The sequence below is a fragment of the Muscardinus avellanarius genome (assembly GCF_963383645.1).
Source record: "Muscardinus avellanarius genome assembly, chromosome: 16".
In the NCBI taxonomy this organism is placed as follows: Eukaryota; Metazoa; Chordata; class Mammalia; order Rodentia; family Gliridae; genus Muscardinus; species Muscardinus avellanarius.
Window position 1 is genome coordinate 18,934,055 of NC_137802.1, and position 143,099 is coordinate 19,077,153.

At 50.3% G+C, this 143,099-nt stretch overlaps 4 protein-coding genes across 4 annotated transcripts; 1 reads left to right on the forward strand and 3 right to left on the reverse strand.

Moving 5' to 3' along the window:
* Positions 1-5,406: 5,406 nt before the first annotated feature.
* Positions 5,407-15,336, reverse strand: AIPL1 (AIP like 1 HSP90 co-chaperone; the record flags this gene model as incomplete). Its single annotated transcript, XM_080712299.1, has 6 exons — positions 5,407-5,609; positions 6,150-6,291; positions 6,367-6,543; positions 7,733-7,921; positions 14,274-14,453; positions 15,241-15,336. 6 exons carry the CDS (start codon positions 15,334-15,336, stop codon positions 5,407-5,409), a joined length of 987 nt encoding a protein of 328 aa, XP_080568425.1.
* Positions 15,337-21,440: 6,104 nt separating this feature from the next.
* PIMREG (PICALM interacting mitotic regulator) lies at positions 21,441-25,077 on the forward strand (the record flags this gene model as incomplete). The annotated part of the gene is made up of 4 exons (XM_080713383.1): positions 21,441-21,734; positions 23,562-23,824; positions 24,349-24,444; positions 25,044-25,077. 4 exons carry the CDS (start codon positions 21,441-21,443, stop codon positions 25,075-25,077), a joined length of 687 nt encoding a protein of 228 aa, XP_080569509.1.
* Positions 25,078-29,889: 4,812 nt separating this feature from the next.
* Positions 29,890-119,043, reverse strand: PITPNM3 (PITPNM family member 3; the record flags this gene model as incomplete). Its single annotated transcript, XM_080713967.1, has 20 exons — positions 29,890-30,195; positions 31,533-31,661; positions 35,231-35,414; positions 37,861-38,010; positions 38,246-38,394; positions 38,693-38,809; positions 39,944-40,060; positions 40,947-41,095; positions 41,685-41,879; positions 42,872-43,042; positions 44,518-44,672; positions 48,881-49,065; positions 49,486-49,608; positions 50,404-50,593; positions 53,636-53,871; positions 54,178-54,254; positions 73,128-73,175; positions 102,142-102,249; positions 113,392-113,487; positions 118,977-119,043. The coding sequence occupies 20 exons, from the start codon at positions 119,041-119,043 to the stop codon at positions 29,890-29,892; spliced, it is 2,952 nt and encodes a 983-aa protein (XP_080570093.1).
* On the reverse strand, positions 65,793-66,536 carry LOC308275842 (small ribosomal subunit protein eS1-like; the record flags this gene model as incomplete). Its single annotated transcript, XM_080714211.1, has 1 exon — positions 65,793-66,536. Exon 1 carries the CDS (start codon positions 66,435-66,437, stop codon positions 65,793-65,795), a length of 645 nt encoding a protein of 214 aa, XP_080570337.1. The 5' UTR covers positions 66,438-66,536.
* Positions 119,044-143,099: the final 24,056 nt, after the last annotated feature.

Consider the following 143,099-nt stretch of genomic DNA (forward strand, 5'->3'; position numbering starts at 1 on the left):
GCTCAGCAGCTCCCCGGTTCTCACAGCATGGCCGTCACCACCTTCAAACAGGGACCTGAGGTTGTGACCTTGTACACATCTCTTCTCTAGGACCTCAGTTTCTCCAGCTGCACAACAGCATTTTTAAACTAGACAGTTTTGGAGGGCTCGTGCACATGTTAGAAATGAGATTTTTTGGCTGGGTGTGGTGGTGCACGCTTGTTATCCCTGCGCTTGGGAGGCGGAGACAGGAGGATTGCGCAGGTTCGAAGCCAGCCGCGCTGGCTTAAGAGACTCTGTTTCCAAATAAAAAAAGTATTAAAAAATAGGTCTGGGAGTGTAGCCCATGGGAGTGTAGCCCAGAGGTAGAAGGGCTTCCAGGAACCCCAGTACCACCAAAAAAAAAAAAAAAAAAATTTTTTTTGAGGTTTTTTTTTTTTCCAGGAAGAAATGGACTCAGTCAACCAATATTATTGCAGAGCCCTAGGTATGAGTTGGACGTCGTTCTAGCTACTGAGGATGTAGCAACGAACAAAACATGAAATTCTCTGCCCTCCGGAGATCGTCACGCACAGCAAAAGCTGCCGGCTCGATACTGCTGAGAAAAGACAAGCGCGCCACCACACCTTCAGATGGCACCGATAAAGGTGGCAAGAGGAAAGATGGGATCCTGTGTCCATCAGATTCTCACACTAATGAGAACACAGAAAGTATGGAGCCATTGTGAGTAGGCTGGGAGCTGTGCAGACGCAAAGCCGCCCTCAAGAAAACAGGGCTTTACCTACCCCTCCCACTGAGACTCCAAGAGGGGAGAGACGGCATCTCCATCAGCATCTTTGCTGCTGTGATCCCCACTCCTGACTCACAACACTTAGGGGATGAAAGGGTTACTGGGGCTCATAGATTCAGAGGCTTCAATCCACGGCTGAATGACACCGTGGCAAGAGGCACATAGGAGCGGGAGCCACCCGCACGTCACAGTGGCCGGCAGAGCGTGTGGGGGGGTCATACATAGCCCCAAGGCCACTCCAGGGACCCACCTCCAGTGTGGCTGCCTCCAGAGCACAAGGTCTAAAGGACATTTCACTTTCTAACTAAAGCATATGGAGAAGGAGTAGAGAAGCAAACGGCTTCCTTCCCATCGAATAGGAACTCACGGTAATCAAGAAATTCAAGACAGAGCCTCCAGGGACAAAACCTGGCAGTCAGATGTCAACTGGCAGAGAAAACACACCGGAGGCGTCGTCATCATGCAGGGGTTGGCACGAGGAGAATGGGGGAAGCCAGGGTGCAGGTAAGGCCAGGGGAGCCCTTCACTCCAAGCTCCTCTGACCTGAGACTACTGCAGAACCCCAGAGCAACAATGGCCTTGCAGGAAATTCAAAGAAGCCTCAAGCTCAGAATGTTTAGTCGGGGCCATCCTCACCTCTGCTGTGTACTAACAGACATGCAGGTGCATCAATTCTGGGCTCAGCCATTTACAGACGTGTGGCTCAGGCTCGCCCCATACCCCCCCTGAGCTAGCGAGCCCACCTTGAGCTGGGGAGGGGACACTCAGACAAGACACCGCTGATAGCCTCCAAGGCTGGTGCCAGGCCTCCTGCAGAGAGCGGGTTGTAAAAGCTGAGCTGTTTGTGTGTTAAATGCGAGTGCCATTTCCCATGGGTGGGGAGGTGCCTTGGCCTTATGCCAAGCAAATGCTGGGTACGCTTCCTCCTTCCCACAACGTGCCTACAGATGCACAAGGAACCCTCAGATGTTGGTTCTGGCTAAACACCAATTGCAAATGGTTCTGAGATCAAGGGCATTGATATCAACTGAGAGGGGTTCATGCAGGGGGTGGAGGGGAGAGACCAGGAAAATGCCAACTCTAGCCTTCCTTTTGTGAGTTCTTGGCCTGAACTCAAATTCTGGCCCTGCCCCTGCCTCACTGAGTGCCCCGAACATGTTCTCAGCCTGTCTCTGCTCCTCTCTCCTCCTTCCGGCCTGGTGGACACATGAAAGCTGATCCACCAGGCAGGGTCTTGGCAGCAAAAACAAGCAGCCCACTCCAAGGGGGACAGCGGGAGAGCAGGATGGAGGGGCAGGAAGACTGAGGGAGCTCGGGGAGTGGTGGGCAGCAGAAGCCATCACCATGCTCAGGGCTGTGGGGCCAGGGAGGGGCTGCTGCTCCAGGAACCAGAGAGAACTGTGGCCTGGGAACCAGCTGTGAGCACAGGTGACCGCCCTGCACTGCCAGCTGCACTGCAGAGGGAGGCCCAGAGAAACAAGGCTCAAGCTTCTCCCCCTCCACTAACAGGCTCCTGCCGGGGTCTCCTATGGACCCTAACACACCTGGAGGAAGGAAGGCAGGGGAGCCCTGGCTGTGTGTTGAACCTCCAGGGCGGAAAGCAGATTGGGAACTAGCCTGGTAGGCTGTGTAATGCCCTCCCAAATCCTCATCCTCATCCCCAGAACCAGTGAACCTCACATGGCAGAAGGGTCTTTGCAGGTTTGGCTGCCAGGGCCTTGAGGAGGGGAGATGATGTTGGAATATCCAGGTGGCTCAAGGCAGGCACAGGGTCTCCATAGGTTGGAGCCAGGAGGGTGGCGGGCACAGGGAGGCGGTGTAATATAGCAGCAGAGGGGCAGAGAGAGGAAGGCGCCACCTCACTGGCTTTGGAGACTGCAGGAAACAAGGAATGCACCACCGGGCCTCCAGAAGCTGGAAGAGCCAAGAAACCGATCCTCCTCTAAAGAGCCCACAAAGAACACAGACCTGCCAGCCTCTCTGGGACTTCCAACCTGCAGGATGCCAAGAGAAAACATCGGTGTTGTGTTAAGCTCCTAAGTCTGTGGTAATCTGCTACAGCAGGCATGGAAACAATACACCTGCTGAAGACAGGAGGGCTTCTGGCCACCCAGGCCCCTTGGGGCCCCCCAAAGCACGCAGCGGTCTCGGGTCCTTGTCGACTCCAGTTAGGACAGAAGCCAGAAGAGGGTTCCTACCTGCTACAGTACTGATTCTTGAAGGAAAGACCAGGCCAGAGGGGGCGGCAAAACCCACATCAGCACCTCTCACGGTGCCCCCTCGAATGGCTCCTTGGGCTTCACACTTTTGTCCTTTCCTTTTTTTTTTTTTTTTTTTTTTTTCTCATCATACCTGGGTATGGGCTATCTGGTGAGCAAGGCAGGTCAGTGTAGTACAAAAAGCCACAGCCCACAAATATAGAAACATAGTTCTCATCTGGGAATCTGCCCCAGGTTTAAAGTGTGACCTAGCAGGTCTCTCTCTCAGCCTCAGTTTCCCTGTCTGTACACGGGGACAGGATGGGGTTGTCTGCTGGCAATCTCATTCCACGGTTCTGAGCCCCTTGTCCCTATCACCAGCTTGCTCGACCCTGTAGGAGTCAGGAGTCCACTCAGAGAGGCAGGCCTACAAGTCAAGGTTCTTAGAGAAACAGAACCCCTGCCCCTGGCGCAGGGACCTCAGTCTGCTTGTTCTCTGCTGCCCCCTGCTGGTCTCTTAAAAACCTAGTCATTCAGCTAGAACCCTGGGAAAGGAGTTCTCCAGAGAGGACACCTGCACCCACCTGCCCAACCAAGCCCAGGCCAACCAGGACTTCCCCCAAGGCTAGTTTTCAGGCCTCAGAAGGCAGCCCGTGCAGACACCGTAGCTCTGGATGGGAAGGCTTCCTGTGTCGCTCCACTTCTGCATCCCACTTCCTTGCACTGGTAAGATGCAGTGGTTTCTGAAAAGTGTTTCTCTTGTCCCATTCTCTACCTTTGGATAACAGTAACAACAGGACAAGCAGTCCCTGTACTCTCTCTCCAGGGTATCGCCCACCACAGTCTACAGGGGTCCTGGCCCCACCCTCTTTTCTTGGGTTTGGAAACATACTGGAGTATCAGAGGGGAGTTGTCCACAAGCATTGGGTCGAACAGGAACAAGCCAGGTCCTGGGATGACCAGGGGCATTAGTCCTGCTGGGGAATCTGTCAGTCACACACTGAAAAGTGACTATCTCCAGCCTCAGGAAAAGGGGCAGTGGTGGGTACACTGCCCACAGAAAGAGCCAGCACCTGGGAAGTCCAGAGGACCATGGTTTAGGGCCCTCAGGTAACAGCCCTCACCAGGCTCCTCACAGGCTTCTGAGCCACAGTGGAGCCTCCAGCTGCCCAGACACCAGCCAGGCCTCCGCGCTGGAGCAGAGCTGTGCCCGATGGGCTAAGGTGCCCCGCCCCACTCTCCTCTCTCCCTGCTCCACCTTCCCCAGCTCAGGGAAAGTAAAGTACAATGGACTCTAGGCTGCAAGAGGAGGCTGGAGGAGGAGGAGATGGGGACAGGGTTCCAGCACAGCCACCTCCTTTCACCCAGAGGAGTCACCAGACAAACATCAGTGAGACTCTGGTGAGCTCTAGGTGTGCTGCATAAAGTTAGAAAAAGAACCAAGAGAATCCCCAAAACATACCTACCCAAAATGGGGAGAAAGGGAGGGGAGGGCTGAGAAAGTGCCAGACACCATATCCTCATTTTTTATTGACATGGGGTGAAATGAACAGAGAGTAGCTCTGGTGTGACTGTCCTATTTGAAGATGGTGGAAACTACCAGAAAGAAGAATAAAAACTAGTTCTGAGCTAAGAGGAGGGGAGGGGAGGAAACTTCTCTGTTGTATTCATGAGCTCTCCTGGGTTCTTTAGATTTGGGAGGGGATTTTTTTTTTTTAACCATGGGCATGTAGGACTTCAACTTTAAAAAAAAATGGAATGAGTCCTATGACTAAAGCCAGACCCTGCACTTACTAAGCGCATGCCCTTCCACTAGACTGCATACATCCCTAGCCCTCAAAAGAATGTTATTTTTAAATTTAAAAAATGATGCCCAGCCAGGTGTGGTGGTGCATGCTTGTAATCCCAGCATTTGGGAGGCTGGGACAGAAGGATCGCTGTTCACAGCCTCAGCTACTTAGTGAGGCCCTTTGCAACTCAGTGAGACCCTGTTTCAAAAATAAAATAAAATCGGAGTTATAGCTCAGAGGTAGAATGCCCCTGGGTTTCATCCCCAGTACAAAAAAAAAAAAAAAAAAAAAGATGCCCAGCCAGGTGTGGTGGCAGAAGCCCAGGACTTGGGAGACTGAAACAGGAGGATCACAAGTTCCAGGACAGCCTCAGCAACTTAGCAAGACCTGTTGCAAAATAAAAATATTTAAAATAGGGTGTAGCTCAGAAGTAGAATGCCCCTGGGTTCAATCCCCAGTACAAAAATAAATGAATAAATTAGCAAACAAATTTTTTAAAGTGACTCCCAAATCCTGGGCAATCGAACCAGAGATGATCGGGCTGCGTTTCCCCTGCCTGGGCGCCCAGCAGGCTGCTGGACACAGCAGGGCCAGTGTCGCGCCTGTGGGTGACCCAGGGCTAGGAAAGCCTCGGGACTCCATGGAGCAGCTAGCTCAGCATGCTCCTACAGCGAAGCCGCTCCTCCTCCTGCTTCTCTGCCATGCGGTTCTCCAGCAGCCTCAGCTCCCTGCGCACGGCCCTCCGCATGGACGGCTCCAGCTCCAGCACTTTCTCCAGGTCCGCCTTGGCCTCCGCCTCGTTCCACACCTCTGCGTGAGCCCGCGCCCGCACGTAGTAGGCCTTTGCGATACCTGCGGGAATGATCGCGCTGCAGCCACCTGCCTGGTCCCACAGGCAGCCCCCAAAGGGCTGGGGTTCCTCAGCTTACAAAACCCGCACCCAGCCCGGGCCTCTCCCGGCCTTCTGTGCCTCAGTTTCCCCGACCGTAGAGTGCAGACAACCACAGTACCAACAGTTTCCGCACCCTCCCTTGTAAGCATGGGCTCACAAGGTCTTGTGGCTAACTTTATATTCAGAACTTTGCATTCAACCGGGTAGGGGCTCCCCACATTGTAGGAAGATTAAAGGTTCTAGACCAGCCTCAACAATTCAAGGCCGTATTTTTTTTTCTTTTTTTTTTTTTTCTTTTAAGGGCTAGGGGTGTCGCTTTGAGGCAGAAAGTACCTGGGTTTAATCCCCAGTATAAATACGTATGTAAGTAAGTATGTAAGTAAGTAAGTAAGTAAGTAAGTAAGTAAGTAAGTAAGTATACTCTCCCCCAACTAGCACCCCTACCCACCACCCCTGACAGGGCTGTACAGCTCGGGAGCCATGCGCGGGCCGGGCAGCACCTGGGTGGTGGCGCAAGATGTCGCTGGTGTGCTCCAGCACCTCATAGTACTCCGCCTTCTTCAGCAGGCACTGGCAGTAGTTGAGGATCAGGGTGTTGATCATCTTTTCCAGCTTCAGCCACTGCGCCTCCCAGGGCTTCTCCTGCCGCAGGCGAAGAGGGTCAGCCCGGAGCGGCCCGCGCAGCCCCCGCCCTGCCCCGCGCGGGGACGCGCCCACCTTGGTCTGCAGGTTGCGCAGGCAGACGATGGCTTCCTGGTACTTGGTAGAGGCTTCCTCGTAGCGGCCCAGCTTGAAGAGGCGGTTCCCTTCCCCGTGGAGGATGGGCACCGCCTGCATCTTCTCCTCGTTGCTCAGGTTCCAGGTCTCCCGCTGGTACTCGCTTGGGGCCTCCACCTGGACCAAGAGCGGCGGGTCAGGAGGGAGGGCCCAGGAGTCCGCAGCCCCGCAGGGACAGGGACGTGGGCCCGCGCGCTTGCAGAAGTCAGCTGTGCTTTTCCCCCCTGGAAGTCCACCCAGGACTCACACTTGCTGGGCAAATGTGTGTGGACAGGGGAAGGAAGCCGAAAGCCCAGGACCCTGCCCTAAATCGGCACTCTGTGCAGGCCAGGAAAAAGGTACACCTTCATCAGGACAATTATTTCCAGTATTCAGAAAATTGTCCCAAATACACGTTGCATTTGAACAAGGCACTTTATTGCCATCTGCTGGAAAACTGTCATTATAAAAACACAAAGGTGTATAATGAGCCCCTTAGAGGAGGCGCCTTTGTGCAGTGCGCAGACCACACAACTGTTTGGGCGGCCTGTGAGGGCCCTTTTTTGACATCCTCATCTTCCTTGGTTTCATTTGCCCCTCTAGCCCTCAGCTGAGTCCTGAACTGGCCTTGACCCAGCTCTGGCTCTTCCCACAACCTCTGGGTGCCTGTGGGTCTTGTGAACCTTTCACACCATTCCAGAAGCGAGTCTGAACCTACAAACCACAGGAGCCAAGGAAGACGATATGATCCTAAACTTTTAAAAACAAAACAAATAAAAAGTGGAAGTAGATAGCCAATAAAAGAAAAATGCAAAGAAATGAAAATGAGTCACATTTCTTTCCAACTGGTTCCAAATGGGCTTTTCTCCTGGAAAGAGCAGAGGGGTTTTTTTTCTTTTTTCTTTTCTTTTCTTTTCTTTTTTTTTTTTTTTTTTTTTTTGTGTGTGTGTGTGTGTGTGTGTGTCAGTTGGGGGGAGGGTAATACCTGGGATTGAACCCAGGAGCATTCTACCTCTGAGCTACCCCTTGCAGCCTTCTTTGTTTGTTTGTTTGTTTGTTTGTTTGTTTGTTTTAAATTGGGTCTCAGCACCTCACTAAGTTGCTGAGGCTGGCTTCAAACTTTTGATCCTCCTGTCTCGGCCTCCCAGGTGGCCGAGTGTACCACCGTGCTCCATTTTGTTTTGTTTCTAAATTCCAGTTTTCCTGTGGTTCTCAAGCACTCTCTTTTCTCCAGCAAGAAACAGCACCATGTCCAGGGGCAAGTGGACCCGGGTCCCTGCAATGCCCTCTCTCCCAGGTCCTACCTCCTCTGGGCCCCAGGTCCCACCTGCAGCAGCTCAATCACAAAGATCAGAGGCTGCGGCTCCTTCTGCAGCTCGTCCAGGTCCTCATAGCCCAGCGTGTGGTAGGCGAACATGTTGGCCAGCCCGCAGGTGTGGACATGCCACTCTGTGGGGTCCTTGCCCTCGGCCACCTGCCGCAGGCTCCGGGACAGGATGGGGTAGACTCCCGTGTGCTGTGGGAGAGACGGATGCACGATGTCTGGACTATCTGCTTGGATCCAGCTAGACCACAAAGAGCCCCACCCTGCACCCTGCACCCTGCCCAGCAGACTCTTACAAACCCACTGTCCCCAGTAGCAGCTGGGGCCCACTGTGTGCCAAGCAAAGCACCTGAGGCCTCTGGGCTCCCTCAGTCCTTACCACAACTTGATGGGGAGGCATTTTACAAATGAGGAGAGTAGAATCCATAGAGGCTAAGCAACTTGCTCAAGGCCACACAGCCAGCCACTAAGAGAGCCAGAATTCAAACCCGGTGCCAAAGACCATACTCAGGTGCTGCCTCCTGCTGGCCCCCGTTGACTATCACACATCTCTCGTCCAGGAGACTTGAGCTCCACAAGCCCCTGACTCATGGGGAGGACCTTGTACAGCACGGGGGGAGCCAGATAAGGCCTGGTGATCTGCTAACCAGCGGGAGCCCTGCTGTGTTACATGAGCAGAACGCTATAGGGCTGTCGCTTGATTACGTAGACATGGCTCGCCCATCACTGGGCGCTAGGGTGCTCCTCAGTGTGGAGGGGTGCGGGGAATCCGCCGCCAGGCCTTAGCAAGCAAGGCCTCTTCCATACTGGGCCTCAGCTTCTTCAACAATGCTCTCAGAGCATTCATGTCCCTAGACAGACCTCCAAGCACAACTCCAGCCAAGCTTTGCAGGGACAGTGACAGGGCAGAAGCAAGGCATGGGGGATGAAGGTCACCTTCCCCCTCGCCTAGCCTGATTAGCCCAGAAAGCCCTGAGGCTTTGTGAGCCAGGTGGCCAGATGGCAGCTGAGCCTGTTGGGGATTACGGCCAGACTACAGAAGGGAGTGGCCCCAGGACCAGCCTGCTGTGGGGATGGCGCTCCTGGCCCCAACCCTGCAGCCTGCGCCCACCAGAGCCCTGCTCCGGCCAGCCGCCTGGGAGCAGCGGACCAGGGCCAGGCAGCTATTTAAGCATACCTCAGACAGAGGCCTCATTCCGCTAGACACTGCCATTCTGGCAATGCCAGCGCCATTGGTCAGCACCAGTGCACTGGGGAATGCCACTGGAGATGGAGAAATGCCAAGAAACAGGGTAAAGTTCAGGGGCAGAGCAGAGTCTTGCAGCCTCCCGGGGCTGCTCTTGGAGGGAAGAAAGAAGATGTCAGTTTCAGGAACACAGGTCCCTAAAAAGCCAGACTCCAACCCCTGGCACTCACTCAGTCCCCTGGGCTGCAGCTAGGACAGGGAGGCCAGCATTGCTGCCCTCTTTGCGCTTCAAGGCCAGGCCCGGATTCTGCCAATGGCCTCTCTGGACTGGAGGTAGCAAACTGGATATTATGGGCCACATCCAGCACACAGATTAGCCTTGTTTTAAACTTCACAGTGTTGGCTGCTTTTCTGGTTTTGTTTTGTTTGGGTTGTTATTTTTTTGTTGATGGTGTTGGTGGTGTATGTATGGGGTGTGTGTGTGTGCGCGCGTGTGCGCGTGTGTGTGCACGCACATGAATGTTCAGTTAGACGCTGGGAGAGTTCACAGGCTGGTGCAGATGTTTGGACTTGTCTCCAGAACAGACTGCCCTGCTATACTGGGCTCAGCTCCTTTGACAAGCAGCGGCCCAGATGGGAATGAGTAGCAGCTTCCTCCTGTAAAACCAAGGTTCCTGGCCCCTTGCAGAATTGCAGTTTGCAACCCTCACAAGACTGGGAATCAGCAAAATATCCCACAAAACCCCAAAACCTCCTTTGGAAAAGAGGGAAGGCTGCATGTGTTTCAAGACAGAAACACCCAGAACTCCTCCCTGATCCTGCGCTCTGGCTGCGGGGAGGGGACGGAGGGGAGACTCCTACAGAGATCTATGCTTCAAAGTAATCTGTGGAGAACTCTGGGGTAGAGGGCTCTGCAAAAAATGCTGTGCACTGGCTGCTGGGGAAAGCCAGGTCTCTTGAGCCCTTGGTCAAAAAGAGGTGATTGTCACGCCGATTGCTTAGTCTTTGCACAATTCAAGTTCTTGGCAGAGAAATGCCCCCCAGAAGAGAAAGAGCCCACTAAATGAAATATGCCATGCCCTTTCACATTTCCTGGCCTGGATGCTACCTCTTTCCCCACTTTCTAGGCCCGGTGAACTCCAATTCATCCTTCAAGACCCAACTCAATGTTATCTTCTTGAAGAAGTCCCCCACCAGGCCCCTAAAGCAGTCAGCCGTCCTCTTTTGTGGGTCCAGAGCACTCTGCCCTTGCCTATTTCTGCGTGCTGGGGGATGCCCTGGCTGCCCTGCACTGTAATGGTTTAGCTGCCTGCCTGCTCCTCCTTTGGAAATTAAGTTCCCCGAGGTCTGGGGACTTTGTTTCATTTCTAGCACCCAGAAAAAGTCATATCAGGTGCCCCATGAAGGTTTGCCAATTGGATGGATGAATGAATGGATGGGGTGAGGGACAGAGGGAGAGGGTGGATGAATGCTTAGTGCTGGAATACTAGATTATTAGTGGACATTGGTTAAAGTCAAGGAGAGATTAATTGAATAACTGAGAGGTTTGGATAAGTAGATGTATAAATGGATGGGTGGATGGGTGGATGGATGGATGGAGAGATGGATCAAATGTGGGTTGTACAGGTGGATAAATGAATCTGGGAGGAGTTTGCATGTATACGCATGCACATAGGTATAACATAGCAGGCTTGGGCTGGGAGGAGGAGATGTGGGGGGTTATTTGTGGTATAAAAGTCACCAGCCTGTGAGATGAACAGTGCACTCACGTGACTATTGGCACGGCCAAAATAACACAACACCACAGGAAACGGAGAGCCAAGCCCACAGTGCAGAAGCAACAGCAGCTTGTAGTTTTGAAAACAGCAAGTCAGTCAACTAATCAAGAACTTATTGACAGCCCCCATGCATGCAGCTTGTCTGTCAGCAAGCATGCAGACTATGAGAGGGCACCGTTAGCAGCAAACGATCTAACATATGTCCTGAATTAAGAAAGCTCCTCCTTGTAACAGGTCAGGAAATATAATTTTAGAGTCGGGCCTGGTGGTGCACGCTTGTAATCTCAGCATTGGGGAGGCTGAGACCGGAGGATCGCAGATCATGGACAGCCTCAGCTACTTAGCGAGGCCCTTTGCAACTCAGTAAGACATTGTTTCAAAAAAATAAAAAGACTAAAAAATAGGGCTGCGGGTGTAGCTTGGAGGTACAATGTCCCTGGGTTCCATCCCCAGTACCAGAAAAAAAAAAAAAAAAAAAAAATATATATATATATATATATATGTGTGTGTGTGTGTGTGTGTGTGTGTGTGTGTGTGTGTGTGTATGCATATATACATATACATATAATATGCATATAATTTAAAACTAACTGAAATCACAGGAAAAAGGCAATTTTCTGAAGTCTTGATAAAAATAAAACATTTTTTTATTTATTTTTTATTTTTTATTTTTTTGGTGGTACTGGGGGTGGAACCCAGAGGCTTTCTACCTCCGGGCTATACTCCCAGGCCTATTTTATACTTTATTTAGAAACAGGTTCTCACTAAGTTGCTGAGAGCCTCACTAAGTAGCTGAGGCTGGCTTCGAACCTGTGCGATCCTCTTGTCTCAGCCTCCCAAGCACTGGTATTACAAGCATGCGCTATCATGCCCAGGTCTAAAATATGTTTTAAAGTTTAAAAAAAATATCAGGAACCCAGCATGGTTGTGCACACCTGTAATCCTGGTACTTGGGAGGCTGAGACAGGAGAATCATAGGTTGCCAGCTAGCCTCAGCAACTTAATGAGGTCCTCTGCAACTTAGTGAGACCATGTTTCAAAATAAATAATAAAATCAGGCTGGGGATGTAGCTTGGAGGTAGCATGCCCCTGGGTTCTATCCCCAACACACACACACACACACACACACACACACACACACACACACACACACACAGATTAATGTGAGAGCCAGGCATGGTGGCACACGCCTCTAATCCCAACCCTTAGGAGGCTGAGACAGGAAGACTGAAGATTTAAGACCAGCCTCAGCAATGTAGCAAGGCCTTCATTAACTTAGTGAGACCCTGTTTGAAAGTAAAAAATAAAAAGGGCTAGAGGGTGTAACCCAGAAGTAGAACACTCCTGGGCTCAATACTCAGTACCACACACCCCCAAAAAATCAGGGTGAATAATAACACAGGGACTAGGGTACGCACACACACACACACACACACACACACACACACGCACGCACGCACACACACAATGCTCAACTAATATTTGCTAAGTTAGTAAATGAGTTGACACGTGTGAGATGAGATCCCCCACTGGTAGATGGTGGAATTGCACCCTGGCTCTACTATACACTGGACACACAAGGTGTGAGGAAAGCAGGGATCCCACTCAGACCCTGCCCCTTAACTCGTTTGGCTTAAGGAAAGTTACTTTCTCTCTCTGGGACTTAAATCTCCTCCTTAGTTAAATGAAGGAGCCAATCCTTAAAATTCCTCCAGTCAACATAATAGTTCCCACTATTAAACTGCCCTCTATATATTATGATTTATTCCCAAATACATCACATCATGTATCCCCAAAGCAAACCTTTAATTTAGGCTTCTATTTATTTACAGATGAAGAAATAGAGAGGCAGAAGGAAAAGTCAAACAGCTAATAAAAGACAGACCAGAGTTCGAATACAGGCCTTTCTCCCAAATTGCTCTTTCAAAAGGTCACTGGCCCCTGGTGAAAGCATCATTCTGCATATCCACCATCAAAGGCGAACTCCAGGAGAGCTTTGTAGCGGATGGATCAGGCTGTCAACACCGGAAACCACTAATGAATCTTAGCATCACAATGAGAGGGGCTGGCCTACCCATGACACACTTTTGCAAGAAAAGAAAAAAGAACCTGAATCTTATAAGCCTCCTGAGCCAAACTCCCAATTTATCTAAAATGTGGGGAATAAAGGGACATGTTAGATAATTCCATAGCAAAGCAATGAGAGAAAGCAGAATGTAGGTAGGACTTCTACAAGACAAGTGATTCAGTTTCTTTAAGAAACCCAAGCCAAAAAGAGAGAGGAAACTCCATAGACTAAAAGGAGACTCAGGAAACATCAACACAGCATTATTCTTGGACTTCGGATCCTGAATGAACTTCATGCATTTATAATGAATAAATGAGGAGACTAGAGAAATTCTAACAGTGACTGGAGATTAAATGGCATGAAGGAATTTTTAAGATATCTTCATATTTTAGAGAGGTAATTTTGGCATTTACACGTGAAATGACATGATGCCTGTAGTTTTGTTTTGCCTGTAGAACGAGGAAGGCAAACGAAGGAGATGGGTGAAAGGGTCATGAGTTAGTGGTGGCTGGCATTGGGAGCTGAGGACTTGGAAATTTATTTTGCTTTGTGTTGACTTTTGTGTACATGTGTATGTCTGAAAGTTTCCATAAGAAATGCTCGTTTAAATCTGGTGTTGTGGTACATAACTATAATCCCAGGGCTTGGGAGGCTGAGACAGGAAGATTGCAGGTTCAAGGCTAGCCTCAGCAACTTAGTGAGACCGTCAGCAACTTAGCAAGATCCTGTTTCATTAATTTATTTTTCGTGGTACTGAGGGTGGGACCCAGGTGTTTTTCTACCTCCGGGCTATACTCCCAGATCTATCTTATACTTTATTTAGAAACAGGGTCTCACTAAGTTGCTGAGAGCCTCACTAAGTAGCTGAGGCTGGCTTCGAACCTGTGCGATCCTCCTGTCTCAGCCTCCCAAGCGCTGGGATTACAAACGTGCACCACCATGCCCGGCTAGCAAGACCTTGTTTCAGAATAAAAAAATAAAAAGGGCTGGGTGCAGAGGTAGAATGCCCCTGGCTTCAATCCCCAGTACAATAAGAATAAGAATAAGAATAAGAATAAGAATAAGAATAAGAATAAGAATAAGGGGCTTCTTTAATGGACTTTGAGTTTTGCCATTTCTATCTGAACCACGAACATAAGGATAATTTATAAGAGCATTATCAATATGAAAAAAAATTTTGCAATGTTGTTAGGAGTGAATAGAAGGGCAAAAAGTGACAGATGATCAAAAGTCTCTGGCATCTGGTAATGCTGTAAACATGTGAGGGCTGCACAGCAGGCAGGCTCCCTCCTGTGGGCACGGCCACCACGCTCCCACACAACTCCACCCAGTGGTAGCCCTTGGGTGTCCTTGTAGGGCTGATTCTTCCTACTTGCAATGGCAGGGAATGAGGACACAGGATTTGCCTTGCAGACAGCAAGAAGCATGTGTTTCACCCCTGACCTTCCTGAAACACAGCAGCTCTCCAGTGGGTGGGAGCAGACCCAGGGAGGGGCTGCAGGGCCTACTCACGATGGTGTCGCACCAAAACTCCGCCACCTCGTGGATCCGCATGGACGTCAGCAGGGTCTCCCAGACCTCCAGCTTGAACATATTCCCAATGATGATGTGCATGGGCTGGCCCACCTGCCTGCTGTCATCGATCACCGTGCGCTCCTCGTCACATTTCGTGGTGCGGAAATGAAAGGTCACCTGGTCACAGAAAGAGTGGACCGCACAGTACAGACGCACCTCCCCCGCTGGCACAGCCACCCAGGGGTCTCACAGGTCAACCCACCCACACCAGATACGCTGACAAGATGTCTCAGGCCCCCAGAACATACCCTGCCTGGCCCTCACCTGGGGAGGACTCCAATCCCATTCCCTCACTCTGCTGTTCTGCTTGTCCAAAGTCCTATTTTTTTCTTTTTTCTTTTTATACTGCAATATAAATAAATACCTCTGAGCTATACCTCCAGTCCTTAAAAAAAAAAAAAAAAAAAAAAAGCAATATTTTGAAACAGGCTCTCACTAAGTTCCTGAGCCTGGCCTCAAACCTGCAATCCTCCTGTCTGAAACTCTGAAGTACTGGGATTACAGTGGTGAAACACCACACCTGGCAAATCCTTCCTTAAATGAGCTCTATGCGCCCAGAGACACATGCATCAGTCCAGGGAAGCCCTCCAGATATGTGGGGACAGCACCTGACCCCTGATGGCCCTTCCTTCTCACTCAATATTTGGGGCTCCAGAAAATTCCCTAAAGCTCCTCCTCTGGACCCACACTAAAGTATAATCTGCAAAGTATCAAAAATGTCCCATGAATGAGCGCCAGCTCAAAGCACCCCAGATGCTCAAAGCGTCCTAGGTGCTGGGGGTGGGCGACTCCAGGAAGCACCCTATTGGCTGTCTTTTGGCAAAGCTGAAGGTTGTTGGTAGTGCCGTGGACAAACTGCTATGTGGAGGGCTGCCATGGGAGCCCCAACAGGCAGGGCACTTACTCGGGATCCAGTGATGAAGTTGGGCAGCTCCCCTGTGCCCCCATGCAGAATGGTCTTCTTCACACCTTCTACATTCAGGAGCAGAGTGGTGTCCATGCTGCAGGCAAAAGGAGCTGCGCAGCCCAGACTGGGATAATCTTGCCCAAGGGGAGGACGCCTAGGCGGCTGAGACACCTGGGATTTTCCCCGGGGTGGGGGTGAGTGAGGGAAGGAAGGGGGGCTCGCTAGAGCCACTCTGGTCACTGCAGGCAGCCATGCTCCTCCCATCCATGACTCATCAGGCTGACGCAAGGCTCGTGCCTGACACCCACCACTACTGCGTGAAATAAGTTTTGTTCCACCCTAAGATAGAGAAGTCAGGCCACTGATTTCTTAAAGAAAGCAGGGGAGAGCAGAGTGAACAGGAGAGGAGAACAGGAAGACCTCCTGGCTCTGCCTGGTGCACTGACCCTGGTCCCAGACTCTCAGGTACCTTTGTACCCCAGGGCCCTGCTACCCTTGCACCCACTCTCCTACTATCCCTGTTTCCTCTCCCCTCCCCAAGGCTCTCAGCAACTTAGTGAGACCCCAAGGTGTGTCCTCAGAAGCCTCTGACATGTGGCTATGTGAGGTGCAGTTTTCTGGCTTGGGCCAGAACTAAGAGACCAAGAAGCAGGGGTGGGTTTAAGGAAAGTGTCCTCCGCAGGTGCTTTGGAGGAGCTCAGCCCTGTGCCCTGGGGCTCAGACAGAGCTTATTTAGGGCCTCAGGGAACCCCCTTTGGAGTCTAAAAGACAATTTAATGTGAAAACCTGGTGTTTGGAGCCACCTCGTGGCCATAACAATTCTTATGCCTCTGCTACCCTGAGCTCCGGGGCAGGTGGAGGACACACTCTATTCTGGACCCAGAACAGGGCGAGGAGCCACAAAGGCTGATCCCAGCCAGGTCTAGTGGAACACACTTGTAATCCCAGTACTGGAGAGGCTGAGACAGGGAGGATCACGGGTTCCTGGCCAGCCTCAGCCCTCCGCAACTTAGTGAGACCTGGTTTCAAAATAAAGAATAAAAAATAGGGCCGGGGGTGTAGCTCAGAGGTAGAATGCCCCTGAATTCAATCCCGAGTACCACAATAGATAGATAGATGGTAGATAGATAGATGTTAGATGATCATAGATAGATGATAGATATAGATAGATGATAGATTAGATAGATAGATGATAGATAGATAGATAGATAGATAGATAGACAGACAGATGATATATAGAGGCTTATACCTCTAATCCCAGTATTTGGGAGGCTGGAATAGGAATATTATAGGCTCAAGACCAGCCTCAGAAACTTAGTGGGGCCCTCAGCAACTTAGAAAGAGATCTTGTTTCAAAATAAAAATTAAATTAGGGCTGAGGTAGCCAGACATGGTGGCACACACCTATAATCTCAGTACTTGGGAGGCTAAGACAGGAGGATCACAGGTTCAAAGCTAGCCTCGGCAACTTATCAAGGCTCTCAGCAACTTAGTGAGACTCTATTTTCAAAAAAAAGTACAATAGGGCTGGGGGTGTAACTTGAAGATAGAATTCCCCTGGATGATATTCCTAGCAACACACACACACACACACACACACACACACACACACACACACACACCACAAAGACTGGAGTGTAGTTCAGAGGTAAAATGTCAGTGGGTTCAATCCTCAATACCAATAAATTTTTTAAAAGGCTGGTCCCACCTCCTATTTACTGATCTTGTGGCCTTGAATATTTCCCATTCTCTAACTCTATTTTCCTACTGGCATGGGAAGATCCATCTCTTCCCTCTGCAGGAAGCTGAGAGACCTAGAGCAGTGAGTGGGACCCCAAAATACAATACCCCTGAAATCCTTGACTCCCATTAAGAGCTGTTGGCTCAGAAGAAACGAAATGGGGGCCACCTGGCCAGAGCAAGGGACCCAGTCTGACCCCTCCAAGAAAGCCTCCCTGCATGATCAGACCCCAGAGCTATCTCCTTCCGTGCCTGAAGCTGCAGAGACCCCTGCCTCTTCTCTTCACCCTTTTTCCAGCCACACAGCAACCTAGAGGAGAATGCATGCATAAGAGGTAAAATAAAGACTCAGAAAAAACCTTAGAGCAAAATAAAAGTGTTCCCACCACTTCATAGGGCAGGGAGCACACACCCAGAGACAGAGGTTGCTGCTGACAATGTTCCCTTCTGACCTGAGGGTGGTGCGTGGGTGTATGCCTTGTGAGAGCTCATTATTCTAGAGTTTCTGTTCAAGGACATTTTTCTATCATGATCAAATGCCTAATGGGAGAAATCATGTCTGATCTCACAATACATGAACCTCATGGTTCCCACTGCTTCCTTTTGTGGAAGGGTTAAAAGGTACACAGAGATTACAGTAGTATTTTGGAGAAAGAACTGACAGATTTGGTCCACGGTTGGCTTGGCACAGGACAGGGGTTATGGATGCTTCTGCCAGAGGCCTTGGGTCTCCTGCTGAGGAGAGTCTTCTGCTTGTGCTGTGCCCCTCCAGACTGATCCCTGGCACCCCCAGGTCCCCAGGTCCATCTCCCCAAGGTCTTTACTCAAATGCAATTCTACTAGCCAGCTCCTCTCTTCAAACACAGCAAAGACTCCCATCGTCTTCAAGATATTTTCTCAAATCTTCCTTCCCCCACCCTCTGCCCTGCTTCCTATCCTTCTCAGCCTTTGAACAGTTCTGCTGGAACATGGCAGTTCCCTGGGTTCCCAACACTGGTCCCCTAACTTCTTGACTAAAGAAGTCAACTTAGGGTAGCCTACCCTGCCCTGTAGCCCAAGCGAGGCTCTCCATCCCACTTACACCTTCCTCCTGACCCACAGCACTTCTCATCCGCAGCATTTTGCAGAATTGTAAGAGTTTGCAATAATGTGGTAATGTCTATTTCCTCCATCTGACTGACAGTGCCAGGAGATGGAGGAGACTGGTGGAAGCTTTGTTGTTGAAGAAACTCCCTCCTCCTTGCAGGGCAGGGCTGGAGCGCTCCTCCGCCGCCTTCTCCCCAGCAAAGGTCCGGGTGGAGCTCCTCTTGGTAGAGTCACCCTGAAGCCACCTTCCAGACAAGAGCCAAGGGAAAGGCTTCACATTCACAAGAAAATATCCTTCTACCCTCCCTTGTTGCCATGGAGACCGCTCTTCATTAACCTGGTCTGCCAGCTGCCGTTCTGTAAGGCTTGAGGGTGGGAATCTCCCAGCCAGGAGGGCTCTGGGTGGGTGCACGCGTGCATTCCAGATACTTAACAAAGACAGGTCATCTCAGGTTAAGAATACAGGTTTAGATCAGACTTCAGGATTTGGGATTTGCATTCCAGCTCTGCCGCTCCACGCACTCTTGGGCAAGACACTTTGCCTGTCTCAATCTCCAGTTTCATTATCCGTAATGGGAATAAAAATAGCACCTAGTTCTTAGAGCTGCCTTGAGGATTGAGAAAGATGAAAGCAAGTGCGCTTAGCTGAATGTCTGGCATGTGGTTCAGACTCAAAAAAAAAAAAAAAAACTAAGCTATTATTATGGGTGCCTGTGACGTCCCAGGCGCTGAGGCAGGCGCTGGAGAGACAGCTGTGACGAAGAACTCCAATTTGAGAGATTTTGTTTCTAAGCATTTCACCTTCATTGAGTCTTTCCCACACGTTGAACTTGGCTTTTATAGAAACTCGTTTTCCTCCCCCTATTTCAGGGCGTTCAATTCCCTGACTGCAATCACAGATACAGCTGGCATGAGTGGGTTTGGGTACAGACATTTCTGACCCCTGGTAGGGACTCCATATAAGGGGACACAGTGAACAAGCAGAGTCCACACCTGGTGACCAGGGTGTCACCAACAAAGCAGAGCGCTTCAACCCTGTTTTAAAAAAATAAAATAGAAAATAAAATCTCAGAGCACATCAGAGTTGAGAATTGTTTCATGATGCTTTTGTGTTTCAGTTTGCACATGCGTGTATGTTGGGTTTCTTAGCATGGGTACTGGTCCCCTTGAACACATTGTGCTCTGTGCCAAGAAGACCACACAAACACACATTACAACAGACATATATATCTATTGCCTGGATAGCTCATTCTAGAGATCTTGGCCTTAAATAACATATTTTATATGGGGTTTTAATTAAATGGTTGTTGGTTATTTGATTCAGTCCTGTCCATTTCTCTCCACACACTGAATCTGAGCCTCCTGAAGATAAGGAATGCATCCATTTGTTGACCTAGTAGCCCATTTTAACAGAGTGCTTAATCATTCACAGGCACCCAGTTGATAGGATTTGGAAAGACTTGGGAGAGACAAAATGAGGGAGAAGGAGGAAGTTTGGGGAGTCCAAGGTGATATATAGCTGAGGTTATGTTGGTTTAAGCTACCCGTAGCACCCAGAAGGTGATAGGACCCAGGAAGTGGTTGGCTAAGGGTGTCAGGTGAAAGGTCCTGGCAGAGGTGTTCAGGGCTGAGGAGGAGCAGTGTGGTATGGTGGTTAGGCACATGGCCCCTGGTCCCCGACTGATGAAGTCTGAACCCTCGGCCCTGCTAAATACTCACTGGGTTTTTTAAATCTCGGCTTCCTCATCAAGCCTTAGGCTGCAATAAGGATCAGATGTGTTCATAAATACCTGTGAAATGCTTGGAACACCAGTACCAGTAAAAATGACACAAGTTCATTTCATTGTCATCATCATCACCATCATTCTGGGGGAGGGTGATCACTGAGGCCTACGGAGTAGGTGAGACCACCCAGACTGGAAGCCCAGGGCTAAAGACAAAGCCTTGGTCGGGGGTAAAGTGGGCAGCGCTGCTTTGAGGGCATGTGAAAGAGGAGAATGAGTGGGGAGCTTTACAGAGGCGGGGTTTTTTGGGGTTTTTTTGTTTGTTTGTTTGTTTTGTTTTTAGCTTCTTTTGGATGCTAAGGGTTAAAGGGAGGATGAGTGGGGCAAAACAAAGGGCTGAAGAGCTGGTGTGGGCAGGAGGGCAGAAAGGTGTACTCTGACCTGTTTCCTCTTCCAAGGTACGTTTTCTTGGGGACAGAGTGGGAGGGCGAGCTTGGAGAACACAGAAAGGTGCGGGTGCCTTGTCTCAGGAACCGGGACATGAGGGGAATTTGGAACAAAATCTCCATAGAAACCCAGGATGGGTTCTCTAGGTCTCTAGTTGGCCACGCAAGCTGCCGGCCAAGAAGCCTGGAGTCTAAAGCTACAGGCTCCAGAGTCTTCTCGGTGTCCAGGATCCCGTCCCCATCGCGATCTGACAAGCCAGCCAGCATCCTGTACAGGCTCCAGTAGGGGAGCCAGGGCATGCGATCCGACCCGGTGCCAGGCCTCTGAGTATCCAGGAGGCGGCGCGGGGGCTGGGCGGGCGAGAAGCGGCGGGTTGTTCCCGCTGCGCGCGGGCTGGTCCCCCTTCTGGAAGCCGGTCTGGGGTCCTAAGAAATGAATGGGGCGGCAGGACCAATCCCAGAGCAGGATTAACAGCCGCTAGAGAAAGGGGCCAATCGGGTCCCCGGCACGGCGGATGTGGAGGGGACAAAGCCAATCATCTGTGAGCATAGGGCGGGGGGCGGAGCCGCGCGGAGTTTCAAATCAACTGGGGTCGACCAGACCACTAGCTCCGGTGCCAATGGAGTCGTCCGCCTTCGCCTTCTGATGCTGTAGGGTGAGCGCGGGCCCGAAGGTTGAGGGGCTTCTGTTCAAAAGGGAGCGGGTCTTCTAGGAGCAGTATAGGGTGGGTGGGGTGTCACGTTAGCACGAGCACGGCGTACGGGGGTGTATGGGTATTCAAATTGTCCGAAATCCCGGAGCCTTATGTTGCGGCGGGGTTTGGGCGGGAGCGCCTTTTGTCAAGGCGAATTTGTGAATGAGCCTTTGATCCTGTCCTGGATCAAGAGCGGAGGCTCTGCAAGGCTCTGCCTTCCTTTCCGCCTGAGACTTCAGGAAGAAGACCGTGATGAAAAGAGCTATTTTGGAAACTCCAAGCGTAGGACCACGGGAATGCTGCGGGCCGCGAGCCTCCTTTCGGGAAGCAGCCGCCTGCTGGCACCTACAGCCCCCACCCCAGTGCCCCGCCCCGTGGGCCTGCACCCCAGTCCTTCCCCTGCGCTGCGAGTCTCCGTGGAGCCTGGGAATGGGGTTGGGGAATATCCCGATGACCTGCCGTTTGATCTCCCTAGGGTCTGGCGGGCAGAGAAGACAGCCAGGCAGATGGCATCGCAGTGGCGAGGCAGGGGGGCCGCAGTGCGCCAGCGGCGATCTCTCCTGAAGGAGGAGCCGCTGGAGAAGGAGATGAAGGGGTCTTCAGCCGGCCATCTGGAGGCATCCACTGGGGCTCTGGGTGCCCTGTGCAAACAGTTCCAGAGGAGGCTGCCCCTGAAAGCAGTCAGCCTCAACCTTAGAGCAGGCCCGTCCTGGAAACGCCTGGAAACCCCGGAGCCAGCGCAGCAGGGCCTCCAGGCTGCAGCTCGCTCAGCTAAGAACGCCTTGGGTGCCATGTCCCAGGTAAATAATGACAACGCCAAACATGTATTTATGAAGGGCATCCTTGGTACCAATAATTCCTACAATCAGAGAGCCCCCCCAAGAATAGAGCTTCCGTAAAGACCGGACTTTGATTGGTTCATTGCTATTTCTAGCACCCCAAATAATTCCTGGTGCAGAGCTCAACAAACAGTTAAATGTGTAAATGAGACAGTGTCACTAAGGAAATTAGTGCTCAGGATTCAAGGTGATAAGACAATATCGTGATAGGAAATGGCTAACAGTAAGGGAACACCAAACCCAAAGTTAGTCGGTGAAGACTTTCCAGAGGAGGTGACTGGACTTTACCCAGGAGAGGGGTGAAACTGAACTCGGAACTGAGAGGAAACAAGGGCTGGAGACGAGGTGGGACCTGAGTGTGGGTGAGTCCAGAGAGAGCAAGGTGGAGGAGGCAGACGGGGTGCAGGTATGCCGAAGGAGCATCCGGGAGGGGGAATCATCTTATGGGGCTTTTGTTTCTTGTACTGGGGATTGAACTCGGGGCATTCTACCCGCAAGCTACATCTCAGCCCTTTTTATTTTGAAACACGGCCTCACGGGTTGAGAGTCCCACTATCACTGATGCTGGTGTCGAATCTGTTATTCTCTTGTCTCAGCTTCCCAAGTACTGGGATTAGAGGTGTGCGCTACCAGGCCTGGGTTGCTTGTTTTTGTTTTTGCAGCTTTGTGGATGCAAACTGGGGCCTGGTGCGTGGTAGGAAAGTGCTCTAGCACTAAGCTACAGCCCTAAGCTGGTCAGATTTGCATATTAGAACTTTTTATTGTTGCTGTTGTTTTTAGAACACATAGGGCTTGGAAAAGAGAAGGGAGCTGATACATTCCTGAGGGCCCTGGGCTTGCTGAAGAGTAGACGACTTCAAAGCTACTCAGATAGTAGATTTGAGAGGACTTGGTATTGGAGAGGTGTGCTTGGCAGGAAGGTATTATCTGGGGTACGAGGTGACTGGGCCTTCCAAGCAGATATGTTTTTTTAGCCTGGCAGTGAGATGTGGCTGGTAAGGCCAGAGCTGTGCAAGTGAATAGACCTCCAAGGAAGGACTGGCAGTGGGGTGGGGTCCTGTTCATCTTACGGGGACTCTGAAGGCGAGGGCAGCTAGTTTTGGAAACTTTATAGAGAAACCTTTCGGCCAAATTCTGGTCTTTATTTGAAAGAGCCCTGCGATTGGCTTCCCAACCCTCATGGCTCAGAAAAATAAAATGAGGTGTCTTGTCCAAGGCCAGCCACATAACTCATCAAACTTAACTGGGGCCTCACCCCAACCTCTGAACTCCAGTTGCCAAGACAAAGAGGATCTAAAGAGTCTTCATGGCCATGGCTCCACTAGTATGCAAAGTCCGAGAGTTCAGGCTTGGTCTTGTGGTCAATGGGAGCCGTAGAGGGGTAACGAGCAGTGGAGTGTCATGATCAGACTGGCTATGGAGGATCTCTGTGGACCAGTGTGAAAAAGGGCTGAGGGGGAGACTAAAAGCAGGAAAACATGAGCTGGTATCCAGGGAGCTGGGCCTGGTTCCTCTGGGGCTTCTTGAGTGGCTGGCTCTGTCTCTGCCTGGAAGACGTGGTTTGCATTTGGACAAACAGAGGCTCTGCTCATAAGTCTTCTGCTGACAGCTACGGTGCTACCCGGGCTCTGAGCCGAAGTGGAGGGTAGGCTCAGGTGGCGATGTTCACATCCCACACCTTTGAGACTACGAGCAGTGTTTATGGGACAGCACTGGAGGGACAGCCTGGAGCCTGGGTAGCTCACCCTTAGTTCTGTCTGTGCCAACCTGCACACATACCTGCCACAGAAAATCCAGGAGTCCTGCCACAGTGGCACCAAGTGGCTGGCGGAAACGCAGGTGAGACACAGGAGGAGGAAGAGAGCGGCGCAGAAGGGCAGCGGCTCCCCAACCCTCAGCCTGAACCACAAGAGCAGCCGGCTGTCTAGGGCCAGGCCAGGCCTCCGGGAAAGAGAGTATCACAGCCCCTGTGCCCACCCACAACGGCGCTCCAGGAGGGAGGCCACCTTCCGGAGCCCCTACTCCTCAAGAGAGCCCCTCTGCTCTCCCAGGTAAGTGGGTAGTGCCTCTCCTCAGGCGGGGGGCCTCTGAGCCCAGGCACAATTTCTCTTCCCTGACCCTCCCTCTGCACGCTGCCTGGGTTCCAGGGGCTCCTGAGCACCCCCCAGCGTACCAGAAGCCCACGCACCCTAGCACATCCATGTGCTGGCCCAGCTATGTCCCCAGAGCTAGTGGGGGGCCTGAAAGAATATTTCAAGGCCTTGATTCCCTATCTGTAAAAGGAAGAGAGAGCCTAGCTCTAAGGGATCCCACTCACCCAAGCCTTCCAGTAAAGCCCTTTGGGGGTCAGGTGCAAGCGAGGAACAGAGCAGGGGCTCACTTGTCTATAAAACCCCTTGCAATGGCCTTGACCTTGTGGGCCTTAATGTCACCTCCCAGAATGAGGATCTGTGCTGAGCAGTTCCAAGCCCAGCAGGTTATCTGGGTCTGCAAACCGCAACCCACTGTGGGGTTGGCAGGGGCCCGGATTCAGGTCTCCAGCCAGTCTCTTGGTGTGGCTTTCCCTTGTGACTAGTGAGTCTGACAGTGACCCAGAGCCTGTGGGAGCAGGAATCCAGCATCTCCAGAAGCTGTCCCAAAAGCTGGACAGAGCCATCGTGGCTGAAGAGAGGTGAGTTGGCGTCCCATGCTTCAGAGTAAAATGGCTAAGCCATTTCACAAGCCAGAACATCTTCACGAGCTCCCTGGCTAGTCCCTGCCCCTCTTCAGGCCTTGGTCTCCTTATTACAGACCTGAGAGAGGATGAAAGACCTGGACTGGGGTGATGGTAACGAATGCCCCCCAGATGTGCTCCAGGCCTTGGGCTCTCCCACTCTGCCCATCACCCAGAACCGCACATGTGGCTAGGTACCTGACTCCTGAAAGAGCTACCTTTCCAATATTCTCCGTGACTCCTTTATGCCCTGCCTGCCCATGAAACTGGGAAACGTGACATGGCTGTAGAGTTCCCAGTCTGTCTGCTCAGGGAAATTGTCCCTCATTCTAGAGGGACAGAGCCTTGGTTCTGAATCTGCCTTAACTCGGGACAATTTCCCTGTTTTTATAGTGGCCACAGTAGCTCTTAGGCAGGGACCCTGCTCTGACCATATGTCAAGTGGCTTTGTGCCCACCATATTTCAGGTTCTGGTCTTGTCTAGACTATGGGAGGAGAGGAGGCTTAGAGCCTGCAGCACCCAGCAGCATCTATCCCTCCCCCTTTTCCATCCCTAGTGGCGACATGAGCATCTCCCTTATTCGTGACTGAGGACTGCAGCCTCCAGGTAATGCCTTCTTCCCAAGCATCTTCCTCTTCCTCATTCATGAGCATGTGGGTATCTTTACAGGCATGTTAAAGAACCAGGTTCTTTTTGGAAAACCCCATTCAGAGGATTGGCACTGCAGAGTAGGAGTATATGGGTTTTCCTATGGAACCAAAGCGGCTAATTTCCCTGATGCCATTAGTCACTGAGCATGCTGGGGGACCCAAGTACCTAGAGCCACCTTCCAGCCCCCCCATTTTGGGGGGTTAAACTATGGTATCCCCCTCCCCCTGCCTTGAGCACAGCCAGGGTCACAAAGAGAGCCCTTTGTCTTACAGGAAACAAGCCCTGCCTGGCCACCAAGTCTGCACACCCAGAGTGCTGCCCCATGAGCTTCCTGGAAGAAAGCCCAGAGCCATCAGCACCCCAGGCTGCCACTAACAAGGACCTAACAAGGAGCCCAGGCTCTCTGCTTAGCCACATCTGGCCTCACCAGTGACTTGGGGAGACCTTGGAGGGGTGCAGGGATTTGTTCCTGCTCCTCCCTGGGACTCTGGGGCTTAATAACTCATCCCACACTTCAGCCTTGTGGTGGCCTCATCCACAATAGGAAGGTACCAGAAGATGCTAAAGAGCTCTCAGCCACATACCCAGGAGCAGGGTCTTCGTGGAGTCATCATAGTTTCCTTCCAACACAGAGATTCTTGGAGGCACAGTTCCATCCCTGCTTCCCCCTCCAGGGCCCCCGTGGGAAGAAGAGGAGACATCTGGCTGGACCACTCTGGGCTCATGGTGCCTATTTACAAGATCAGCGTGAGGCACTGTGGGCGTGCAGGGAGGTGAACACATTCAAAAACAGCGTCTGCCCTTTGTAAATTATTTAAGAAATCTGCTTTGTCATTTTATTAGAAAGAAACCAGTGTGTCAGTTTCCCAGATCACACTGATTTTTCACAATAAAGCTTCTTTCTGCATTTGACATTTATTCTTTTCCCATCTCCCCCACCACCAGCAGCAGCATCAAAATCCCATTACAACACTGCTCTGGGTCACAAATTTGGGGCTCAGCTATGTCCCCCTCGTCCTCGCCACTCCTAGACTGCCTACCCACCCAGAGCCCCAGTTCAGGGAAAACAAAAAACAGAAGCAAAAGGAAAGCTTTTTCAACTGAGTCCAGAGCAAAGCCAATGTTAAAGGCAAGTAAGGTCTTTATTTAAATGACAACATCTGAGAGTTAAAAAACAGCTCACATCAAAATCAAGACCGATTGTAAAAATCTTTTAGCTCTGTAATGCTGTTTTTTTTGTCTTTTTATAAATCTGATATTTTACATTTTCTTTTCTAACGGATTTTGTACAAGGCAGCCATAAGTTAGGGAAGAAAATAAACCTTTTCCATCACATGACCACCCAGCACAGGTACTACTGAAAGTTACACATGTAGGAACAGTCAGACACAAACAAAGTCAGACTGGCTGCCACCACAAAGTAAACCAATAGGAAAGGTCAGGGTGGGGGCCCGTGCACAAGCGCCTTCCTTCGGCCTGCTCCTCCTCGGTGCCACCTGCCTCTCCTGTGTCCCAGAGAGGGTGGAGTCAAACTGATTTTCTTCTTAATTTTCCTGTTGGCTCCTCCACAAGGAGAGCAGAGCCCAGGGACACCTCTCTGCTTGGATTTATCCCTAATTCAAAGATATTTAAGAAAGTTCCCCCAGAAGGAAAGGAAGGAGCAGTTATTGTTTTTGGGCAGAGCCAAAGAGAGTAAGTTTCCAGAGTACTTGGTGCCCAAACACCTGGGGATTCAGCTAGAAAGTTGGTTGTTTAAGGCGGGATCAACCTTGAGGCCCCTCCCAGCCGGCTGCATCTGGGCTGGCTGGGGATGTAGCGTCAGCTCCTTTAAAGGTTGGTGCAGTGTTTTATTTGCAGGACACTTCAGGTCACGGGTATGGGCTCCACGGTGGTAGAGTATAGTTTAAAAGCCAGGAAATCCAGCCTTACCTCTTTCAGAGAGCCACCCTCGTGACCCTGGGCTACCTGCCGGGCTTCAGACACACTTGCTATAGCCAGCACCCAGACGGGAAGGCTGTTCACCCAAATGCATGAACGGTTCTACTTTTTGTTTTTGTTTTTAACATTTTGTGGTGTATGGAGGAGTCGAGGTCTTCAGAAAAATAAAAATCCATGATGCTGGAAGAGCAGGCCCTGGCAAAGAATGCACCCTGAACCCCCAAACAGGGCAAGTGATAGAGGAAGGCAGCAGGCAGGCCCTTGGCCAGGACAGCCACTGCAGGAGGAAGAACAAACATGCCACGCAAGAAACAAGGAGCTTTGGTCAGGCAGGGAGATCTGTTTTCCAGCTGCTGAAGAGCAGGCATACCAGGAGCTGGAAGAATTCTCTAGAAAACAACTGGATTGGGGGGTCACAGAACTACTAAAGGAGAGGCAGCAGAACCCCCTGTGGAGAACAGTGGGATTCAGTTCTTTTTTTTTTTTTTTTTTTTTTTTGTCTCTGACTTAAACTGGACAAACAAGATTGGACACACCACTAGAATAAAAAGTGCATTTGGCATACAGGTTTGCCATGAAAGCCATACTGAAACAGCGTCTCATCACTAGACGGAATACCAAGTACACACACACGCCAACTACAGCTCCGAGAGTGTGGCGCTCACGCCTCTCCCTGTACACCCTCAGCATCTCACGTGGGAGGCGTCAAAGGCCGCATCCAGGGCTCTAGCAAAGGAGGGGCTGGTGGCCCTCCTTCTGGCTCCTACCTCTCAGCTCTGACTTCCAGAGCCACAGAACCCTGCTCACCGACCCAAACTCTCTGGGGATCCCAGCTCACAAGTGTATGTTCTCGCCCGCCCACCACACACACACACACACACACACACACTAGCCTGGGGCTCTCCAAAAGGGAAGAGGGAACCTAACTGGGGAAAAGTATCTTATGCTAATTATTTAAGCATTTTAAAGTAATACCTCAGTGGCCTCCACAAAAAGGAGATGATAAAAAGTGTCAGAGGATCAGACCAAGTGTGCCCGAGTTTGGGAGAAAGGGTGGAAAGGATCAGGGCTGAGGCGGCTGTGCCGGAGGATCTGGTGCCAATAAAGAGCCAACAATGACATGGGGGTGTGAACCGCCGAGCGGCGGGGCCAGACTTGCCAGCGGCACTGGGCCTGGATGCGGGGTGCAGGGCTGATGGTGCACAGAGCTGGCGGATGGGTCAGGCCAAGGTGGAAGGAGCTGGCAAGCTGGAGAAGACATTTCTATTAGAAGGGGCTGGGAGCTCTCCCCCTCCAGCCCAGCAGGGAGGCTGGGGTTTGCCAGGTGATTCACAGGTGGTGCCAGCCACCCTCATCAGCAGCCACTGTGGTCGCACGGGAGCTGCAAGAGGTAGACACTGAACAAAAGCTACACTTAGTGGACACAGGTGCCTGCTGTGCATACAGGTGTCTGGGCCCTGGGGCAGCCCCAGCAGGTGTGAGCCTGGACCAGGGAGCAGGGGAAGGTGCAGGAGGCCTATGCCCAGGCTGGGGGGGGGGTCAGCAGCAGGAAGACCTGGGCAGGCTTTGAGGGGCCCTGGGAGAGCCAAGCCCTGCCACCATCAGGAGACTCCCCAGGAAATCATAGGCTCAATCCAAGCGGAATGGCAGAGGGAAGGGAAGAGAATACAACAGTTTGAGCCAAAATCCCACCAAAACCTAAAACCCTGGGGTCTCAGGTCTATGCTACACTTCCAGAAACCAATGAGAAAAATCGGTCTGCGCAGAGCTGGTACCCTTTGGGGGTGGAGCGATTCTTTCTGGCCCTGGGACACCCAATTTCATTATCAGTGCAAGGACCAGCAACTTTGGCTCTCTACAGAGTAGGGGGCTTCCTCTGCGTAGCTAGGTAAAGGGCGCCTCCCTCTCACCGGCTCAGAAATCCCTTCCAATCCCTGTGGAAAGTGTGGCTCACCCGGCACTCTGAGAAGCCTCAACCGGCAAAGTAAAAACACTCACACCTATTTCAGCTGGGGGAGCCCTCCAATTATAGAAGGCAGGCAGGGCCCAGAGAAGGTAAGCAAGGGTTTCAAGGGCACACAGCAGCCCAGCTGCGCCAGGGCCCAGGCTGCAGCCTTGCAGGAGAGGGCCAGAGGCAGGCTCAGGAAGAGGAACCCCAGCCCCCAAGGTTCACGGGAGAATGGTGAGGATACTGAGGACAAGAAGTGGGGGCGCAAAGGTCAGCTGCAGGAGGACGGGCCGTCAGCACCAGACCCCGCCCCTAGGGCTGTGACAGACGCCACAGAAGTGAGGAAGTGCGCAGGGGACGTCCCTCACTCCCGGAAAGTGACCACTTCGCGATAAGGGAGCCAGCCCCAGAATGATGGCCCGGGAAGGCGCAGGGAGGGCGGGCACCAATGCCTCTCGCTCCTCCACACGCCAGCCAAGGAGTTGTGCCTGCAAGCGGCCGATCCCAGGCCCGGGGGCTTTTCCCGGGAGAGCAGGCCGAGCCTGTTCTCGGGAGACTCGGAAAGATGGTCGACTTCGCCCCAACACTCCGGCTCGGCTCAGCTCGACACAAACACCTACCCTGACTCGGGCTTGCCGGCGCGGATGTGGGGAGGCAGCAGCGGCTGCCGGGAGACCCCCGGACATCACCCTGTCGCGGCCCCAGGAGCTCCCCAGGGCCAGCCAGGGTCCCTCCCCGCTCTGGTCGGACACTGCTGGACAGACACGGAGGGAAAGAGCAGGAAAACGCCCGTGTCAGGGAGAAGGCAGCGCCTCCCTTCCCTGCAGGCAGCCCGGCTGGGCCCGTCCTGAGCACCGACTGCCCCTCAGGGCACCGACTCGAACTTGGGGGGCCCGCGCGCCCAGCTGAGCGCGGGCAGCGGCCGCTCGTGGTCCTTGTCGGACTCGGGCTGGCTCTGGGCCCGCTCGGGCTTGGGGTTGGCCGCCGGCGGGTCGGGCTGCTGCACCGACATCGTCCTGCGCAGGTGGTTGCGCTTGCGCAGGAACTCCGGCTGCGCGTGCAGCCCGAAGCTGCCCTTCCGCAGGATCATGCGCGAGTTGTTCTTCTTGGGGCGCGAGCGGTGGCTGGCCTCCAGCGCCGCCAGGTGCGCCGCGTAGCCTTCGCTCAGGAACTGCAGGGTGGGGCGGGGGGATGGGCGTCAGGCCAGCGGGGCGCCTGCTGCAGTCCCCCAACGCCACCATCCCCCCAGCACACTACTAGGGAGTCTCCCGCTCCTCCGTGGACCCCCAGGAAGTGGAAGTGGAGACCTCGTTGCTGTTGTTCCAGGGCCCCCTATCTTAATATTTTCCCCCAAAGCTGAGGATCAAACCCAGAACCTCATGCAGGCTAAACAATGGGCCTAACTGAGCTACCTAATTCCTCCTCTGTATTACCGGAATTGAAGCACCCATCCTGTCACCCTCTCTAAAATCCCAAAGTGAAAGGCCCACTCATTTTGTCTAGCTCCACTCCGCGTAACTGACATCTTTCTGGAGGTCACAGCTACCCTTCTTGCCAGTCCTCCCCAGGGCCTCCTCAGAACCTTGCTGTGGACCCACAGCAGCCACGTCACCTGGGCCCCTCAGGCCTAATCGCAAGCTTCGTGCTCGGCCTGCTGAATCAGAGCGGCAAGTCAATGAAACCCCCAGGTGACAGCAGGCTCTAAAGCCCGCGCCTGAGGTCCCACCTCTGACCACCCACTGGCTGGCCCCTTACACCATCTCCTCCTCTTCAACCTGCTGCTCCTCCCTCCTGATTCAGGTAGGAGCCAGGGTACCGTCTTGCCTTTCCTTTTCTTCCATCCTGCGTATCTAATCCAGCCCATCCCTACCTCAGCCCGCCAGGCCTCTTCATCTCCCCCTGCACTGCCTTCCCTCCGACTCCATGTGTGTGCTGCCCGAGGGACCTTTCTGGATCAGCTGATCAAGCGAGGCACAGGCCACCTTGGAAGTGCTACTGCTCCAGCCCCCTCCGTCCCTCCCCCCCCTGCGCAGTGCTGAGTCACTGCAGTTACCAGAATATACACATTCTCTGTCACCTCCCGGACTTGGCTTTTGCCGCTTCAGTGGCCACAGATGAATGCTACTCCCAACCTCCGGCCCTTCCTGGACAATTCCTTCAAACTCTGAAAGCTAATCTAGCCCTGGAGTCTAGTTAGCTGCTGCTCTCCAGATTCTCTGTGCTCCCTGCCATACATCATGGGACTGGACACACTGCACCTGTCATTGTCTGCAGGTCTTCCCCTCTTCCCCACTAGGCTGAATTCTTTGGGGGATTCTCTCCTGCATCCGAAACAAAGCCTGGCCCGAGGCAGGTGCCCAGTAGCATTTGTTGGATGGATTGATGGATGGGTGGATGAATGGATGGATGAGCAAATGACTGAATGAATGACAAATGAGCTCCCTGCTTCCCCCTCCAACCCTTCCACTGGTCCTCAGGCCCTCAGCCCCCAGCCTGGCCTCCACCCACCTGGCACTGGGTTTGGTACTTCTTGGTGGGCCGGCCCACAATGAAGATCTGGGAGGCTGGCAGGCCCAGCACGCTGTAGACAGAGATGTCCTTCGTGGAGCCATAGGCAGCACTGATTTTGATGAAGCACTGTCCACACAGAAAAAGCCCAGTCAAACTTCCTGGGAAGGCTTCCTAGACCAACACCAGGGAGCCTCTGCATGGGGCCCTTTAACTTCACTCAAGACTCCAAGCCATGGGTGCACCTCGTGTTAGGAACCAGCCTCCAGAGCGGCTTCCCCTCCCTACCCCGTCCATACCCTAGACCTGATGCAGGGCTCGACCCAGCAATGACCACCCTATTTACTGACCCCATTTCAGGGAGCACTATAGTAGGTTATGTGACAACAGGTCTATGGATAAGGAAACTTAGTTTCAGATTTAGGCATTACAGGGCCAGGACTGGAGGCCAGCTCTGGGCTCAGCATGTCTCCGTTTAGAGGACATCCCGAGGTCTTTCTTACCCCAGGGCCATGTTCGATGGTCATCCTGCCCTCCCACCCTTCGTAGGATGAAGCTGCCTCCTCCTTTAAGGCGCCTGCCACCCACCCGCCTGCACTGCGTGCCTTCCCACCAATGCCATTTTCTTTCCTCCCCAGTTCCTTGGTTTGGTCACTGCTTTCCTTCCCCCTCAGCCACATCATCACTGGGGCAACGTATTGTGCGCGCAGCTTCTCGCCTTCTGTAACATCACTGCCCATCACTTCTGGATCTGAAGCCAGAGCAACTCCCCCGAGCCCTGAACTCCTCCATTCCCACCCTGACCACTGCTCTTACCCTCTGCATTTCTTACAGGGGCCCCTCCCTGGCACCTGGAGCCTCTCTCCACCCCAGCTGCTCCTCAGCCTCATCCTTACCTGAATGGTCTGCACCTGTGTCCTCTGGCCTCCACCTGGAATTCTCCTGCCCCTTCATCCTTTTCTGCACTCACCTGGCCAAACCTCAGCCCTGGAATTTCCCCGCCACCCACCTTCTCTATTTCTATATGCTGACTGCTAAGGGCTCCTGGAGAAACTCAGATGCATGCAGCTCTCCCCTACTTAGTCCTGCAGCTGACTTTGCCTTTGATGACAAATGGAAGAGAAGGCTTCCTCTGCCCACTAGCCCTGGCCTCGTTGGCTGGGCTTTTCCCAAGTGACCTGGTGCAGGGGCCACTTCTTTCCCTTCCCACCTTCCTATGCACCTGCACTCACTCCAGTAACACCAACCCTCCAGTACGGGGCACTCTGCCCCCATCTCATGGCCCCTCCACTCTTCGGCCCCCAGAGGGTCTCACTGTCCCACAGCTTTTCCTAAGAAGGGCTGTCTGCTTAAAACCATCCCTTTGCTGACACATGGAGCCTCTTGCTTCTGGCTCTCCTTCTCCTCAAGTCTCTGCCTGGGTCCTCAGCTGGCTCCCTGCCCTGCTCTCCACGGCCCACACAGCTTTCCCTAACTACCTTTTGCCAGAGAAAAACTTCCCCTCCTGCTGCTTCCCTGCCTGCATCACACCTAGGGCTGTGAGCTCCACCTGCGCCCAGACCTCTGCCCCAAGCCATATGCTAAGACTGTCACGGCTCATGGCCCATGGCCACATCAGCCTCTAGGTGCCCACAACCAAGCCCATCCTCCTCCAGCCCCGGCCTCCTGTGTGCCCCCTTGTTTCATTCACTCATTCATTCATGTATTCATTCTTCTAGCATTTACTGAGTGCCTACTGTGTGCCATCATTACTCAAATCCTGGAGATATATCAGAGAGCAGCACAGACACAGACTCTGCTCCATGAAGACCATGGTCAAGTGAGCGGCACCTGGATCCCTGCCGGTCACCCAGCGGGACATCTGAGAGCTTCTCACCCCTACGCCCACCTGTGTGCAAGCCCTGGCGATGCTGTGTCCTGGTCTTCATACCGCACCTGCTTTCTCCTGAATTCAGTTCTTCCTGTCTTTTGCTTGTCTCCAGCCTCCTCACTGGCCTCCCTGCCTATCCTTTCTCCTGCCAATCTGTCCTCCATACAACTACCAGAGCTGCCATCCTCTCCCTCAAATACTTACAGGGTTCCTGCTGCCCTCAGTATAGTCCATGACCTTTGCTTGGTTTCCAAGCTTGCTTCTCCCCCCCCCAGGCCCCCATTACTAGGGATTAAACCCAGGGGCACTCTACCTCTGAGCTATACCTCTAGCCCTTTTACTTTTTTATTTTGAAACGGGGTCTTGCTAGGTTGCTGAGGGTTTCACTAAGTTGCTTAAGCTGGCCTCAAACCTAGCTCAGCCTCCCAAGTACTGGGATTACAGGCAGGCTTCCAAGCTTTTTTAAAGGCCTGCTAAACCTGGGCCTTTAAAGACATTTGGGGCCTGCAGCTCTGAGAATGTCCCAGGATCTTTCATGCCTCTGGACCTTTGCACATCATAAAAGTTATTATAATCAAAATGGAGTAGTATGTATCAATCCTAACAAAAAAATTAATAAAGCCAGGGGTGGGAGGTATGAAGGAAGGGTGTTTGCTCATGATTGCTGATAGTAACTGTCACAAACACAACCCTACATCAGAGGCCACAACAATCTCATACAAAAAGCACACCCAAGGACATCAGCTCAGCAGCTGTCCATTCAACCTCAGGCCGATGTCACCCTTGCTACTAATCATTAAGGCCAAAGACTGCTGTTTCCAGATATCTGTGTCATCTTCCTCATTTTTGCCTTTAAACACTTCCCCTTGCCTCAGCCTCTTCGGATACTCTCACTCTGGCATGCTACTCCCAAGCAAAACTGGGGTCTACTTTGAAGTTTACCTCTTCAGGTTGCTCTTGGTCAGCCCCGTGCCCTTTCGTCCTCTACCTGACAACTCCAACTCTTGCTTAAAAGTTACCACCTACTAAAAGCCTTCTCTGGCCTCCTGTCTGCCCATAGTGCCTTTTTTCCAAGCACACACCAGAACTGTCAGTTCACATGTCCTTCTTCCTCTAGATCAGGGACTGGCAGACTTTTTCTGCAAAAGGCCAGACAGTAAATATTTGTGGCTTTGCACTCTGTTGCAATTACTAGACTCTTCTCTTGCAGGGCGAAAGACAAATGAGCTTGGCTGTGTTCCAATAAAACTTTATTCATGTGCACTGAAATTTGAATTTGCCTAATTTCCTCTAGATCTGTGATTCTCAACATTTTTCTGTGCATCACAACCCCCTGCAGGGCTTGTGAAAAGGCCATTGACCTTCCCTGGGCTTCTGATTCTGTAGGTCTAGCCTGAGACTTTGCATTTCTAATAAGCCCCCCCCCCACAATGCTGCCAAAGGTGCTGGTTCCAGGCCCACACTGTGAAAACCACAGCTCTGTGCAGCCCCATCAGGCACAGAGTCAAGCACACAGGAGGCACTTAAATGTCTATCGAATGAATATCAAGATGTAGGGATAAGCTTTGGAGTCAAGAAATGGTAAAGGATGAGCATCTGTCAATGAAGATAACACCTACCTCTCAGGGCTGTTAAAAACACCTGATGAGATCCACATGGACATGCTTTGATAACACCCGCATAGGAGACAGGACAGCCTCTCCGCAGGGTTGAGGGAGGAGGGGAGGAGCACGGAGGCGTGCTCTCTCACCCCTTCCCCTGACCAACACCCCTTCCCCTGACCAACGAGGGCCTGCCGAAGACGTCCCGCCCCCGGGCCAGCACTCACCTCCTGCATGAGGTTGCGGAGGAAGATGGCCTTCTGCCGCAGTGGGTCGTGCACCAGCCCATCGGAGAAGAAGATCATGCCCTGTGGAAAGTTATGCTGGGACAACCACGACACCACCCGCTGCTTCTGCATGTCCGGCCGTCCGGTGATGTAAAGGATCATGTAGCCCAGGTCCTGCCAGTGCCTGGAGAGATGGCATTGTAGGGTCCAGCCCAGCCCTCTGCAGGCCACCCTCTGCCCACAGGTCTGCCCGCCCGCTGCAGCCCTCCAGAGGAGCACCAGAACAAGGGGGCCAACAAGTCCATGCTCCGAGTTGGGCCCCTGAAGCCTGGCCCCCTTTGGAGACCTGGATGGCCACCAAAGCAATCTCCCACTCCAGTCCCCACTGCTCGGGTCCTCTCTAATGCCAGAGATCCACCACTTGGATTCCTCCCCTCCCTCTCCTCCAGTAGCAAGCTTTGCAATGCTTCCAGGCCAGGCGCAGTAGCCCCACCCCTGATCCATCCTTAGCTCAGGCGCCATCCCTCGCCTGGGCCACTACAAAAGCCTCCTGGTGGCCTCTCCCCCTAGTCTTCCTACTCAGCCTAACTTAGGCCCTGCAATCTTGGGCAGGCTCCTGACACCACACCCAGGGTTTCAGTCTCCCCATCTGAAAAAAGGGGATGATAATAGTAATTACCCCCATAGGATTGTCCCAAGGATGAAAGGAATGAATCTTAAACACACCTGGCATGGTGTGCTCAGATATGGTTGGCTTTTTCATTATCCTTGGTGCTGTTTCCTTGGTGATTTCCATAAATTACAAACCCAACCCCATTACTCCTTTGCCTTAAAAGCAGGCAGGGGTCCCCTGTGCCCTGAGATAAGGTTGCCGACCTCTCTGCACCGTGGCCCGCTCCATGCTGTGCTCTTGCGTGCCGCATCTCCATGGCCACAGGGGGCTACTCTGCTATGGTGCACAAGTCTTGGGCTCTTGGCTGCAGACCCCTCTCCTGGACAGCCTTTATCTCCTGGTGTCCACATTTCACAGCTTCCTTACAATGCCCCGTCCTCCAGGAAGTTTTCCCTGCATCCCTGTGCTCACAGCACCATGGGAATATGGTCCTCACCAATTTTACAAGATGCCACATGAGCCCAGGACTGTTTGGACACTTTGATGGCACCAGCCACCATCTGGGGGTTTCTAAAGCTGGATCTGAGAGATCTGGGAAAGGTTTATAAAAATGCACAGACCTGTGCTCGCTTTGGCAGCACATATACTAAAATTGGAATGATTCAGAGAAGATTAGCATGGCCCCTGTGCAAGGATGACATGCAAATTTGCAAAGTATTCCATATTTTTATGTTCTGAACAAAGTTCAGTCTCCCAGCCACCCCTCCCGCCACAGGTGTCCACACTTCGTTGAGATTCTTGGAGCCTTGCAAGCTCTGCTAGGGGCGGCCACCCCGCCTCTCACCTGCTCTTCTCCAGCCTCTAGATGCTCCTGCCAATGTCTTCCTTCCCTCCCTCCCTCCCTCCCTCCCTTGGCAGAGTGATTTGGGTTGGTTTGAGGACTTAAGCAGTCCAGCTCTGCCAACTGAGAGCTAGTGCTGAGCCCACAGGCTTCCACATCCTCTGGCCTGCTCTGCCCACTCCTTGGGCGGCCAGGGGGCTGGCACAGTGGTCCTGACCTCTCCTGTCCAGAGCACACCTCTTTGCTGGGTTGTACATTTCAAGCAGATGTGTGGCATTGCATGGAAAGTTAAACTGTCCATGATGGGTCAGTTTTAGAAATTGTTTCTAGCTAGAGAGACTGGTGTCCTTCTATGTCTAGCATTTGGGGTATGGGAAATCACTGTGGTATGGTAGGGTTTTGTAAAAAAAAAAAAAATGCACAGACCTAGCCAGGCATGGTGGCATATGCCTGTAATACCATCCCTGTGTGAGGGGAGGCAGTGCCTGCCCAACACTCCTGAGTTCCAGTATCCTACCTCTGTCTGTTCTGTCTGTTCTTGGGGGACTGATCCCCTTGGAGTTCTGAGTTAGAGGGTTTTTTGTTTGTTTGTGTGTGTGTGTGTGTGTGTGTGTGTGTGTGTGTGTGGTACTGGGGTTCCTGGAAGCCCTTCTACCTCCGAGCTACACTCCCAGACCTATTTTTACACTTTTATTTGGAAACAGGGTCTCCTAAGCCAGCACGCGCGGCTGGCTTCGAACCTGTGTGATCCTCCTGTCTCTGCCTCCCAAGCGCGGGGATTACAAGCGTGCGCCACCACGCCTGGCCTGAGTTAGAGTTTCTTATTCCCATCACTTGTTTTCCCCATTGGACTCAGTTTTATCCAAGTAGCAGCTGATTGTCTACATTGGTGCTGATTTCCAGAGCCTGGCCTGGTGTGATGGGGTGCATGGAGGGAGGGAAAAGGAAGGAAAGAAGGGAGGGAGGGAGGAAGGAAGGAAAGACAGAAGGAAGGAAGGAAGGAGCTAAGGCCTACCCCAGGCTATCCCCAAGGACCTGCAGTAATTACAATTGGGGGTGAAGCCAGGGCTCTTCAGCTCCTAGCACCAGAAACTGTTAAATTCCTAGAGAAAACCAAGCAAGACAATGCACCCCCCCCCCCTGCCTGTCCTCTCCCTCTCTGGAGGCGGCACTCACCGGACAACATCCACCGCGCCTGGCCGAACCTTAGGGTCACTCCCCATGATAGACACACTGGCAGCAAAGGACCCGTCGATGCTGAACACAACACACTCCATGCCCCGGGGCAGCACTGTGAGGTAGCTCATCGCACAGGTCTGGTCACCCCTGAAAGGTACCAGTTGGTGGTCAGCCTGCAGCTGGGATCAGATTTAGTCCTGGGCCAGAGTCACAGTCAGCCTGGCAGACATCTGACACCACAGCCTCTTCCATTTTCCTCTCTCCATGAAGCTAGAAATGGAGCCCAGAAAACAGCTCAGAGGACCCATCTTCTGGACCAGCCATGCTGGATGGACTATGGGAATAGAAGAAGCCACCATGAGGGAGTGCCCTAGGGCCTTACCTGACCACCATCTTCACAGGGTAGACACCAACCCCCAGGCGCCGGGGCCGGGGCACGTTATATGTGATTCGGCCACTATTGTTGGTTATCTCTGTGTCCAGGTGTACCCAGCGACCTGAGGATGGCTCTACCATCACCAGGATGTCCACCTGTGGGCAGTGAAGAGGGACAGGGAGTCACCAAAGGCTGAGGGCTGCAGGCTGGGCAGAGAGGCCAGGATGGAGACCAGGATGCAGGTGCCTGCCCAACATGTCCCGGTGCTCACCATCCTCCCTCCCTGCACTGGCTTCTCCTTTCTCAGATGCACCTCCCCCCCCCCGGACAGTATCCCCATCTGTCCAGTCAGGGCCAGTGGCTCCCTGCTCTGTGCTCTATGCTCAACCCCCTGGAGCCTCCCTCCTTGTGCCAGGTGGGACCATCAGAGGACGACTACCCAGCACTCAGTACCTTCTCTCCAGTCAGAGCCACCATGTCCAGAGGCCCGTACATGAACCTCCCCACCAGGACCTGGGGGCCATCCTCAGCCGCTATCACATCGTTGGCCCGGTGATTCGCAGTGACATTCTGCAAGGACAGAAAGAACCAACTTGGTCTTCGTGCTTTTCCTTAAAACATCCTTTAGGATGCCCGAGGGATGGGGACCTACTGAGCTGTGCCCCTTTCTAACATCCCTGAAGCTCTCCGAGACAAGTCCCAAGGGACCTTGAGAGAAACAGACTGTGGTTCCTAGTAGGGCGTGAAGGCACGCCAGGCTTCCAACGGCTCCTTGTGCTGCCTCTGACTCTCTCCACGGGCCTGCTGTGGCAACCGGCCTCTCAGTCCATCGTCCACTTCTAGACTCCTAGGCTGGCAACTGTGCAGGCACCTCTGGTTCTGCCCTCTGCATTGCAGCATATATCCAACAGCCATTTGCCCTCTGTCTTAGTGAAAAATTTCAAACACTCAAGAGTAGAGGCCTCATGAGCCTGGCAGCAGCTCCACCGCCTACCAGCCGCTGCCATTGCGGTCTTGACCCTTGCCAGTGCAGGGTTCAACCTCAGCACCCCCATTTCACCTCTCCTTCCATCCACCCTGCAGCTCCACAGCTGGGTGGCACAACTGCTCCAGGCTGGCCCGTGAGACCCACACCTCTCACTCTGGTGACCTTCCACATCTGGGTCTCTGCCACACCCATGTCACCTCTTGCCTGGACTCTGCTAAAAGCTTCCTAATGCAATCTTTTTTAGGGGGGAGGGCAGTGGGGATTGAATTCAAGGATGTTCTATCTCTGAGCTACACCCCCTTCCCTGTTTTTATTTTTTATTTTGAAACAAGGTCTTGCTAAGTTGCTGAGGCTGTCCTTGAACCTGCCATCTTCCTGTCTATGCCTCCCAAGTAGGCGTACGTCACCACGTCTGGCACAGGATACTTTCTGATTCCAGACCACATCTAAAGAAGTATGGCAGATATCAGTGTTCTATAACTGGCATCTCCTCACCGGCCCTGAAGCCCTGGTCCCCCACCTCCATGCATGGAGACCAACCTTCCTGCGCCAGGGCCTGAGGCTTCGTTGATGCATGAACCCCGGCCTGCACAGGCACTGGGCTCTGAGGGACAAGTCAAAGCTCTTACCTACCACAGGGGTGCCCTGATCCCCAGTACAACCCCACCACCCAAAGCCACAGTGACAAACAGTGTGTGGCCCCAGCAGGCACGTACCCGCAGCTTGACCTGGGTCCGCTTGCGAAGCCATTTCTCCCGGGGGCTGGTGGGGCTCAGCGCAGCAGGGTCTGAGCCAGCACTCTCCTTCACACTCACGCTCTCATAGCGCATCACCTGGCCGGCAGCCGACAGGTCAGGCCCGTGCCCCCCCGGCCCCCGCCTCCCAGGGACCTCCGTCTCCCTGCCCACTGGGCCTCACCGCAGGGCTGGGCACTGTCCTCATGCCACACCCTAGTGGCTATCATTCTCTGCCCTCCCTCCTATACATCCGGAGCCCTGATCCCAGGTCCCCCTTCTCACGGACACTGCTCCAGCAACTCTGTTCTCCACCCCATAGCACTGAGAAGACAGTGCCGGATGCTTCCCTTTGGCCTCTAAACTCACTGTACCACCACTCATCCTACATAAACCACGCCCCCTCTGCACCTCCCAGGCCTCCCTGCCTCCACACCTCCCTGTCCTCACCTGCCTCCTTTCCTCTGCCCCTTCACAGGCCGCTGTCCCCACTGCACCGCTGAGGCCACTTGGCCAAGGCCCCAGTGACTCCCACCCTGGCCAACTCAACGTTTGCCCTGGTGCCCTTCCACCTCAGGGCATGTCCTCTCCCAGTGCCTTGGGCGGATCCTCCTGGTCTTCTCCAAGGAGCTCCAGGACGCATCCCTGGGCCTCTTTCGGGAGTGACCCTCCGTACCCATCACCGGTTTCCCACGCCTTCTAGGCGTTTTTGTCCCAAATCCTGTCATCCTCCCTAGGCCCCAGCTGCATCACTCAGCTTCCTCCCTAGGGGTCTCTCTCACAGCCCCCCACCTCCAGGGAATGGCGCTGCCACCGTTCATCCAGGGGCAAGCTGAGTCTGTGGGTCTCCTCTGTCCTTCACAGCCCAGACCTCAGTGACTGCTGCCGCCAGACAGGGTAGAGGCCCAGCGCTCAGGGTGGTGGGAGGGAGCGATGGGATCCTCTGCAGGTGCCTGTGGCCAGGTATGCTCGGGGGCAACAGTACCTGTCTGAGGATGAAGGCAACCACATCCGTGGACTCCCAGTAGCTGGCATGGAAGAGGTGGGGCAGAGCCACAGTGGGGAAGGCGGCGAGGACGTCAGGGCAGTACAGGGCGTAGTCGATCCGCTTGGCACCCCACCACTTGGCTGTGACTGCAGGCCCAAGAGGAAGGTGAGGACAGAGGTCCCAAGAGGCATAATGGACTCCAGGGACCCAGACCCCCAAAGGCGAATGTGCCGCTTGGCACTCAAGTGCAAGGCCAGAGCACCCGCCGTGGGAGTGCCCTGGGGGAGGGCTGCCCTGCCTTCTACCTTCTCACACAATGGCCCCTCTACCCGACCACCCTCCTCGAAGACAAGATTTGTGCTCCAAACTGGCCCCCAAGAAAGACCCCCAGGACACCCATCTACTCCTAGAGTGCAGAGGTCGGGGCTCCATCTATGCAGGGTCAGAGGTCAAGGCTCTGTTTAAGGGCAAAACTCAGTCCCAGGCCATGGTCAGGGCTTTAGCCAAGATCAGGGTCAAGGTCAAGGCTCTGTCCAGGGTCAGATGCCCTTGAGCCTAAAGCCAAGTCTCAGCTAACAGACCAACAGTTCCCAAAAAGCGGGAACAACACCCTTCACCCCACCTCCCTCCTTCCCCAAGCCTGCCCTCAACAGCCTGTTTGAGAACCAGCGACCTCCCAGAGAAAGCTCTCTCTCCCATGAACATCCAGGCAGGGCCCCAAAGGACCTCACTCACTGCGGGAGGTGCCCACGGGTGCCAGGCTGTCAGAGGACTCGGAGCTGTCGCTGTGGGAGCTGCTCTCGCTCGTCCTGCGGCCAGGGCACTGGGACTTCAGGGCCTGACGGGGTGAGGCAGGGGTGTCCAGGAGCGGCGGGCTGCCCTGGGAGCTGCCCTCCAGGAACAGGGGCCCATGGGTGTGCAGAGCATCAGCTGGAGGGGGAATTTCAAGGTCAGGGTGAGTAGTGGGTCTCCAACAGCACTGCACGCTCCATGTCAGCCCCATGCTGGCCCAGGGGCTGGACACACCTGGTCCCAGCCAGCAGGCAACCTGCGCAATGCACACACGCGCGCGCGCGCGCACACACACACACACACACACACACACACACACACACACTCCTTTGCCATAGTACACTGTTGAGTTTCACCTCTTACGTTGTGAGTTATGCAAGCACGAGTGGGGGCCCAACCATCACCCTCCACCTGCCATGAAGCTGTGGACAGACTCTAGGAGACTGCCCTCCCAGCACAGCAGGGGTCGGGGCACTGCTTGTCTGCTCTTGTCAAATTCCTCCCTGTGCCACAAGGGCCGAGGCTGAGCTGGAATGAGTGGAGTTGGCCCCGCCTGGGAGCTAGGTTGGCCTCTGGGGTAGGGAGTCCCCTGACTAAAGAGAGAACATTTTAGGATGGGGGAGGGAGGATTTTGAGTCTCACCTACCTATCAAAAACTCCTGTCCAGCAGGGCTCTGGACATTAAGACTCTTGGAAGTACGGGATGAGAGTGGAAACCGGGTCTTGCTAAATTGTCTGGCCCTTGAACTTACGACCCTCCTCTCTCAGCCTCCCAAATACTGGGATTATAGGCATGTGCCACCACACTCGGCTTTTAGTCTTGAATGAGCCACATGTACAAAGCCCCCACACACACAGGCCTAGGCCAAGCCTCCTCCACAGTGGGGTTTGGCCAATGCTCTGATGTCTGAGCCCGCCTTTGGCCAAGCCCTGCTCGTCTCCTTTGAGCCCTGGAGGCCACAGGGCCTTCCCAGACCCACTGCCCTGGCTCCCACTGTCCCCTCCACCTCCAGCTTTTCTCTCTTCTCCAAATGCACCTCCCACAAAGCCACCAGGATGGTGCTCCCCCCACTGCAAGGGCCCCTGGAGTTCTACCTGGCCAGGGGCCCGGCTCCAGTCCCAGAACCTACCGAGGAGAAGAGACTGCCCATCACCCAGCGGGAACCTCTGGTAGCGGGGCACGCTGACAGGAGGCACGAGGTGGAACTTGGGCTCTAGCAGCGGCTCCAGTCTCGAGGCCGAGGGGTCCGCACAGTGGAAGAAGCTGTAGACCTGGCTGCAGGCAGGACGGACCTGGAAGCCTAGAGCGGGGTGGGGGGACACATGAAGAAGCACCCTTTCTATGACCTGCCACCTTGGCCCTAGAAGGCTTCCCGGACTGTGGCTTTGAGTAGCATTCTCTCCTGCTCAAGAATACCCCATGGCTCCCTGCTACCAAAAGGAACACAGCTGTGCAGTTTAGCATTCGAGTCCTTGCCGATCTGCCTCACCCAGGAGCACTACTTTTCTTTTGTTGTTCTTCTTCTTCTTGAAATTGAACTCAGGGTGTGTGAAGGGTCTACCTCTGAGTTACACCCCTGCCTTATTTTTTTATTTTAAAATATGTTCTCTGCCGGGCGTGGTGGCGCACACTTGTAATCCCAGCACTTGGGAGGCGGAGATAGGAGGATCACGCAGGTTCGAAGCCAGCCGTGCTGGCTTAAGAGACCCTGTTTCCAAATAAAAATATAAAAAATAGGTGTCCGGGAGTGTAGCCCAGAGGTAGAAGGGTTTCCAGGAACCCCAGTACCACCAAAATTATATATATATATATATATATATATATATATATATATAATTTTTTTTTCTCACTAAGTTGTTGAGGGTCTTACTAAGTTGCTGAGGCTGCTCTTGAATCTGCAATCTCCCTGTCTCAGCCTCCCAAGCACTGGGATTACAGGTGTGTCCACCACGCCCAGCTGACACCTAGCGTTGCAGCTGTGGTGAACATCTGTAATCCCCAATCAGGCTTGCTGCTTTCCCTCCTCTGTGCCGTTTGTTCAAGGGAGGCCCTCTCTCCACTGCTCAAACTCTTGCCATTTCTCCAGCCTCTGCTTAGTTGCTACTTGTTCTTTGAGGCCCATCCAGGTTCCTCCAATCCGTCTGCTCAGACCCCTTCTCTGGCCTCTAGGAAACCTGGACTGCACTCCCCAGCCAGAGGCTTGACAGAGCGGGTGGAACACTTCTCTTGATGACCAACAGGTGTCTCCACTGAGGCCCCTGCCTCCCTGGCTGGCCTCCCTGTCCTGGGGCCGGGGGTCCAGGCAGCCCTGGAGTTCCTGGTAACCCTTCTCTCCTCCTCCTAACCAGAGCCCCTTCCTATTAAATCATTCCACGCTCTAGGCCAGCAGTAAGCTTCGATAGAAAGCTTTACTCTGCTGATACAAGACCCCTCCAGGATCTGAAGTCCACGCTCAGGTCCTCAGCATCCCTGGTAAAACACCCTGCTGGTCCAGGTACCTCTGAGTGTATTTTGAAGGAACAGGAAAGGAGGAAATGGGTGTGACAGGGTGAATGTTTATGGCTTCTGTTTCCATAGGGCACGACTGTCAATAGGGACAAGTCAGCCAGGGCATGCGCAGGGACCCTCCTGTCTTTCTCTCCTCTCCTTCACCCCTCTCTTGTTTTTCTCTTCACCAGCCCCAACTCTGTGACTTTCCAATTCCCCCCACTTTGAGACCTGATACAGTGGCCCAGGACACACAGCATCTCAAGCCCCAGTCCGTGCCATACCCACCGTCCAGCCCGGGCAGTACCGTCCTCCGCATGGCCAGGACCAGGCCCAGGGGAGAGCCGAAGAGGAAGAAGTCAGACACGTCGAAGTCAAAGCGGCCCAGGCTGACCTCGGCGGCAGGGAGATCGGCCTCATCCTTGAGCATGCTGGAGTGGATGCTGCCAGAGGAGGAATAACATGGAACGCAGTTTGGGGCAGATGGAGATGGTGGAGCATGTCCTCTCAGAAGGACACCCCGACAACCGAGTGTCCGACCTCCATCTCAAGGTCAGGCTCTACTCGCCTGGCACCATCAACACAAGTTGGCAACAATCTCAGCCCATTCACCAAGGCCTGGCCAATGACATTCAGCTAAGCAGGGGTCAGCGACCTTTTGCTGCAAGGGGCCAGATGGTAAATATTGTGGATTTCGAGGACCATGTGGTCTTCATCACATCGACTTCATTCTGCCATTAAAACATGAAAGCAGCTACGGGTGATACTTATGAGACCCGGGAGGCTGCGATGGGCTACAGTTCTATTTACACAAATGGGCTGAACATCCTGCAAGAGGGTCAGCCTGCCCCACCACGCTGTCCCCGTCACGCTGAGAATTCCCACTGTCCACAGAAGAAGCCCAGCCTGCCCAACCTACAGACCAGCTGGCTAGTGTCGTCCTGCCAGGATTAGGGCTTTTGTTGTAACTCATGTTCCAGGCAACCCGCAGACACAGATGCAAACAGCTTGTTCTCCCCACCTCCCCCTCCAGCCCGCAGAGGAAACAGAGCCGAAGGAGAAAAACAGGAGACACCCAGAATCCCTCCAATCTCAGATGCCTGGTACTCCAAAAAGATACCAAGTTCTGTTCAGCCACAGACCTGGAGCTGGGTGCTGAGGATCAGGAGGAAGACTGGGGACCTCCCTGACCTCCCGATGAGCATTAGGTATCCCTTAGCAGTGAAAACAGTACAGGGGGATTGTGTGATTAACCAAACGCAAATTCAATTAAAATACTCAAGTTGAAGGAGAAAAAAAAAATAGAAGTAACAAGCGAAACAGTACAGGCAAGTACACCCCACGCTCCGGAGAAGGCGAGTCTGCGAAGCTAAATACCTGGTCCTCACGCGCCCCTCTGCGGCTGGATGTCACAGCGAGGACATGATGCTGGTGTTTAACCACACACATTTCTTGTACCTCGTGGTTCCTAAACACACGCCAACTACTTAATTGCCAAAGAAGCAGCCATCTGTTCCTGCACCAGAGGGAAAAGCTGGCTATGTTGGACCAGCTATCAGAAGCCTCCAGTTCCTAAAGGATCTTTCAAGAATGAACCAGAAATGTTGAGGTTTTCACCTCGTTGAAATCCACTTTTGCACATAGCTGCTTTTCTAAAGGATAACCTGCCAGAGGAACTTTAAATATGCAAAAGTTTAAATACACAGCTCCTGTGACCTAGTAATTTCACCTCCAGGAATCCATCCAAAGGAAATACAGTCATCCTTCTTATCCACAGGGATATATGATCCAAGACTGTCAGCGAATGCCTGAAGCCATGGGAGCACTGGACCCTGTTTATTCTGTTTTATCCTATAAGTACCTATCTGTGGTAACTTTAATTTATAAATTAGGCTTAGTAAGAGAGTCATAACTAATAACAAAATATAAAAATTATAGCAATACTATAGTAAGTTAAGCAAATATGGCCTCTCTTAAAATATCTTATTATACTTTTTACCTTTTCACTTAAAAGAAGCATCTTATAGCTTCTCTTTGGCATATCAAAAATGCAAGCATCACTCCTCTGGCCGTTTGGAGCCACTGTTAACTAAAATAAGGATTACTTGAATACAAACACTGTGACACCACCGCTGTCAGTGTGATGACTGAGATGGCTACTCTACTAAGTGCCTACCAGGTGAGTAGCATATACAGCACGGATACACTGAGCAGAGGATGACTCACAGCCAGAGCAGACAGCACAAGATTTCAACATGCTACTCAGAGAACAGTGCGGAAGCGCGCGCGCGTGGCGTGTGTGTGTGTGTGTGTGTGTGTGTGTGTGTCTAGAGAGTGAACCCAGGGCCATTCTATCTCTGATACACTCCAGTCCTTTTTATTTCTTATTTTTAAAACAGGGCCTCACTAAGCTGTTGAGGGATTTGCTAAATTGCTGAGATTGGCTTTGAACCTGCGATCCTCCTGTCCAGCCTTCCAAGTACTGGGATTACAGGCCTGCACCCCCCCCCAGCAGAATAGTGTACAATTTAAAATTTATGACTTATTTATTTTGATAATTTTCTATTCAGCATTTTCAGACAGTGGTTGATCACAAGAATATGAAACCACGGGTAAGACTAACATATATATTAATGTTTGCACATAAAGATGTCTACTGTGGTGCTATTTATAATAGTGAAGAACTGAGAAAGCCGACGTATCCAATCACTGTGATTAAGTAAACTGCTGTCCATTTACTCAATAAAATATATTGCCGTTAAAAGTATTTACTAGCCAGGCGTGGTGGCGCACACTTGTAATCCCAGTACTTGGGAGGCTGAGACAGGAGGATCGCAGGTTCAAAGCCAGCCTCTGCAATGTAGCAAGGCTCTCAGAAACCTTGTGAGACTCTGTTTCCAAATAAAGAAATAAAAAATTGGTCGGGGAGTATATCTTGGAGGTAGACTCTAGAGAGATTCAATCCCCAGTGGGGGAAAAAAAAAAGCATTTTTTGAGGGGGGGGATACTATGGATTGAAACCAGGGGCATTCTACCTCTGAGCTATACTCTTACTCAGCCCTTTTTATTTTTATTTTCATTTTATTTTGAAACAGGGTGTCTCTAAGTTTCTAAGGCTGGCCTCAAACCTGTGATCCTCCTGTCTTAGCCTCTCAAGTACTGGTATTACAGATGTATGACACTGAGCCCCCTTTTATGGGAAAAAGACCACAGTGTACAAGGTTTGAGGTTTGGCTGGTTGGTTCAATTTTTTTAAAGTATGTTAAAAACACAGAAAAAAATATTTCAAAATTAATAGTGGTGCCTCTAGTGAAATGGTAGATTTTCGAAGTATTGACCTCACAGTTCTTCCACTTAGATAAGAAAGAAGGAGGGGCTGGGTATGGTGGCAACACCTGTAATCCCAGTACTTGGAAGGCTGAGACCAGAAGATTGCAGGTTTAAGGACAGCCTCAGCAACTTAGAAGGACCCTGTTTCAAAAAAAAAAGAAAAGAAAAGAAAGCCAGGCATGGTGGCGCACGTTTGTAATCCCCGTGCTTGGGAGGCGGAGACAGGAGGATCATGCAGGTTCGAAGCCAGCCACACTGGCTTCAGAGACCCTGTTTCCAAATAAAAAAGTATAAAAATAGGTCTGGGAGTGTAGCTCTGAAGTAGAAGGGTTTCCAGGAACTCCAGTACCACCAAAAAAAAAAAAAAAAAAAAAGAAAGAAATAAAACAGGCTGGGGGTGTAGTTTGGAGGTAGAAGCCCCTGGGTTCAATAGGGAAGGAAGGAGAGAAGGGAGGGAAAAAGGAAGGGAGAGAGGGAGGAAAAGAGATGCTCCTGACAATTTCAGTCTATTTTCAAAACTCCTTTATATCCTGAATTGGTGTGCAGATAATTCATTTAACCCATGTTTTTCGTTTTTCGGTTTTTTTGTTGTTGTTGTTGTTGTGCTACCTCCGAGCTATACCCCCAGCTCTATTTTTTATTCTTTATTTTGAAACAGGGTCTCACTGAGTTGAGAAGGGCCTCCCTCGCTAAGTAACTGAAGCGCGATCCTCTGGTCTCCACCTCCCAAATACTGAGATTACAAGCATGCGCCACCACGCCTGGCTCACTTAACCCATATTGATTGACCATCTCTTCTAGAAAGTTAAAGAACAGTTCATGGACAGTACTGCATGGCCTCAAACAAAAGTGTGCTGTTTTCAGGGCCCCTAACTGGACACAAGGAGACCAGGGTGCTGAGCCCGACTCTCTGTCACTGATGGCATGACCCACCTCCTCTGAGATATGAAGGGGAGGCACCCGTGGGGCAGCTGGCAAAATAAAAAATAAATAAATAAAGAGCTGTGTGATTCCACTAGGTCCTTCAAACCATCCAGAGAAGTTGATGGGCAGTAGAAGATAAAGCAGAGGCTCAGAGAAGTGAAAACGACTGTATCTCCCACCCCATCTCTCTGCAAGTTTGAGCTAATCAGAGACAGGTTCCTTGGTCTCCATGCAGGATTGATGGCAAGTAGCCTTGGTCCCAGGATTTTAATCCTTCTCTATGGATCCCCCTGGCTGGGCCTGGGACATACATATAGTCACAGAAGTCCAAGATGACTCTGCACCAGGGCCCCTGGACGCTTTGATGGAAAGAAGGGAGAGGCCGGGGAAGGGTTACCTTGAGAGGAATGCGTGATGCTGGGTGATGGCCTCACAGTCGAAGGTGGACGAGTCGCTCTGTTTCCGCGGCAACGGTCTCTTGGGCTCCTCGTCCCCCACCCCACTGGAGATGTCAATGTTGCTTTTGCTGAGCCTCTTGCTGCTGGCCAAACTGCAATCCTCCTCTACCACACCTGGGGCGTCCTTAGGGGCCAGGCAGAGGACAGGAAACACTGCTGTCACTGCCCTGCCTCTTCCCCCGGGCACAAATGAACTCTTCTTCCTGTGATATGGGGAGCCACGCTTCCAAAAGCTACAACACAATAATGCTGGGGATTTTAGGTGCAGGTTGTCACCATGTCCACGGGGATGGGCCAGCCAGCCGAGGTGCTAGACAGCAGCCTAGGGAGACTAACCCAAGTCTCGTCCCTCTGGGCCTCAATTTCCCCACCTGTGACAATAATCTCTTGCTACTCACAACATGACCATTAATCCTTTGCACCACGATGTCACGGTGCCAGCGTGAAGGCCCAGCACCAATTCCCCAGCGTAAGACCCTGCTCCTCTGGGGCTAGGAAAGGGTTCCCAGAGACACACCCTCCCAGTCCCGCTACGCGGCCACACCTGGGTGCTGCTGATGCTCCCCTTCCGGCTGCTGCTGCCAGGGCTGTCCCCCGAGGGTCCTGCACTGTAACAGATGGCATCGAAGGCCAGGAGGCCGCCCACACAGTCCCCGATGAGACACACCTGCGGGAGGCACAGCCAGGACTACAGGCCTGCCCTCGACCGCCCTCACCCCCCCAGGCAGGGCACTTCCCACCGAATGAGGAGCCTGAACGAGAGGCAGCGAGACAGCCCAAAGGGGAGGTCAGGGTTTCATCCAGGGTCACTCTGAGGACAAGGACCAGGCTCTGTTCAGGGATCAGACTTAGCACAGGCTCTAAATCTGACCTCAGATTACTGGCCTCAGATTTCCTCTCTGTAAACCACGTGGGGGTGCACACCTATAATCCTAGTACTTGGGGAGCTGGGACAGGAGGATCATGAGTTCCAGGACAGACTTAGCATTGTAGCAAGACTTTGGGCAACCTAGCAAGACCCTGTTTGAAAACAAAAATAAATAAATAAAAAGGGCTGAGGGAGTAGCTCAGAGGTAGAATCCCCCTGGGTTCAATCCCCAGTACCACACACACCTGTTTTGCAGAAGGCAAACCCCAAATCTCAAAAGCTTCTTTATTCTTGAATGCTATGTTTCTAGAACAACAGATGTGGGGAGGGGTTCTGGGGAACCCAGGGGCACTCTACTGCTGAACTGTTTGTACCCCAGCCATATGTTACTTTTTATTTTGAAACAGGGCCTTGCTGAGTTGCTGAGGCTGGCCTTGAACCTGAAATCCTCCTGTCTTAGCCTCCCAAATACTGGAATTTCAGGTATGAGCTACCATGCCTGGTGTACGGCAGTCTATTTTGATCCTTCCAGTGGGTCCCAGCCTCTCTCCTGGGAGGCAGTGGGGACAGGGCAGGGAGGGTGGGCTATCCTACCTGCCCACTGAAGCCGATCCCATCAGAGGACTTGAGGAACTCTCCGTAGACCTGGTTGGCTCGCTCAATGACAGTGGCAACAGCATCCTGGTACTGCGGTGAGGAGATGGCCAACAGGGGCAGGGCGGCCAGAGGGACGTGGTCCTGGCTGTTGCTGAGGCAGCCCTCATCATGGCTGTAGGGGTTCAAGCTGCAGACAGGGGGCCCAAGGTAAGCAGTCAGGATCAGGATACAGGCAGGTATGGGGCTGAGGACCAGGCAGAAGAGAGCACACGCTGGCTAACCAGTGGGCCCAGGCTCCAGGGACGCTGGAGGAGGACCCAGGACGGGGTGGGGGGTCACAAGACTGCGCTGGCTCAGTGTGTCTGGACCATGGCAGCCCACAGTGTGGCACAGCAGGGCTCTCTTGACCTCTTCTGCTTGGCCAGGAGGACATCCCAGTCCTAGAGGAGGAGGTCAGCTACTGTGGATCAGGTGGGACTTGGAATGATAGCAGACTTCCTGGAGGAGACAGGGTCTGAGCTAGGCCCTCAAGGAAGGCTTTGGAGATGCTGGGGTGGGGGCGAGAGGGCCTGGGAACCTCGAGATCACGTGATCCCCAGCTTGGAGGCGGGCACCTAGCAGTGCGTACCATGCTGCGTCTTGTTTGCGGGGAGGATCAGTGCTCTCATTGGTTTTGCTAAAAGGACCACGGAAGCCTGCCCTATGGGATTGTCGGGACTTTGCATGGCCTGAGACCTGAGACCAGCCTCACAGCAACCTGGCTTGCCTCTGTCCCTGATGCACTGCTGGGCCTGGGTGACCAGGAGGGACCCGAAGGGAGGCTGGGAACACCTCATCCCCTGCCCAGAGCTGGCAACTCCCCTGCAGCCCAAGCTCAGGCTGACCGAGGGCCAGCACAATCCCACTGGGCATCCAAGGACTCTAGGGCAGGGGACAGAGCTCAGGCACCATCCACAGGCGGCAGAGTGCTCATGGTGCACAAGGCCGGCCCCACCAGCCATTCCTCATCTCCCAAGAACACAAATTAGAGGAAACAGACCTCGATTGCAGCCGGAGAGATTTTAATTAGCCGAGAAAGAGCTCCCTCCCAGCAGTGATTACGGGGTGATTAATGGCCCTAGCAAGGAGCTGCCTGGGGGAGAGGTATGCTCCCTCTCGCTGCCCCCTCAAATGGTCGTGTCGTCCATCTTCCTGGGGATAGGGGTGACCCAGCTCTGGAGGTCAGATGTCTGGGGGGGTCCTGAGATTGATTATGAGCTAACACAATTAACTCCCAGGCTGTTAGTATGACGGAACAGAGCCACTGTCACTGGCTGAGCAGTCCCCAAATCCTGCCATGGCGCAGAAGCAATCAGCAGCTGAGAAGGATCCTGGGGTTCCCAGTTCAGCTGCTCCAGGGGTGACCCATGTGTCTTGCAGTTTGGCAAGAATCACACCAGGAATTGGGGTGATTAGCCAGGGTGTGGGGCCATGGACCTAATCTCCTTCCCTCCTTCTGGCTCTGACTGAGATCTGCCACTGACAAATCAGTTTCAGCTCCCGTCCAGTGCAGCACAGGGAACTGGGGAAGTTAAGGGCCCAGCCCACCCTGTCTCCTGTTCACCTGGAAGCTGGGGGCAGGACAATAGCCTCCCCCACCACTGGGCTCCTGGATGCACTGCTCGGCTGAGCCCTCCTGAGAGCCATATCTGGCTGAGCGGCACAGCTCCCCTTCTCCAGGGCTGTCAGGAGCTCCCCAGATACCCCAATTCCCTGCCCTCTCCAAGTCCCAAGGGGGTGGGGCTCTGTCTGACGTCCAGCCTCCAGGCTCTGGCAGCATCCGTGGGAAAAATGAGGGTGCAGACAAAGGTGCAGGATAGAGATGCCTTCACTTCCTTTTTTTCCCTAACTGCAAAAGTTCCCAGCTTCCAGCTTCCAGCTTCAATAATTTGCCAAGGCCTCTATGGGACATGGATCAGCAGGTGCTTGGCTCTTTTTGTTTAAACTATTGATGAGAAACCAAGATATCCACCCGGCTCCAGGCACTCACCTTCAGCTCATTCAACAGAAGTACCTGGGGCACTGAAGCCCTGGGGTTCTGGAGCACTGGATGGGATCCCCCAGGCCCCGGGCCCTGGGGACCACTGGTTTCTCAGTTCATCCCTCACGGACACCAGTACCCACAGTGAGTGGGGATAGCATCTACACAAAGGAGCTGCCAGTGCTCAGCCTGAGGTGCCGTCCAAGCCACCTCTACTCCCCTCTCCCCATGGGCAAGCAGGGTTCTCTGCTTGGAGTCAGGGCCTCTCCCCTCCAGCCTGCTCTCCCCTACCCAAGGCAGGGAGCACCTCCTTCCCCAGGAGGATGAGGCTCCAGCCCCAGCTGTGTCCTTGTGCAGAGACTTCCATGTGCTAGGGTCAGTGTTTGACCAGTGAACGCATCCTCGCAGTGATTCTAGGAAGCAGTGCTGTTATTACCCTTTTACAGATGTGGAAACTGAGGCAGGGAGAGGTGAAACAACTTCCCAAAGTCACACAGCAGGGACTCAAATCCAGGCTGACTAAGCCGGGCATAGTGGTGCATGCTTGTAATCCCAGCATTCGGGAGGCTGAGACCTGAGGATCGCGGTTTGCGGACAGCCTCAGCTACTTAGTGAGGCCTTCTGCAACTCAGTGAGACCCGGTTTCAAAATAAAGAATAAAAAATAGGGCAGGAGGTGTATACAGCTCGGAGGTCGAATGCCCCTGGGTTCCATCCCCAGACCCGCAAAAAAAAAAAAAAAAAAAAAATCCAGGCTGATTCGGAAGCCACTTCCTCCAAGGAGTTTCCCTGGCCTTCCTTCAGACTGCCACTGCGCCTGGGCCACCTCCATCACATCCCTACCCCTACCGGGTGGCAACTGTGTGACCCAGGAGCAGCGTGGTACTGGTTTGATTCTGGTCCATTTGCTGGGTAACTCCAGGGGAAACACCTGGACCTCTCCAACCCTCCGTTTCCTCTTCTGTACCAAGCAGCTCGGGCCTACTGAGGACAGGAAGTGGGCCTGAAGGATCACCCACTCCTGGGGAAAGGACTCTTGCTGACTACTTCCATCAGTGATGCTCATGGTCACTCCAGATCTGGCACCTCGGGGACCTCAGCAGGTGCCCACCCGCCCACCGGGTAGGCGCACAGCAGCGGCGGCCCCTCCAGCCAGCCCTCCCCGCCAGCCCCGGGGTGACCCTAGGGGCAGAAATGAAAATGGACTCACTTGGAGACGAGCGAGAAAGCCTCAGAGCAGATGGCAGGACAGGGGACGAACTTGATGAGGATGTGGCCCAGGGCGGCGGGGAAGTGGGCACGCATGACCTTCTCCAGCACGGAGCTGAAGGTGTGGATATCAGCCGCCTTGCTGGACGGGTCCCCGGAGCCCGTGTCCAGGATGTTTCCCCCGTGCAGCACCAGCAGGAGCACGTGCGTCTTGCAGGAGCGCTGCGAGCAGCCTTCCTGAGAGGGACATCGGTCGGGATAGGCAGGCAGCAGGGGATGGGGACACGGGGGCCGCCCGCACACGGGGAAACGGTGGCCAGCACTCCAAGCCCAGGAGCCGGGGGCGAGACCCTGATGGATGTCAGGGCAGGGAGAGTTTGAGGAGACCCTTCTTGTTCATATGGGAGCCTGAAGCCCAGAGAAGGACAGGAAACTGCCCAGGGTCACACAGCAAGTCAGATGAGGAGCTCGATGAAAGTAGCCCGCCTACTGTCCTAAATCCCGACCACAGATGGGCCTGGACGCTACTGGACACCAGCGCACCTCGCTGTCCTCCGGGATCTCGACGCTTCCCTGGGCGGGGAACTTCTGTCTTCTGAGGGAGACGCGGTAGAGTTCTCCTGCAGAGGGGACAGGGAGGGCTCAGCGCCCCCATCTCTCTACCCCAGCCACGGCAACAGGACACTCGCTGGGCTCCGGTGGCCACACGGCTGAGGGAGGTCCAGCTTATCAGTGAGCTGGAATTATAGTCTGGAGCTGGGATAGTCACCCTGTCCAGGGCCTGCCTCTGATCAACACACCATGAAAGGCTGTATCCTGCTAAGGAAAAGAAGAGCAGCAGAAGCTGGCCGTCGGGGATGGCCCCCAGTGGCCACACTTGCTCTGTGACCCTGGGCAGTTTCCTGTCCTTCTCTGGGCTTCAGGCTCCCATATGAACAAGAAGGGTTGGCCCCAGGAGGAGCAGTGTCCTAGGAAGAAGTTTCCTGTTTTTCTGTGCGTACATGCATGTGTTATTGTATTACTAGCGATTGAACCAAGGGGCATTCACCTCTGAGCTATACCCCCAATCCTTTTTATTTTTATTTTTGTTTTTAATTAGGCTCTCACTAACTGTTACGTGCCTTGCTATGCGGCTGAGGCTGTCCTAAAACCTGAGATCCTCCTGTCTCAGCTTCCTACCCAAGTACTGGGATTATAGATGTGCACCACCCTGCCCAGTTTCCAAGAATGCCAGCAACACATGGTATGGCGTCCACTTCCCTCTGAGGACAGCTGGAAGAGCTGGTATGATGGTTGATCCTATTAGCTCCTTCCAGAGAGCGGTGAGGCATAATTCCTGGTGTGTCTGTGAGGGTGTTTCCAGGAAAAAGTAACCTTTGAATTGGGAGGCTCAGCCCCTCCAGTGTGAGTGGGCAGGCACCCTCTAATCTCTCAGAGCCTGAACAGAGCAAAGAGAGGCTTGCCCTCTTGGTGAGTCCGGACGTCCATCTTCTGCGCTTGGACACTGGTGCTCCTGGGTCTTGGTTTCAGACTTAGGACTTACACCACTGGCTGCCTGGGTTCTCTCTGGCCTTTGGGCTTGGACTAAAACTGTATCACTGATTCAGAGGACTTCCGCCAGCAAGCACATTGTGGGGCTTCTCAGCCTTTGTAATTGTGTGCGCCGATCCCGCATAATGAATCTCTTTTTATATATGTCTATCCTATTGGGTCTGTTTCCCTGGAGAATCCTAACAGCTGGGTAAATGATATTTTTAAAATACCTTGTTGAATGAGCCAGGCCCATGCGGTGGTACAGGCCTGTCGTCCCAGTACTTGGGAGGCTGAGACAGGAGGATCACAGGTTCGAGAACAGCCTCATCGTCATAGCAACCTAGCAATACCCTGTTTTAAAACAAAAAACTTTAAAAAGGGCTGGGGGTGTAGCTCAGAGGTAGAATGCCTCTGGGTGCAGTCCCCAGTATCACCATGCACACACAAATCTAGCTGAGCTGAGGATGTGGCTCAGTGGTATAGCATTTGCCTGGCACATGCAAGGCTCCAAGTTCTATCCCCAACACTGCAAAAAACACAAAGGCAAAAACAAAGATGTCTGGTTGAAACTACCAGATAGCAAGGCCTTGAATCATGGGACCAGAGCCCAGGAGAGGGTGGGCTCAGAGAGGTGAGGCTGGCATTCGGATGACTCTCAGCATCCACCCATGAGCTTCGAGGTGACGCTGAGCACTACCCAAAATGCTGCCCCGCTCCTCCAGAGGCACAGGCTCCTCGGCACACGCCCCTCCCTGAGCTCTCTTTTCTCTAACATCCGGATCACAGCCAAGGATGGAATCTGGCCTGCCACCTGTTTTGTAAATAAAGTTTTATTGGAACATGGCCAGGCTGGTTCATTCCCATATTGTCTGAGGCTGCTCTCACAGCACAGCGGCAAACTTCAGTAGTGGTGACAGATTCGCAGCCCTCAAAGCCTAAGGTATTTACTATCTGGCCCTTCGTAGAAAAATGTGCCCACTCCTGATCTAACACCCATGCTCCCAAATGTCATGGTATTGTCTCTCAGGTAGAGAAAGACTTCAAGGACATCTGAAGCAGCCTTCCGCCCAATAGAGCCTGCCACCCAGCCTGCCTCGCTTTCTTTGCTTTCTCCCCCATGAAATAGATGCTGTTTCCTGCGTATAGCTGAAACCCACAAGTGTGAAGCGCTTGTTTGCCTCCATCAGTGGAGAACACGTCCCTTACAGAAGCCTGTTCCGGATGAGGATGGCCTTGTCCCCCCAGAACCCCGCTGCTCACATCTGGGGAGGGGTCCTTCCCACCGGCTCTGTGGGCATCTCTAGCCCACCTGTGTCTGAGTCAACACCCCCCCCCCTGCCAGCCACTACCTGCTCCAGGACGGCTGCTCTGCAAGGAAGAGCTTGGCTCCACGGGGAAGTGTGTTTCTGAAAAAGTCTGACTTCACAGACACAACCTTGGTTGGAGGGTAACCACTTCGTGAGCTCTGAGCAGCTGCCCACGCAGACGGGAAATCATTACCTGAGTGATGGAGGGCCTGGCTTTTAGGAGAAGGAGAAATATTTGTTGTGAGGCCTGGCTCTACCCAGGACTTTCAGATACTCCTTCCAATGGCGTAGGCTTTTCTGCCTCATTTGAAACGTACTAAGACCTGGCCCTGGGCTTCCCAGTGAGGTAGACACAGAAATCCCTGTTCTGCAGCAGAAGATGCAGGGGGGGACACAAGTTGACAGAGACCTCTTGCTACAGCATGAAACATTTTATCAGTATGAAAAGAGCGTGCCTGGCAGGGAAGCCTGGGGTGCGGCACAGTGGTAGAGCACCCTGGGTTCAGTCCCCAGTACTCCACCACACACATATACAAATGCTTGGCATTCGAGGATAATCTGGGAATTTAGAACCTGTCTCAGAATAAAAAATAAAAGGGTTGGGAATGTAGCTCAGTGGCAGAACACCCCTGAATTCAGTCTCCAGTACCACACACACAAAAGCAAAGACCGCCTCCTATTGATGGTATGATTTGTGCCTGTTTCCTCATCTGGAACAGGGGATAATAATAGTCACTGCCTCGCAGGGTGAGGTGAGCGTAAATGAGTTCATATATATGAAGGACTTCGAACATGGAACATAAAAAGTGCTATATGTGACCCAGGTACAGTGGCACGTGCCTGTAATCCCAGTAATTGGGAGGCTGAGACAGGAGAATTGAGGCCAGCCTCAGCAACTAAGCAAGACTTTGTTTCAAAAATATTTTTAAATGTTTTTTTTAAAGGGCTATGATGTAGTTCAGAGATAGAACATGCCCTGGGTTCGATCTCCCATACCAAAAAAAGAAAAAGAAGTGCCATATATGTTAGCTGCTAATGTTATTCGTATTATCTGGGTGGTAACAGGGAGCACAGAGCAGGGCCCCAGATGACGGGGCTGGAGGCTCAGGGTCCTTCTCTGAGCCCTGGCAGGCTCCGGCCTCGGCCTCAGCCTCAGCCTCGCTGGGCGGGTGCCTGCTTGCAGTGTGATTACAGGATTAAATGCTGTGATTGCCACAAATTGCCATAGCGAGGCTATAAATAACTCTCAGGGAGGACATGAGGGTCCTGCTGTCTCCTGGGCACCATGCCCTCCATGGTGGCCCATGCCCTCGCTGTTGTCACAAAGCAGCTCCTGCATCCTCAAGCTGCCTGGAGTCAGTCCGCCTAGGACCTGCGGGATGCTCTGGGCACTGACTCGTTGGACAGGTGCTCTATTCTGGCCACAGTGACAGGCAGGCGGTCCCTGGCTCAGCTGGGATGGCGTCACTAGCTGGAGGCAGGGCACAGTTGTCCTCAGCATGGTCTCCCTCCCTAGCAAAAGGGAAGAGTCTCACCTCCTACACAGCTTGGGGACAGAGCCTCACTTCCTCTCAATGTACAGCAGCCAGGAATGTTTTGCCATGGCTGCAGGAGGAGGGAGACCAAACCTGCCACATCTAGACTGTGGCCTCTTGGGAATTGACGACCAGGACCAGGACCACAGGCAGGCATGTCTCCAGTCACCAGGGATCTGTGGGGATGTGCAGAAAGGCAGCCTTGAGGCCATCAGGCCTGCCTCTTGCCCACAAAGCTTTGCCCTTCTGAGAACCAGGCATTGCAACTGAAATAACGGAGGCCCCTGGCTCCAACTCCCCCACAAGACAACTTTTTTGTCCTTCCTCACATTTGCTCATGCTGAGAACTCTGCCTGGTAAGCTCTTTCTTGTTTTGCAAACCAGAAAACACCTACATGTCCTGCAAAACCCTGCTTAATTGCCTCTTCCTCTGGAAAGCCTTCTCAGGTCCCCCCAGACTGCAATGGCTGTCCTACAGCATGCCGAGCTGCCTGGCATACTGCTGTGGGGTTGCCGGTCCATGTTCCCATCAGACCAGGAACCCTTGAAAGCAGGGGATTTGCTTTGTTTTGTTTGCAGAGCTAAAGATTGAAAACAGGGCACTCTACCACTGAACTACAACTCCAGCTCTTTTCTTTTAAGATAGGAGCTTGGAGTGCTTGGGAGGCTGAAACAGGAGGATTACAGGTTCAAGGCCAGCCTCAGCAATTTAGGAAGATCCTCCACAATTTAGGGAAACTCTGTTTCAAAATAAATAAAATGGCGTTGCTGTTGTAAGGACAAAAAAAAAAAAAAAAGAAAATAAGATAGGGTCTTGGTGAGTTGCGCAGGCTGTCCTTAAACCTGTAACCCTCCAGTCTCTGCCTCTGGAGTTTGTGAAATTACAGGCATATATCTCTGTGCCAGGCCAGAGCTCTTGGAGTCTGGCATTTTGGGGAGAACTTTTTGGAAGTGAAGATCCCAGGTGACACACATCTAGGAGACATATCTGTGCTGCTACACCCCTCAGGAGAGATCAGGTTCAAGAAAGCACTCCCTACCGAGCAGCACATTTCTTGAAAGAGTCCCCAGGGGAACTAGGATCTGGAAACCTCTGGGAATCCTAAAACCACCTGGCCTGGACTTTGTGGTTCCACCCGTGGAGGGTTCCCTTGGGCCTCTGATGACAAGGACGGCCACCAGGGGGCCTCGGGTTGGGGCTGTGTGCAAAGGGCCCAGGCCTCACTATCAGGCTGCCTGTTTCTTCCCACTGCCTGTTCTTTACTGTCTGTATCTCCCTATTCAGGCTGGGCCCCTGCTGGGCCCAGATTTAGGGTGGGTGATCCCACAGCTGTTTTTGTGACAATGTTTTGAGACAGGCTTCCAGCCACCTCAGCACCTGCTCCTAGCACCCTGCCAGCCCCAGCGTGGGGATGGGTGGTACACCCTGCTCTATGTGGCTCCTCCTGCAGGCTGAAGAATGGAGGCTATTTTTGCTTAATCACAGCCTTGAAAAGGCAAATCGTGATCATCCCTTCTAATTACCATATACCACACTTCTGTTGAGACAAAAGCCAAGGTTGTCACACACACACTCGGTCCCTAAGCAAAGCATTGCCTGGCCTGGCTGAAGAGGCCAACCAGCCACTGGGATCCACCAGGAGAGGGTGCTGGGAAACCCTGATTCCACTCTCCATCCTAGCCTGGTTGTCACCATCAACTCCGTTACCCTAGAGGTCAACTGAGCAGAGCTGGGCCCAGCCTGAGACCATGCCACTCCTGAGAAGAATCTACCAAAGTAATCCTCTGTGAGCTCCTGGGAGCACAGACATGGGCAGAAATGTAAAACTCTTTGCATAAACCCAGGGACTTTGCTCTCTTGCTCTGACAATGGGGTTTGGGAGCTATACTACCTGAAAAATACCTGGGAAGAAGTCGGTTCTCACTTGGCAGTGAATGGGGGGGCTCTGACCCCAGTCCTGAATCCTCCAAGTAAATCCACATGGAGAAGGGCACACACACACACACACACACACACACACACACACACACACACACCAGACAAGAGTCCTAGGATGAGAGATGAACTTCCCAGCCAGACTCCATCTGGATGTGTTCCTTCCTCAGAGTCAGGCAATTGGACAGTCTGAGCTGAGCCCGAGCATGAGTGTCCTGTAGCTCTAGCTTCCATCCCAGCTGAATTAGAACCCGGGACCCTACAGGGACCTGCAGGAATGATTACAGACTCACTTTAAAGGGCAACTGAGAAAGGAAGGGTCAAGAAACCACAAGCGCTAAGTGCCACCTGGATTTCCAGAGCAGGTGATTCCAACCAGGGAACTTGCTGTTAACTCCCAGGCAAGTCATGGAGCAAATTAATAAATGTTTTGAAGGCCCTTAGAAAAGGAAGCAGTGGCTGTTAGAGCTTCAATAGTTCCACTTAGAATCGTCTTTGCCAGCCGATCTTACTGTTTGTGGAGTAGGGTCACTGGCCTGGGAGCCCAAGGGAACCCGAAGGGCTTGGAAAGGGGATGAGTGGGCAGAATGTAAGGAACCCCAGCACCTCACAGAATGTGGTTCCTGGGGAGCAGAGGGCAGCGCAAGACACTTCCAAAGCATACTACAAGGTCCTCCCACCCATGGGTGACCACATAGGAGGTGCCCAAAATAGAGTCTGTCACCTTCTGGCTGGTCCAGTGCCAGAAGTGGAGACCAATCACCAAGATCAGAATGAAGATGGGACCACATGGAGCAGGGAAAATAATGGGATTTGCTTTTCTGAAAGTGCTATAACTTTTAAAACAAGCCAGGCCTGGTGACCCACACCTGTAATCCCAGTACTTGGGAGGCTGAGACATGAATCACATACAGCACCAGTCTTCAAGGATCTCTCAAGCCCCTAGAATCATGGGACCAAAACCATGTCTCATGATCAGGGCCTAGGACGTGTGACCAAACTCCAGTTGTGCTGGTATTGGGAAAGGGCTTCAAAATGTATTTAAAAATAGTTTTGATATTAATATGCTGGTATTGGGAAATGGTTTAAAAATGTATTTGAAAATAACTTCGGTATTAGAAAACCAGAGCTTGGAGACAGGGAAGGCATCCAGATAGGAAAAGGACCCTACAGAGTTCCAGGCACCAAGGGTGATTAGCAAGAGAATAGAGAAAGCCCAGGGTCTTTTACATTTCTGATTATCAGAGTCTGGAATCTTTTGAAGGCTTATGGCATCCCCCCACATTTTTTGAAAATCTTACATGTAAAAGACCCTGATAATCAATTAACACATTTTGGGGTGAAACAAAAGGCTTGGGGTCTGTACTGGAGACAGGGCAGGTCTACAGGAAAGATTGCCATATCAAAAGACCTGCCCTGAGAAGAGGGGGCAGATCTAGTCGGGTCAGAAGACTTGGCATAAAAAGGTTCTATATCCAAAAGACTTCAGTGACTTACTTTCAAGTCACTCACCTACACCTCCTCCTTTGAGGTGTAGGGCTTTATTATCTGTTTCTATCTTTCCATCTTTGTAAAAACAAAATCACTCAAGCTTACAGCATAAGAGTTCAGACTATTGTTTTCTACACACAGCTCCGAACAAGAACCCGCAGCTACATCTCACTATTACAGTTTGGGAGCCCAACAGGGGCCCCATAACAGTCTCCCACCATAACACCAGCCACATGCCCAAAGGCTGCAAATAGTCCCAAGTCAGGATACTGGGAGTGCCAGAGGTACTCCTGTACCTCAGAGGCTTCAGACACCAGAGATCACGGTCCAAAATGAGGAGGGGATGCCCCTTCCCTCCCCTGCAGCTCAGGCCATATGGAGGACAGACTCAGAGCTCAATAACCAGAAAAACTGTAGAAAGTAGCTGGAGATGAAGGAGCCCAGCCTGGAGAAGAGGGGAGGGGACCTGGTGGCTGCCAGGGATTTATGCTGAGCCATGCTTGGGTGGTGGGAACAGAGGGTAGAGCCCAGGCAAATGGGGTGGGCATGGCTTCTGTAGAGTCTACAAGCTTCAAGGCAACTTAGTAAATGTTTACAACTGTTGCAGAATGCCCAGTGCTCTCCTGGAGGCAGGCAGTTCATAGCAGTGGTTACACAAGCAAGTTGTGTAAATTGCGGCTTTGAAGGGTGCTGGGGAGGGAATTTCGACTCCGGTTGGAGGAGCTGGAGGCCAAGGTCTTTCTTTAACCCTTTCAGGGTCAGAATCCAACCATGTCTGGCAAATTAGGCCAAGGTTGTGTGTTCAAACCAGAGCCCCTAGCCCAGATGAAGGCCTGACCCTTGAGCCTTGCTAGGGTCTGCCCTGAGCCTGCCTATTGAAAACATGCTGCTGGGCTCCCCAAGTCTGCATGGGGCTAGTGCCGAGGAGCAACCATGCTTGGAGAGTTAGGGCATTTCTCTCAGGATGTAAGTGGAGGGAAAGGGATTTGGACAGGTGTGGGGAGTGGAGAAAGGAGTAGTCTCTTCACTCCAAACCACATATCTGCCCCCTGGAGAGACCCCTGGCTGGGAGGAAAAGGGGAGAGAAGTAACTTACTGAACAGTAAGGCCCTACCCCTGTGAACCCCTGTGGCCACAGAGTGGGCACACACAAAAAGGGATTCAGCAGCATACTCAGGCCCACACCCTCATCCCCAGGAATCCCTTCACAATGCACATGGCTTCCGGCAGAGGGACTGGAGATGGCTTCTACTCATTTGAAAAGGTGTTCAATCTTAGAAGCCTAAACTAAAGCAATATGTGTTGAAATCACACCCCAAACACCTTGCATTCTCCTCTCGATGAGCCATTATCAACACTGTGTGTTCCTGGGAGGGGAAAACAGATTCTCTTTGTTTCTTGCTGGTGAGTGTAAAAATCAATACAGCCTCCCTGGAGGGTCATTCAAAATGCAGAGTGCCCTTGACCCAGCAATGCCAAGCCCATGTGCAAAATGGCATAGCTACAGCACTAATCATGTTATAAATAATAGCAAAAGACAGGAAGCAACCTGTCTGTCCACCCAAAGGGGACAGATTAAATAAACTACAACACAGTGACCTGGGTTGTTGCCAAGAACAAGGAACCTGAGTGTGTAAATGTACTAAGATGGCAAGATAATCATGCTGTATCATTATCCAAGAAAAGTAGGGTGCAGAATGGAATTCACTGCATGCTCCCATCTGTGTGGGGGATATATAAAAATATAGAGAAGAGAATATTTATGGATAGGTTCATGTTTGCAGAGACTGTCTTTGGAATGAAATATAAGAAACTCGTCATAATCTTGGCTTCCCGGAAGAAGAAATGGGCGACTGGGCAGGGGGAGGGAGGCACGCACATCACTGTTCACTCATTTTGCGTTTTAGACTTGTTCATGTGCTACCTACTCAGACAGATTAAAAAATAAGAATTTTGTTAAAGTGCATGTAGCAGGGTGAGTTTTTTCCTTCTGAGATGCACTTTGTCTTTCCTGCCCGCTCTGGCTCCTTTGCCTCTGAGGTTTGCGACAGCTTCCAGGCTTCTCCCTTTCGTTTCCAGGAGCAAGGATTTGAGGAGACACAGATTCCCTCAGGCTGAAAAGAGATCCCCACCCCTTGGCGGCAGCTGAGGGGAGGAGAGAGACCTGTGTGGGTCTCCTGGAAACTCCAGAATGGAGGCTGGAGTCCCAGGGAGTCCTGGGCCCCCTGTGCTGGCCAGTGTGGATATAAGGGCTCTGTGCACATGTGAATGGGTGCATGGACAAGAGCAAGCCTTTCCTCAACCTGGGTGTTGGGGACAGTAGCGGAATTATGAGGAAAGGAGGAGCCGGTGTAGTTGCGGAACAGGAGCTCGCATCAGCCCAGCAGGATGAGCACCAAAGTCGACTTCACATGGCTTATGGGAAAGTCGAGGGAAATTGCGATTCTCCCACATGGAGTCAGTGATCTGCACAGAGTGGTCTGCATCATCCCCCCAGAGCCACATTCCCCACTCCTCTGTTCTACTCTGTTGCCCCGGTAAGGCTCCTTTGCTTCTGTGTGTGTGGGGCCAGTGGAAGGCACTCGGAAAAGAATGGGAGAGCAGGGCTTCCTCCCTGCCAGGAAGCCTCTCGGACAGGGGCCCAGATACTGTCTGGTGCCTTGTTTCCTTAAATCCTTTAACCTGCAGATTGAGTCTTTGGGGACTCTCTTCCTATAGAGCCTTCCTTTTTCCTGCTGGAATTCCAACTGACTCTTTGGCTAGACTCTACCACTCTAAAAATCTAACCAGTCCCCCACAGCCCTTTCTCTGGCTTCCCACACCCTGGCTATGGTCCCTGTGATCTTCCTGCGGGCCCCTCTCCACCCGCTTCAACTCCACTCCTCCCCATCTCTGAACTCAGCCCCTGGACCTTCTTGATGCTTTCCATGCCTCCCCTTTCTCCTCTCACCACAGGGCCTTGCAGATCTCACTCGCTCTTCCTGGACTCTAGACACAGCCCCTGCATGCAGATACTTCTATAGAAACCTCTGTTCTTCCTCAGGACTCCCTCCTCTTGTCCAGACCCCAAAGCATCATGGACTTTTGGGAGAAATCTTTATGTTTTTTACTTTATGATTATTTGATTATTGTCTTCCCTTCCTCTAACTCCTAGACTATAAGATATTTAAGAACTTGAAGTAGGTTTGTTTTTGCTCTGTTTTATCCCTGGAGATTAGCATGGTGCTGGCATATAAATGTGCTCATTAAATATTTTTAAACAAATGGATAAATGAACCAATGATTCCTTCCTATTTCGCAGCCCTGCAAGTGTCAGAAGCTGGACACATCCTCAGCAAAGCACAGGCACTACGCAGATAGGCTTGTAAATATGCACCCAGGCACACTCGCACACTTATGCAAATAAATGCACCATGCATTGCCACACATGCTAATGCACACTCCCAAATGCACTTACACATGCACACACTTACACACACTTACACATGCACACAAAGAACCATGCCAAGCACAGACATACACACACATGAAAGAAAAGTGCTCCCAAGGCGGACGTCTGCCACCCTGAGCTCATTAAAGCTTCTAAATATAGCCTGTCTACAGCTGTGCTCAGCAAGCTGCCCACACAGGCCAGGAAAAGATACCAGTCGCCAGGCAGAGGAGCAGGGAGGCCAGCTGCTGGCCAGGGAATTCAAACCAGGAGCTTCCAGAGCCCCATCTGAGGGGGATGCCAAGCCATAGGCTGGGGGTGAGGAGTGGGGGCTCAGTGCAGGACCAGGGGCTGCAGCCAGGACCCAGCTGGGGCTGAATCTGGGCTCTTTGGGTGGCCGTGACAGAAGCTCAACTGAGGATAAGGATAAGGGTTGTTGGGGCTGGAACTGGGACTCAATCATTGTCAAGTCTTGCTCTGGGGATGAGAGGAAATTTATGAGTCCCACGGTGTGTCCTGCTCTGATTTGCAGACACAGCCGTGGGCAGCCCCTCCTCTGCCTAGAGCCATCACTTGCCACCCCATCCCAGAGCCGATGCCAGCACTGGCCCTTGGGGAAGCCAGCATGCGTCTGGGTGCCACCTGCTGCACACAACCTGGGCTGCATCCAACTCAGGGGTCACAGCAGGTACTGTACTAGTATTGGGAAGAGGTTTTAAAATGTATTAATGTATCAGTATTGGAAAAGATTTCCAATTTTAAAAATATATCTTTTATACTAAGAAAGCCAGGGCTAGCTGGCAGGAAGGAGGGACTTGTAATTTACATTTCTTTTTTTTTTTCCACAAATAGGACCTTTTATTTGTCACTATTAAAAATCTGGACTTTTAAACAGATTCTTGGACTGGTGGTTCATATCCATCAGCTCACTCGACTTTAGCGCCTGTCTCATCCCCAGTAGCTTTTCCAGAACTGCTACCTTCACCATGAAGCTCCATTAGTTTTCCCAATTCAAACTTGGGTTTCTTCAGCATTTTTACTTTTCTAACGAAGACGTCATAAAGAGGATAAATAGACTGGCAAGCCTTTTCTATGTCCTTCCCAATGCTATCTGGAATCAACTTATTGACTACTTCTTTTAAGTCATTTGTCTGCACCTCCCGGGTCATGATTTCCATCATCTTCTTCCGGATTTGGCGGACCTGTTGGTGCTGAGCATAAGAGGTCTTCCGTATCTGATTGTTGCGTTTTTTAGTAAAACCAACACAGAAGAGACGCAGCAAATAACCATCGGTAGTCTTGACATCAACATGAACTTCAATCATGGTCTGCCATTTTTTGACCATGGAACACATCTTGTCCCGTGTAAGATCCAAGCCATGGAAGTTAGTCAGGCAGTTCTTACCCTGAACGTCCTCAGTGATTAGCTTGAATTTCCTAAATGCGACTTCATCATTCTGCAGATCAGCAAGGCTCACTTCAAACACACGACCCTTGAGGCCATCAGATGCAATTTTAGTTCCTTGAGTCCTCGTGACTAGTGTTTTCCCAATATTTCTTATATTGAACATGGCCGGGGCTTTCACATCATACCAGTCTTTCTTAGAAAATGGGTCAACCACTTTCTTCTTGGCTCCCTTCTTGCTGCCTTTAGTAAGGCGCTTGTTCTTGCCGACCGACCGCCATGGTGCCGCTGGGAGAGCCAAAAGGGCGGAAGCCTGTAATTTACATTTCTAAAAGAGAAAGAAGAAGGCTGGAGCCAGAGATGGGAGGAAATCCCAGATCCTGGAGAAACAAGTTCACACATCTTGGGGGATGGAACAAAAGGTGGTCGGAGATGGGGCTGTCCCCCCTTCCGGGGCAAATCCACCTGGAGACAGCAGAGCCAGGGGTTGGAGATAAGGGGTAGCATATCTCCAGATCAAAGGACCTGCCATGGACTTGGTTGAGATAAAACACTTAGTAAACTGGAGTTCTGGGGCATTTTCATTCGAATTGCGCCCCCCCCCCCGCCCGCTTTTGGGCACAGGGCTGTAACTATGGCTTGTATTTCTATCTTTTTAATAAACTTCTTTAAATCTTCAGCAACCGTCCAAGCTATATATATTTATTCTTAGCTTAGGACAAGAATCCACGGTCTTTTTCTTCTGTTTGGGGTCATTTGGGGTTTTGTTATGGGTTGGGGGTAAGTGTGTCCAGGACCCTAGCAGGGGTTCCTGGGGAACAATTTCCCCAAATCATATTCTCCCAATCTGTAACAGGTACAACTTCCTGTGTAGAACCTGTCGCTCCTGGGTGGAGAAAGCCCCTCTCCAAGTCATGTGTTCCTGTCCTGTGCATGGACCCCAAGGCCTTACTTGTGTGACAGGGATGATAATGGAGCTGACTCTTGAGAGAACACCTGTGTGGCAGTAGGGGCAGGGTAGGCATGGCACCAACCCAGGCACCTGGGGCGATGTGGGAAGAAGAAGCTGCAGGAAAAAAGGGGCCTGTAATCCCAGAGATCGGTGAGACTGAGATAAGTTTGAGACCAACCTCAGCAAATCAGCAAAATCCTGTCTCAAAAAATTAATTAATTAATTAATAGGAGCCAGGCATGGTGTCATATGCCTGTAATCTTAGTACTCTGAAGCTAAGAGAGGAGGATCATGGGTTCAAAGCCAGCCTCCGCAAATTAGGGAGACTCTGAGTCCCGTGATATCCTGTTTCAAAATAGGAAAAAGGGCTAGGGCTGTAGCTCAGAGGTAGAATACTCTTGGCTTCAGTGCCAAGTATCAAAAAATGCATGCATACATACATACATACATACGTACATACATATGACATAAATAGGGCTGAGGATATATCTCAATGGTAGAGCAATCCTGGGTTCCATCCCCAGTATAGGAAGGATGAAAGAAAGAAGGAGCCAGGTGTAGTGGCGCAGGCTTGTAACCCTAGTACTTGAGAGACTGAGGCAGGAGGATTTCAGATTTGAGGACAGCCTCAGCAATTTAGTGAGGCTCTCAGCAACCTAGTGAGACCCTGTTTCCAAATAAGAAATAAAATCCATCTGGGAGTGTAGCTCAGAGGTAGAATGCCCTTGGATTAAATCCCAGTCACACACACACACACACACACACACACACACACACACACACACACGAGGAAAGGAGGGATGCTCAGATTCTGGCCTGAAGGCACCAGGTGGAACTCCAGATGAAGGGGTGAGGAGAGCCATTGAGCACTTTCCTTGGAAGGACGTTTACTCCAGGGACATCCTCATTTTCTCACTGAGACAGGGTCTTCCTGACTGAAGCCCTTCCTACCCCTAGGTTTCATGAAGATGGAAGAGAGGTCTGGGAGGGTCTCCTGAGACCCTGCGAGAGACCCCAGCCTCCCAGGAGGCCTGTGGGGGGGGGTGCAGGCAGAGGGAGAGCCCTGCCCTCAGCCCTCCTCTCCTGCCTCAGGCAAGGGAAAGAGAGGGCCCCACTGGGCTGGGTCCTGCTGTGCAGGAGGCTTGCCTGCCCAAGGGAAGACAGGATCTCTGCTTCCTAAGTAGCCCACAAGAAGGCTGTGCTGGGGAGTCTGGGTTCCTCCAACAAGAAAGCAGGAGGGTGCTGGGAGGGGAAGGAGGGCAGGTGGTCACAGGAGGTTTTGGAGAGGGACAAAGCAGGGCAAGCCTGGCTGCGAGGCCCAGGATCCCCCGGCTAAGGGCTCTCTGCCTCTCTGGAGAGAGGATGAAATGGGAGAGGCTGGAGGCGGGGGGCAGTGTGCAGGAGTACAGGGTGGTCCAGGCAAAGGAAGACAGCAGCCTGGACTAAGGCAGGGTGGGCGGGAGCCGGGGAGGAGTGAGCATGAGAGCGCCTCCGGCTGCAGCGATGCGACAGGGCCTGATCTGGCAGGTGGTGTTATCTGTAGTGGGGACTCCTGAAAGACCCCAGGTTTCTGGCCCGGATCTGAGGAGAACCGCACTGTTCACTTTGGAGGAAAGAACGGGAGAGAAGGTAAGTTCCCCCAAGGGCCTCGTGCAGCACCACTCAGGTGTGTGTGGAAGAGCCCTGTAAATGTTTCCAGGGCTAACAGGAACATCATGAACTGACATGGACAGAGGGAGTGGGCAGCCGCGAGAAGCAGCAGGGATCAGAGATGCCTAGGACTTCAGACCCACAAGGGGCCTGCCCACAGGCAGTCGGAAAGGGAGACCTCCACCCGGGGCTGACACTGCACAGCAAGCTCCAGAGAAGTGTGGCCTTGGTCTCCTGCCCCAGCCCTCGCTCTCCTCTGCCCCCACCTGGCCTCTACCCTCAATGGCTCCCTAGGCCCCCTCCAGTCTGGTTCCAAATTACAAGCACACCAGCAGTGGAAGGCTGCCAGGCTGTCTGTCCAACAGCAGGATGAAGGCTGGGCTATCTGGAAGCCACAAGAGGGAAGATTTCAGAACATACCAGCCACCGCAGATAAGGCCCAGCAACCAGATGCCTGCTGGTGAACAGGGAGGCCCACGCAGACCCCTCCCACGTTCAGTCCCAAGGAGCCCACTGCTTTCCACCCATCTCGGGAGGAATTTCTAGTGACTCACACATTTGAGGGAACACTGCTGTGATGATGGCAACTGAGATAGCCACAGGGCCAGCAGAGTGTCAAGAAGACTGCCCCACAAGATGACAAGACGATCCCCCACCTGTGCCCAACGCTCCTGGGGCTACGGCACAGGTAAAACCCAGTATGCAACGAGGATCCTGAATGCACCAATAAAAGCATATGTTTGTTTTTATTTATTTATTTTTGTGGTACTGGGGGTGGAATCCAGGGGCTTTTCTACTTCCAGGCCACACTCCCAGACCTATTTCATACTTTATTTGGAAACAGGGTCTCACTAAGTTGCTGAGAGCCTCACTAAGTAGCTGAGGCTGGCTTTGAACCTGAGAGATCCTCCTGTCTCAGCCTCCCAAGCACGGGGATTCCAAGCATGCACCACCCAGCTAAAGCACGTTTTTAAAACAGAAGTGAGGCCGGGCGTGGTGGCGCACACTTGTAATCCCAGCATTCGGGAGGCAGAGATTAGAGAATCGGTTCCAGGACAGCCTCAGCTACTTAGCAAGGTCCTTCACAACTCAGTGAGACCCTGTTTCAAAAAATAAAAATACTAAAAAATAGAACTGGGGGTGTAGCTCAGAGATACAGGGCCCCTGGGTTCCATCCCCAACAAAGCAAATAAAATAAAATAAAAAAGAAGTGCATACCTTAAGATGCTTTGTATGCACCAGGTGCAGACCTGGACACCTCCATGGATTTATCTCTGATCCCCTCAAAAACTTTAGGAAGTAGAAAACATGGCTAGTTTCCTACAACCAGTGAGAGGCTCAGAAACATGCAGCAGCTTGCCCAAAGCATCACAGCAACGAAACAGAGACGTTTCAGACCTAAACCCAACATGTTCTACTATAGCACCAGCCCCAGGGTGTCGGGACTCCTGGCCCAGGGTAATGGGTACCGTTTCATAAGTCATTTTGGGAGTGTTTTCAAAAGTCCACTGGAAATGTTGGACAGGATGCACTCCTGTAATCTCAGTACTTGGGAGACTGAGACGGGGATTTAAGGCCAACCTCAGCAACTTAGTGAGACTCTGCTTCGAAATAAAAAGTAAAGTAGGGCTGAGGGTATAGCTCACAAGCAGAACATTCTTAAGTTAGATCCCCAGTATAAATAAATAAACAAATAAACAAACAAAGAAAGAAAGAAAGTACTGCTGGTAGGAAAGCACATTTAAATGCAAGGCATTGCTGTTATTCTTTTTTAATTTAGTTCACAAACTTTTATTTTGCCAATTTTATGTTTAAAATAAGCAAACACATTATCATCAATTAGTGCTATCAATTTATAGAAGAAAATGATTGCAATGTCAAACTTGTAGGCAGGACATAATCGTGATATTGTGTGAAAAGTCATCCTTTCTGCTGAATACATTCACCATTATGAAAAAACTTGTTGTAGCGTTGCTCTCACTGATAAAAATGTTGGTCTTCTGCCTGGGGATCACTGGCCTAGACAGCCTCCAATGGACCATTTCAGCTCTAAATTCTTGGTTGCCTGTTATTCTTTACTAAATAAGAATATCCTTAAGGAACAGAATTTGATGAGAGCCTTCAAGCAATACAATTTTGTTGTTGATGATGTTTTTTGTTTGTTTGTGTTGGTACTGGATATTTTTTGGTACCAGGAGCGTTCTACCTTGAGTTATCCCTCCATCCCTTTTTTATATTTTATTTTGAAATAGGGTCTTTCTAAGTTGCTGAGGGCTTCTCTAAATTGCTGAGGCTGACCTTGAACCTGCAATATTCCTAAATCTGGCTCCCAAATACTGGGATTACAGGTATATGCCTCCATGCCCGGTTACCAATATAAGTTTTGCTAAAATCTATAACCACCATAAAAAGACGACCTCTAGTGAAACACAATTTTTTTTTTCATCAGGCCCCAAGAAACTAAGCATCCTGTCTATTCAACTGTGTGTGCAGGACACGGAGCTATGGGTTGGCTCGTGGACACCAGCTCCCACCTCAGGTGGCTGTTTTCCACTTCTGGCCACTGTGGTGACTTCTTCTCCCTAAGACCCAGTGGGGATGATCTGGGCTCTTTTCCTTTCCGGCATCCCTTGAGTAACGTGGCCATATCCCTGTATTAGTCATGTTTAGTGATGGTTTGATATCATGAAGGACTTCATGGCCAGGGAGAAGCTGCTCCTCCTGCAGCTGGTTAATTCCCACAGAAAATAAACTTTCATACAAAACCCACTAACCCCCAATCCATACCACTAACCCGCTCCTTTACCTACGCTCACCAACCAAGTCACTGTCCCTGACCCAAATCAACCAGGGCCAGATACAGAACAGTTAGAGACCCTGGCAGCCCAGAGCCCTCAGACATTATTCAGACTAGCCTCTCCAGCTGGCACATACCTGTAAGCCCAGTAATTGAGAGGCTGAGACAGAAGGCTCCCAGGTTGGAGGCCAGCCTCAGCAACTTAGTGAGACCCTGTTTCAAAATAAAAAATAAAAAAGGTTGGGGCTAGAATGCCCAGAGGTAAAATGCCCTGAGGTTCAATCTCTAGTACTTTAAAAAAAAAACACTAACCCATCTTAAGCTGCCCCCCTGCCCCGCAGAGGCCTCAGAAGAGGCTATGGCCCCTGCTTTTCCTCCCTCCCTCCTCCCTCCTACCCAACCTTGCTGTGTCCTGGTGGCCCTGCCTGGCATGGTGTGGCGTGTCCCTTTTCTTAGAAACTACGCAATAAATTCTTCTTTCAGTATCACTAGTCCCTGTGCTGTCACTCAGTAAACTAAACTCTGTAGATAGGTCTTTACCTGCCCGCTCTCTCTGCCCCATCCTCCCTTGCTTGATGCACTTGAGGCTGAGCCCTGGGGGTGTCCCTGGCAGAGACATGCCTACCAGCCCTCCAAAGCACTGGGGGTGTTGTCTACATGTTGCATCTGAACATTAGACACTCAGAAAGCCTCTCCAGAGGCCTGAACACCTCAGGGCTAGACCCCGGCTGTGCAGGGCTGGGGTTGCTAACACCCCCACCTCAGCTCCGCAGGGGAGATGGGAGAGCTCCCAGGCAGGCCTCCAGCTCTTGCTCAGCCCCTGCTCAGCGCAGCAGAAGTGCAGGAAGTTCTGAACAAGTGCACAGAGATCCCGCTCCCCAAGCCAGCCTCCTGTGGGACTCTATAAGCTAAGATGCCCAAGTCCACCCCGGGTTCAGGGAAGACCTAGCCAGCAAACAGGCACAACTTTACCACATCTCTCCTGGGTCCCACCCTGTGCTTGTGTCTCTGAGAAAACACAGGCAGAAGGAAACCTGGAGAGGTCAGTAGGGCCCAAAGGATGACAAAGACAGGAAACCCCTGGAAGTTGTGTCTTCTGAGGGGCATGGTCATCACAGGAGGTCATCCCCAGTCCCAGCCCCTCTCTATCCTGTGCCAAGGCCACTCACCGGGCTCTCTGGGGTCCCATCTGCTTCCTGTCCTCCCACTCAGCCTGCCAGCCTCTCCTCATACTTCCTGGCAATCAAACTGCCCAGTGTGGGGTGACTAAACCCCAGGAGCTCCAAGGAGTGGCCCAAACTCAGGTCAAACATCAGGCCCTCTGCTCCCATCTGAGAGCAAGATGGGAGTGACCCTGCCACCCTCTAGGCTCTGGATAAATGAGGGGGCACCCAGGCTCCAGGAACTAGGACCTATCCATGGAGAAGAAAGAATCCATGGAGTCAGGCTTAACTCACGCTGCTTCTCCTGGAGGACGCTGGAGGTGCACGGCGCCGTCCCTTCTCCTGCAGAGACAAAAGAGACGTGAGCATACCAAACCCGGCCTCTGCTGAGCTGTGTCTCCAGAGAGGACACTGGTGGCTGCTAGGCAGAGGTATCGCCCACCATGCAGCTCCACTCTGCCCGCCACGGACTTAGCTCTTGGGATTTATGCCATTCACAGCCAGGAGCCGGCATGATGCCACTGCTAGGGAGGGCCTGGTCCATCTCGCCTTGAGCCCTGACCTTCTTACCACCATACCCCCCGGCCTTTGTGAGGCAGCTGCTGACCAGGTGTGCCTCTGCCCACCCTCACTCTGACCTCGGAGGGTCTGCACTAAGCGCTATGTCCAGACAGCTGCCGACTGTCTCTCTAGACCAGACCTGTTATGGTTTGGACACTGAACACCCACCAGAAAAAGCTCATACTTTAGCAATATAGAAATGTACAAAGGCAAAATAATTGAATTAGGGCTCTAACCTCATCAGTAGATAAATCCATTTCATGGATTCATACTTTGAGTGGATTTCCTGAGTGGTGACTGTAGGCAGGGGGGGCACAGCCGGTGAAGTGGGTCACTGGGGACTAGATGGCGGCCTGGGCACAATGTCCCTGGTCCCCTTCCTGTCTCTGCTTGTGGCCACCAGGAGTTGAGCAGCTAACCTCCACTCTGACCTGCTGTCGTGATGTTTCTGCCCTGAAGCCAGCCAACTATGGATCAAACCTCTAAATCCATGAGCCAAATAAACTTTTCTTTCCCTAAGTTGTGTTGGGTATTTTGGGTTACAGTGACAAAAAACTAACTACTAGGAGATCTCCCTCCTAAGTGTTGGTGCCAACATCCTGCTGCCTCCCAGACTTCCCTGGGTGCTTCCTGGGTACCTCATACCATGAACAAAGATTCCTGGGCCAGCCTGAGCTTCCCCAAGCTCTGCGGCATACAGGGAAGCTGCCTCGGGCCTCTCCTGGGGACGCATGGCCTCCCCCAGCGAGGCCACCTTGTTTCCTCCCCTGCAAGACTCCAGGGCAGTCCCGTCAAGGGAGCACCTCTGTCTCCCCCACCAGCTGGCCAGGGCCTGGAGGACAGCCCCTTCTTGGACGCACCTGCCATGCCAATGCCAGCCAGCAGAATCCCTCACCCCATTCTCGTAGCCCTCTGCCCGCCAGGGCTGCCTTCACAGCTCACACCACATAGATCCTAGTCTCTCTCCTCCTCCTTGCTGGAAGCAGGGCCCCTGACCTGTCTCAAAGGCAGGGAGAAGAGATGGTGGGGAAAGTACACAGCTGGAGTTTGAGAGCTGAGATTGTTCCAGGCTCCCACCAGCCACTTTGTGGCCTGAGGCATATCTGTCTCCCTCTCTGGGCCTCATTCCTCCAAGATCCAGTGCTAAGGACCTTGTAAGTACTGCACACGGTGGGGGAGTGCTGGTGATGGTTAGATGCCAAGACATCCTGCTGCCTCGGCATCTATGTGTTGAGACCCCACTCCACTAGTTAATCGGCAAGGACGCCCCGAGAAGGAGGTATCGTCTCTGGCTAAAGTACCCCCCACTTTTAGATACCCTTCACTATTATTTCTTTTAACTTTCTACACGAATTGCTCCAGTGATGTGAAATTAGGACTATAAAAAGAAACTGAGTCCGTGGAGATAAACTTTCTAATAATTTGTTTAAACGTCCTTGGCTCTGCTCAACAATAATGAAAGACTGGCCAGAATTCAGGTACTGTGATAAGCACCCCAGCTGCAGCAATCACAAATGGCCTCCGACCTTCATCGTTAACTCTGGCAAATCCTGCCAAGAGACAGAGAAAAACCTTGTGTGTGACCTTAAAGAAACAACTTAGCTGCCCAAATACAATAGACCCAAAGAAAAAGACTGTTAACTTTTACCTCAGTGTGAGCACTCCAGGAGACAGAAAAAATGGCCGCATAGTTAGAAATGAATATGACAGAATAAAGGACAGACATTCTAAATATATATATGTATGAAGGAAAAGAAATACCGTAAGAGTAAGAAAAGCATTTTTGCATGAAGAAGAGCTTATCATAAGAAAGTCCCAACTGGGAAAGAAAGGAATTAGAAAGTTAGAAGCAGGTTGCAGAGAGTTTGTGACAGGGAAGTGGATTATTAAAGATAAATGGATTCTTTTAATAGGCTTGTTGTTTAAAAAAGAGTGCTCAGCAGTTAAGAAAATACATCTGACAATTAGAACTAAAAACCTTGTGGTGTTGTTTGTGATATTTTGTCTGCCAAACTGTGTTGTGAGTATGCTTAAGCTTTCAGATTCAGAAGATAAGATGCCAATACCTGAATTACCAAATCTCCCCACACTTGTTATATGAACTGAGCCCAAAAGATGGAAAGTTCCAGGAAGGGTTAAAAGAAGATTCCCCTGAGAAGCTCCCAAGCCTTGACTATCCTGGGAGGCTGCCACCTGGAGCTGCTTATCTACAAGACCTTGGAGAGAAACAGAAGTTAATTCTTCAAAGGCCAACAGCCAGCTGAGAGACACCCGCCCCCCTTTCTCTTAACTTTACTGGTGAAGTGTATAAATTTCTTGGGTTTTTCATAATAAAGTGTCATTGGCTCAAGAAGCCTTTGTCCACTTCAGGTTTCTTTTCCAAAACGTCGTAACTAAAAAACTTGAGGAATTCATAGAGGGAAAGGAACCGCTGCAGATAAGGATCTGCAGAACGCCGCCTGCCTTTTGACCCATCTTTCTGAGGCCCCCGACCGCTAGTGGACTTGCCCCCCACAGGACTGAACCCCGCCGGTAACAGTTAGACACCTGGATTCAAACACCAACTCCTTTGCTTACTAACTGTGTACCTTTGGGCAAGATCTGTAACCTTGTGTCTCATTCTTCTAATGTAGAAAGTGGGGATGGTATCAGCACCTACCTCAGAGGACCCATGTACATAGCAAATTATTACAGTAGTCACGGGCAGGCATGTGACCCACACTCAATAAACAAGGACTGTTCTTATTCTAGTTTCATTAGCTTTTTTTTTTTTTTTTTTGTAGTACTAGAGACCTATTTTTCTATATTTTATTTGGAAACGGGGTCTCACTATATTGCTGAGAGCCTCCCTTACTAAAGTAGCTGAGGCTGGCTTCAAACTTGCGCAATCCTCCTGTCTCAGTCTCCCGAGTACTGGGATTATAAGCATGCACTACCAAGCATGGCTATGACTTGTTTACTTTTAACAACTGATTCAAGACCTTGTCTCCTTTGTCTTCACTGAGTCTCCAGGTGGAGCCAGATGGTTTAGGCCTCTGCCAGCTTCAGCTGCCCAGGCCCGAGGGGCATGGCCCAGCTTGCACCTAAGAGGGGCCCAGCTGGTGAATAGAATCCCAAACCCCTCATGGAGCAGCCCTGGCCTAGCATAGTGAGGTGGCTGCAAACCATTTTCCAGAAGCAACAGGAGCCCAGATACAGATAGGAACAGACAAAGACCCAGTGTCAGATGTACAGATCAAAGATCAAAAATTTGCACCATGCTGGGAACCACCTGAGGCCCATGAAACTCTTATGCATCTACGGAAAGTCACCTTCTGCCACCAGCAGAACAGGGACCTGACAGAAATCGGGTCATACATTCAAAAACCACCCTCTACCTGCCAAGTACATCGCCAGGGGCTGTGGGAGATGCAGGGCCCAGTAGGTCAAGGTGAACAAGGGGCAAGAGCACCTCTGCCCAAGCAGCACCCGCTAACTGCAAGGAGGCATGAGCAGGAGGCCGGGGCTGGGTGCCAGGGGCTCAGCTGAGACAGGAGCTTCCTCAGAGAGGGGCAGGGGAGGGCAACTCAAGAGGCCAGCAGAACCATGTCCATAGCAGACCAGGTCCCGGGAAAAGCAGGTGTGCTAGAGGAAGGCCCTGGGTGGGAAGGCCACTTACAGACAAGAAAATTGAGAGTTGGAGAGGCAGGAGGATTTATAAACTTCCAAGTCTGAATCTTTTTCTCTTTCTACTACACTCAAAAACTAGCAACATAATGAGCAGGGGCCAGTACAAAAGGAAAGGCAATTGCCCCACTCAAAAAGCCAGAAAGAAGAGCTATTGAAGGTGCTAAAATACAGTTTCTCCTCTTCCCAGAGGGCTCTCTCGACCTAGCAGGGTGTTTTTATTTGTTACATAGTGTTATGTTCCTCCTGTGCAGGGATACTCCAGGTTTGTGCTGACCTCCCCCATCCAGGGTCCCCCTCCTCAGCTTGTCATACCTGCAGCTGGGATTCGATTCGCCAGTTCCCAGGTCTCTCACCCCCAGGCACCGGAGCCTGTGCCCTGCCTGCCACATCATCTCTGCTCCAGTGTGCTGCCCCAGACCAGGTAGACAGCATTGCAACCGCCACGTTGAAATGCACCAGGTTCCCAGGTAGGGGCGGGTGAGAGGCTAGTTCCCTCTGAGTCACCGCTGGATGCACTGTGGCACTGCCAGCCAGGCAGGGATGACTGCCCTGCCCCAAGACACCTGGCGGGGTGGAAGCACCTGGCCCCAAACACCTGCCAGAGAGAGAACAGCAGCTGCCCAGGGCAGGGGCAGGAGAGGGCAGCCAAGGGATGCTGAGGAGCTGGGACCAGGAAGGCAGCAAGCCAAGCTCTGCGCAGAGACGTCAAGGCAGGACCATGCGCAAGCCATACACCAAGCCCCACAAACACAAACCTGGAGATAAAATGATGCAGAATTCAGAACAGTAAAGCCCAGTGTGCCCTTTGGAACACCACTCATACGCCCTCTCTACAATACAAAGGCCTCTGGCGTTTCTTGGGCACCTACTACATGACAAGCCCGGGGGAGGAAGGAGTGGGGCTGAAGGAGGGGCCAGGTCTGACTCAACACCCCAAGTTCTCACGCAAGGCCTGCAGCAGCGCCACACCCGGACACTATACGAACCGTTGATCCCATTCTCGTTACCACAAAGCAAACATGACTTTGTGAGTGGCAGGATTCCCATGGTGAGAAAGCCCTCTGGGAAGCAGGAAGAGCAGGGCTGCTGGGAGCCGAGCGTGGCGCCATGCTAGTGCTTGGGAGTCTCACCGGCTGGAAGGAAGGGGCCTGAGGAGAGGCGGTTTGAGCCAGGCTGGGTCCCTCCCAGCCAGCCGTGCAGGGGAGCTGTGCAAACCACGGAGGCTGTACCTGGGCACACAAGTGCTTTAATTTGGGGGAAGGGTACTGGGGATGGAATCCAGGGGCATTCTACATCTAAGCTACACCCCCAGCCCTACTTTTTATTCTTTATTTTGAAACAGGCCCTCACTGAGTTGCAAGGGGCCTCACTAAGTAGCTGAGGCTGTCTGAGAACTGAGCTCCTCCCATCTCAGCCTCCCAAATACTGGGATTACAAGTGTGCGCCACCACGCCCAGCTTAATTTATTTTATTTTTAAAACTGGATCTTGCTAGGTTGCTACAAGTCCTGCTAGGTTGCTAAGGCGGGCCTCCATCCTGGGATCCTCCTATCTCAGCCTGCCAAGTAGTGGGATTACAGGTGTGCACCACCACAGCCCAGGTATGCAGGTGGCTTATGCTCCACCTACTTATTCCCTGCTTGTAGAATCATTGAGATTTACACCTGTGCAAAAACAGGGTCCTTTCACAGTCAAGGAAACGCTCAGAGGCAGACAGCCACTCGGTGTTTAGATCTGGTCCCTCGGACACCTCGGTTCTGGAGAGGCCTCTGCCCTGACCACTCCCTCTTAGTGCTTCTGGACAGGGGCTCCCGGGGAGGACTGTGAAGAAGCAGCATCAAGGCAAGGAGGCCTCGGCCAAGTCAGGAGCTGAGGGGTGGGGGAGCAGAGGAGGCTGTTTCCAGGAGTGCTAGGCTGAAGCATCCAGAGGCCAGGAGACTCATCTCTGTTGCCCTATGGCTCAGTCTCCTCTATGGCCAACCTGGGCCAGCATCAGAGGCATGGGCAAGAATGAGCCTGCCATCTGATACTAGAAGTGTGGGGCCCAGATGGCAGCTCAGGCAGCGCAGCTCAGGCCAGCTCCGTCTTCCCTGGAAGCCGCCACTAGGTGAGGAGAAATCTGTGTGAACCCCCGGCTTCCTGATTAGCAGGCTCCCAGGACGAGGGCGATTAACCAAATGTGCAGCTGGCTCAGCTGCTGGCTAAATGAGACCCCACTTGGCCTGCAGCTTCCCAGGGCCCCTGGGTGTGGGGTGCGCCCCAGCTGCTGAACCGCAAACAGGATGGATGCACACAGAGCTGGGGACGGGGCGGGGGCCTCCTCCTCAGTGGTAGTACCACAAGCCCTGTCTGTCCCAGGTTCACATAGCGCGGGAGTCTGTGTCACGTCATCTCCCCCAGGAAGATACGTTTAAGTCCCGCTAACAGCTTCCTGAGTGGTTTTATACTTCCTCTTCCCAGCTCCCTTCCAATAAACCATGAGCAGCTGCAGGATTGCTTTCTACCAATGCCCTGAAACAACACACAGCTCTGCCTGCCTCCAAAGCTGGGGTGGCTGCTGGGGGAGCCATTCAGACACACTGGGCCCCAGGGAAGAAGGAGTGGGGGCTCTACTGCTCTGCCAGGGGTGTTTGAGCAGCCTCCCTGGAGCCACACCAGAGGCAGCTGAACCCCACATTTGCCTATGACCCTCCTTGCTGGGCCTTGGGAACCCTAGTCAGCTGGTTCATGAGGGGCGTTGGGAAGGAAAGGCATTCCCTCTCACTTAGGGTGACCCCCAAACACTGAGGTTCTCTTGGCTGCAAAGATTCAAGCTCATTACCCTCATTCCTTGGTCCCTCCGTTTTTTCCTCCACACTTCCTTCCAAGAAAGATCTTTCTCAATGGTGGCTCACTGCTCCTGGCCAAAACTAATCCCTGGATCCCCAGGTACCCTAAGCAAAAGGCCCCAGTCCCTCGGCCTGGCACTGAGGCCTTAATCTTCAGCCATCCTGCCAGGCCTCTTCTCTGCAGCCTTCCTGTCCCTTCTCACCACCCCCTGTCCAACACCTCACACCCCAACTTCAGTCATGATGGGCCATGGGCTCCCACATCCCAGCCTCTTGCCCCTGCATCCACGTCCTCACCAGTGTGGTCCCTCTGGCTGCCGCACCCTCATAGGTCTGTACTGACCCCAGTGTCTCAGCTCCAGCTTCCTTTCTTCCTGGACCCCATCCCTGAACTGTAACGCCCCCACCCACCCAGGTTGGCCAAAGGATGAGCAATCTGTCTGGCTGTTCCTCAATTCTGAGTCCACTATTGAGTCACCCACATGTCCCCAGTGCTAACCAGCATAGGGTCCGGCACAGAGCAACGGGAGAGCAAGGGCAGGCATGGGCATCAAGAGCCCCTGACTGCTCTGGGGCCAGAAAGGGACCACAGCCGAAAGGCAAAAGTATAAGCAGTGGAGCAGGTGCTGCAGGTGCCTGGGAGAGGCAGGGCCGTCAGACAAGCTTCATGGAGAAAGTGCACAGGATCGTGGGAGCTAAACATGAAGTCAGGGGAGGACTGGGGCAAAAGCAAGAAGAAAAAAGCTCCAAGTGGGCTTGTGGATCAGCAAGCAGCCCCAGTGCCATGTGGCTGAAACATGGACTGGTTGGAAGAAGAGGGGAGAAGCGGCCTGGAGGACATGAATATCAGAGTCAGAGCATGACTTGGACCATAGATTGACAGCCCCTTTATAATGTCCCTCGTGGTAGCTATCCAGGGCTGTTTTACTCCTGTAATAACAAGGAGCTTACTAACCCTAGAGAATCATAATTTTCAGAAAGAAGGACGGAACCATATAGTGGCTGCCCTTCCAGGCTGGGCTGTAGGACTTATTCTTCAGGCAGCAAAGACCTAGTTGCCAACTCCACAGCAGAATGATATTACTGGATTTATATTTTAAAAGCATCATAGTAGGATTGCATAAAGATGGCAAACTGACTGCATATTCCAGACTTTTTCTCCTGCCCCAAATCCCTAGAAATGACATAATTACTTCCATACAAATTCATCTTTAGTAGCAATGTAAAATAAGAAGGGATGTCCTCTGCAGACCCAAGTGGTGAGGTGTCACTGGAAGGAGAAGGTGGAGAGATCTGGTAGGGGGCAGGCCCGGCTATATTATTTGCAGGGCTCATGACAAAGTGAAATGTGGTGTGCCTTATTCACAATTATTAGAAATTTCAAGATGGCAATAGCAGAACATAAGGTCAAGGGTGGCCCTGTCTCAGTGGGGAGTTTTGTGTGACCAAAGGTCAAATACCCCTAAAGCCAGCCCAGGAGAGAGGAACCTATAAGCTTCCATCCTGCAAGGGAAAGTCTGCAGCCAAGGAGGAGAAGCTCAGAGTTTACAGCAGCTCACAGGTAGGAAATACTAGACTAAGGGTAGCTTGTGTGACTATCTGGGCTCCCATGACAGATGAGCCAGCACTTTTCCTTCCCTGACCCCTGCTTGTGCCAAGCAAAGGCAGCCATCCCAACGTGTGAGAAAGGATGTGATGGAGAGGACACCCTGGGATAATGAAGATACCCAGAGGAATAAATCAGAAGCTACTGGTTCAATTTACCAAGAAGTATCTCCTACCCACCCTACTAATTAGGTAACCGTAGGTTGCAGTCACCAACAGAGCACTTCACCCAGACTTAGGCTAACAGAAAACTGCAAATGCAGAGGAGCACTAACCCAAATATTGCCAAATATTAAAGGAAACCCAACTCTGGGGAAGGAAGATATCAAAAACAAATTCCAGAGAAAAAAGAGTTCAGGGAAATGGACGTGCGGTTTCCTTGGACCAACTTATTTTTAGATTCTAGTCAATATTACATAGAGGATTAGTTAAGACATAGATGCTGAGCCCTACTCTCAGAATTTGGTTCGTTCAATCTGGGTGGGGCTCCATCACATTTCTAATAAGTTCCAAGGGACACTAATGCTACTGGCACTTATTTGAAACCACGTAACTAGATGCAAGAACATAAATGAGAGTTGGGGTTTAATGGAGGAAAAACTAGCTCTCTGGAAACTGAAGGCAAAGAATTGATGAGGGACACCGTGCAGTGACTGCTTCCTTCCCGTCAGTGAGAATCCGGCCCTGCTCACACTGAGTTTATTTGGGGAACAAGAAGACCCCGATCACAAATAGCTCCTTAAGTGGCAGCTCTGACTATTAGTATAAATTATTCTGGAAGAGATATGTAAACCCTGGGCATAAGCTTAGAAACATGGCAAGCTCTGTCAAGGACCAAATGGAATTCAATCCAGGAATGCAAGGTTATTAAACTGTAAAAATCAATTGATAGGATGGAATTTAATCCAGGAATGCAAGGTTATTCAACATGTAAAAATCAATTGATAGGATAAAAGACAAAAACTGGATAAGCATCTCAAAGATACACAGAAAAATCATTTGGCAAAAAAAATCTAATACCTTTTAATAATAATATTCTTTTAAAAAAACACTCAACAAACCAGGCACAGGAAGGAACTTCTCCAGCCCCAGCCAGATGAAGAACACCTTCAAAAAACACACAGTGGACATGTATTTAATGGTGAAAATTTAAAAATATTCCTCTTAAGACCAGAAGCAAGACAAAATGTCTATTCTTGCCACCTCCATTCAATATGATACTGGAGGACCTTGTCAGGGAATTTAGACAATAAAAGAAAATAAAAGATATCCAGATTGAAAAGGAAGAACTAAAACTACTTCTGTTTGGAGAGGACATGATCTGATGTATAGAAAATCCTAAGGAATCACGCCCCACCAAAACAACAAGAAACTCTAACAAATTATTCAAGCAAGTTTGCAGGATACAAGATCAATATGCAAAAATGTGTCCAGACAGTGGGAATAAACTAACCTGGAAATGAAACTAAAATAATTCCAGTTACAATGGAATAAAAAAAGAATAAAATATGTAGGAATAAATGTAAACAAAGCTAAGGCTCATACACTGAAAACTGTAAAACATCTTTGGAAACAAGCAAAGACCTAAGCAAATGTAAAGACAGTACTGCACTTGTGGACTAGAACTGATATTATTATGACCACAGTGTTCCGCAAATGAATCTACAGACTCAACACAATCCCTAATGAAATCCCAGCTGGATTTTTGGCAGAAATTAACAAGCTGACCTTAAAATGTACATGGAAACTGGGTGTGGTGGCACAGAATTGTAATCCCAGTACTTGGGAGGCTGAGAAAGGAGGATCGCTGGTTCAGCCACTTAGTGAGGCCCTCCACAACTTAATGAGACCCAGTTTCAAAATAAAAAATAAGCTGGGCGTGGTGGCACACACCTGTAATCCCCGCGCTTGGGAGGCGGAAACAGGAGGATCGCACGGGTTCGAAGCCAGCCCCGCTGGCTTAAGAGAACCTGTTTCCAAATAAAAAACATAAAATAGGTCTGGGAATGTAGCCCAGAGGTAGAAGGGTTTCCAAGAACAGCAATACCACAAAATAAAATAAAATAAAATGAATAAAGAATAAAAAATAGGGCTAAGAGTGTAGCCTGGAGGTAGATGCCCCTGAGTTCAATTCACAGTACTGAAAAAAAATTCATATGGAAAGGACTTCCGGGAAGATGGTGATGGAGAAAAGCGGCGTTTATGAGTCCCGCTAACAATTGATCTCTATTACCACAAAATCAGCGTCTTTCATAGCCAGAAAACACAATCAGCAGAGAAATAAAAACTGTAAATACAAGGGACAGAGAAAAAGAGGGCTGCAAGAACAACCAGACACCAGAAAAGAAACCTGCCTGCAGTGCCGCTGCCAGAGCCGTGGCAGGGAGCTGCCCCAAGACCATCTTCCCTCGCAGCACCAGGCTCCACAGAGGAGGGGACTCAGAAATGAGCTCAAAACCAGAAAGGAGATACGCCAACCTCACAGCCTAGGATGTGGCAGCAGCACCATATTGCCGGCGGCAGCGGCGAATTCACCAGACGTCTCCAGATCAGCGCACTCAACAACCCACCAGGTTCGAGAGAGGAGGTGTGGACAGCGAGTTGAGGTGAGCAGCTGCAGAACAGCCAGGCGATATTTAGCAGTTTTTTTCAGTGCAAGGAGTGTATAAAGCTCCCAGGGGCCGGGCTCAGCACACCCTGCAGGGACTCAGAGAAGAGCTCAAAACCAGAGAAGAAATACGCTAGCCTCACGGCTGAGATCGTAGCAGCAGTGCCATATTGCCAGCGGCAGCAGCAGGGAGTTCACCAAGTCCACTACAGCTCCATCACGCACTCAACAACCATGAGTCAAATTGCGGCCCCTAGAGGAGAAATCCCAGTACTGCACTCCCAGGGACTTGCGCAGATAGTCTCCCTGGGTCAGAGATTTTTGCAGTCCAACCCAGTGAAGGAGAGGCGGCGGCAGAGATATCACAGCATAGTTGCAGCTCCCCGTGGAAGAATGCCCAGCCTGACACCCCATGGTCTCATGCAGCCTCTATTGACTCCCTGGGTCTGAGACTTTGCGATACAACCCAGTAAAGGAGTAGTGGTGACTGAGATACCACAGACTCGAGGTCCAGAGCACCTTAAGTGAACTCGTAGTGACCCAGGGAAGAACCCAGAGAAGACACAAACTTCCGAAAATCATGGGAAAGAGAAATAACAATGGAGCAATGAATGCCCACAACCCCACAACATCAGAACCTGATAAAACAGAAATTCAGAGATCTCTAGAAGATCAAATCAGGAAAATAACTGTAGAAATAATAGAGGACTTTCGAAAAGAATTCAGAGAGTCAAAAAGAGATAAAGGATGCAACCACTGAAGTAAAGGCCTCAATTCAAAGTATAAACAACAGATTAGACCACATGGAGAATAGAATCTCACTCCTAGAAGATGATCACTCCAAAAATGAACACATAGTCTCCACATAATTGTCAAAATGACCAATGTGGAAGCCAAGCAGAGAATCTTAAAGGCAACAAAAACAAAAGGCCAAGTGACATTCAGAGGCAAACCAATGAAAATCACTCCAGACTTCCCAAACCAAGTCATGAAAGCCAGAAGGGCTTGGAGTAACATATTCCAAACTCTGAAAGAAAACAACTTCCAGCCAAAAATTTCCTACCCAGCAAAACTATCTATCAAATTAGATGGGGAAATAAAAAGCTTCCATGAAAAAGAGAAACTGAAGGAATTTATGTCTTCAAAACCAGTGCTAAAGAAAATACTCTAGGAGATTAAGTGCAAAGAAGCAATAGGTAATACACGCCAGAACCAAAGAAATAAGATTTCCCATCTAGCAGACAACTAAGCAAAGAAGAATAAACAATATCTCAAACAGAAATAAAATCTTAACATGTTAGGAATTAAAAATTATTTCTATAATCACACTGAATGTAAACGGCCTCAACTCCCCAAGAAAAAGACATAAAGTGGTAAAATGAATTAAAAACCAGAATCCATCCATCTGCTGCTTACAAGAAACACACCTTACAAGTAAAGATAGGAACAAATACAAGGTAAAGAGCTGGAGCAAGGTAATCCATGCTAATGGAACTCGAAAACAAGCAGGAGTAGCAACTATGATATCAGACAAGTTAGTCTTCAAACCCAAACTTATTAAAAGAGACAAAGATGGCCATATTTTACTGGTAAAAGGAATAACCCAGCAAGAGGAAATAACAATAATCAACATCTATGCCCCAAACATAGGTGCAGCTACTTTCATAAATCAAACTCTTTGTGATATGAAGACACACATAAATCCCAACACAAATACTGGGAGACTTTAACACACCTCTCACAACACTAGACCAATCTTCCAGACAAAGGCTCAGTAAAGATGCCTCAAAACTAAAGAACACCATTAACCAAATGGACCTGTTGGACACATATAAAATATTTCACCCAACTCCAGCCAAGTTTACATTTTTCTCAGCTGCTCATGGAACCTTCTCCAAAATAGATCATATTCTGGGACACAAAATGAGCACTAGCAAATTTAAAAAAGGTTACTTACTTCCCTGTGTCATTTCAGACCATAATGGAATGAAACTAGAAATCAACTAAGAAGAACCAGAGAAACAACATAAACATTTGGAGACTGAACACCACACTTCTGAATGAAGAATGGGTCATAGAAGATGTAAGAGGTGAAATCAAGAAATTTCTAGAAACAAATGAAAATAAAGATATAACATATCAAAACCTCTGGGAAAATTTATAGCACTAAGTGCTCACACAAAAAAAAACATAAGAAAAACAGAAAATCTTCAAATAAATAACCTAACGACATACCTTAAAGCCCTTGAAAAGCAGGAACAATTGAACCCCAAAGCCAGTAGAAGACAGGAAATTATTAAAATTAAAGCAAAATTAACGAAATAGAGAATAAAAAAAACAATACAGACAATCAACAAAACCAAAAGCTGGTTTCTTGAAAAAATTAACAAGATAGACAAACCAGTAGCCAACCTAACTAAAAAAAAGAGAGAATCAACCCAAATTATGAAGATAAGGGATGAAAAGGAGAAATTACTGCTGACAGCATAGAAATCCAGAGGATTATCAGAAACAACTTCGAAAAACTATACTCCAACAAAATGGAAAATCTGGAGGAAATTAACAACTTCCTAGATAAATACAACCTTCCTAAACTGAGTCAAGAAGATATAGGACACTTAAACCAACCAATAACAATCAAAGAGATTGAAATAGCAATAAAGAGCTTACCATCAAAGAAAAGCCCAGGACCAGATGGTTTCCCAAGTGAATTCTATAAAACCTTTATAGAAGAGCTAACCCCAATACTCCTCAAACTATTTTGCAAAATAGAAAAAACGAGGACTCTCCCAAATACATTCTATGAAGCCAACATCACACTAATACCCAAACCGAATAAAGACAGTTCAAGGAAGGAAAACTACCGGCCTATATGTCTGATGAACTTGGATGCAAAACTATTAAACAAAATACTAGCAACACGCATTCAAAACCACATCAAGAAAATCATACACCATGACCAGGTAGGGTTCATCCCAGGGATGCAAGGCTGGTTCAACATATGAAAACCAATCCATGTAATTCACCATATAAACATAATCAAAGACAAAAAATCACATGATCACTTCAATAGATGCTAAAAAGCATTTGATAAAATCCAACATCCATTTATGTTAAAAACACTGCAGAGAATTGGAATAGAAGGAACATATCTCAACATTATTAAGGCAATCTACATTAAGCCCACTGCCAACATCATATTAAATGGGGAAAAACTTAAGAATTCCCCGTAAAAACTGGAACGAGACAAGGATGTCCACTATCACCACTTCTCTTCAATATAGTACTAGAGACTCTAGCCAGAGCAATAAGGCAAGAAAAGGAAATCAAAGGAGTACAAATAGGAAAAGAAGAACTCAAACTTTCACTATTTGCAGATGACATGATACTATATTTAGAAAACCCAACAAACTCAACCAAAAGGCTTATAGAACTGATCAACAAATTCAGCAAAATATCTGGATACAAAATCAATCTTAAAAAATCAGAAGCTTTCCTGTACACCAACCATAAATCCACTGAAAAAGAAACTCAGAAAACACTTCCACTCAGGATCTCCCACAAAAAAATAAAATACTTAGGAATAAACTTGACCAAGGAGGTAAAAGATCTCTGCAAAGAAAATTATAAAACACTGAAAAAATAAATCAAAGAAGATCTTAGAAGATGGAAAGATCTTCCATGTTCATGGATTGGCAGAATAAATATCATTAAAATAGCCATCCTCCCAAAAGTGATCTACAGATTTAATGCAATGGCCATTAAACTACCAAGATCATTCCTCACAGACTTAGAAAAATCAGTCCTTAAATTTATCTGGAATAACAAAAAGCCCAGAATAGCCAAAGTAATTCTCAGCAACAAAAACCACACAGGAGGACTCACAATACCTGACTTTATACTACAAAGCCATTGTAATAAAAACAGCATGGTACTGGCACAAAAACAGATACATAGATCAATGCAGCAGAATAGAAGACCCAGAAACAAGCCCACACACTTTCAGCCAATTGATTTTTGACAAAGGGGCCAAAAACATACACTGGAGAAAAGATAGCCTGTTCAACAAATGGTGTTGGCAAAACTGGTTAACCATATGCAGAAAATTGGAAATTAATCCCACTTTCTCACCCTGTACAAAAGTCAATTCAAGATGGATCAAACACTTGGAAATCAAACCAGAGACCTTGAAGCTCCTCGAAGAGGGCATAATTCCAACACTGCAACACATAGGCACAGATAAACACTTTCTCAACAAGACCCCAAAGGCACAACAAATTAAAAGGCAAATCAATACGTGTCATTGCATGAAACTGAAGAGCTTCTGTTCAGCAAAGGAATCTGTCAAGAACCTCAATGGAGAGCCAACAGAATGGGAGAAGATTTTTGCCACCTAACCCTCCAATAGAGGACTGATACCTACAATATACAGAGAACTCAAGAAACTCAACACTAAGAAAACAAAGCATCCAATAACAAAATGGGCAAATGAACTAAATAGACACTTCACAAAAGAAGAGATTCAAATGGCCAATAAATGCATGAAAAAATGCTCAACATCACTGGCAATCAGAGAGATGCAAATCAAAACTACCCTGAGATTTCACCTAACTCCAACTAGAATGGCAATCATTCAAAACACAACAACAGATGCTGGCGAGGATGTGGAGAAGTGGGAACTCTAAAACATTGTTGGTGGGATTGCAAATTAGTGCAACCACTTTGGAAAACAGTATGGAGAATCCTCAGAAAAATGGGAACAAATCTACCATTTGATCCAGCAATACCAATTCTGGGTATCTACCCAAAAGATAGGAAGCCAAACTATCAAACTAATGCATGTGTATCTATGTTCAGAGCTGCACAATTCACCATAGCCAAACTATGGAACCGGCCAAGATGTCCATCAACAGATGAATGGATTACAAAACTGTGGGATATGTACACAATGGAATTTTACTCAGCTATCAAAAAAAACCCTCAATTACATCATTTTCAGGGAAATGGATGAAACTGGAGGACATTATGCTAAGTGAGCTTAGTCAGTCACAAAAAATAAGAAAGCAAATGCTTTCCCTAATATGTGAGAGTTAGGGAGAAATGGGTCATAGGAGGAACTCTTGAAAGAGGAAAGTCTATAGAGGAGCAAACAAGACAACCTAAAGGAGGAGAAAGGAAGGGGGAAGAGGAAAATCTCTAAAACACACAATGTACTTAAACATATCGAAGTCAATTACTAAGCTAAGCAAGGGAGGGAGGAACAGGGAGGGAATGGGGTGGGAATTGGGTAGGGGTTAAATCAGCGATGGGTACATGTTTGTACACACAAGTTTTTTACCCCAATAAGTTGTATGAATATAATGCACCAATTTAAAAAAATTTAAAAGAAAGAAACTCAACACTAAGAAAACAAAGCATCCAATGACAAAATGGGCAAATGAACTAAATAGACACTTCACAAAAGAAGAAATTCAAATGACCAATAAATGCATGAAAAAATGCTCAACATCACTGGCAATCAGAGAGATGCAAATCAAAACTACCCTGAGATTTCACCTAACTCCAACTAGAATGGCAATCATTCAAAACACAACAACAGATGCTGGCGAGGATGTGGAAAAGTGGGAACTCTAAAACATTGTTTGTGGGATTGCAAATTAGTGCAACCACTTTGGAAAACAGTATGGAGAATCCTCAGAAAAATGGGAACAAATCTACCATTTGATCCAGCAATACCAATTCTGGGTATCTACCCAAAAGATAGGAAGCCAAACTATCAAACTAATGCATGTGTATCTATGTTCAGAGCTGCACAATTCACCATAGCCAAACTATGGAACCGGCCAAGATGTCCATCAACAGATGAATGGATTACAAAACTGTGGGATATGTACACAATGGAATTTTACTCAGCTATCAAAAAAAACCCCTCAATTACATCATTTTCAGGGAAATGGATGAAACTGGAGGACATTATGCTAAGTGAGCTTAGTCAGTCACAAAAAATAAGAAAGCAGATGCTTTCCCTAATATGTGAGAGTTAGGGAGAAATAGGTCATAGGAGGAACTCTAGATGAAAAAGGAAATCCTATAGAGGAGCAAACAAGACAACCTAAAGGAGGAGAAAGGAGGGGGGAAGAGGAAAATCTCTAAAACACACAATGTACTTAAACATATCGAAGTCAATCACTAAGCCAAGCAAGGGAGGGAGGGACAGGGAGGAAACAGGGTGGGAATTGGGTAGGGGTTAAATCAGAGATGTGTACGTGTATGTACACACAAGTTTTTTACCCCAATATGATGTATGAATATAATGCACCAATAAAAAAATTAAAAATTAAGCCGGGCGTGGTGGCGCACGCTTGTAATCCCCGCGCTTGGGAGGCAGAGACAGGAGGATCGCGCAGGTTCGAAGCCAGCCGCGCACGCTGGCTTAGGAGACCCTGTTTCCAAATAAAAATGTAAAAATAGGTCTGGGAGTGTATCCCGGAGGTAGAAGGGCTTCCAGGAACCCCAGTACCACCACCAAAAAAAAAAATTAAAAATTAAAAAAATTTAAAAAATAAGGACCATTATTTTTAAAAATTCATATGGAAATGCAAAGAACAAACAACAGCCAGAAAGATCTAACAAAAGAAGAAGAAAGTTGGTGGCCTCCCACTTCCTGGCTTCAAACTTACTGTCAGTGCACAGGAATCAGGACTCTGGCACCCTGGCACATATATGTGACTAAAATAGAAGTAAGCCTCCAAAAATAAGCCCACATGTCTGTATCAATTGGCTTTCGACAAGGGTGTCAAAACAAGTCAATGGAGGAAGAAACAGTCTTTTCAACAAATGGTGCTGAAACAGTTAGTTAACCATATGCATAAGAATAATGTTGAACCTCAACTTCCACACCATATACAGAAATAAATTCAAAGTAGAGCAGAGACCTAACTATAAGAACGAAAACTATAAAACCCTTAAAGATAATGTACACATCTTCATGATATTGGATTAGGCAAGGGTTTCTCAGACATGGCACCAAAAGCACAGAAAATAAAAGAAAAAAATAAATATAGTGGATTTCATCAACATTTTAAGATTTTGTGCTCCAACAGACATAAGCAAGAAAATAAAAAGACAACTCGCAAAGCCAGGTGTGGTGGCACACGCTTGCAATCCCCGCATTTGGGAGGCGGAGACAGGAGGATCGTGCAGGTTCAAAGCCAGCCATGCTGGCTTAAGAGACCCTGTTTCCAAATAAAAAGTATAAAATAGGTCTGGGAGTGTAGCCCGGAGATAGAAGTGCTTTCAAGAACCCCAGTACCACCAAAAAAAAAAAAAAGACAACTTGCAAAATGGAGAGAAACCATTTGAAAGTCATTTATCTAAAAAGATTTGAGTGTTCGTACGTAAAGAACACTTACAACTCAACAACAAAAATACATAAAACCCCCATTAGCTGGGCATGGTGGGGCACGTTGTAATCCCAGCACTTGGGAGGCTGAGGCAGGAGGATCGCACAGGTTCGAAGCCAGCCTCAGCTACTTAGTGAGGCTCTCAGCAACTTAGTGAGACCCTGTTTCCAAATAAATTATAAAATAGGGCTGGGAATATAGCTCCAGAGATAGAAAACCCCTGGGTTTCACCCTCCAATAAAACCAAAAAGAAAGTACATAAAACCCAATTTTATTTTATTTATTTGTGTGTGTGTGTGTGTGTGTGTGTGTGTGTTTTCCCAAGTGGGAAAGGCGACCCATGTCATTCGGAGGTTTAACCTTTTTTGTCGCAAAAAGGAATGGGAGATGAGCCTGTCCTAGACTGCTTGCTCCTTTTGCTTCTCAGAGGAGCCCCTGATTCGTGACTGGGGCCGCTGGCTTGAGGCCCTTTGGCCATTCTTCTCTCTGGAGGCCCAGGTCCCTCGCCCCTCCACCCAGGAGGTAGAGGCGAGGCTGGTCATCTCCCAGTCCATTTCTCACTGGCACCTTGGACAGAGGTAGTTGGGACCGGGCCTAACTAACACTCTCAGTTGCCTGCGAGGGCCGAGGTGAATAATCAAGGCATTGTAGTCACAAGACCAACATTATGTAACCTCAGGCTTTTTTCTGGAGAGTAAGGTGGCTTTTAATTACTGACAAAGTTGTTCCTTTGGACTTTGGGGACAAGGCAGTGGAGCGAGTGAGCTTGCTAGCAAAATGGTGCCAATTTCATACTTTGATTTTGTTATCTGTAAGTAGTCCCTACCCCCACCTCTGATTTGTAAACAGTGCCCCTTTCAGAGTGGTAACCTGGAATAGGCCACCAGGTGACACTATATTTCTTCACTTATAAAAAGCTTTATGATATCAGAACCTCCTACTTTCTTTGCTCCCATAGCGGTTGACACTACATATATATTATTTTTTATTTATTTATTTATTTATTTATTTTTGCGAAAACCCAATTTTAAAATTTGAAAAGAATTTGAATAGACATTTCCCCAAATAAGATAAGCAACTGACCAATAAGCACATGAAAAGATGCTTGACACCATCAGTCGTTAGGGAAATATAAACTGAAACAACAACAAAATATCACTTTCAACCCATTAGGATGGCTATAACCAAAAAGACAGATGATAACAGGGATTGGTGAGGATCTAGAGAAACAGAAACACTTTTATGTTGCTGGCGAGAATGTACAGCAGTATGATGACTTTGGAAAAAATTCTTCACAAGTTACAAAAATTGACCATAATATTATATATAGCAATTCCACTCTGAAATATATACCCAAGATAGTCAAAATTAAAACAAAAAACATGTATATGACTGGATATAGCAATAGTATTCATAATGGCCCAAAAGTAGAAGCAACCCAATGTCCTACTGATACATGGAGAAATAAAATGTGGTATGTCTCACACACACACACACACACACACACACACACACACACAATTTCCTGCATCTGAGGTTTTCCATTATTTCTATATACCAAAAAAATGTGGTATGTCCATACAATAGAATAATATTCAGCCACACAATGGAATGAAGTAGTGACTTATGCTACAATGTAGATTGCTCTTGAAAACATTAAGCTAAGGGAAAGAAGTCAGATGAAATGCCACATGTGGTTTGATTCCATGTTATGAAGTCTCAGGGGCCAGGGGATGAGCCTGGGGAGGGGCTGCTAACTGATACAGAGTTTCTTTCTGGGTTGATAAAAATGTTCTGGAACTAGATAATGTGATTGTTGCACAATTTCACAAATAACTTCAAATCACTGAACTGTATGCTTTTAAAATTTATTTATTTATTTGTTTGTTTGTTTGTTTATTTTTTGGTACCAGGGATTGAACCCAGGGCCATTCTACCTCCACGCTACACCCCAAGCCCTATTTTTTGTTATTTATTTTGAAACAGGGTCTCACTAAGTTATAGAGGACCTCACAAGTTGCTGAGGCTGGCTGCAAACCTACCATCCTGTCTCAGCCTCCCGACGACAAGTGTGGGATTACAAGTGTGCACCACCATGCCTGTCTGAATTGTACACTTTAAAAGGATGAGGTTTAGCCAGGTGCAGTGGTGCACGCCTGTAATCTCCATATTTGGGGAGCTGAGACAGGAGGACTGCAGGTTTGGGGCTAGCAATCGGTAACTTAGTGAGACCCTATTTCAAACTAAAAATAGAAAGGACGGGAGTATAGTTCAGAGACAGAACCTCCCCCTTCCTGGGTTCAATCCCCAGTGCCACAAAAAAGAGGGGATGACTTTGAAAGTGTGTGAATTATATCTAAATGTAAAAAAAAAAAAAAAAGAACTTAGCAAGACCTGTTTCACTTGGATGGTGTCAGCTATGTGCTTCTGTAGATTATAAATAACTAAAATCAAGATGTCATATTATCTCACTTAGGATTGTTGACTAACTAATCCAACTTTAAGTATGTGGTCTATTCTCACCCATCTCTAACCTACCATAAAACTCTGAAATTTATCTAACAAGCAGAAGAAAATTTTAGAAAACATATAATAAGCCGGTGGCCTCCATGAATCACTAGCAGGATGTCAACCAGAAGAACCAAGCAGAGCATATGAAAACCAAGAGTGTTGAAAAATCCACAAAAGAGCCGAGCAGCAGAATGTTAAAGGAGATGGATGGGCTGTTGTTCAGGACCAAGGACAACTTCCAGAACACATCAAGGACCAAGAAATAAGAATTAGAAAAATAGCTGGGTGTGGTGGGTTTTGCCTGTAATCCCAGCAGATTTGAGGACAGCCTCAGCACCAGAGGGAAACTCTCAGCAATCTCGTAGATCCTATTTCCAAATCAAAAATAAAAATGACTGGAGGCGTAGCTCAGAGGTAAAACGCCTCTAGGTTCATCCCCCGTTTCAAAATAAAAAATAAAATAGGACTGGGGGGTAAAGCGTGGAGGTGGAATGCCTATGGGTTCAAGCCCCAGCACCACAAAAAATATACAAAAATTAAAAAATAAAATAAAATCAGAAGGACAAGTTGAGACCTGGGTAGAAAAATTGGAACAATAAAACAAGAGGTTCTTGGAGAAACAATCAATAAAATTTCACAGTAATGAAAGAGTACAGGTGCGTGCATGACAAGCAGCAACAGAAATCTCACTCGGATGCACTGTGATTTCAGGTTACGAAGAACAGAGATTTAAGCATTTTAAGGCTTCTAGGAGAAAAAAAGCCGATCTCCCACAAAACAACGAAAATCAAATTTATCTCGGACTTCTTCACCAGCAGCACTGCAGGAAGGGAGAGGAGGAATATCTTCAAAAGAAACAGGAACATGACTACAGATGCAGACAATCTTATATTGAACATGAAGGCAAAATAAAGACTCTAGACATAAAAGGACTTGGGGAGCTATTATCCACAGTCCCTACCTGAATAACTAATTGAGGAAACATTCTACCGAAAAGCTGAAGGGAATCCAAGAGGAAGTCATGGAATTTAAGAAGCAATGAGAACTGTACACTAAAAAAGGTGAATTTCACTGAATGTAAATCACGCCTCAGTATATTTAACTGAAGAAGAATAAGGAGGAGGAGGAAATGAGGAAAGAAAATAAGACGCCCTCACTGTCCCCTAACAAGGGGATTCCCCAAAATACAAATAGTAAAACTTGACAGTCAGCTGAAATAGGAATCAGATGGGCAGGGGCAAAAAGGGTGCACCAACGTCCTTTACAGGATGCCCTTTACATTTAGCAACAGGACGTGAAATTTATTTAGTCGTGGGGGATGTAGGAAATTTTTATTGTGACACTATAATTATTCATAACAGTGAGACTCATTGTTACATATTTGTTCAAGCTCAGAACACAGCTGGTCAGTTTCATCCTAGCACCAGGCCCCTCAGTCCCCCTCCTCCAACCTTGGTCCCTCCTCTACTCTGCTGGTTTCCCTTTTCCTTTCCTGAGACGCCCTTTCCCTTTTTTCTCTCTATCTTCCACAAATGGGAGAAAGCACGTGACCCTTGGCTTCCTGCGTCTGCCTTATTTTACTTAACATGCTGCTCTCAAACTCCATCCGTTTCTCTCTGCATGACAATTTCATTCTTCAAAGCTGAATAAAACTCCACTGTGTGTAGGCCACTGGACTGCATGTTTCACGTGGTTAGAAATACACATTTTAAGCTTGGCATGGTGGCGCACGCTTGTAATTTTAGCATTCGGGAGGCTGAAACAGGAAGATTGCTGTTCAAGGACAGCCTCTGCTACTTAGAGGCCCTTTGCAACTCAGTGAGACCCTGTTTCAAAATAAAGAATAAAAAATAGGGCTGGGGATGTACCACTAAAAAAAAAAAAAAAAAAAAAAAAAAAAAAAAACAGAAATATGCATTTTATATGCTTTTTACCAAAATTTAAACAATGTTAAGTAAAAATGGCAAGACAAGCAGTTGTTAAATAATACTACTAATAATGAATAAGCACTAAGCTGATACTAGAGGACCCTTTTTCATTAAAATACATACATACTGGGCAATATATCACCAAAAATACTACTAATAATGAATAAGCACTAAGCTGATACTAGAGGACCCTTTTTCATTAAAATACATACATACTGGGCAATATATCACCAAAAATGTAAATATATAACCAAGCTTAAAATAAAGAATGTGCAATCTGGGCTTGGTGGTATACATCTGTAATCCCAGCACTTGAGAGGCTGAGGCAGGAGGATCACAGGTTCAAAGCTAGCAACATGCCATAACTTGGCAAAACTCTTGGCAACTTAGCGAGAGCCTATCTCAAAAAAAAAAAAAAAAAAAAAAAGGGCCGGGCGTGGTGGCGCACGCTTGTAATCCCCGCGCTTGGGAGACGGAGACAGGAGGATCGCGCAGGTTCGAAGCCAGCCACGTGCGCTGGCTTAGGAGACCCTGTTTCCAAATAAAAATGCAAAAATAGGTCTGGGAGTGTAGCCCTGAGGTAGAAGGGCTTCCAGGAACCCCAGTACCACCAAAAAAAAAAGAAGGAAGGAAGAAAGGAAGGAAGGAAGGAAGGAAGAGGGCTAAGGTGTAGCCCAGTGGTAGAGCATCCTTGGGTTCAATTCGCGATAGCACAAAAATAAATAAATAGCCGAGCGTGGTGGTGCACACTTGTAATCCCCGCGCTTGGGAGGCAGAGACAGGAAGACTGCGCAGGTTCGAAGCCAGCCACGCGCTGGCTTAGGAGACCCTGTTTCCAAATAAAAATGTAAAAATAGGTCTGGGAGTGTAGCCTGGAGGTAGAAGGGCTTCCAGGAACCCCAGTACCACCAAAAAAAAAAAAACAAAAACAAAAAACAAAAAAACAATAAATAAATAAATAAATAAATAAACAGAATGAACAGTAGGCAGGTGTCAGAAGCTAAGAAGGAGCGAGCAACACCCTACAGAGGACAGCCAAGGCTGAGGTGGAGGAGGCAGGCCAGGACCCCTGAATCCAACAGATGGTCGCTCCAGGGTGAGAAGCTGAGAACTGAATTGTCAGCTCCACAGACTTAGCCTCAGCCTGGGGGTTTGGGGGGAGCTAAAGTGGAGCCCCCTTTCTATTCAGGACCCTTGAAAGGCTGCTCCAGCCATAAGGAATATAGACACACAAAGTCCTTGGGGCAGCAGCGGTAAAACCATTCACAGTCAGTGAGAAAGAAGAAAGTCACACATGAATAATTAACAGCCTAAGCCTGTGCCACATGTGGGTGTGGGGTCTAAATTTATACCACCCATGTAGAGTGGAACCCCTAGACTGTAAATTTAGCATTTGAAACACTTAAAGTAGCCGAACATGGTGGTGCACACTTGTAATCCCAGTACTTGGGAGGCTGAGACAAGAAGATTGCAGGTTCATGGCCAGCCTCAGCTACTTAGTGAAGCCCTCTGCAACTTAGTGAGACCCTGTTTCAAATTAAGAAATAAAAAGTGGGGCTGGGAGCCGGCTGTGGTAGCGCATGCTTGTAATCCAGTATTTGGGAGGCTGAGACAGAAGGATTGTAGGTTTGCTGCTAGCCTCAGCTACTTAGTAAGGCCCTCTGCAGCTTAGTGAGATCTTATTTCCAAATAAAGAATAAAGAATAGGGCTGGGGACGTAGCTTGGAGGTAGATTGCCCATGGGCTCAATCTCCAGTACCACACGCGCACACATACACAAAAAAAAATAAAAATAAAAAATAAAAAACCATAAGGCATGTGTATAAGTGTTCACACACATATTCCCCAGAATCAGCACTCTGAAGAACTGAAACTAGCCAGGCATGGCGACAATGGCTCATGTCTGAAATCCCTGTCTGCAATTTACAAAATTATTTTATAAATAAATAACATTAAAAAATAATAAATTCTGGTGAGGGGACAAGGAAATAAGAACTCTTAAACATTGTCAATGGGATCATAAATTAGCACAACCACTGTGGAGATCAGTATGAAGATTCCTCAAAAGAGAAGGAATAGAACCACCATATAACCCAGGCATATTATCCTCAGTATATTCCAAAAGAATTAAAATTAAAGTACTATAGTGATATGTGCATATCCATGCTTATAGCGGTACAACTCACAATAGCCAAATTATGAAAACATTCTAGGTGTCCATCAACAGATGAGCAGATAAAGACAGTGTGGCATATACACACAATGGAATTTTACTCAACCATAAAGAACAAAATTATGTCATTTGCCGAAAAGTATATGAATTAGAGAATATTATGCTACACAAAATCAGCCAGTCTCAGAAAATCAAGAGTCAGATGTTGTGTCTCATATATGGAAGCTAGAGAGAAAATAGGAAACAAAAAGGAAAGAGACCAGGAGAACAGAGAAAGGGGACTGGAGGAGGGAGTCGGGGAGAGAAAAAGGGAGAACTGATGGAGGAAACTGTTCAAATAAAATTATGTCCATGCATGAAGGTCTCACTGCCAACCTCACCAACATGTACAGGGCGGGGTAGGATCTGGAGGGAACGCCAAGAGCTGTGTGCATGTGTGCCTCTGTCCTTCAGATCTCACTACGATGTGTGATTGAAGTGAACCAATAAAAGTAAAGATAAAAGGGACTGGGAGTGTGGCTCAGTGGTCCCTGGCTTCAATCCCCAGTACTGACAAAAGAGAACCAGGGCTATCAGAATAGTCAGAAAGGGCCTATATGACCAGGGATTACAGTGGTTAAGGAGAGAAAAGATGGAATGCAAAACAGCCCAGGATTCAGAGGAAGAAAGACCGCTCCATTTGGAATCTGCAGAGCAGGAGTCTTCGGGCACCCAGGCAGGTCTCAGCTGGAGATAAACTTGGATTCATTATTGAGGGAAACTGATATTCCATGAAGCAAATGTGACTGGCCTAGGCACTGCCCCTGAGGGTGGAAAAGGGCAGGAAGTTGAAGGAGACAGAGGTGTCAGCTGTGCTTACACCACCGATTTTGATGGCAGCCCCTTCCAGCTAGCATTCTCAGAACTTCCTCTCTTCCCCCAGAAACACTCCCCAGAGCCTCTTCCAGCCCTTGCTCAGCTTTTCCTATGGCAGAGGAAGCTACTTCTCAGCTGCAGGCTCCTGCAGAGTGACAAGGCCACCCTGCTTGTCTTTATTTTCCTGACATCCAGCACAGGGTTGAGCTCCTATGGTGGCTTCATAAATGACTGCTGAAACGGAGAAAATGAGTGTGTATGTGTTCTGTGGTGTTGTGGGAATGCACATGATGATCCCACAGTGGAGCAGGGCTCAGAAGGGGCTGGGAATCCAGCTGGCTTGCTCCTCCTGGGCCCCTCTTCCCTCCCTCACTCCTCATTTCATTCTGGGAAAAATGCAGTCTCAGCTCTGGGACTCAGGCAAGCAGTGCCCTCATTCAATCCTGCATCAGCACCAGGAAGCATTCATTAGGACTGCTCTTCTTCCATTCCTCCATCTTTATAAGCACTTGTCATGAAATGCACTTGCAGATATTATCTCATTTAATTCTCATAACGGTTTTACTAGCACCCCACTCTGCAGATGAAGCAACCAAGGCCCAGAGTTGTCTGACTCTCCCTGGCCACAAGGTCACAGAGGAGGAGGGCTGATGCTCAAACCCTGACCTCCTGCACAGCAAAGCCACAGCCTCTGCCCCTCCTGTGGACAACTCCTTCTGCTCCTTCTCCCTGGCCCTCCTGACCCCACCAACTCACCTTGCCTGGCCCCGTCGCATCCTGAGCTCATATTGTGAGCCATACATCCCTTAGCAAACAAGTGAGGCTGGGAGGGAGGTGAGGACCAGGCGAGCAGAGGGTACAAATCTGGGTTTGACTTTTCATGGCTAAGAGGCCTCATGGAGAGGACCTGGAATCCATGGCCTCTTCTGGAGAGCAGAAGTAAAGAGCAGACCAAGTACCTATTTGCAAATACATGACTGTGAAGACAAGGACAGTGTCTCTGGACTGGCCTCGGGGGTGGATGCAGAGCTGACCCTTCCAGTGGCCTAGGGGCCTTTTCTTTTAAGACTCTGAATTTCTCGGTGGGAACCCAAACTGTGCCAAGCCTCAGGCCAGTCTGAGAGGTGAAGCGCTGAACCTAGAGAACCAGGAGCCTAGGAGGACCTTAGGCAAGACAGGTTTCTTATTTGTAAAATGGAACAATCAAGCCAGGCATGGTGGTACAGATCTGTAATCCCACTACTTAGGAGTTGGAGACAGATGGATCACAGGTTCGAGGCCAGCCTCAGCAACTTAGCAAGGCCCTCAGCAACTTATCAAGACCCTGTTTAATATAAATAAATAAATAAATAAATAAATAAAGCCGGGGATATAGTTCAGAGGTAGATGCCCCTGGGTTCATTCCCCAGTACCAAAAATAATATAAAATAGGACAATTGTTCTGGGCCTGCCCACTCTTTCTTAGGATGGTTACATGGGTATGGTGAGGGTCCTGAACCAAGGAGACAGAGCAGATACTAGGGGCAAGGTGGCCATTCTCTCAGTCTGGACCAGGGCCAGTTCACTAGATATTCCCTGAGAGGATGGCCCTTTCCACTTAGCAACTCTGGCCCATACCATGACTACGGAATAGCAGAACCAAGAAAGGAAGGAAAAAAGGAAATAAATGCTACGGTTAGATACGGTTCCTCATCAGAAAGTTCATGAGCTTGAAGCTCAGTTCCCAGTGCCATGGTATTGAGAGGTGGTAGAATCGTTAAGCGGTGGGCCCGTTGAGAAGCGACTGGTCGTGACCACCTCGTGAAGGGATAATGCTGGTCCACCGAGTGGAAGAGTTTCCATGGAGCGAGCTGTTATAAAGCGGGGCCTGGCCCCTCCTGGCCTCCTGCTTCCTCTCTTGTCTGCTGATCTCTTGGGCTCACGCTAACTGCTTACTGCTTGTGCACACGCTCCACCCTGTGGCGTCAATCGCCATGTTGTGATGGGGTGGGGGCCACCTCGCCATGCTGGCACCATGCTGCTTGGACTTTGCAACCACCAGAACCCTGAGCCAAATAAACTTTCTTTCCTTATACATTACTCCACATCAGGTATTCTGTTATATCAACCTAATACAGGCAGGGAAGGGAGGGAGAGAGGAAAGAAGGGGAAGGGAGGAAAGGGAGGGAGGGAAAGAAAAACACTGGCCTGAGAGAGCAGGTGCAAAGGCGAGCAGCCTGCATCCTGGGAGGGGCTGTAGCCTGGCACCGCTTTTAACTGTGATGCCATATCACTCAAATGCAGCCCTCAGTTGAGGCTCTCTGTGACTCAGTTCCCCCACATATCAGCTCGTATTTTATGACCTTCTCAGCTGCATCCTCTAGTTGAATTTCAAAGCCTGGCCCCTCGCCTCATTCTCAGGAGCCCTCCCTTGATCTCCCCTCCTCCTCTTTTGAATGTACCACCTCCATCTCAGGCCAACAATCCTTATATTAAAGCCCAACCTCTGAGTCTAAACCTGCACTGTGTCCCACATTATGATGTAGAGGCCTCAGTCGAATTGCCTATGGTCCCTCCTGTCAAGCACTTATCCAGGTAGGTGCTCAATAAATATTCTTTTAGTAATAAAAAAAAAGGGCAAATGCAGAGACACATGGATGCCTACAGGGATATGCCTGCCTGGTCTGCTGATAAAAACTCCTGGGCCAAAGTCGCCTTCTAAAGATCCTCCTAAATGGATCATCAGCCATACACTCCTCCCTCAGCAACTCAGCCAAAGGAGGTCCCCATCCTCACTGCTGTCCTCGCCTGAGACCTCAGCTCCGATCCCTGCTCAAAGCCTCCTCCAATTTCAGCCTTCCTTCTCCAGCACATTCCTACCCTGCAGACCCAGCAGTCCAAGGAGTGTGGACCCAGCACCTGACCTTACTTACTTGCTCATGAGTGGTCATTCTATGACCAAGGAAGCTCTGCTATAATAACCCTAGAGTTGTTCTGCTACAGAAAACCCCACAGGTGTCCCCAAGAGAGTGCCTACAGGTGGCAGAGTTTAGAAATGCTGTGAGAAGAGGTGTTTAGGCAGATGACTCTTCATGGAAGACCTGAGTCCCAGCCCTGATGGCTAGCCTCACCTCCTTCCTGAAACACACCCTGTATGTGCATACCCAGTCATGGGAGACAGAATCTCACCTGGATGCTCGTCCAGTTTCCCCATGGTCTCGATCTGCTCCACCAGGTCATTTGAATTCCACTGGCTCATTCCAATGAGGATGGCATTCTTCCCTTCGGCCACCTCCTCTGTGGGAAGAGAAATGGGCATGAGCAGGCAGGGTCATGTCTAGGTGGGGCTAGTATACAGGTAGGGCTGTGTATAGGTGGCCCTAAAAGGAGCTTGTGAGGAAGTACTTACTTCATCCATGAATTGAGGTGGACTTCAACCACTGAAAGTACCTGTGGTTTTAGAGTAGAGTGAAACACTTGGGGAAGCTGGCATTGCAAGAAGGCATTGTCACTGCGCCCTACTGGGCCTTCACATGTTACAACAAAAGAAAATAACAAGGGAGAAGTCATTGGAGAGGCTGAAAACCCACAGAGCTATTGCCTTTTGTTTGTTTATTTCTTTTTGTTTGTTTCGTTGGTTACTTTTTGTACTAGGGATTGAACCAGGAAGGCATTCTATTTCTGAGCTATAACCCAGCCTTTTTTTATTTTGGGTTTTTTTTGGTTTTTTTGGTTTTTTTTTTTTTTTTGTGTGTGTGTGTGTGTGTGTGTGGTACTGGGGTTCCTGGAAGCCCTTCTACCTCTGGGCTACACTCCCAGACCTATTTTATATTTTTGAAACAGGGTCTCTTAAGCCAGCGCTGCTGGCTTCGAACCTGTGCAATACTCCTGTCTCCGCCTCCCAAGCGCGGGGATTACAAGCGTGCGCCACCACACCCGGCCTTATTTTTTATTTTGAAACAGAGCCTTACTAAGTTGCTGAGACTTGCCTCAAATCTGCAATCTTCCTGTCTCAGCTTCCCAAGTTCTGAGAGAATAGGCATGTGCCACCACTCCTGGCTAAGTAGTGCTTCTTGAAGGGTAAAATGTTTGGAAAGAAAGGGCAGAACCTTATCACTTCCCAGCAGTTTTCCTTTGGGAATGTTATTGGACTTCTCTGAGCCTAGGTTTTCCCATCAGTAAAATGGGACTGGCAATGTCCGACTCAGAGTTGTGAGCACTAAACAATATGATGGTTGTAAAGGTGATATGCAGAAGAGGTGCCACAGAGGAGAGCATCGTGGTATGTCCTTGCATAGGAAGTGGCTCAGATGCCAGCAGATGTGAGTAGATCAGGCTTAAGAGGCAGGAGAATCACTGGAGTGTGGGTAGAGCAGAAACCCTCTGGTTCTAAGCGAGCCTTGAGCTGTATGGAACCCTTAGCTCCCATCTCAACTTTATGAACCTTTTTTTTTTCCCTTGGTGGTACTGGGAATTAAACTTAGGGGCATTCTCCCTCTAAACTACATCCCCAGCCTCATTTTATTTTTTCTTTTATTTTGAAATAGTCTCAAGCTGGGCATGGTAGTGCATGCCTATAATCTCATACTTGGGAGACTAAAACAGGAGCACCACAGGTTCGAAGCCAGCCTCGGCAACTTAGCAAGGCTCTCAGCAACCTAGTGAGGCCCTGTTTCCAAATAAAAAATAAAATAGGACTGAGAGTATATCCCAGAGATAGGAGGCCCCTGGGTTCTACCTCTAGTACCACAAAAAGAAAGAAAGAAATAGTTTCACTAAGTTAGTTGCTGAGAATCTCACTAAGTTGCTGAGGCTGTCCTCAAATATGAAATCCTCCAGTCTCAGTCTCCCAAGTACTGAAATTACAGGAATATACCTGTATTAATGCCTCTATTTTCTTCCACTTTACCCTGCAACTCTGTCTCTAATCTTACCTTTCCCTGACAAAGCTTAGTGACAACTCTGGGCAAAACAGTAATCCCTCCCAGGGCTGGGGAATATGATAGTAGGGCCATGTTCCCCAACCACACCGAATACAAGACCATCCAGCACACACTAATGTGGTGCATTCTCTCATCCTGTAAAGGGCCACTTCAAGAACAGGCCCATGGGAATGGGCATTTTCCTCCCCACCTTCTTCCCCAAAGAGACAGGCCTTCCTGGGAAAGAGCTTCCTACCCTCCTTCATAGAGCAGGTATCAAAAGGTGTTGAGAAGCATCTCCAAGCTTGTGATAATTAAAAGTAAAGGGTGAGGCCCACTGCAACAGCAAAAGTCCTTTATCCAGCAGATGGAACAAAATGGCGGAGCTGAAGCTCTGGGAGCTGTTCAGAGTTCTGATCTACTCTAGAGCTCAGTAATCCAGGTCTCATTTCTGGCTGACAATTCTTCCTGCCTTATTTCATTTATTTGATTGATTTACCAACACTTATGAAACCCTTACTGCACTGTGAGCTTGGTAGAAGCAATTTACAAATATTAACTCAATTCTCATTGTGATACTAAAAAGGAAAAAACTATTATCTCTATTTTATAGACAAGAAAATTGACACACACAGTAGTTGAGTTATTCTTGCCCAAGGCAACTCGCTAGAGTCAGGATTCAAACTGAATCCTGCCTTCCTAATAGCCTGCCCTGGACATCATGTATTGGATGTGGAACACTCTAACTATGCACTACACACACACACACACACACACACACACACACAGAACGAACAAACTAACTTATACCTACAAGTAGCATTATATACTGCATAGAACTCTGACCCAGAATCTGGTGCAGACTCAGCTATCTATGAGCTCAGTGCTTTTACAAATCCCTCCAACATTATTCCTCTTTTCTTATCCCTTAAATGGCAATAACAACTCTAGCTCCCTAACTCTTTCTAGCAAGCTGCCATGGAGACCAATAATATAATAAATTTGAAAAGCAACATAAGCCAAATGTTTTATGCAAAGATAAGGTGGTATTCTTCTTGGGGAAGCAGAATAGTTAAAGGTTAAGATCTCAGTTCTGGTATTAGCATGACTATTTTCAATCTTGAATTATCAACCAACCGTGAGACCTTGGACAAGTAGCTTCAGCTTTAAAAGCCTTGGTTTCCTCATCCACAGGGCAGTGTCAGAGTTTTGCCAATGTCATAGGATTCCCATGAGGACTAAATGAGACGAGGTCATGTGTTCATGAACTCACACTTGTGTTCATGACAGCACACAGGAAGAAGACAGAGATGATGGTGTTGCCATCATCACGGCACCCCCAGTAGCACCACTCTTGCTTGGTTCCAGTCTGCTGCTGTCTCTTCTTACGACATGCTCTCCCGACTCCAGAGTGGGGAATTGCGATCAGCCTGTAAGTCACCTTGGATTCTCTTGGCTAGGTTACACAATTAAGCAGCCACCTATTTGTTCATTCTAAACCCATTCTAGAATGAATGGATTCCTGAGCACCTACTGTGTGCCCTGTGAGACATGACCTCCATCCTGCAGGAAGCCTGATGTGTTAATGACATAACCATAAGTAGCAAGTGCAGTGAGACGAGAGGGCTGGGCTCAAGGCCTGGGGCCAGGCCTGCAGCAGGTACTCAGCATATGCTGGCTCCCACGCTTTCTACAATGCAGTAAGTCTGTCCTAGGAGTAAATGCAAAGCTATCAGAACACGGTGGGGGGCTGGAGACAGCTCAGCAGGACAGTGCTTGCCTAGCATGCATGATATTATGGGTTCAAACAAAAAAGAAAGAAAGTAGTATTGCAAAAAAGAAAGAAAGGAGCCAAGCATGCTAGCACATATGCACAATCCCAGTACTTGGGAGGATGAGACAGTAGGACTGAAAGTTTAAAGCCAGTCTGAGCAACTCAGAGAGACCCTGTTTCAGAAAAATAATGTCTAGGAAAATACCTTGGAGGTAGAATTGCATGGTAGCACATGTTTGTAATCCCAGTACTTGGGAGGCTGAGACAGGAGAATTGCAGGTTCAAGGATAGCCTCGGCAAATAGCGAGACTCTCATTAACCTAGGGAGCTCCTGTTTCAAAAAAAAAAAAAAAAAAATAGAGCTAGAGGCGTAGCTCAGAGGTAGAATGCTCCTACATTCAATCCCTAGTGCCATTAAAAAAAAAAAAAAAACACGTGATCCTGGGTTCAATCCCCAGTACAAGAAAGAGAGAGACACGCACAGAGACACACATACACACATACTGTGGGGTCTGCCAGGGCTCTGGAGATCTGAACTTGCTACTCCTATGAGGCCCAGGACCTCCTTCTCCACTCTTCCTAATTCTGTGTGTGATCCGTCACCACCTTTTGGTCTTGGTCTTTTGTGTGGTTTTTATCAAACATCTTTCACTCACAGACTCTCAGCATGTTTCTCTCCCACCTGCCCTCCTCAGTTCTGATCTCTGTGGGTCCCTGTCCACTGCTGGACCTCTCGCTCTGTCTTGTCTCTCCTGGGCTCTCCAGGGGCTCTCTGCGGCATCTGCTGCCTGGGCAGCCTCTCTTTGCTCCCTGCTGTCCCCTTGACCCGGGATCTGTCCTCTCCTCCCTGGAGGCCTTTCATTTTCCCTGGGTAGATCAGCCTCCCGACCTCTCTCGCTCATGTTGGCTGGGCCACTGTCTCTCTTTTAACTCAGTTTCTCTCTTGCTCTGAGAGAGAGAGACAGAGACAGAGACAGAGACAGAGACAGAGACAGAACAAGAGCCAAAATGGCTCCTTCTGGTCCGTTCAGGCAGAGGGTGCGGTGAGGCTGGGCTCTGAGCCTCACCCCACGCACCCTCATTGTGCCTCATCCCACGGGACGCAGAGGGTGCGTCCAGGCAACCGCCACCTGCACAGTAATCCTCATCTCCCAGCCCTGCCCACACCCATCTCCAGCCTCACCTCACCGGCACTGCAACCCTGGCCTTGCCCCAGCCGAAGGCTGGAGGACCCTGTGAGCCCCACCCCCAGCCACAGGGAAAGCCCTTCTTCCTGCGCAGGTCTGTCTATGGGGCTCTACAGGACTTAGGGAGTCCCCTTACTCTTCGCCAGGAAGGCTTTGCCTCCTGCTCATGGAGCTGATGGCTTGGTCACCTCCAGACGGCCCACCCAGCACCATCTATTGGCAGACCCAAGCACCTGGAAGTGCATGGCTCAACCCTCTGGGCCCGGGACTGCTCACATCACCTTGCTCAGTGTAACACACACCCCCAACCCCTAGCCTATGGCCATCCCCGCCCACCACTGTCTTTTTTTTTTTTTTTTTTTTTTTTCAGAACTGAGGGTTGAACTCAGGGGCATTCTACTCTGAGCTACACTCCCCACCCTATTTTTTATTCTCTATTTTGAAACAGGATCTCACTGAGTTGTGAAGGGCCTCACCAAGTAGCTGAGGCTACCACAAACCTCAATTCTCTTGTCTCAGCCTCCCAAATGCTGGGATTACAAGTGTGCACCACCACACCTAGCCACACTGTCTTTATCATGTGGTGGTGGCCCGCTCAGCCCACCCCAGAAGTCTTTAGGGCTGTCTCTGTGGCATTGTGTTCTCCATGTCCCGTCCTCCACTGGGGAAAAGGGCAGGGGCCATGACATGCCTTTGGTTGTCTTCTGTGTCAGAAACTGCCCTGGAACAATCATCCAGCTTCCCACAACTTTCTGTCTCTTCACTCATAAGACAAACCATTCTACCCATACTGTATCCAAGGAGTCAGGCTCAGAAACCCAAGACTTGCCTGAAGTCTGCCAGTAGCCAGCAGGTACCACCTTAATGAAGACTTGAGTTCTCTGACTACCCCTCCCTCCCTCCTTCCCTTCCTTCCTTCCTTTTTTCTTTTGGTATCAAGAATTGAACCCAGAGGCACTCTACAACTGAGCTATATTCACAACCCTTTTTTTTTTTTCTATTTTCTATTTTATTTTGAAACAGGGTCTCACTAAGTTGCCCAGGCTGGCCTTGAACTTGCAATTCTCTTGACTCGCTCTCCCAAATAACTGGGGTTACAGGTGTGTGCCACCATTCCCAGCTATGGCCCCATTTCTTTTACTCTCCTCCCACCTTGGAGCCCCCAGGAGGTTGTGTGATCACAGCAAAAGTCCAATTTAGGAGAAGATTTGGACTTCCTCTTATCCTCTGTGAGACTCAGCCTTGCCTTAGAGTCTTTAATCTGTGAAATGGGATTATTTATCCCCGCACTGCCTTCCTCTCCTAGTTGCTATGGGAAACCAAGGAGTTAAAGACATGAACAGACTGCAATGCGGTATCCTGCTACTCAGGCCCCGGGCCCTTACTTAGCAGGGGAAGGAGAGCATCCGTCAGCACTGGGTATCCTGATCAGGAGAACTAAGGATACACAAGATAGAGGTAAAGGGGCTGAATGTAATCCCAGTATTTGGGAGACTGAGACAAGAGTATTGCAGGTTCAGGGCCAGCCTCAGCAACTTAATGAGGCCCTCAGCAACTTAGTGAGATACTGTTTCCAAATAAAAAGGCCTGAGGGTACCCAAAAATAGAGAGAGTGAGATAAAGGACACAAGATTCCAAGCCCGGAGAATTCCCTGCCATGCTGAGGTGAGGGAGAGCACGCCATGCTTGTTCTTGAGCTACCTGAGGGCAGAATCACACTGAGAACAAGCCTGGCCCCACCTGCACCACCACTCTCCCCCATCGCTGGCCCTGCCAACATTTTCCTCCCCACAACTCTCAAGCTCATCTTGCTTATGCATATTCATGGAGGGCATGATTACTATTTAGATGATAAGGAAAACGAAAGAAAACAAGCATTTCCCACCCAAGTGAGGGGATGGGCCTGATGCCATGGCCAACAGGGTCATCTGAGGGCCCCATGGAGTTTAGAGCTACAAACAGCTTTCAAGGGGGAGTCCAGCATCCTCATCTTGCAGATGCCCATGCTCAGTGAGAAACTTCAAGAACTTAGGTCTTAGCTGGGCGTGGTGGCGCATGTCTGTAATCTCAGTGCCTGGGAGGCTGAGACAGGAGGATCACAGGCTGAGGATACACTCCACAATGTATCAAGACGCTCAACAACCTACAAGTCTCTCAACAACCTAGCCAGACCCTGTATCAAAACAAAGAATTCAAATGCTCAAGTTCAAGGCACTTCCACTAAGATTATCTTCCAGCTGTTGAGTTCATGGTAAGAGCTGAGTTTGTACCTAGATCATTGGTGGCCTTAAGACTCTAATTGGAGTATATCTTATATCAAATAGGTTAAAGTTAAGGATGCACGTGGTCTTTTCTTTCTTTCTTTTTTTTTTTTTTTTTTTTTTTTTGCAGGTCTGGGGATGGAACCCAGGGGCATTTGACCTCCGAGCTACACCCCCTGTCCTATTTTTTATTCTTTATTTTGAGACCGGGTCTCACTGAGTCGCAGAAGGCCTCACTAAGTATCTGAGGCTGTCCGTGAACCGTGATCCTCCAGGTCTCAGCCTCCCGAATGCTGGGATTACAAGCGTGCGCCTTCACGCCCGGCTGCACGTGGTCTTTTCTAAAGGATACATACATTTTGCTATAGGAACTGATCATAAAATGACCCACATGTGATGCATCCAACCATACCACACATAAACCCACTCCAGGTCATGGCAGCTGCATGCATCCACCTTGCGTGAATATTTAGAAATGGACATTCCAAAGGACAATTTCATTTTTTTCCTCCAGAACTTGACATGTCATAGCCAGGAAGCCCTGTGAAATTTGGGCTGCCTCCATGTGTATGTGTGTGTGAGTGGGGGTGGGGGGGGAGAGGGAGAGAGAGAAATGAGGCTGAGGATTGAACCCAGAGATATTCTACCTCCGAGATACACCTCCAGCCCTATTTTATATTCTATTTGGAAACAGGGTCTCGCAGAGTTGCTGAGGCAGGCCTTGAACTTGCAATCCTCCTGTCTTGGCCTCCCAAGAACTGAGATTGCAGATGTGTGCCACCATCCTTGGCTACTAAGTTCTTAGCCATGGTTTCCAGCCAGGCGACCTGTCACCCAGCAAGCTTACTCAGCCACAGTAAGGTCCAGGCATAGTTCAGTCACACGAGATCCAGGCACAGTTCCACTTGGCAGATCTATCCTGCACTACAGAGTCCGAGTTCTGAGTCCCTAGCCTCCTCTGGGACAGGAACAGGGGTGCTGAGGGCCAACCTGAGCCTGGAATGAAAACCACTCCGGAGGGTGTGACTGCCTTCCAGACACAGGCTCCTGCGCTGAGCCAGGCACGGCAGACCTGCTGCGCTCCCTCACACAGTCAGGCCACACCAGCCTCCCTGCCACCTCCTGAGCAGGCCATGCTTGTTCCTGCTGCCAGTGGTGCGTGCTAAACACTGCGCTCTTCCCCAGATCCCCACATGGCTCACTGCTCGTTACTCAGCCCTCGGCTCAGCGCCACGTCCTCTGGAAACCTCCTCCGTCACCCAATCCTTCCTCTGTGCTCTTGAGGAAGAGAGTCCATGCTTTTAACAGCATTACTGAGGTCTAATTGATATTTGATAAACTATACCTGCTTAAAATGCACAGTTTGGTACATTTTAACAAATATAAATATCTGTGGGACCATTGCCACTGTGGAGAGAGTGGACCTGTCCCCATCAGCCCAGAAGTTCTCTCCTACCCTTCTTCCCACTGCTCCCTACCCCGCTCTGCTCCTGGCACTAGAGATTAGTCACCATTCTCTACTTATAAAGTATGCACTTGGTGTGATGGTTTTGGGGTTTTTTTTGTTTGTTTTTGCTTTGTTTTGTTTTGTTGGTGGTACTGGGGTTCCTGGAAGCCCTTCTACCTCCGGGCTACACTCCCAGACCTATTTTTACATTTTTATTTGGAAACAGGGTTTCCTAAGCCAGTGCGCGCGGCTGGCTTTGAACCTGTGCAATCCTCCTGTCTCTGCCTCCCAAGCGCAGGGATTACAAACATGCGCCACCACGCCCGGCGGTGTGATGGTTTTGACATCCGTTCATATCGTTGCATATAGCAGCTCATTCCTTCCCATTAGACTACAATTTGTTTATTCACCCTCACTGATTATATATATATATATATATATATATATATATATATATATATATATATATATATATATATTGGTTTGGGGCTAGAATAAATAAAGCTGCTAAAACTGGGCACGGTGGCACATGCCTGTGATCCCAGTACTTGGGAGGCTGACATAGGAGGATCACAGGTTTGAGCCCAGCTTCAGCAATTTAGTGAGATTCTTGTCAATTAGACCCAATTTCAAAATAAAAATAAAAAGAGCTGGGGGGGGGTTTACCTCAAAAGTAACATGCCCCTTGTCCAAACCCCAGTGCAAAAAAAGAAGAGAGAGAGAGGGGTGAGGGGGAAGCCGTGTCTCCGGGTACAGAGAGGGGACGGGTAGACAGGCTAGCTGCCGAGGAGAGGGAGACGCGGAGCAGGAAGTATCCATGGCTGCTGGTAAGGAAAGCAGGTGACAGGCCCCCAAGGGACAGAGCGGGCCCGCGTGCCACCCACCATCCACTCAGCAGGGAGCGCAGAGCCCCGGTGAACTGCAAGAATATTTTAAACAAAAGTCTTCTACGCATCAAAATATCGAGGCTGTTGTCGTCACACTGTGGGTTAGTTGCCATGGAGAAGTTCAGCCCGGCAGTGCTCTAATCAGACACTAAGGGGGACAGAAGGGGGCCCTGAATGGGCTATGAGGGGCTTCTCCACCCAGAGCCAGCACGGAGGAGGCTTGAGTGGGGACAGCTCCCTACCTCCTAGCTGTGCTTCCCTGAAAATCACCAGACAAGGTATTCTCCATGTTGGTTGGGAAACCAAAGCCCCGAGAAGGAGCGGGCCCAGCCAGGCATCACAGAACAGGTGGGTGGCATGGCTGGGACCTCGTGCCCAGTGTCTCACTCTGGGGACAGATGTCTTCCCAGCCCATTGCCCAGACTCTGTTTAGCCAGGCATTTCAAAGTTGGCCGTGTCTCAGGACTAGGTCAACACCCTGGATCTGGTGACCAAGCAGACCAGGTAAGGGCTGGTGATCCCCCAGGCTGGGGGCAGGCCATGGTGCTTCTCCACGCTCACCCAGCCAGGTGGAGCACGGCTCAGGCTCTTCCCTTTGAAATCACAGCCTGGCTCCCCGCGCACTGTGCCCACACCTCTGAGCCGCTGCCTACACTAGTCTCTGCCTGCAGTGCCCATCCATGCGGTGGGGCTTCTCCAGAGCTTACAGAGCTTCTTGTTCTTCCATCCCACCCTACACCACACCCTTGCTGTGCCTCCTGTGTGGGCTGAGATGGGAGGCGGCGCTGATCTCCTTACCACTGCACATTGCCCCACCTCCACGCCCAGAGCACTGCCAGTTGCCTTTATTTCTTCTCTTATCTATTTTTGGTTTGGGGTATTGAACCCAGGGCACTCTAAGATATAACACCCCTAGCCCTAATTTACTTTTTATTTTCAAACGGCTCACTCAAGTTGCCAAGAATCTCATAAAATTTCTGAGGCTGGCTTTGAATCTGTACTCCTTATCTCAGCCTCCCAAATACTGGAGTTATTATTTGCCACTACAACCAGCTTGCCTGCCTGCCTGCCTGCCTTTCTCTTTCTCCTTCCTTCTTTCTTTCTCTTTTTTCTTTGGTACTAAGGGTTGAACGCAGGGGCAATCTACCTCTAAGCTATACCTCCAGCTCTATTTTTATTTTGTAACAAGGTTATCACTAGATGATACCTTGTGATCCTCCTCTCTCAGCCTCCCAAGTAGTGGGATTACAGGTGTGCAGCACCAGGCCTGGCTCTTTCTTCCTTCTTTCTTTCTTTTTTAATTGGTGCGTTGTGACTGTTGGTGGCAGTGTGATTCACAGTGATGTATTCACGTCACCAGTGGCCTTTCTAACTCTCTGGCTCGACACAAGCTCCTCAGCCCTGCAGCCTCATCTCTTCCCCTCTCCCTTCGCTCATCACCTCCTGCTGCCTGTGCCTTCCTTAGGAGCTTGGAGTATTCTCCAGTTTTTCCAACTCCAGGTCCATATCTGCTGTCTCCTCTGCCTGGAAGACTCTTCGACTCCTCACCTCCCCCACCTCCTGCTCCTTTGCTCTGAAGAAAGGACACCCTGCCCACTCTACATGGTCAGCCCTCTCTCCGGTCTTGTAACACCTGGTACTTTTTTCTTGGCATGGCAGGCTGGTGTCTGCCTCTCCCACTACGCTGTCTTTAAGCTGATGTGCAGCAATCATGCCTGCTGGGTACCACAGTGCCTCGTGTGCCTACCACATCTCCTGGACATGTTAGGGGCTCAGCAAACATCTCAAGGCGTGAGTGGAGGGATACCAAGATGCTGCTCTTGAGCTCTTACAGACTGGTCACATATGGAGCTTGGAGCCGCAGTCTGGGCAGGGAGCAGTACTAAACCCCAGCAGACATCCTAACCTTGGGCTTCTAGAAAGATCCCACAGGCAATGGTGTGAGGATAGCATTCACTCACCTCTGGCATCAAAGAATTCATCATCTGAGCTCTCCACTGAGTCGCTGAGGACATTCCGTAGGTGCCAGGGGGCACCGCCGCCCGGGGAAGGGCCACCTGCCAAAGAGAACACACATGTGAACTGGGCCTGAGACCATGTCCCAGCATGGGAGGCGGCTCCAGCACCTTGGACTAAGGGACAGTGCCATCCGGTGTCTATGTCCTTCCCTCTTAGGCCTCAGACTTCTCTGAGCCCTCCCACTTACACACTTTCATTCAAGCCCCAAAGCAACCGGGAAGCTCAGCGGGGAGGAATGAGTGTGCTCATTTTGCAAGTGTTACATGGAGGTCCCAGGTGGTTAAGAAGCCAAGGCGACACAATGTATCAGTCGGCATCAGGTAAATTGAGCTATATTAACAATCTCAGCTGCTTAAAACAACAATCATTTATTATCACTGACACTGGGGTTAGAAGAAGATTCTGTTAATTGTGGTCACCCAAAGGGGCCACCACCTTATGATGTCACCGTCTCAAAATGAGACTCCAAGGTCTGCTGAAGAGCACAGAAAATCACACCCTGTCTCTAACATTTCTGCCCAGAAATGACAAGCTTCTGCTCGCGTTTCACTGGCCACAATGAAAGCAAGTCACACAAGTCATGTCCAACTTCAAAATGGTGGGAGAAGAGAGAATAGACACCTTGATTACCACTAGGTAAGTCGACCACACCAGGCCAGGCCAGGGGGACCTGAGTTTGAAGTCTGCCACTAGCAACCTGCAGTGCCATTCCTTTTTCATCCACAGGCTCATTTTCTTCCTCTCTAAACTAATGATAACAATCAATCCTGAGCTGGCAGGATCAGAAATAGTGTGTGTTCGGTGCCTGGGTACCAGGAGGCTTAATAGTGGTAGCTGTTGTTATTATTATTATTATTATTATTATTATTATTATTATTATCTACAGAGACTAGGAGATGGGGCTGAGGGGACCCCAGAGCAGGCAGGAGTAAGGACACACAGAGGACGCGGCCCTAGACTTAACTCTGCCCCTCTCCTGCCCTGGGACCAAATAAGGGATGCCAGGCACAGGGCTGGGTCCTCTCTCTTACATGAGACCAGCATATTCACAAACATTTCTGCATGCCTCCTGGATGCATAGAGTGCTGGGAATTACAGGTGGATTTTAATTCTATTATAAACTGGCATGGTGGCACATGCCTGGAATCCCAGTACTTGGGAAACAGAGACAGGAGGATCACAGGTTCGAGGCCAATGTCAGCAACTTAGCAAGGTCCTCAGCAATTTAGTGAGACCCTATTTCAAAATTAGATATAAAATATAGGGCTAGGGGAGGGCGTGTAGTTCAGAGGCAGAACTCTCCTGAGTTCAACCCCTAGTGCCACCACCAAAAAGAAAACAAAAAAATCTGATGGTAAAAAAAATAAAACCATGGAAGCATTAGAAGAAAATCAACCTGGTAATTTTCCTGAGGAAATAATCAGAGATGTCCTCAAAGATGGAGGTATACAGTTGATCACCTCAGTGTTCCAATAATACCAATACTCCAAAAGAAACTCCAGTATCCATCTACAGAGGACAAACTGCATACATTTAGATATAACCAGACTACGGGATTCCTTGCAACTGTTAAAAAGACGAAGTAGCTCTAGATATTGACATGGAAAGATGCTCATGGGATATAGTTAGAAAAGTCCCAGGATACTATGTTCCTTTTGACTCATTTTTTAAAAAGTAATTGTAGCTGGATTACACCTGTAATCCCAGTACTTGGGAGGCTGAGACAGGAGGATCACAAGTTTGAAGACAGCCTCAGCCTGCAATAAGACTGTCATCAACCTAGCATAGCCCTGTTTCCAAATAAGATATAAAATTGGGCTGGGGGTATAGCTTGAATGTAGAATGTCTCGGGTTCCGTCCCCAGTACCAGGCTTAAGAGGCCTGGATGAATCCAGCTCAGACCTTGCCTGTTGGAAGCTGTGTGATGTCTGGTGAGTCACCTTGCCTCTCTGTGCCTCAGTTCCCCCTTCTGTAATGTGGGGATAGCCCATACCTACTTTATGAGCTTATTTCAAGGATTATACAAAGGACATCAAAATGCTGAGCACAATGCCTAGCATATAGCAAGCATTAGCAAAACAATTACTATGTAAATATGCTTAGAGATGCATTAAAATGTCTAGAAGGATATGTGCCAAAATGTCAGTAAAGATTATCTCTACAAAGTGGAATTTGATAAGAGGCAGAGGAAAGTCAGGTTTTTTGCCCTGTACATGTAATTTTATTTGATTGCCAATTTTATAAATAAATCTCATGTTAACAGTTCTAAGATGCATTTTTTTCACATTGACATCTTTGAGATTGGGCTCGAACTTAAATAATAGCCTGTCCTGAATTAATTGGCATTGTTTATTATTTCCTGGTGCTATATAAAATAACAGTGCATCCTGAATTGATTTCATTTCCAATGAAAAACAGTTAAAAAAAAAACAAACATCTTGCACATGGTATATTTTTCCTGAGGCTCCCCAGCCACCAGGCACACATGTTCTAACCCCAAAGAGACCTGGGTGGTTCTGGTATCAACAATGCCCCTGCATCAGTTTGCCCATTTGCACAATGAGGAAGCTAACAAAAACTTCCCCTTGAAACTCTTTAATCTGACTAACGTTTGAGGAATCCATCTGGCACACAGTAGTGTCAACAGCCATGGTTCAGGGTATGCCTTTTTATTTTTTTATTTTTTCCTGTGGTACTAGGGATTGAACCTAGGAGCATTCTGCCTCCAAGCTACATCCCTAGTCCTATTTTATATCCTTTTATTTTTAAACAGGGTCTCACTTAATTGCTGAGGTAAGCCACAAACCTGCCTTCCTCCAGCCTCAGCCTCCCAGGCACTGAAATTACAAGTGTGGACCACCATGCTAGGTATAATTTACAGTTCGTGAAAAACCTGCTGCAGCCCCAGCTCACAGTGCCCTGCCCTGAGCCCACATCCTAGAGCATAAGTAGTTCTCAGAGGGAGATGCCAGCCCAAGTGTCCCAGGAACACAGCCCTCGTGGCTACCGCCTGTGCCCTGCCCACCACAAACCCCCCCCCACACACACACACACACAACCTATGCTTCATGGCTTGAAGCCAAGTGAGAAACAAATTCTGAAACACAAGAAGGGCAGAGGCCACAGGGAGCACCAATGCAGAGTCACCTCTAGATGCTAAGTTGGGTCTGCACCATACTCCCCAGGGCCCTGTGACTGAGCAGCCTGGTAGGCAGGCCCAGCAAATTCCCACCCTTGGGCCCTGGACTTATTGCAAGGGGATCTGAGATACAGATACACCATTCGTGTATTGCTAACATGAATCTGGGATGTTTTCCGAATGTACAGAGGAAGGCAGAGCCTGTGCAATAAGACAAGAAAAAGAAATGCAAAGTATGCGGACCGAAAAGGAAGACACAAAAATGTTTTCATTCTTAGATGACATAGAAAATAAAAACTCTACAATCTCTTAAAAAAAAAATTCAGAACTAATAACTGAGTGTCGTAAAATTGCAGGAATCGGTTTCAACATGCAAGAGTTAATTGCATTACTGCATACTGACAATGAACAGCTAGAATTTGAAAACTAAAAACAGTACTATTTAGCTGGGCCTGGTGGCACACACTTGTAAAGCCAGTACTGGGGAGGCGGAGACAGGCGAAGGTTCAAAGCCAGCCTCAGCAGCTTAGTGAGGCTCTCAGCAACTTAATGAGACACTGTTTCCAAATAAAATATAAAATAGGTCTGGAGGTGTAGCTCAGAGGTAGAAGGCTGCTGGGTTCCATCCCCAGTATCACAAAAGAAATACTATTTACAATAGCACAAAAACACCTGAGTATAAATCAAATATATGTGGAGATTTCTATGATCCAAAAAATACAATCACCCCCAGTACCACAAAAAAATATATACAATCACAGCCAGGCACAGTGGTACACACCTATAATCCCAGTACTTGGGAGACTGAAACTGGAGAATCAGGTTTGAAGCCAGCCTCAGCAATTTAGTGAGACCCTGTTTCAAAACAAAAAACAAAATAGTGCTGGGGGGTATGGATGAGCTAGAATGTCTGTGTATATAATCACAGCCAGGCGTGATGGCCCGTGTCTGCTATCTCCGCTACTTGAGAGGCTGAGGCAAGAGAACCACAGTTCAAGGCCAGCCAGAGAAACTCAGCAAGATCCTGTTTCAAAATTTACAATAAAAATGGCTGAAGGACATCATGAGAAACAAAAATACGTCATTCGCAGTAAAATGGATGGAATGAGAGGATACGATGCTGAGTGGGGTCAGCCAGTTGCAGACCGTCAAGGGTTGTATATTTTTTCTTGCATATGGAAGCTAGAGAGAAAATAGGAAACAAAAGGAATAAATGAGGAGAAAGACCAGGAGAATAATGGGAAGGGCCTGGGGAGGGGTGAGGACACAGCTATGGGGTGCCCATACATCAAGGCAGCACTACAACCTCACTAGTGTGTGCAGCAGGGCAGGGTCTGGAGGGAGACACACCAAGTGCTATGTGCAGATCTATATTTGAACCTCACTATGATGCATAATTATATTCACCAGTAAAAGTATTTAAAAATTAGTGATAGAAAAAGGGAGGGGATGAGGATGTAGCTCGGTGGTACAGTACCCCTGGGTGGAATCCCCAGTACTGCAAAAACAAAGAAAAGAAAAGAAAAGAAAAGAAAAGAAAAGAAAAGAAAAGAAAAGAGAGAGAGAGAGAGAAAGAAAGAAAAAGAAGAAGAAGAAGAAGAAGAAGAAGAAGAAGAAGAAGAAGAAGAAGAAGAAGAAGAAGAAGAAGAAGAGAGGAGAGGAGAGGGAGGAGAGGGAGAAGAGGGAGAAGAGAGAGAGAGAGAGAGAGAGAGAGAGAGAGAGAGAGAGAGAGAGAGAAAGAGAGAAAGAGAGAGAGATGGAGGGAGGAGACCACAAGTAACCCTTGCTACCCAAGTCTCTTGCATTCCTAAGAAGCATGAGTGTGAATGGTAAGGTAAGCTGTGTCATCCTCCTGAGTTGGGGAGAGAAGGCAGCAGAGTTTCAGTAGTGACTGCATCATCTGGAGATTATCAGTTCCTGCATTTGGCTATCAAGGGATCTGCAAAAGGCTCCTGTACACGTGGCCCTCGTGCATGCACGGTGTACACTGCCCCCCAGAACAAAGCCATGGGCAGTGCTGCAGCCTCCCACTCCCTCCCACTGTGCTGTGTGCTGGAGGCAGAGGGAAGGAGGGCTCTGGAACCTGCCCCTTGCTCACCATCCTCACCATATCACCATGCCCTGTGCGGCCACGTCATCATAGGTTACCGTGACACTGACAGCATTTTCCTGGTCTGGCCTTCATGGGAGCCGTGGGAGAGCATGGTGACAGAGGAGAGGTCTGCAGGAGGCCAGCTCAGCTCAGGGTTGAGGGAGCAAGTTCTTCCAGCTGAAGGTGAGCAGAGAAAGAAAGGGCTTGAAGGACGCTTCCCACCCACAAGCACTGGGCTGGGTGCTGAGGACACCGGGGCAGAGCGAAGGGACCGGCGGGGCTCCGGCCATGCTTACTTCTGCCAGTGGGGTGGGGCCTGGGAAAGCCCAGCCAGATCAGGTGCTCAAGGACGGTCACCTCCATAGCAACAGGTGCTGTGAAACCTAAGACTCCTCTTAAGACTGTCTACCTCCATCATCACCTTCTCCCACAAGTGTCTAACAGTGTATGTAAGCCGGAAGCCTCAACAGGTGTCTGTGCACAAAGGCATGGTGATGAGGTCAAGCTGGAGGTGGTGGCGCACGCTTATATCCCAGCATCTGGGAGGCTGAGACAGGAGGGTCCAGGTTTGTGGCCAGCCTCAACTACTTAGTGAGGCCCTCTGCAACTCAGTGAGACCCTGTTTCAAAAGAAAGGAACAAAACAGGAAGAAATCCATGTGGCTGGAGACATTGCCCAAGGAGGGCAGGTACGAGCGCAGAAAAGAAAAGAAATGGAGCCAGGCCCAGCGGGGACAGCCTGGCACGGATACAAGCTCAGGACAGGTGAGTTTTGAGGTTCTTCTCCCTTCACCTAGAGGGAAATATAAATGTCCAAGAGGGTCAGCAAGTCTCCCAGCAGAGGGGGCTACAGGAGAGGCATGCAAGGTTCATACAGAATCTTCAGAGTCAGAACAGGTGGGCACCGTGAGTCTAACAGCGTGGACAAAGGCCCAGAAGCAAGCCTCCTGGCAGTGGGCCCTGCCCCACGCATCTCAGCATGTTCTGGGTCTAACAAATGATCCCGTGCGGAAAAGGACCAAGATCCACTTGACGAACACGGGAGTGAACAGCAGCGAGCCACTGGGCGCGCGGGTCCTGGCAGTTCCCCAGAGACTCTGCACATCTTACCTAAAGTCATTCTATCCCAGCTCAGCAGAGTACACGTAGCCAAAGCCCCACCTTCTAGCAAAAGAAACAGGCTCAGGCTTGTGAGGGCATCTGCTCAGGGACACAAAGCTAATAAGGTCTGTACTCAAGCTGCTCCGTTTAAGAGCTCAGAAGCTGGGCACGGTGGCATGTGCTTGTGATTCCGGTACTTGGGAGGCTGATACAAGAGGATCACAGGTTCACGGCCAGCCTCAGCTACAAAGTGAGGCCCTCTGCAACTTAGTAAGACCCTGTTTCAAAAATAAAGAATAAAAACAAATAGAGTTGGGATGTATCTTAGAAGTAGAATGTCCCTAGGTTCAGTCCTCAGCAACACACACACACACACACACACACACAGAGCTTAGAGCCCTTAATGCCAGCTCCTCTCCTCTGTCTGCTCCCTCAGCCAGTGACAAGCATCCCACAGGCTGCTGGTGAGCTGGACATGGGCTCGGGAGTCAGGGCTCTGTCCCTGTCTCCTTGCAGTGGTCTTGGTCCTGGAGCCACATATGGGAGCTCCTAATTCTAGAACTACCTGTCCATCAGATCTGCAAATTAGTGTCTAGGTATCCTTATATTTGTGGGAAAATCTAAACAAGTATCTACATTCCTGCATAGAGGTGTCTAGTATTATACAAGCATTTGTCACTGAGTGTGCACAGCTATGTATAATGGTGTATGTGTGTGTGTCTATAACTTCTAGAGTGTGAGCTGCCCCAACCTGCCTCTCTCCCTGCCCAAGACTGTTCCTAAATCACATGCAAATTAGCTCCCACCCGTGGCTGATAATTTATCAGAAAAACAAGAGTGTGGGCCCTGAGGCAACACAAGCCTGGATTCTGTACTATTGCTTACTAGTCTATGATCCAAAACAAAGGCACCTCCAGGAGCTTGTTTTCTCATCTGTAAAATGGGATCATGGTCCTTAAACTCGCTGGCAAACAGTTTAAACAAGATCAACCCCATTGTGTCTAGTCCACTGCCTGGGCACCAGGGAGACCGTGACCCTTGTCAGCTGCAGAATTAAGCTTCGAGGCAGGGCTACACCACTCGAGTGGCTTCTACCAGGGCTGTAGAGCCCCTTCTGTGTCCACCAAGACTTAGCCTGCCTCTTCCTAAAGACTTAGTTGATTTAAAGCCCTAAAGCAGGATAAAAGAGTAGGGAATGCCCCAGCCCTGCCCAGTGAGAAACAGATGATCCTGCACACCCACTGGCACAGCTCCAAGCTGGGCCCAGCAGTGAGAGGAGCAGCTCGGAGCTGCCTATCTAACCACCACCCCAGGTCTAGCATGCTGTCCCGAACCATCACCACTGGGTCTCCCTAGAGTGGGTGTAGCCAGTCTGGCTCAGGCCAGTGGCTTCAACTGCCCTCCTTTCCCCTCTCAGCCCTGGCTCCCAGGAACACATAAATAGGCAGACAGACAGACAGACAGACAGAGTCTTCTGTGAATGCTCTGCTCTATCTTGGGAACCTAGGAAGGCCCCAGACTGGAGGCCACAGCCCCACCTGAAGGGTGCCCGCAGCCCTGTGCTCCAGAGCCATCTGAAGGAGAGGAAAACCCTGGTACAGTAAACAGAGACATCGGTGACTCCTCCTGGGCCAGAGAGACCTTGGGCCAGATGGTGTGGGGAGGAAGGAGTTGGGGACAGAGCTGAGCTGGACCATCCCTGTAGGGAGCAGAGCAGCCTGGCCCTCAGGACAAATTCAACAGAGCCAGACCTGTCCAGGTGTGGACCATACCTCCTGGGCCTCGGGGGCCTTCCTGAGGAAGAAGGACTCAAGCTGAGCCTCAAAGGTAGAGGTGGGCAGCATTGCCAGGTGAGATACAAGAGGGACAGAGGCCAGTTCCAGGGAAAGCTGGATCCTTTTTTTTTTTTTTTTTTTTTTTTGGTACTGGGGATTGAATACAAGGGCCTTCTACCTCCTGCTAGCTACACCCTCAGCAGCACTTTTTATTTTATTTTATTTTTTTATTTTGAAACAAGGTCTTGCTAAATTGCTGAAGCTGGCCTCCAGCCTGCAATCCTCATGTCTCATTCTCCCAAGTACTGGGATTACAAGTGTGGAAAGCTGGATCTAGAACTTCTACCCCAAATTCAGAGCCCAGTGTGTCAGAGCAAGAAAGGGAATGTGGGCATCTGCTGGAAGCCATGGCTTTGGGAGTATTCAAATAACACAGTTCCCAGACCTCCCGGGAGGAACAAGTGCCTCTGAGCAAGGAAGGTGGGGCACACTGCTCTGACCCTGCGCACACACCTGCCAGCCTGTTGTCTGTGACCATGGCCCAGCCCTGCAGAGAACCTCACCCTGGTAACGTCTGACATGCTCCAGCAATCTATGCCTTGGAAGAGGAGAGGGCTGAGGGGTGTGTGGCCTGACGACTGAGGCTCGTTAGATGAGCACACGCGCGCGCGCTCTCTCTCTCTCTCTCTCTCTCTCTCTCTCTCTCTCTCTCTCTCTCACACACACACACACACACACACACACACACACACACACACACACACAGCAGGTTCTATCAGCATGCACCTGGGTCTCACTCCTGGCAATCGATGCTGCTAAAATGATCAAGCCTGAGGCTCCCCACGGGCCCTGGAGACGGTGCACACACAGCCTGGAGCCCGGCATGGCCACACACATGTAGAGTCACACTGACTGCTCTTCACTTCCAGAGGGTGTGTGGAGCTTCCCAGAGCCAGTGAGGAGCCAGAGACAGACAGGTGACTCTCAATGCTGCCACCGCACTGCCGCCTCCTTCTCGCGACTCACCTTCCTCCTTTGTCAAGGGAACCACTGCCCCCATCCCACTGGCCTGCTGCCAACCCCAGCTTCTGTGCTTACCAATGAGCAGTCTTGGTAAGTGACATTAAATCATTCTGGGCCTCAGTTTCCCCCTCTGTAAAATGGGGGTGTCAATCATCCTTATAATGGGATGCATTGAGGATTAAATGAATGAATATTTGCAAAAGGTTTAGCATAGTGCCTGGTACTCCATCAGTGCTATAAAAGGGTTTGTTAAATAAAATAATCATGATTATTCAAGGTTCTTTCATATGTGGGTGCTTCCAAGGGCAGCCCCATCTCCTTCCCCTGGGGACCCTGGAGTGGGAGTCCATCCTCTCCCTTGCCAACACACATGGGGCTAACTGCCCCTCCCTCCTGACCCGAAGATACCTAAGATCAGGACTCTCTCAAGCCTTTCTCCCCCAGTTAGCCCCCACTGGGAAGCTGTCTGCATGTCCGTGTCTTCCTCTCAAGCTCTTGTTCTCGCTCTTCTTCCCCTACCCTATCCTCGTTCCCTTTCCATTTGTGCTATCTGAAGAATCAAATAGAAGCCTCCCCTGGGCCTGAGCCTGGGCTAGGTGCTTGCCTCTTCTGTGCCCCACTGTGCCCAGTGACCACATCCATCAGAGTACCTGCTCACAGCTGGCCCACCCTTGCCTACCCCACTGAACTAACCCCCCCACCCCGGGGCAGACGCCTGTTAGGACTCTTCTCAGGGCCCATAGCCTCTGCAGCTCTTGTGAGGCTCAGCATGGCCCAGCACAGAGGCAATCTCAAAAGGACCCCCTCTTAGGAGAGCATCCCACAGGTTATGTCCTTGGACCTTCTCTCTGGACCAGGGTAAGTTGGGGAACCAGATCACTCCAGGGCCAGCCAGCCCATGTCCAGCCTTGAAGGGGCTATGACGCCACCCAAGGAGGGATGAGAGGCCAGGAGAAGCCTTCCAGAAAAAGGCATAATTGAAGGAAACCAGTGCCAGTTGGGGGTTGGTTGCTATAGAAACAGTCCTAACTATCTCCTAAAATGCTAGATGTACCACTGATGATCTGTGCAGGGCTGTTTCAGGGGACTGGAGGAGCCCCAGAAGAGCCTGTCTGCTTCAGTACCCAGTCTCTGGAGCCACCATTCTGTGGGCCCCAGAAGGAATCAGCACCCAGGGCAAGGGGTGGAACATTACCCCCTGGGTAACACACTCAAGGAGAGAGGCTGAGACTTCAGGCTGCATAATTATCCTGATGGCAACTCAGGTTCTGAGACTGGCCATGTCCCACACCTTGATCTCAGTCCTAGTCTGAACCTTAAGCTCAGCCACATGCAGTCACAACCCCAACCACAGAGCAAAACACAAGCTCGGCCGCACATGGGCCACAGCCCAGTCTCAAACCGGGCCATGAATCTAACCACCATCCATCTACAAACCAAGCCTTGATGCAGTCACAGACCGAGCCACGGACAAGCCACAGGTGGAGCTCACAGGAGCTGCCCAGGACAGCCAAGGGGCTGCATCAGTAACAGGAAACACTCTAAATTCTCTACCACGTTTATGCGGTTGCCAGGGATTTCCATGACCTTCACTTCCTGTCACCTGTGTGACCGCTGGGGCAGTCAGTAAAGAAGGGTTTATGATCAAAGAAACTGACTTGCCCACCATTACCACATCTGTTTCCAGGGGAGAAAGTACAGGTGGGAAGAGGTGTGGGTCAGAACCAGGATCTCCAAGCAGGGACCAACCGGCCAGACGACTTGCTTTGGAGAAGATGTGCTTTTTGAAGACCTACTGGTATCTCATAACTATGCCATTTAAATGCCCATTAATTACCTTATTTAGTAGATAATTAGTGATTAATAGCTTTAGCTATGTCTTGTACTTTCATTTGCTCTGCCAATTAGGCTGCTAACAGTTCTGAATTCTTTGGAACAATTCTGCTGAGGCCCAGGTGTCCTTCCTGGGTCCCTCCAGACTCTTGCTCCATGAGGCTTTCTCCTCCCCAAAAAGGGAGCTCCCTACAGCACCAGCCGCTGTGTCACTTCAGGGCCCTTCAGGGACCCAGGGTGGACAGAGATCAGCAGCTCAGAAGACAGGACAGAGAAAGACACTCCTCCCTATCCTCCCAGGCCCCCTTGCAGGGAGTAGAACACAAAGGCTTAAGATCCAGGCACCCTGCTGAGTGTGATGGCACAAGCAGGCTTTTAATCCCAGTACTTGGAAGGCTGAGACAGGAGGATCACAGGTTCTCCGCTAGCCTCAGCTATTTAGTGACACCCTCCGCAACTTAGTAAGACCTTGTTTCAAAATAAAGAATAAAAAATAGGGCTGGGGGTGAATCTTAGAGGAAGAATGCCCCGGGGTTCCATCCCCAGTATCACCAAAAAAAAAAAAAAAAAAAGATCCAGGCACCAAACAGAGGCTGGGAAACCAGGGCGGGGTTCTAGGCTCCTGGAGGATGCTGCAGGGTGAAGCAAAAGCCACCACTTCAATGAGACAGCCAGCTTTTTGGTAAGGGCAGCAAAGGCTACCAGTAGCCTGAAATAAACTGCAGAAGGGAAGCAGCTCCTTTCCCCACCCCCCAGCAAGAACCAATGTGACCCCACATGGGCAATCCATTCCACCTGCCACTCCAGGATTGCAGGGTTGGGGCCCAGGGCTGCCTCTGTCCTCAGGCCCCTCTGTTGGATGCCAAACCACAGTACCAGGAATTGCCAACAGGGTCTTGGAGGTGGGCTGGATAATGCTCTCATCCCTGCCCCAGATTATAGTATACCAGGAAGAAACAAAAAGCAGCAAGGGATAAACACCCCCCACCACCAGGCCCTAATGGGAAGGCTCAAAATAGCTCTTTTCTGCAACTCTGGGATGATTCCAGAGCTGCTCAGCTGGGACCAGCCTCGTGGAGGGCAGGAAGTGGGAGCCGCCAGGGCCACAGCAAGGCCAAAGGGAGTTCTGATTAAGAAGGGCGAGGATCTGGACCAATTCTGAACAATCCAGAAAAGGTCAAAGGTGAAGTGATGGTGGTCGCTGATGCTCAGAATCTCAGAAAGAAGGACTCTAGATCAAGTTCAAAGCCTTCTTCCCCGTGTGCTCATGGTCGCAAATCCTGCACACCTAAGTCTCTCCCGAAAGAGGGCAGAAGCGCAGGACGTGACGTGCTCTGCAAATACCCAGAGCCGAGCAAACACAGCGTCAGCAGCAGACAGCTCAGAAGAGGCCGCTCGGATCCACCAGAACTCAGCGCCCCTCCCAGACAGAGCCCAGGCGTTTCTATTTTTGCTTTCAACCCTTGTTTGGCATCCCCGGCTAACAGACGGCTACTTCCCCTCCCTCCAGAGTAACGGGGCATCTGGGAAGTGGAACACCTCCTCACTGGCCTCCTGCTCTAGGTCTGCAGGGAACAGGCTGACCCTCCTGGAAAGAAGCAGGAGGCTTCCCAGTCCTCGGGCTCCTTCCCCTGGCAGCTTGTGACCTCTGGATTCTCCTGCTCACCAGCTCTGGAGAAGGACCTCCTTGCCAGCACACCTGCAGAGAACAGCTTGACACCCAGAATTCTAGTGTCCAGAGGCACCTAGACCCTCTACACTCTCCTTCCAGCCCGCTGCCTAGACGGCCCTCTCTCATTCCCCTAGAGTCTTGAATTCACCCACACTGTGCCCAACTCCAGCCACAGATGGGGGTCCCACAGCACCATGCCCTGTGCCCTACCCCTAGCCTCAAACCGAGCCTGACTTGCCCAGGTTCTCACAAATGTAGCCCTGGAGAACTAGGCCCCACGAGCACCCACCCTGAGCCAAGACAAGCAGAAGACAGGTGGCCCCTGTCCACCATGCCCTTGCACACATACCCCACGTACCCCACAGGGGCTGGTGGCCACACAGCTGTACAAGCCTCCGCAGCACGCGCACACGTGGGACCCTGGAGGTGGCATTTACCTCCGGAGTGACTCACTAAGGCTCCCATTCGTGTGCGAAAGGGGGTACAATTTAGCATTTTCTTTCTCTTTAGAAAACAAGAATCTTAAAAGAGAGCTAGTAAAGATTTGAGGGAGTGGGTGGGGAACTCAGATCTCCTTTGATTTGTGAACTCATTTGTTATGCATTCTCTCCTCCCCCCTCCCACTCCCAGCCCTTCCCCTGGGGCCCAGCCCACCCCCTTCTAAGAGGCTCCAGGCTGCAGGCGTGGGGATGGGCTGGGACCCAGAACCCAGGAGCACGTGCTTTAAGCATCCAGGGTTTCAGTTCCACCGCTCCCTCCCCAGGAAGTGACAGGTGTCAGTGTAAGGCTCCTTCCTGGGACCTCCAGGCTGCACTGAGGGGCCTGGAGGAAAAAAAAGCAGCGCCAACGCCCCACAGAAAAACAAAAGTTCCTCCTGACACCTGGACTCTTCCTCCCCTTTCCCTTTTACAGATGAAAAACTGAGGCCCAGAGGGGCCAGTTCGAGGCCAAGGAGAACCAGAGCGGGGGATCTTTCTCTTGCTAGGCAATTTGAATGTGAGAGTAGAAGAAACCTAAGTGCTAATTCCAACTTTTCCTCCAACTTGATGTGACTCTAGAGCAGGGCACTTAACCCTTCTGTGCCTCAGTTTTCTCATCCATAAAATGGGAATGAAGCTGTCAAGCCAATGGATAGGAAAGCATGTTGAGGGCTGGGGGCCAAATGGGCCCCAGGATGCTAATCCCTGACCCTGTCCTCCCTCCCCAAGCCTGAACCTCAGAGGATTCCTTGAGGCATCTGGGTCCTTCAAGGAAGCTCCCACTCCCTAAAGCCTCCTTGGTGTTTAGGAGTGCATACTTTTTGCCCTTGACCTCAGGGACAGAGCCCTTGCCTTTAGGGTCTCAACTTCCAACATGTATTTTTTTTGGTTTTTGTTTTTTTATCTCTCTCCCTCTCTTTTTTTTTTTCTTTGTTATTGTTGTTGTTTGGGGTTTGTTTGTTTGTTTGTTTGGGTGGGTGGGTGGTACTGGGAATTGAACTCAGGTGCATTTTACCTCCAAGCTACACTCCCAGACCTTCTCATTTTTTATTTTGAAACAGGGTCTCACTAGATGGCTGAGTCTTGCTACATTGCTGAGGCTGTCCTTGAACTTAACCACCCTCCTGTCTCAGCCTCCCAAGTACTGGGATTTAGATGGACATCACTGTGCCCAGCTCCCCAGCATGCATGTTTAACAGGTGGACTAGCAGGTCTCCAGACCTCTTCCAGCCATGAAATAGCACCGCATGCTACAATGTTTGTAAGGAAACATCCCACTTCTGGGCCATGTGACCCAGACATGGCCCCAGCCAAGGGCAGGGAGGGACATCCTTCCATGTCCTTACATTCTGTGTCCACTGCTAGACTCCCAAGTCACAGGGACTTCCAGTGTGGGTGGGAGGGGCCCAGACCCAGTGTCACCTGCTGGAAGTGGGACCTGTTTGGGCTGCCCGTCCTTGACCCAAAGGGTCCCATGCTGGGGCTTGCTGGGGCCTGCCAGCTCTGCTGCTGCAACAGGTAATTCCTCAATGACTGATATTTTTGCATGGAAACATGTGGCCTGTCCAAGCTCCAGCACATCCCAGGCTGCAGGGAAGCCTAGGAAGGCTTCCCAGGGCAGTTTTAGGAAGGCCTAGAGATGGACACAGGCCTTCCCATGGTACCTGAGAGGTGGGTCTGCTATCTCCATGCAGAAGGTGACATCCCTCCCAAAATGGACAGGAAAGCTACCCTGGTACGGAGGCCTCGACATTTCTCTAGCACCTTCCCCACATCCAGAGACTCTCAGCCTGGTCCCTTTCCCAAGTTTCAAATATCTCCTCCTCTGGGAGATCTGGCCTCCGGCCCGGGCCATGGACGCCACAGAGCAGGGGGCATAAGTGAAGGCCTGGCTTGGGAGAACATGAGGACATGCCCGCATCCAGGAGGCCCCAAAAGGGAGGCAGAGCAAGGTCTGACCCACAGTGCTGCAAACTCAGGACTTAGGCTCAGTTCTGCTATTCCCTTTTTCTGTGACCCTGGACAAATACCTGGTCCTCCTCAAGCCTCGGTGTCCCCTGACTAACCAGGGCTTTGAATGCAAGTATGTGGAAGCGTCACTGCCACTTTACACTGTAGGATCAGTATTTTACTGACTCAGATTACTAGGTTTGACGCACTCCAGCATGCCAGCCAGCACCTCCCTTGGGAAAGGCCAAAACTGGTTCCTCCAGGTGGAAGGCCCAGCCCTGCGGCCTCAGCGAGGTCTCTCCAAACATCCCCGCCCCAGCGAAGAGCCCTTGGACTCCGCTTGGGCACCTGCCAAGCTCTTGCCCAGCCCGGGGGCTTCCACTTGCACTGTTCCAGAGAGACAGCCTGCTGCAACCACAGTGGGGTAGAGAGAAAGGGGCAACGCAGCTGGCAGGAACAGAACAAACCCTCCTTCCCAACAAAGGCAGCACACCAGGCTGGCCTCTCTCCAGCTTCCCAGGGGCCCCCATGAAGCAGCCAGAACCTTGCCCACCACGGCTCCTTTTAGCCCTCTGCACTCTCTAGGAACCCGCCACCCCAGCCAGCCAGGTTCCTCGACTCTTGGGTACCTCCTGGTCACCCCAAACAATCCTTCTACGCTTAGACTCTTCTCTTCCTTCGGATTCTCCATCTTTGTTCAAGCCTTCATCCCCACCTAGAAGCCTGGACCTTACCACGTTCCTGTCCAAATTCTGAAAGCCTCGTCTCCTAGCCTGGGGTGGTGGCGCACACTTGTAATCCCAGTACCTGGGAGGCTGAGACAGGACGACGGCAGGTTTGCAGCCAGCCTCAGCAATTTAGTGAGGCTCTCTGCAATTTAGTGAGACCCTGTTTCAAAATTAGAAAGTAAAATAGGGCTGGGGTAGAATGCCCCTGGGTTCAATCTCAGCACCACAAAAAAGAAAAAAAAAAAAGACTCTCATCTCCTAGAGACACTCGGCCTCCTCTGTTTCCACCTGCTCACTGGCCTCCTCTGCCCTAGGGGTAGCCCTATAGAGTAAATTACCCTTTCCTTTATCAATACAGAGTTCCAAGGCCTCCTCTACCCCTAGCCCCCCACCTCCTTATCACTGGCTTTCATCCCCAAAGCAGGCCTCCCTCCTCTGTTAAAAGGCAAGACCAAGGGCTCTTCCCTCCCTTCAAGACTAAAGAGAAGCCAGACATGGTGGCACACATCTCTAATCCCAGATAGGAGGATTGCAGATTCAAAGCCAGCCTCAGAAACTTAAAGAAACTCTATTTTAAAACTCAAAAAAAAAAAAAAAAAAAAAAAGCTGGGCGTGGTGGTGCATGCTTGTAATCCCCGCTCTTGGGAGGCTGAGACAAGAGGATTGCACAGGTTCGAAGCCAGTCTCAGCTACTGAGTGAGGCTCTCAGCAACTTAGTGAGACGCTGTTTCCAAACAAAAGTATAAAATAGGTCTGGGAGTGTAGCCCAGAGGTAGAAAGCCCCTGGGTTCCACCCCCAATACCACACACAAAAAATTTTTTTTAATAAAAATAAAGGGCTGAGGTGCAGCTCAGAAGTAGAATGCCTCTGGGCTTAATCCTTAGTACAAAAAAAAAAAAAGCTAGAAAAGAGAGCACTGTAATGATTCCTAACAGTGTGTACTGAAACCTCCCCAGAGACTGGGAACTGGAGTAATCTATTTGGATCTACCTTTTTGTATATCTCTATCTCAGCCTTTCTGGGGATCAACTGTTTTCTCTCGTACCTGAATTCTCCTAGCTACAGCAAAACTCCTGATCTGCCTCCGGGCAGCTCTTGACATGGCTGGCACAGCCATAGCTGGCTGCTCAGGTTGTACACTGTACAACTCCAGTGCCATCCATCCCCAGACAATATGATGACCTGGAGTCTGTTACCAGGGGACACACCCCAAGGCTTCTCTCAGTAGGGCATCTACTGACTGGCCAGCCTTTAAAGGAAATTCTTCACAGGTCTGGAAACAAACCCCTTACTCACAGGCCAGGTTTCTACAGCCTCCATTCCAAGCCTTCTGCCTCCCTCTATACTAGTACCACCCCTCAGAGGAGGCCTGTACCTTCTGCCCATCCGTCTACCCAGGGAGGAAGATGGTACTAAACAGTCACCCTCTGTATAGAATATTCTTTCCTTGGGCCTCAGTTTCCTCATCTATAAAGAGGAAGACTTCTGATCTCTGGGGCTGGCTCTGTCCTAAAGCACATTTACCTCCTCTACACGGATGGCGTTAGGGGAGATGTGATTCCCATAGACACACTCCTGTGAGTTTTCAATTCACTAGTTTTAAAAGCCTCAAAAAGAGGGGGCAGCCAGGCGTAGTGGCACATGCTTGTAATTCCAGGATTCGGGAGGCTAAGACAAGAGGATTGCAGGTTCTCAGCCAGCCTCAGCTACTTAGTGAGGCACTCCGCAACTTAGTGAGACCCTGTTTCAAATAAAGAATAAAAAAATAGGTCTGGGGGTGTAACTCAAAGGCAGAATGCCCCTGGATTCTCCTAGTTCTGAAAAAAAATTTTTTTTAAAGAAGGGGCATTCATAAATCACAAAGTCTGGAAGTGCTGAGAAGGGGAGGAGTCATTGGCTCTTGCGGGGGAACTTTCTCCAAAGGCTCCTTAGGGGACAGCTCAGCAAGGGAAGCAGGTGGGTCCACAGAGGAGAGGGACCTGTGCTGCCGGGAGGGGAAACCGCCAAGCATGAAATTGCAGCAGGAAAACAAAGTGTTAGAACGGCACGAGGTCCGTGGCCTGGAGCAGGACAGTCTTGTCACCTGTCACTGGCACAAGCTCCCAGTGGACTGTACCCAGGATAAAAGACCCCAGCCAAGGTGGAGAGCCTGGGGCTGGCACACCCCTCAGTGATGAGAGTAACCTATCAGGGCACTGGTGGAAAAACTCCTAGGAGTCCAACAGACTTGACTTTGACTCCGGGCTCTGCCCAGCCCCTCTGGGCCACCTCCAGGGAGCTATTTCTCTATATATCTGTCTTTGGATTCTTCAGTAGGGGGAGAGTGACATTTCCTACCTCCAGATGAGATTGGGATTACTGTGCAATACAAGGCTTAGCGCATTGTCTGGTGCACACTGCAAGCTAACTGCTCTTGTTCCCACTGTGCCCTGGCAAGTGACCTGTGCCTGGGGAGGGGGCAGCCTGAGGCCGGACTCACACCCTGCGGGGGCCCTTTGTGAGAGTGAGAGCGGGGAAGGGACCTGGCGTTGCTGAGGAGGGAGAGGAGGTGAGGAGCCTTTTCCAGCCTCCCTGGTGTTATCTCACTGTGCCTCCCTCAGGAGGGGAAAGGGAGGGAAGTGAGAAAGGGATGTTTAGATGTGTTCTGTACTTGCAGCGTCTCACACAACCAGCCCCACCCTGACAGGATGCCTCAGGGATGGAAGGGGGATGTTCTCAGGCCCCTGAGCCACAACGCATACAGGGGTGGGTACCTAGCCCAGAGGTGGACCGGGGAGGATTTACATACGGCCCTGGTGGTGTCCACACCGAGTGTGGGTACAGGTGAATTCACGCACATTCCATCACTGTCATGGCTTATGGGTGGAGAAGCAGGGTTCACCCCAGGCCGATCCTAGGCCCCCGGGGAGAGGGGAGGGGAATGGCATGCACTTGCCAACGTCACAGGTTGGGTGCGAGTTCATGGTAGATTCTCACATGTCAACCACACAAGCCAGCAACGCTGATCCCTGGCCCGCTGCTGCCTACAGGATGGCCAACCCTGTGGGCATCGGCTTCCCCCAACCTCGGCCACTCCAGGCACCACGGGGCCCCGAGTGTGCAAACGGGCTGAGTCTCGTCCCCTCCCCATCCCGGCACCCAGCTCGGGGCCTGGCACAGAGCAGATGTTGGTGAATGAACGTCTAACTGGGTGAATGAACCAGTGACTAACGCCCACTCCCTCAAACCACGGGCGACACTGCCTGCGCCCGCGGGACCCCAGGAGAGGCCCCACCTTCGGCCCTCCCACCTGAGGCGCCGCCGCGGGGGTCCGGTGGGGGAGGGGCGGGACGGCCGGGCTCCCCTCCGGCCTCCCGAGAAATCTGGGTCTCGGGACGGGCAGGGGGCGGGGGCGGGGAGCCGGGGCGTCCCGGGCAGGGAGAGCGGCGGGGCTAGGGGGCGCGCCCCGGCTGGCGCTGCGGACGGCGGGACACCCCCTCGGCGGGTGCGGGGTCTGCCCCCCGCGGGGTGACGGCGAGGGCGCGAGAGGGGTCCCGCGGGCGGCGGGGCGCAGGAAGGACGCGCGCAGCCCGGTCCCCGCGCCCAGGCTGGCCCCCGCCCACCTGCGCGGGCTCACCTGGCGGCCTCCGCCCCCCGCGCCCGCCCTCACCTGCGCCGCCCGGCTGGGCCATGTCCCGGGCGGCGGCTCCGGCTGCGCTGCCCGGCTGCTCCCGCTCCGGCCCGAGCGGACTCGGCGCCGCGCCCGGCCCCCGCCCGCGCCCCGCCGCCGCCGCGCTCCCCGCGCTCCTTAAAGGCGCCGAGCGGCGGCCGCGCGCCCCCCCCCCGCGCCGCCCGGAGGACTGACGGGGAAGGCGCCCGGCCCGCCCCCGCCGGCCGCACCCCCGCCCCGCGAGCCGGGACCCCGAGACGGCGCCAGAGAGGAGCATTCCCAGCGCAGAAACACCCGCAGGGGAGAAAAAGAAATTCCAAGCCGACCGGAGACTGGCTGCTGCGGGAGAGAGTGATGGAGAGGAAGACAGGGACGCAAGGGAAGGCACTCAGGCAGGAATCGGAGGAATCCCTTCCTCGGCCCCCACGCCCAGCTCAGAGTCCTTCCCGGGGTCTAGCCGCAAAAGAGAAGGGATTCGTGTCTTCAGAGGAACGTGAAAAGTACATGCGGATCCCACCTGGGAGTCCTGGCCCCGCCGGGTCTATGGGCCCCAGGGGCCTGGCAGTGAGCAGTAACCCCTTCCGCCTCCCACCCCTGGGACGCAGGCATTCTACCAGAAGGGCCTCCTGGGAGCTGGGGAGATGTGGGTACAGGATCCACAGTCCAGCCCCAACAGAGAGCAGGAGATGGCCAGACATTTTTTACTTATGTGTCTGGGAAATAGAGGCCCATGTGGGAGGCCCCAGAGGAGAGCAGGCCTCTCCTCTGCTCAGGATTCTTGGGCACCTCCCAAGTTTTCCCAGCTGTTGGATGGGGGTGGGTGGAGGAGGGCTTCTCCTCAGAGGATGCCACCACCCCACTGAATCCCTGCTCACCCCCAATGAGTGTTTAGGACTAACACCCACTTAGAGGTCTAGGGCCTGCACCCCGCCCACCCTGTCCCACTCCACCTGATGGATCTGATAGCCCCACCCCTGGGCTAGCCGTGGTCCTGATTCCAGATGCCCTCAGCTCCTCTATAGAAACCGGACACACACACAAGGGCCCAAGGGGCCTCAGTGGACATTTAGTCTAACACTAAACATCCCTCTGGAGCTGCTCAGCAGCTCCTACTGACCACATACAAAGACAGGAAGCTCGGGACCTCAAATAAGAGCCCTTCCATCTCTGCAGTGTTCTTCCTCACCTGAAGTCTGCATCCTCTCTGATCCACACAAGGGCCCCACTCTGTCTTCTGATACCTCTCCAAAGGTGGGGGGGAGGGGGGAAAAACCAATGCTTCCTGGGCACTCTGCCCAACCCTGCAAGTGCGGCTTCCCCAAAGATGACCAGTCACTCTGGTTTGATGAGGATTGTCCTGGTTTTAGCTCTGAAAGTCTCACCTCCTAGGAAACCCCTTGTTCCCAAGAGCTCTGGATCCCCAAAAGAAAGATAACACAGACTCCAACAGCCATAGAATTGCCTAAGATTTAAAGTGGTGATTCTAGAGCAGTTCACCAGCATGGAGAGAGGGAATGAATGCCCCTCCACCCCGCAGCCCTTCCCCACCACTAGGGCGGGAGTGGGGATCCGAACAGCAGTTAGTTTTTATTGGACAGGCAGTGTGCTCCCTCAGCTTTACACATATTCTGTTATTTAGCCCTCATGTACTCTCTGAGGCATACTGTGTTATCCCCAGTATACACAAAAACAAAAACAGGCTAAGAAAGTTCAGTGCAAGCCAGATGTGGTGGTCCCTACTTATAATCCCAGTACTTGGGAAGCTGAGACAGGAGGATCACAGGTTCGAGACCAGCCTCAGGAACTAAGCAAGATCTTGTTTCTACATAAAAAATAAAATAAAATAAAATTGGGCTGGGGGTTTAGCTCCTGAGTTTAATCCTCAGTACCGAAAAGAAAGAAGAAAGAAGGTTAGTTTAGTGCTCGGGCTCATGCAGGATGAAACCTCAGGCCTGTTCTCTTCCTGCTACCACTCATCCTTCCCTGAGATTGTGGGCATCTGAAGCCTGACAGCCTGCATGACGTCCAGCTTTGGCCACCTGGTCAGTGAATACATGAGTGGTTACAGTGGAGACCACTGACCACAGGAGAAGCAATAACCTGCCGAGAGGTGACACATCTGGGCCCTAGAGCCTCCCCAGCTCACAGCAGCAATAGTAACCGAAGACCACTGGCAACTCTGTTTTCTGGTACAGCCTTGCACATACATGCATGTGTGTGTGCATGAGTACCTGTGTGCGCGCGCGCACACACACACACACACACACCTAGGCAAGCACATCCTGTTTGCAGATGGTGCTCCTGAGTGGCACTGAGACCCTTCCCAGTTCGGTCAAGGGGATGTCAAAAAGCATCTCCTCAGCCTACCCTCCCTATCCCATTTCTCAGATGGGGGGGACCGTCCAGACCAGCCACGTGAGAACCCAGATCCCGGCTCCATCCGTGGCTTCACCTCCGTTAGCCTCTCCACAGCCCCAGCCTGCTCTGAAAGCTAGCAGGCAATGTGGGTCTGGCCCCCCAGGTCCCGACTGTGCTGGCTATTACCAGCTGCAGGCAGAGCAGACACTTCAGGACTCCAGGCCATTAAATTAACTGGTGGGAGTTAACTTCCTGCGTCAGAAGAATTGTCCTTAATTGAAGAATGGAATAACTAGCAATCTAGAGCCGCTGACCTCTTGGCTGGAGGAGGGAGGGGCAGGCTCTGGCTGGGCTCCTCGACTGCCCAGCAATCATTGTCCAGGGCAACTGTGTCTGGGTTTCAGATTCAAGCCTATCTCAACCCTTTCTCTGACCTTGGTTGTTCATTCTGTTTCTGCCTCTGTGGTGGCCCTCTGCTTCCAGAAAACTTTCTTGTTTTGTGCTGGAAATCGAGCCCAGAGGCATTCTACCTCTGAGCTATACTCCTAGCCCTTTTTAAATTTTGTTTTTAAAACAGACTCTCCCTAAATTGCTGAGTCTGGCTAAGTAGCCAAGGCTATCCTTGAACCTGTGCTCCTCCCATCTCATCCTCCAAGTTCAGGAATTACAGGTGTGTGCTACCACACCAGGCCCAGATAACTTTTTAAAGCATAAGGAGGCCCCAGTCCTCCTAGTTCCCATAGAGGACACAGGCACAGATGTGGACAGGTCAGAGAGCTCCAGGCAGGGACGAAGTGGGACCTGGTCATCGGTCCTGGACAGATGGTGTCTGAGCTCTTGGAAAGGCAAGCCATGGTCTCTCGGAGCTAGCACGGCCCTGTGGAAAACCTGTCGCGCCAGGCCAAGCTCATTTCCTTTTTGGACCCAGTCACAGCGACTGGTAGAGTCAGCCATGGCTATGCCTGCTGGGCCCGAGCCTGGGCATAGCTGCTGCCCAACTCTCTGAGGGACAGTTTGAACATCAGGGGAGCCAGGGGAAAGAAGGTGGCCTGGCCACATGAGGGTCCCTGATAACCTCTGGATGGGCTCCCACGGAAGGAGGCTCGGGTAGGACTTGATCCACCTCATCCCCTTTACTTTTTTCTTTATTTATTCATGTATTTATTTTCCTGATACTGGGGATTGAACCCAGGAGCATTTTGCCTCTAAACCCCACCTCAGCCCTATTTTATTTTTTATTTTGAAACAGGATCTCATTAATTTGTGGAGGGCCTCACCAAGTTGCTGCGGCTGGCCTCGAACCTGTGATTCTCCTGTCATAGCCTCCCAAATACTAGGACTACAGGCAGGCACCATCACACCCAGATTACATCTCCCCTGTAGCGAAGGTGCTCAAGACAGAGAAGCAGCTGCAGAAGAAGCAAGCAGCTTCTGCAGACCAGATGCAAAGCCATCAGGGAGATGCGTGGCCCTTTACAGTGGCCATGACAAGCTGGGACCATGGGCTACGCTGAGAAGGGGAGATGACGCAGGCAGCTCACGCCCACTGACAAATATCCACGGCCCCCTTCCTCTTGCCACAGGCGCACACTTGTCCCTCACCCAGCCCTGGGCAGCCGGGCAGAAGGCTCTGGGCCTTCTCAGGCCCCTCCTCACTGGTTCTCACATTTTTGTGTTAATTTGTTTTGTTGGTACTAAGGACTGAACTCAAGTGCATTCTGCCTCTGAGTTATGCCCTCCGCCCACTGTTATTTTTGTTTTTAGTCAGGGTCTCGCTAAGTAGCCAAGGCTAGACTCGAACCTACAATCTTCCTGTCTCAGCTTCCTAAGTAATGGGGTCACAGGCTTGTGCCACCACACCTGGCTTTCATTCCCATACTTTGAAATCTCTTGGTTAGCCAGGTGTGGTGGTGCACACCTGTACTCTCAGTACTTGGGAGGCTGAGACAGGAAGACCTCAGGTTCAAGGTCAGCCTCAGCAGCTTAGCAAGGCCCTCCACAACTTAGTGAAACCCCATTTCAAAATTAAAAAAAAAATAGAGGTGGAAGTGTAGCTCAGAGGTAGAATGCCCCTGGATTCAATCCCCAGTATCACACACACACAGTCCCTAGGTTAGATTAGAGCTGGGTATGGTGGTGCACATCTACAGTACCAGTACTTAGGAGGTTGAGATAGGAGGATCTCAGGTGTGAGGCCAGCCTCAGCAATTTAGCAATACTTTTCAGCAACCTAGTAAGAGCTTGTTTCAAGATAATAATAAAAAGGACTGGAGATTTAGGTAGAATGCCCCTGGGTTCAATCCTAGTACCCCCCCCAAAAAAAAAAAAAACCAGTCCCTTGGTTGTTTTTGGTCATGGGCGTCACCTCCAATCCCCAAAGCAGCCCCAGATCAAGTTGCTTTTTGGTAACTGGTTTGTTCTCACCTCTCGAGCAAGCATTTAGGGCCCTGGGTGAAATGCGTCCCTCCACCCAGCAGGGCTAATCCTTTCTCTCCCTACCTACCCTCATCCTGTGAGTTCCACCTTCGCTCCCAGGACAGTGGTAGGATTTGGCCTCTCTCCATCCTTGCTGGGGCGGGCACATTCTCCAGAGTTAATGAGCAGCCCCAGCCACACCTCAGGGCAGGTGCTATAAAGAAGGCAGTCTCCACGGGTGTTACTTGTGGCTTCCTTCAAATGCCAGGAGGCAGGAAGATTCCCTTAAGGTCAACAGTGACCTCGTAGGGGAGCCCAGGGCGTCCATGTAAGGACTCACACTATAAATATATAAATATATAACATATATAAAAATATAAATATATAAATATATAAACAAGAAGCACTGGGTGTGTAGCCTAGAGGTTGAATGCCTCTGGGTTCTATCAAAAAAGAAGAAAGGCCAGGTGTGGTGGCGCATGCTTGTAATCCCAGCATTCAGGAGGCTGAGTCAGGAGGCTTACGGTTTGCAGCCTCAGCTACTTAGTGAGCCTCTTTGCAACTCAGTGAGACCCTGTTTTAAAATAAAGAATAAAAAATAGGGCTGGGGGTGTAGCTTGGAGGTAGAATGTCCCTGGGTTCTATCCCCAGTGGCACACACACAAAAAAAAAGGTGAAAAAGAAAAAGAAGAAGAGGAGGAGGAAAAAGGAAAGGGGTGTTGGAGAGGCGGGGAGAGGCATAGCCAGTGCTCTGGACAGTGGAGTGATAAGGAAAGAGCTGGTTCAGGCATCCGATACAGGCTGCCGTTTAATATATGATGGGACCCTTCTCCCTGTCCTTAGAAAAGGCAACAACAGTTTGCCTCTCTCCTGACACTTTTGCAGTTGGACCTGTTTTGCATTTGTGAGGTGTGAGATGATTGAGATTGTCCCCAAGCAAGGCCTGTGGTTTTCAAGTTACACTTAGACCCAATAAAAATGAGGTCCTGAGTAAAACCTAAAACTCAGGACGAAGACTGTTCCTGTCCACACGCCTGCAGACACTCCTCAGTGGCGGATGGGACGCCCCAGAACCAGCCGGTCCCCAGGCTCTGATGATGGCCAGGTCCTTCCCAGCACCCAGCCCCACACAACATTGTTTATTTATGACAGTTTCCAGAACTCAGAAAATCAAACACAGTTGTACACGATAAGTCATTAAAGAAGCTACAGATAAGTGGGGAGATTGCCAGGTTACGGATGAATGCCGCAGTATCAGACAAGAGCAGGGGCTCATAATCAGATTATGTAAATAGATTGTGCACCAGATGGGCGGTATCGGAGTGTACTGAGCTCTCTAGAGCTATTCTGGCTCTTGCCACGTGGCCTCAGGTCGGCTCGCCTCTGGCCTCTCTGCCCATCCTTCCTCTGGAATCCATGGTTGGTTCCAGCTCTGCAGAGACGTAGAAGGGCATTATTGGAAGGTCCTGAGGGGAGCCTGAGCCATCTTTAGTTACTCTGTTTCAACCTGAGATGCAATGTGTACGTGGCATCTCTTACCACCTGAGCAGGGTCCCTTATTTTCCCCCAAATTCTACTTTATTCCTCTCCTCCAGGGATCCTCCCTGGAATCTGCACGTTTTCCAAATTACCTTCTAAAATTTTTTCCCATTACATTTGTGTGTCTATACATTTAAAACATTACTTGGTGGCACCGTGGTGGATGGTGTGTCTGTGCCCTACTCCCCCATTACTATTACTACTACCACTTCTACTACTGCTGCTGCTATTATTATATTTTTTGCAGACTGAAGGGGGAGTTTGAACCCAGAGGTACTGTACCACTGAGCTACACCCCAGTCCTTTTTTATTTTTTTTTTTTAATTTTTGACACTGTGTCTCACCAAGTTGCTGAAGCTAGAAAAATATCTTTTGTTTTTCTCCTACTCCTGCGAGAGATTCGCCAGGGCTCCAGCTCAGCACTGGAGTTGTTGGGCCATAGGAACGTGCACGCCCCATTTCCCTAAATAACTCATCGCCACGTAGATCCGTGGGGAGGTCATTCTACCGATGCCTGTGCTCGGGGGATGGTGAGCAAGGTGCAGTGACTTGGCTCGGTGGATGGTGAGCAAGGTGCAGTGGCTTGGCCTGGTTTTGGAACGCAAGTGTTGTGAGCCCAGGCCCCCACCGCCTCTCCCTAGAGTCTCCCCGAGAGCCAGCAGAGGGCTGCAACCTCTCTGAGCCCTGGATAGAAATTTCTCCTCTCTCTTCCATGCCTGGGCATGGAAAGAAGAGCCGAGGGTGTGAGCTGACATCAGCACGGAAAGGCTCCATAAACACAGCAAAGATCTTCAGGGCTGCGGGTGGAGCTCGGTGGCAAGGGCTTGCCTTAGCATGCCGGAGGCCCTGGATTCTGTCCTAACACGGCAGAAGAGAAGAACTGAACCTTGGCAGCCCGTGTGTGTGTGTGTGTGTGTGTGTGTGTGTGTGTGTGTGTGTGATGAAAGTTCTGCCGCAGGCCACTTGGAGGAGGTAAGATCTGTCCTCCTGGATACGGATCGCAAGTGTGTTGGTCTCGACTCCCCAGAGCAGACGCCACACTGCGCGGCTCCCAGGCAGCTGCTGAGCAAATGCAGAGTCATTGTGAAGAAGAACAATGAAAAACGTGCTCATTCTGGCCCTCCCTGCCTTAGGCTTTGCTAAGACCTTCAGCCTTGAACTGGGCTGAATGTGATGGGAGGAGATCGTCCACCTACTATGGAGGTCGGCCCAGTTCTCTGCCTCTGCCAGCCTGGAAGCTTTCCCGCCTGTTTGGCCTATTTCTCTCGACTGTATCAACACATATTTGCTGAGTGACTCTGTGCCTGGAAGTGGTTTTTGTTGTTGTTGTTGTTGTTGTTTTATTTTTTTGTGGTGCCGAGGATTGAACCCAGGGCATTCAATCTCCAGGCTACACCCCTAAACTGATTTCATTTTTTTGGAAACAGGATCTCATTATGTTGCTGAGGTTGGCCTCACACTCGTGATCCTCCTGTCTCAGCTTCCCAAGTACTGAGATTACAGGTGTGTACCACCATACCTGGCCCCACCTGAAAGTGTTTTAAGTACTTTTCATACATGACCTCTTTTCATCCCCATAGCAACCATTCCCATCTTATCTCTTTGGGTTTTGGGGATTGGACCCAGTGCCATTCTACCTCCGAGCTACACCCCCTGCCTCACTGAGTTGCAAAGGGCCTCACTAAGTAGCTGAGGCTGGCTGAGAAGCTGTGATCCTCCTGTCTCAGGCCTCCCAAGTATTGGGATTACAAGCACGTGCCACCACACCCAGCTAGCTAAACATGCCCATTTTAGAGATCAGAAAATCGAGACTCAGAGAGTCTACATATCTTTCTTGAGGTCCCACAGCTTGTAAGAGTAAGTGGTGGAACAAGTATTCAAAGCTGAGCTTTTCCATGTCCACATGCCTGCCTTAACCACTGGGGGAAGGCAAGAAAACAGAAGCACAAAAAGACTCTGCCCCTCTGTCCTCCCAGCAGCCTCAGCCTGCTTTCCTCCCCAGCCGGCCCTATCTTGTCTGTGCAGCTGGCCTCCTAGACCCATGGATCTCCCGGGGCCTTTCAGCTGGGCTGAGCCCTGTGGCTTCTGTGTCCCCTGGGGGTCCCCTGGCGGTAGAGGAAGGCACTGAGTCAGCAGGCTTCTGTGGCTTTTGTCTGGCAGTGGCCCCCGGGGCCATCAAGGAGGCCTCCTCTGGCTGTCTCCCGGTGGTATCCTGGGCAGATCTCCCGGGCTGCTGGGCTATCTATTCATACTGCAATTTGAATGCTTCTGGTCAGAATGACTAAAAGGCTGGATTTTACAAGGGGTTTGAAAGTGAATTGACTCCACTTATTAAAGATATACTAGATTACATGCTGAGCAAAAGGACACGCCAGGGGCTCCAGGCATCTCCAGCCCTTGGCAGAAACCAAACAGCCTTTTCTGAGCTGCTCCCTGTAAACCTCCATTGGAGATATTTCTTCGAGCAGGTACCAATTAAATTACTGTCTGACGGATCACAGTCCATCAAGGAAACACCTAGAAACAGTTCTAGAAATCCCCCCTGGTTGTTTTATGCAAATCCATTTTCTAAAGGCAGGAATGCAAAGGCTAAAAGGAAAGTGTTTGGGAGGCTTTGACTTTGAGTCATGGAATTTACAAGGGGTGGAGAGAGACAGAGAGGCGAGGCCTGTTTGGAGTTAGAGATCGTGGTGGACTGGTTCAGAGCCCCTGGAGTGTGAATGGTAAGTGGGCGAGCCTCCTTTAAACTGACAAGGAAGCTGAATAGTTAGAAGGGTCATCATCCAGCCAGCCTATAGTCTCAGTACTTGGGAGGCTGACGCAGGAAGATCGCAGGTTGGAGACCAGCTCTGGCAACTTAGTCAAATTCTGTTTCAAAATTTAAACTAAAAGAAAAAGGCTGGGGTATAGCTTGGAGGTAGAATGCCCCTGCGTTCAATCTCTAGTACCCCCGCAAAATAAAAAAAATAGCTAGGCATGGTGGGGCACACCTATAATCCCAGTACTTGGGAGGCAGAGACAGTAGGATTGTAGGTTCAAAGCCAGCCTCAGCAACTTAGCAAGTCCCTGCTTCAAAATAAAAAATAAAATGGAGCTGGGATGAAACTACTACTACTACTACTAATACTAATGTTTGCAGACAGACTCAGCTATTTATTGATGCCTTCTGCAACTCAGTGAGAACTTGTTTCAAAAGAATAAAGAATAAAAAAATAGGTCTGGGGCTGTATCTTGGAGATAGAACGCCCCTGGGTTCTATGTCCAGTACTGCCAAAAAAAAAAAAAAAAAGATAATTTTTTTTAAAAAAGGATCATCACCAGCTGGGCATGGTGGCACACATTTGTAATCTTAGCATTTGGGAGGCTGAGACTGGAGGATCGTGTTTCGCAGACAGCTTCAACTACTTAGTGAGGCCCTCCGTAATTTAGTGAGACCCTGTTTCAAAATAAGGAATAAAAAACAGGGCAGGGGGTGTAGCTCGGAGGTCTAATGCCCCTGGGTTTCATCTCCAGACCCACAAAAAGAAAAAAAAAAAAAAAAAAAAAGGATCATCACCCTGCTCACTGGATCAAACCACAGTCCAATGAGCCCAGCATCTCCTATACAGATGGGGCGCACTTGGGCCTCAGGTAATGGGGGTGTCAAAAGGAATTATTGGTGGCACATTGGGGCTGACAGGATCTGCAAGCTCAGGAATCTTTCCTCAATGCTCTCCTCTGGAGAAGTAGAGAACTATCTCTGGCTTGTGACCACAGTCTCTTCCATTCTCCTGTGTCCCCAAAAGGATATCTCCCCCCTCCCCACTCACTGCCAGCAGAAGCAGCAATATGTCCCTGATGTACAGGCCACATTTGCATGCAAAGCTCAGGCAAGGTCCCGATGACGTGTGCTACCAC